At 44.8% G+C, this 125,064-nt stretch overlaps 2 protein-coding genes, 1 long non-coding RNA gene and 1 pseudogene across 7 annotated transcripts; 2 read left to right on the top strand and 2 right to left on the bottom strand.

Annotated features, from left to right (window-relative positions):
* Nucleotides 1–7,981: 7,981 nt before the first annotated feature.
* On the bottom strand, nucleotides 7,982–102,420 carry DOP1B (DOP1 leucine zipper like protein B). 4 transcript variants are annotated; one of them, XM_081028578.1, is made up of 37 exons: nucleotides 102,277–102,420; nucleotides 98,487–98,651; nucleotides 79,107–79,288; nucleotides 77,772–77,942; nucleotides 72,892–73,081; nucleotides 71,002–71,100; nucleotides 70,548–70,671; nucleotides 68,738–68,847; nucleotides 68,388–68,502; nucleotides 65,373–65,493; nucleotides 63,825–63,944; nucleotides 61,206–61,308; nucleotides 60,399–60,590; nucleotides 57,482–58,163; nucleotides 55,528–55,799; nucleotides 54,235–54,387; nucleotides 53,446–53,546; nucleotides 52,549–52,739; nucleotides 48,517–50,146; nucleotides 47,357–47,468; nucleotides 46,523–46,711; nucleotides 44,252–44,374; nucleotides 42,687–42,821; nucleotides 33,643–33,698; nucleotides 32,012–32,116; nucleotides 31,854–31,920; nucleotides 29,895–30,039; nucleotides 25,000–25,079; nucleotides 24,347–24,456; nucleotides 24,075–24,221; nucleotides 22,966–23,027; nucleotides 22,242–22,370; nucleotides 14,062–14,198; nucleotides 11,007–11,062; nucleotides 10,617–10,778; nucleotides 9,037–9,166; nucleotides 7,982–8,479 (listed from the first exon to the last, which is right to left on the bottom strand). In XM_081028578.1, exons 2-37 carry the CDS (start codon nucleotides 98,622–98,624, stop codon nucleotides 8,231–8,233), a joined length of 6,888 nt encoding a protein of 2,295 aa, XP_080884704.1. In that variant the 5' UTR covers nucleotides 98,625–98,651; nucleotides 102,277–102,420; the 3' UTR covers nucleotides 7,982–8,230. The 4 variants fall into 4 exon arrangements, with proteins under 4 accessions (XP_080884704.1, XP_080884706.1, XP_080884705.1 ...); XM_081028580.1 differs by having other exon boundaries at nucleotides 32,012–32,119; nucleotides 102,277–102,411; XM_081028579.1 differs by lacking the exon at nucleotides 102,277–102,420 and adding an exon at nucleotides 102,125–102,252.
* Nucleotides 39,294–39,832, top strand: LOC308505507 (large ribosomal subunit protein uL22-like; annotated as a pseudogene). The gene has a single exon. The product of its transcript is annotated as a large ribosomal subunit protein uL22-like (transcript).
* A 630-nt stretch (nucleotides 102,421–103,050) lies between the features above and the next one.
* On the top strand, nucleotides 103,051–109,316 carry LOC308488663. The gene is made up of 4 exons (XR_013991920.1): nucleotides 103,051–103,424; nucleotides 103,549–103,753; nucleotides 104,226–104,336; nucleotides 107,472–109,316. It is a non-coding gene; the product is annotated as an uncharacterized lncRNA (long non-coding RNA).
* LOC308488656 (carbonyl reductase [NADPH] 3) lies at nucleotides 107,856–112,991 on the bottom strand. The gene is made up of 3 exons (XM_081028618.1): nucleotides 112,315–112,991; nucleotides 110,777–110,884; nucleotides 107,856–109,253 (listed from the first exon to the last, which is right to left on the bottom strand). Exons 1-3 carry the CDS (start codon nucleotides 112,733–112,735, stop codon nucleotides 108,817–108,819), a joined length of 966 nt encoding a protein of 321 aa, XP_080884744.1. The 5' UTR covers nucleotides 112,736–112,991; the 3' UTR covers nucleotides 107,856–108,816.
* Between the last annotated feature and the right edge of the window lie 12,073 nt (nucleotides 112,992–125,064).

Below are 125,064 nucleotides of genomic sequence, written 5' to 3'. Positions count from 1 at the left end.
ACAATCTGCCGTCTGCTTCTCTACCTACCTACCTACCTACCTACCTACCTACCTACCTACCAACCAACCAACCAACCAACCAACCCAGCGTAGCCCCGGCAGTTATATTAATGGCTAATGGCTAACCGGTAACACCTGATGGCCATCTGATTACAGCTGATGACCGTCTAATAACTGAGCCGAGAGCCTGGAAACTGCTCTCTGGGACTCTGTCCCCACAGTTGGTATAAAAGGGGCTTTTTCAGGAAGGAAAATGCTCCAGCGCACCCCTCTGCTGTTTCTATCAGACAAACTCAAGTTTACTTGGAAATGTTTATTTTAAAAAATGTCAAAGCGGGGGTGGCCGGGTGGCTCAGTTGGTTAGAACGCGAGCTCTTAACAACAAGGTTGCCGGCTCAATTCCCACATGGGCCAGTGAGCTGCGCCCTCCACAACCAGATTGAAGACAATAACTAGAGCTGAGCTGCTACTGGTCTGCCCGTGGGGCGACTTGACTTGGAGACGATGGGTCCTGGAAAAAACACAGTTACCCAATAAAATATATATGTATTTTTAAAAATGTCAAAGCTGAGTTTGATGTGATTTTTCATGATTAAAAGCTATATTTTGGGGGGAATGCTGTAGACTGAATGTTTGTTCCCCACCCCCACCCCCAAATTTGTATGTTGAAATCCTAATCCACAATGTGACAGCATTAGGAGGTGGGGCCTTTGGGAGCTGATTAGGTCATAAGGGTGGGTCCCTCATGAACAGGATTAGTGTCCTTACAAAAGAGCGGTGCTGAGGCCCCTCAACCCTTCTGCCGTGTGAGGACACAACAGGAAGAATCAGGAAGGTGCTTTGATCTTGGACTTTTCTAGTTTCCAGAACTGTAAGAAATGAATGTTTGTTGTTTAAGCTACCCAGTCTATGGTATTTTCATTATAGCAGCCTGAACTAAGACAGGAGAGAGAAACTTTTTAATTCTTTATAAGGGTTAGAATATTAGTCAGACAAAATAAAATCTCCAACTGATCTAAATCAAAAAAATGTGAAATTGTTACCAAACTCAAGGGGTTCCCTTGGGGTGTTCTATTCAAGAACAAGACATGGTTGTTGATAGGTAGTTTTATTTACTTGCAGCAAGTAAAGGAGACAGAGGATTCACATCGAAAGCTCTATCTCCCCAAAGAGAGGTTTAGACATTGCTTATGTACACTATTTGGTTAATTACCTGTTGATTTTTCTTTCTTTTCTTTTTCTTTTTTCTTTTTTTGTAGTTGGCTAAACTTAACAGTTTGGGTTCAGGTCAAGCTCATCCTGTTACAGCTACTTCTGCAAAATACTGTACTGCATTTTAACATTTAGCATGATTAGCATTCAGAAAGATTAGTAAGAATTGTCCAGACCTTGAGACACGTGCTATCTAACAAAATCTGACTGCTTTCTTCTTTAAATTTTTTTTCTGACTGCTTTCATAAACCTGTACAATTATGCATCTTCTCTTACATTGAACAATGTATCTTGGAGATCCTTCTATATCCACACATAAAGAGCTTCTTCCCATTCTTTGGCAGCTTCATCATGTCCCATTACATTGATGTATTGTAATTTACTTAGTCTCCGACTGGTGGACACAACTTGTCTCCAACTTTTGCTATTATCAACAACACTACTATGAATAACTTGTGAATAAGCCATTTAGCACATATGTATGTATATCAGATAAATTCCTCGAAGTAGGATTGTTGGGTCAAAAGATACAGAAGTGGCCAGGAGCATCCTTCCAGTTGTTAGGTGGGATGCCGCCCAATTCATAAATCACTTAATAAAGCCAATTAGATCTCCAAACTAAAAAGAAATTGTCCCATTTCCTCCACAGCTTGTACCAATTTATATTTATATACAGTAGTACCTCTGTTTTTGACCATCTCCGTTGAGGAACATTTCAGTTTACAAACGCCATAAACCCGGAAGTAAATGCTTCAGTTTTCGAACACACCTTGGAAATCGAACACGTCATGCAGCTTCCGCTGAATACAAGATCCTGAGGCCTAGATGTCGGCTGTTTTCGAACATTTCAGAACTCGAACAGTCTTCCGTAACGGATTACATTAGAAAACCGAGGTACCACTGTATACCTCTCCTGTAGCAATGTAGCAGGGATTGTGTTTTCTCCTTTTACTGTTACCTGCTGAAATGGTCAGTGAACAATATTGTAGAGCAATTTTAATTTTTTTCTCATATTGTAAGGTTGGGCATCTTTTTATATGTGTACAAGCCAGTCATTGTGTGTGTGAACTCCCCGTAGATATCTTTTGTCTGTTTGTCTATTCTTTTTCTTTTGCTAGAAGTTAAGTATTGGAGAAATTAACTCTTGGTAATATGAATCTCAAATATTTTCCTCAGTTTTCCATTTGTCTTTTACTTTGCTTATGATGATTTTCGTTATGCAGAATTTTTAAAAGAAAACTTCTATGTTCAAAATTATAGAACTTTCTCTTATGGCTTCTGGAACTTATGTCCATCCAAGAAAGATCACCTTCATTCTTGGCTTATATAAATATCTTCTCTTGATTTTGTTTGGTATTTTCATAGTTTCTTCATGACTTGAATCTTTTATCGTTATGGAATTTATTTTGGTGAAAGTATGAGATACAAATCCAACTTTTCTCCCTTTTGGTTAGTTATCCTAACATCATTTATTGAATAAGCCACTTTTCCTTCGCCCTATGGATTTGAAGTGCTGCTTTTATCGCATCAATAAATTGTTCTATGCTTTTCTGTCCATTGATGGACTTTCTGTTTTGTTCTATTGATCTCCTGTCCATTCTCACACTGGTACCGATTATTTCAGCTTTATAATATGTTTAAAGATCTGCTCAGATTAGTTCTCTTCATTACTGTTCTTTCAGACAATTTCTGGCTACTTTTGCCTGCTTTTTTTTTTTTCTTTTCATTTTTTTGTAAATTTTATAATGAATTTATCCGGTTCAAAAAAACTGCCAAGGGTTGTTTTTTGGGGGGATTGAATTAAATTTGTAGATTAACTTAGAATTTACAACTTATAAAGTTGAATCTTCTTCTTCGACACCGAATAAACATTTCCTTTAGTTTCATGTCTTTTCTCCTTTGATAGTATTTTCTTCAAGGAGCTCATTAAAGGACTTTTCTACATGTTTTATTATTGTTATTGTAAATGGGATTTTATCCCTGGGCTGTCCGGGAGGGTCCCTGGGGCCACCCTATGGGGTGTCCAGGGTCATCTGGGAGGGGCTGTTGATATATATAAAAAGATATTGATGTCAAAAACTATATTGATGTGTACACATTAACTTTTTATTGAATTTGATTGCCTTGCACATGCTTCAGTTGGCCACAAGCTCCCCCCCTCCCAATCATACTGAACAACTTGTCTGTTTTCTAAGGAATTTAGATTGTTATTCTGGCTTAGATTCAGAACAAAGAGAAAATAATCGGAAGGGAAACATGTGGAACACCATACAATAAATGCTTGTTAGTTCACATAGTATCCTTACTATCACACTAAGACGGGTCTAAGCAGGGTAATGCACAGTCAAGTGCTCACTCTCTGTACAGTGGAGTGGTCAGCTGTCAGAGGTCCAGTAAGAATGAAGGACCACCCCAGCGAAGACACAATGGGCTGACCTCACAGATGCTTCAGGTGGGTAGGGCTGGCTATGTCATCAGGCAGCTCTGGGACCATCAGGGAGGAGTGGGGAAGACAAGCCAAATAGGGCATCCTTATGTGCCAAAAGAGGGTGGTCAGTGAAATAGCAGGTGCCTTGGGAAGGTAACTATTACAGTGACAGAAAGTCCACGTTTGGGGCAGAAAACCCACTTTTCCCTGAGCCTCCACCTGTCTAATTCTACAAAGTAATTCATTCAAAATTTGGTTTACTACCCTTTCTTCTTCCTTCCAGCACCACCTTGGGCAGAGAAATCAACCTTCATGTTCATTTAGTTATTTACTGGCTGCCTGTATATGGCAGACACCAAAGGAACTGAAGATATAGTCTTGTTCTCCTTTAAAACACGCTTACCGCACCTCAAGAGCTCGGAGTCACCCCGTGCTGTTACTCAGACGCATGATACTGCCAGAAGTCAGGTGGATGGGGTAGTCTCAGAAAGTCTTCCATGCATTACCCAACAGCAGCAGCCATCTTGAGGTTTTCCTGTTTACCTTTCTCAGAACTGGGCTTGAGAATGTAGGGCCCTAGAGAGAGACAGACCTAGGTTTCGGTTCCTGGTTCTGCCGGCTTTGTGAAACAGGTTAATAGTCTTTACCTCCTAATGGGGTGGTAAGAAAGAAATCCTGCATGTGACACATTTAGCACCATGCCTGGAAAGCACTCCAGTGGTAGGGGTCATTTCATGCCCACAACCCCAACCCCCGGCCCTGTAGTGCTCTGTTTAGACACCAGTCTGTTGCTATGGCCGCCCTTGGTAAGCCCCACCTCTCCTGACATACTGCTTACCCTCAGTGCAGTGGCCCTTTGGTCCTTGGGCTGGACACATGGCACTAAGTCCCTCTGGGAGGAGCTGAATCAGAGCAGTAAGGGAAAGATGTTAGGAAAATTTGCCTTCATTGGCTGTTGGTAGCTTTTGGCTGTTAGCTTTTTGTTCCCTCACACGAGAGACTGCATGTGAGGTGATGGTTAGCTTTAGGTTAAGAAAATTCTCCCTCGTCTCATTCCTGGCAGGGGAGCTATGAGGTGATGAAGAGTCTTTTTGTCGGTTTTGCCTGCATCAGCAGATGATGTAGAGAAGTAAGTATCAGAATGACATGACAGGCATGTTACCAGGCTTTGGAAGACCTTGGGCCAATTGTCCCAGGCGAGAACAGTAGGTATTGTTTGTCCAAGTAAACTGGTCCTTTAGCTGGATAAGCAATATTTTTATCACAGTAACTGCCACACCCTCCTGGAACTGGCCATTCCCTCAAGGGGAAGCAGGAACAAGGAGCTTGGCTCTAAGGTACATCTGAAAAAATATATAAGACAGACCACAGGTGGCAGTGTAAATTTCATTTGTCGTTGGCAATTCCTCATCATTCTAACATTTTGCAAACTTGTATGCAACATGCAGCTTACAACATCAGGAGATGCCCTGACTTCCAGCCTGGGACCTGGTGAGGTCTGGCTGGTTCCCAACCTCTCCAGTGTGGTTCCCCATCGTTAACCTTTTTGAGAACTTCCGTGTTTCCCCGAAAATAAGACCTCGCGGAACAGTCAGCTCTAATGCGTCTTTTGGAGCAAAAATTAATATAAGACTTGCAAAAGACGCATTAGAGCTGACTGTTCGGCAAGGTCTTATTTTCGGGGAAACACGGTTAACATTTTAGAAACTATGTACAACTTGTAGCTTGCAGCATCAGGAGACGCCCTAACTTCCAGCAATAACAACAGCGACAACAGCAGTAGCATTCTTGAGAACTTGCTAGCATTTTGAAATCTTGTATGCAGCTTGCAGCCTGCAACATCAGGAGATGCCCTAACTTCCAGCAACAATGACAGCAGCAGCATTCTTGGGAATTTATTAACATTTTGGAAACTGTGTGCAACTTGCAGCTTGCAGCATCAAGAGACGCCTCAGTTTTCCAGCTGTTGATCTGGCAAGGTTTTGATTCCTGACCTTCCCAGTGTCCCCAGTTTGGTGAGCTTTTGGCATCTACTGTAATAGTTGCTATCCTATAAATTTTATTACTGCTTTTAGATACTCTCTATTGATGTTATTTAGCCAAGTGACTTTTGATCAATAGTAAACATACATTGGGATCTCTTAAACTTATATGTATGTGTACTCCTTTGATATGACATTGCTGTCAATATATATAGTTTAGTCTTAACTGCCTTTACTGTCATTAGCACATTCTACTAATTGCCTTTGTCTTTTGCTATTGCATATTGCTAAATGAATTGATTAGATATTGCTAAACAAATCAGCCCCACTCTAGCATGTCCTCCCCTTTCTTTTCCCCGCTTGTCATTACAAGCAGTCATCTCCAAAGTGGGGGGCACACAGGCCTCTGTTGTGAAAAAGAAAATATCAGAACTGCTAATTCTGTTTTCCCTCATACTTTAAACATCTCCATTTCCTCTTTTATAAAATACACAATGTCAATAGGTTATTGCTTGTAAATATTTAAACAGTAAACCCTGTTACTGAAAAATCTAAAAATAAAATAAAATAAAATAAAATACACAATGTATGTTGGTACTCAGGTAAATTAACATAACACACAGGCTTATGGATATCGGGGGAAGCCCACGCTCCATTTTTACTGATGGATGTGTGATCAAAACTGTTTCTATAAAGCTCAGAGAGGGCAGAGATGGTTAGCTGCTGCAATCTTAAGAGGAGTTACCACCAATATTCCCTTTTCTCAGATGACAAACTGAGGCACAAAGTATTTGCCCAGGCTAGTACATGGGGCAGCTGAGTGTCAATCCCAAGCAAGCTGACTTCAGAGCTCGTATCACCTACTGTGGTACACACTGACAATAGATTTAATGCGTATCACAAGATGGCTTCTTGAGTGTTCTGACAGAAAGACGCGCTGCTGATTCCCTGTCCTTTAAGAGTTCTCTTTAATAAATAAAGATTAAATTACACATGGTATTATTAGAGACCAATAAGTTGCTTTAGATATTGGGGAGAAAAAAACTGAACAGCGAAATTAGTAAATCGAAGTATAGATGTAAGAGCTACCTTTCATAGCATAATGCTACTGATAGAAATAAACTACTAGTTTGCTGTAAATTTTGATGAACGTGTACATCCATCTTGACGTTAACTATTAATGAGCACATGGTTATCACCTCACAACCTGAATTATAGGGAACTCACAGTATAAGTTACATAGAATTTATAATTCTATACTTCAATATTAAAACTTGAGTGACCAAACTTGCAAATGTTTTTAAAGATATCCCCTACATACAAAAACATGAACATAACTTCCATGTAATTTTAAACATATTATTTGTAGGAATAATCACGTATCTAGCAGTGACTTTTGATTCTCATTTTCAGCCCTTATTTAGGGAACCGAGAGGTTCTTTCCTCCCCAGACCCTATACTAGGGCTAATGACACACACTGCTTCTGCACTGCATGCACACCAGAAAGCAGCAGGGTGTGAGGAGAAACTAACTGATAATGTTAGCCAAATTGCAAGACACCCTTCCCCACAGGGTGACATGAGAGCACTCATTAGGGCAGTGGGTATCATCTGGCCAGGAAAGGGATTTCATGTAATGCTCTGGGGACTGAAAAGGGGACATGAGCTAGGCAGGTCTGGAAGGCAAGCCCCAGCAGAGGAGGGACGCCCAGCCAGGATTCTAAATAGGGGAGTTGGCATGAGACAAAAAGGCTCCGAAAGAGTGGGATGACATGCGGCCAGGCTAGAGAAGTCTATGCCTAGAAAGGGATTACTTTAATGAACAGTGATGTCTCCAAAGTAGAAAATAGATCTTAGAAAGGAGAGAGGAAAAGGGAAGAGTCCCAAGCCTGAGTTTCCCGGACGGTCTTTTCAGTCATGAAAGCCTCTGTGACTACGCTGACTGATTTATGTTAGTGGAAAGTGCTGGCAAGGTACATCCTAAGCGGTACAAAACTAAGGTTACAGCTGTCAGAGTTTTGAAAACTAGGTATTTTTTACACAGCTGAACAGTGCAAACACGTGATTGTAATGGGCACGAGTTAAACACGCTGAGATATCTTATTAAAGCGCTCAGTACTTATGAATAGCCAATCATAATGGGCGATTACTCTTTTCAGAAAATAATATGTTTTAGTCTTAAAATGTAGTCCCAAAATAATCACTTTAAAGGGTGTATGTGTGAAAGGTTAAAAATAGTATTTGACAAGTTAAAAGTTTTAGAAAAATATACTGAGATAGACCATGTATCTGCATCAACAAAGAAAATAACTTAATTTTCTTCATAGTTCTACTTCACATTACAAACTTTGTGCTACCGTTAGATGATATATTAACTTTATTTTCTTTACATAAATTGAGGAAGAAACATACAATCAGGTCCAAATATATTACAAGACATTTAGGGAGGTGTGTTTTGTTATCTGAACAGAAAGTTATCTGAAATCTACTTTCAAAATTGAAATACACTTGTTTTCAAAAGCACTATCCTCGCTTCCTTCTTGTTTAGAATATACCCCAGTTTCTGCTGAAGTATCAGTGAATGGATTAAATAAATTGTCTTATAAGGTTAACATTCCAGATGTTCCAAAAAGTCATATTCAACACATTCCTCTAGTTGTTTCAAGACCCTGGAGCTATCTGTGACAGGAAACTCTAAGAATGGAGGGTCCTGGGTGTCAGCAGGCAGTGTATTTTGGGTTTTGAAAGCACAGTTTAGAGTCTTAAAGAATGGCATCAATTGCCTAATGCTGGAAACAGAATGTTGGCGCAGAAGAGGGAATTCGCTCTTCAGGGTGACCTCATCAAAGCCAATTTCCTGCAAAAAAAAAACAACAACAAAAAAAACCCATTACAAATGATAATGGCTTTGCTAAGGGTTAGAGAGGTAAGTGAGTTCGAGCAGATGGCAAATCATCAGGTGGGTTCTTTATACAAATTCATGATCAGCCCTAAAGATGGCATCAACTCAATTGCTAGGTCTTCAACTGACATTTTCTGCCAGGGTTTCACCCAAAGCTCACCCCCACTGGAGGGCCCTGTCATTCCTCCAACAGGCCCTTGCTCGAAGTATTAGGTGGGTGCCAAAGTAATGTGGTTTTTGCAATTACTTTTGCACCGACCTAGTAATAAACTACTTCTACGTGACTTATCCAGGACTGTGTTCACCCCTTAGCAACTGGGATGAGAAGGTGACATGTAAATGAGAAAATAAAGGTGGAATTTATGATCATCTCCAAGTTTGAACCCTCAGATAAGAGAGATTTTGAAAATTCAAAGTCATTAAAATCAAGTGGCATGTTAAAATACTTCACTTATTGCTTAGCCTTTCTCCCCTCTTCCACGAATATAAATTTTAAAAAGAAAAACACTTACCCCGTATTTTAATTTTAGGAGGTCTAGAATCCTAACAGTGTGGGGTTTGCATTCTTGATGATTTTCCTCTACATCTGATAGGAAGGCAGGGCCCTCTGTGTCCACTTCTGGCACAAATGCCCACCTATAACTGGAGGAAGAAAAGCCAAGGTCAGACATGCTGGCTCAGAGGCCACTTAAAAAAGATTGTTACAGTTGTCTTCACATGCCATACAATTCACCTGTTGAAAGCGTACAATTCAATGGCTTTTAGTACCTTCACAGAATCGTGCGCTTGTTACAGCGACGAATCTACACTGATGCGTCATCATCACCCGGCGTCCACAGCTTATCTCAGGGTTCACTCTTGCTCGGTGTTGCACATTCCATGCGTTTGGACTAATTTACAATGACACGTCCAATCACGATAGTATTATATAGTGTAGTCTGTAGTCTCGCTGCCCTAAATGTCCTCTGTGCCCTGCCTCCCCGCACCCCAAACCCTGGCAACCACTGATCTTTTTACTGTCTTCATAGTTTTGCCTTTTCCAGAATGTCAGAGTTGGAATCAGACAGTATACAGCCATTTCAGATTGGCTTCTTTCCTTTAGTAATATGCATTTAAGGAGAACCTGCTTTGTGTTTTTTTAAACTTTTATTTATTTATGTGTGTTTTTGCAGGACCCATCTGCTCCAAGTCAAGTAGTTGTTTCAATCTAGTTGTGGAGGGCGCAGCTCACAGTGGCCCAGGTGGGGATCGGACTGGAAACCCTGTTGTTAAGAACACCGCGCTCTAACCAACTGAGCTAATTGGCCACTCCAGAGAACCAACATTTTAACCACAAATATTTCTACATGATTATTCTCTTTAGTGAAGTGGGACAGAGAGAAGTGGCATGTGGGACCAGGCATGAAATTAAACATATGAGCAGCTGTGTTAAGCCTACAGGAAATGTAAGCCAACAGGGGCAAAGTGAATTGAGATGGTATGTTCTATGTATTTAAAAACAAAGACAGGGCGGCCGATGGCTCAGTTGGTTAGAGAGCAAGCTCTTAACAAGGTTGCGGTTCGATTCCCACATGGGCCAGGGAGCTGCACCCTCTACAACTAGATTGAAAAAAACACAAAAACACCAACGAATTGACTTGGAGCTGAGCTGTGCCCCCCACAACTGGATTGAAAAATGACTTGACATCCTGGAAAAAAAAACACTGTTCCCCAATAATTCCCCAAGTAAAAACAAAACAAAACAAACAGATAAAAAAAATCTACACAAATGCAGTGCGGACCACCAGTGAGTGTTTTAGAAATATCCAGTAGCAGAACCCACCTAAACATGTACACACACACACACACACACACACATACACACACACAGGTGCACACACGCACACACGCTCATGCACCCGTAAATACTACTGTGAGCCAAATTCATGAAACCACAGATGTTGCAAGTAACCTGAAACTTGGTGTTCTAAGCAGGCTTATCAGCCACTAATACCCATACTGGCTTCTCACAGACTGTACAGGAAAGAAAAGTGAAAGTGCTCATGAGAAAAGTCTCTACTTCAAAGAAGACACATGATCTTATCTGACTTACATTTGAAATAATGGCATCTTGTCAGGTGGAAAAGAAAGTGCTGTGTCCAAGAATTTGCAAGCTGATAAATATAAGATGAGTTCACTCTGGGCAATCTCCCCCATCAAGGGCCCATTTCCATCAGCAACTGAACCTTTCATTCTGTTGATTTTGTTGCTGCTTCTATAAATTTGCAAAGAAACTCTTGTTATAGATTCATCCACATCTGCTGTAGTCCATTTGCCTATGCAATGTTCATAAGAAAGTTTTTCTTTTTAAGAAATGATCAAAATAGCTGGTCCCTTCCCAAGAACTTCAAGAAAATAGTATTTACCATGAGATAGCCCTACATCATAAAGTGATGCCCACTAATAACTGTCACATATGTGCACAGATGCTTGTACTACTTACCTCAATGATTCATCATCCTCTTTCAGGTCTTCTTCAAGCTGTATGAATGTCTGAATCTTAAAAAGAAAACGTGAACTCACGTTATCATTTGAGAGAGATTAAAACTAGCTTAATGTTTAAAATGTGTATGTCCGTGAAAAAATAGCACATAAAGTGAAAGAAACAATCAACAAAATGAAAAGACAACTTGCTGTTAAGGAGAAAACTACAGGACAAAGATGGCGTCATTCGTGCTAAAGTCCATGGCACCAAACCTAGATGAACACCTGCGCTAACTGCAGTTTCAACCTTTATCAGGAACATAATCTTAAACAAACAGTACGGAATTTTCTAATCAACACCAATGGAGTAATCTGTCACAAGGGCCCACTACATTTCCCGGAAAAAGAGGTAATCTGCATGATAAAACCCTTCCCATTCTATGTCTTCGAATTCTTTCTTTTGCTAATAGCTTCCTTGTCCCACCCTTCTTTTCTTATAACAACCTTCCATTTTAGTACAACTTCCCTGGAGCTGATTGTGAAGTACCAACTTGGTTATCTTCTGCATTGATAAGAGTTTCTAGAGATAGGGTTGTTCACCTCTTCCTGGTACAGGGAGGGAGACTCCCTTACAAACTGAGATTTCCTTTACAAATGTAAATATCTTTTATAAAGGGTAACCTCTAACTGGTATATTATACTAATTATATTATATCATATTATATTATATTGTATTTTATATTCCCAGTCTTATGTTAATATTATAGTAAAATAAGGCCAGGTCTTATATTAATTTTGCTCCAAAAGATGCATTAGAGCTGATTGTCTCGCTAAGTCTTATTTTTGGGGAAACATGGTATGATGCCATTTGTAGTTGACCAAAATATCATTATGCGGTACATGATTGTATACTTGACCCTTGAATAATACGGATCTGAGTAAAAGTGGACCCATGCAGTTCTAACCTGTGATATTTAAGGGTCAACTAACTGCATTTTCGATTCTCAGCTGGGAATCTGTATGTGGAGGGCTAACTTAAGTTACGTGTGAATTTTGGACTGTGCAGGTGGTCAGTGCCCCTAACTCCCATGTTGTTCAAGGGTCAACTGTATATCTGAAGGAAATGAAACACTATTATTGAAAAGGTATCTGCACCCCGGGTTCATAGCAGCATTGTTTACAATGACCAAGACATGAAAAAAAATCTAAGCATCCATCAACAGATGAATGGATTAAGAAAATCTTGTATATGTACACAATGGAATATTACTCAGCCATAAAAAGGAGGAAATCCTGCCATTTGTGACAATGTGGATGAAACTTGAAAGTATTATGCTAAGTGAAATAAGTCACACAAATACTTTATGATCTCACTTACATGAAATCAAAATAAAACAAAATAAACAAAAACAAACCAGACATAAAAAAGATCAGGTTTGTGGTTACCAGAGGTGGGGTGGGTAGGGAGGTGAGGGGATGCTGGGGGAGGGGAAAGTGGATGAAGGTGGTCAAAAAGTAAAAATTTGCAGTTTTAAGATAATTAAGTACTAGGGATGTGGGGATGAAAAAGGGGTTCTATGGAAAGTATCCTCTGATCATATATGCCTAACTGGGCAGGCCATGGTGGGTAATGCCCCAGACATACAACTTCTTTACTAAAAGGCTTATCTTTGCCTTAAGCAGCCTTGTCCATTGTTTCTGTGCATCTAGGTTAACACACCTTCGAAATAAGCATGATCACCTTCAAAAGAGCCCAGAATCTTGTTAATTTTCTGTAACCCAACCCCCACCTTGCTTTCTCCTACTTCCCAGTCATCTTCCTTATGTTCCCTCCTTAATTTCAAATGCAAAAAAGAAGCTGCAAAACTGCTATTCTGTGGAGCATTTGAGATCTTGCTCCCCAGCTTATGTCGTCAGTTTGGCTCAAATAAACTCATAAAAAAATGTCCATAGGATTGGACATTTCTTAGGTTGACAGATGTAACTTACAAAATTAACACTGCTATATGGTATATATGAAAATTGTTAAGACTGTAAATCCTAAGAGCTCTTATCATGAGGAAAACCATTTTTTTCTTTTCTTTTTGTATCTATATGAGATGATGGATGTTAATAAAACTATTGTAGTAATCATTTCACAATATATTTAAATCAAATTATTACGTTGTACACCTTAAACTTATGCACTGCTGTTAAACCAATTACATCTCAATAAAACTGGGGGAAAAAACTGCTGAAAAATAGCAAATAATATCAAACAGTACAAATAAATTGGAGTAACTGACATTTGAGAGATCAAGTATGATTATAGGATAAGATAAAATATTGTCTATTTAACCAAGAGCTCACTCTGTGATTGAAAATTTTGCAGATAAAATGAGATATTCAGTTGTGCCCTATGATGACCTTTGGGTCAACGATGGACTGCATATACAACAGCGATCCCATATGATTATAATGGAGCTGAAAAATTCCTATCGCTTAGTGACTTCACAGCCATCGTAACATCGTAGCACAATGTGTTTGTGATGATAATGGTGCAAACTAACCTGTGCTGCCAGTTGTATAAAAGCATGGCACATACAATTATGCACAGCACATAATACTTGATAATGATAATGAACAACTATGTTGCTGGTTTATGCATTTTCTTTACTATACTTCTTGTTATTTTCGAGTGTACTCTTTCTACTTATGAAAAAAAGTTTGTTGTAGAACAGTCTGCCGGTCATGCTGGCAGCGGCCTCCTCATATATCACGTGCTTACCGAGTCTCTTGGTTGCATCATTTTCCCTTGTGCTTGATTTCACCTCGTGTTTTGTACAGTGACGGGCTGTACAAGCTTGTAGCCTAGGAGCCATGGGCTGTACCACACAGCCAAGGTGTGCAGTAGTAGGCTATGCCGTCTAGGTTTGTGTAAGTCCTCTCTATGACGTTCGCACAACAACACATTTCTCAGAATGTAGCCCCAGTGTTAAGCAACGCATGACTGTATACGAAATAGTACATTATTCCTGAACAAGCATTTTTAAAAGCTCCAACTTTGCTTTCAAGGGTGAAATAGTTGTACTTACTAATTCAGAGACCATTATTGGCCACAATGAAGTCAAATGTTGGGGAGATATTCTTAGCAGCAAAACTCTGAAGAAAAGAAACATCTGAGCAGCAACCATGGATGTCTGTCCAACTCTGAGGTTGTCTGTCAGGCGTTCTAAGAAAAGAAGATTTTAAAGACGTCACACAAATATGCAGTTTGGGGTTTCTCATTAAACCAAAAAAAAAAAATTTGTAATTTCTTTGACAGTTGACAACAACCAGGTATAAGGAATGGGTGTTGGGAGAGGCCCACCCCCAGCCCTCCTTTTTGTACATGCCCTCTGCTAAAGGAAGTGAATCCAGTGGCTCTCATTTCTTGGCCACAGCGGAGTAAAAAGGCATGAACTTCTGACTCAAGCCAGAAATCCACTGCATGATAATGACCACTTACGTTTTCTTCTAAGAATATGAAACATGAGACACAGAAACCAAAGACACTCCCTGGTGAGTGATAAAACCATAAGATCACAGAGGTTGGCTGGTACATGCCACTACACTTTGGCGGTGAGAAGTAGGAGGTAGAGTGAGTGAATAAAATAGATTTAATTCAATCAAGTTTAGATATGATAGCCATGACAAAAACTTGAACTCCTGCAGGCAAAATAAAAGTTGCGAGTTAAACTCTGTAGCCCCTAAGTCTTCTCTACTTCTCTACTGAAATCATCATAGAGTGTGATTTTCTCCCCCCATAATTTAAGGTTTCTGGGGCACACAATAAATTGCTATAGCAAACAGCTGAGCTGCAGTCATGCTAGTTAAGATTTGCTGTAGCACATGAGTAATAAGTGTCTCTGTACTTGAGCTAGCTTAAGTGGGTTTTTACTTCTTGCTTTTACAAGTACTCTGACCAGACGAAGGATCATGCATAGCTCAGACACTTGACAAACAAACTGGCATTTTTAAAAAGCCGTTTCTGCTTCTGGTTCTAGACAAGATGGAGTAAGTATATTACATCCTATATCTCTAACTGAAATAAAAAAAAAATCAACAAAATATATAAACCAACTATCAGGAAGCTGAAAGGTGAAGGAAAAATAACATGACTGGCTAGGAACCCTGGAACTTAAGGAATGATCTGGAGGTGAGCTCCCTGGGTATTTTAATTTAATCTTTTAATTTTTTTCTGGCTTGGCCATCTGAGAAGACTAACCTGGAATGCCAAAAGTCTCAACCTGAATGTGAAAAGATAAACCAAAAGACACAAATGCAGGGATAATATGAAGGTTGGAATTACTGGAAAAGGATTTTAAAGCTGCTGTCTAAAAATACTCTAATAATCAATTATGGACATTTGAAACAAAGGAAAAAATAGAAAGTCTCAGCAAAGAAATACAAGATACCAAAAAGAGCCAAATGGAAATTTTAGAACTAAAAAATACAATCACTGAAAAAGAAAAAAGTTCAGATGAGCTCAAGAGCAGAATGGAGATGACAGAGGAAAGAGGGAAACTGAAAACAGAATGAATAGAAACTGAACAAAGCAGAGAAAAGAGACTGAAAAAAAATGAACAGTTTCAGAATACAGTGGAACAACAAAAGCGCTAATATTTGTGTCACTGGAGTCCCAGGAGAGGGAAAAAAAGTATAACTTGGAAAAATATTTGAAAAAATAATGCCCCTAAATTTTCTGAATTTGGGGATAGACATAAATCTACAGATATAAGAAGCTGAGTGAACTCTAAAGAGGCTAAAACCAAAGACACCCACAATCAGTCACATTATCAAACTTCTAAAAATGAAAAACAGAGAAAAAAATCTTTTTTTTTTTTTTAATGTTTTTTCCTGGAACACTATTATTTATTTTATTCATAAATTATTTTTATTTTTCATTTTATTTTTCAATTACAGTTGACATACAATGTTATATTAGTCTCAGGTATACAATATAGTGATTAGACATTTATATAACTTATGAAGTGATCACTCTGATAAGTCTAGCACCCATCTGATATCTGGAATACTATTTTGACTTACATATTCATGCATTCATTCACTAAACAGAGAAAAAAATCTTGATAACAAAGGGAAATGACACAGTACCTAAAAGAGAACAATAATTCAAATGATAGCATGTTTCTCATCAGAAACCATGGAGTCCAAAAGAAGTGGCACATTTTTCAAGTGACGAAAAAAAGAACTTGAGCCCAGAATTCTATCTCCAATCAAAATATTCTTCCAGAACGAAGGTGAAAAAAAAGAAAAAAAACGAACCAAACCAAAACAAGGTGAAAAACAGTCTCAGTGAAGGAAAACTAAGAAAATTTGTTGCCAACAGATGTGCATTTAAAGCACAGCTAACTGATGTCCTTCACAAAAAAAGAAATGATGAAAGAGAAAGGGTAAATACGTGAGTAAAAATAATATTCCTTCCTTTTGAGTTTTTAAATTACGTTGGACAGTTAAAAGAAAAACGTGGGTCATTGTCTCCTGTATGTAAAGGCAATATTTAAGACAACTATATCACAGGGCGGAAGAGAAAAGCGTCCTTAGTGGTTGGAAAACACTGATACTAGTAGACCGCAGTAAGTATGTATATGTTACACATTCGCAATCCCTAGCTAGAGTAACCACTACAAAAAGCTATATAAATAAATATTTTTTAAAAACCCAAACCTTTAAATACATCAAAATGGAATACTAAAAAATATTCACGTAATCTCAGGAAAATAGGAAAGGGGAAAGAGGAATAAAAAACAAGGAACCAACAGAAAAGTAAAATGGCATAATAAATCCTAACACTCCAATAAGCACATTAAATCTCTGGATTAAAATAAAATGATCTAATTATATACTATCTTACACAAAACTCACTTCAAATACAATAATATAAGTAGGTTAAAGGTACAAGGATGGAAAAAGATACACTATGCAAATGTTTTAAGAAGCTGCAGTGGCTCTGTTAATGTAAGACAGAATGGACTGCAGAGCAAAGAAAAGTACCAGGGTCAAAGAGGGACATTACCGGGTGGCAAAAAGGTCAATTCAACAAGAATATATAACAATCTTAAATGCACCGGACAACAGAGGTGTGAATTACATTAAGTCAGAACTGCCAGCGCTTAAAGGAGAATAGGTACAGACGAGTACAGCTGGGACCTTCAACATCCCTATCCCATAACTGACAGAACTCCTAGGGAAAATGTCAGTAAGGCCACAGACGAGCTGAGTGGTACCATCAACTAAGAGGATCTAATCAACATTTATAGGACACTTCACCCACAGCAGCAGAATATATACTCATTAAGTGCTCACAGAACATTCACCAAGACAGTCTATCATGGGTCATAAAACAAACTTTGATAAACCTAAATTCCACAGGGAATGTTCTTTGACCTTATGGACTCAAACTGAAAAATTAATAACAGAAAGATAATAGGAAAATCCACCAAACACTTGGAAAAACAAACTTCTAAATAGGATATGGGCTAAAGAGGAAGTCTCAAAGGAAATAAATACAAAGAAATGCATGAAAATGCAACATATTAGATTTTGTGGGATACAGTTAAAGTATTTCTGAGAGGGAAATCAACAGCACTAAATACTTATATTATAAAAGAAGAAAAGGCTCAAATCTACAACCTAAATCTCTACCTCAAGAGACTAAGAAAAGAACATGAAAGCGAGTACAAAGAAGGAAACAAGAAAAATTGAAAACAATAATATAGAGAAATATCAAACTAAAATCTGGTTACTTGAAAAGAACAATACAATTGATAAATTTCTAGTAAGATTGACAAAGAAAAAAACAGAAGGCACAAATTAGTCAGGAATGAAACAAAGGATGTGTCTACAGACCCCATGACGACATTTGAATTATTGTTTAAATGGGAATGTGAAATGGTACACCCAATCTAGGAAACAGTTTGGCGGTTTCTTATAAAGTTAAACATACATTTACAGTAGGACCAGTAATCGCACCCTTGTGTATTCATCCTAGAGAAATGACAACTATGTCCACACAAAGACCTGTATGTGAATGTTTATCATAGAGCCTTCATTTGTTTAACAAACCAAAACTGCAAACAACCCAAATGTCCATCAGGTAAATGGATAAACGAACTTACGGATGTGGTACATCCATAAAATGGAACATTAATTACCCATTAAAAAAGACCAGACTCTTGGTATACCCAGGGATGTACCTGCCCCCCACTTGAGTCCTTTGGATGGACTCAAGTGAAAAAAGCTCATCTCAAAAGGTTACATGCTGCATGATTCCTTTTATGTAACATTCTCCAGATGACAATACTAAAATGAGGGAGAACCGATCAGTGGTTGTCAGGGGTTCGGTCTGGGAGGAGGGTGTGACTATAAAGGCTGTGATGAGAGGAGTTGTTTCGTGGTGATAGACGAGTTCTGTATCCTGGGTGTGGTGCTGGCTACAGGAATTTGTATACGGGATATCTTCATACAGCAATGCACACACACAAATGTACACACAAAGAACGCAGGTAAAAACTAGCGAAATCTGAGCAAATCTCCAGGTGAGTTACAGTGACATCTTCCCACGTCCATCTCCCAGTTTTGACGCTGTACTATGCTTATGTGAGATGTCATCCCAGGGAAGCTGGACGAACAGCACCCAGGAACATAGGGTGTCATTTGTATAACTTCTTGAGAGTCTTAATTTACTTTGAAATAGGAAGCATTTTTTAAAAAGTGTTTTTTCTGTACACACAGGGCATATTGCATAGAGGTGCTCCAAATAAAAGCTCAAGTCGTGAGCTTCTTCTTTAGCCAAGATGATCTATTTAGAATCCTGAATTTTCTTCAATCTCTAATATTCCTTTCTTAGCCAAGTGGTACCCTTTACATGCTTAAGGAGTCCTTGTGAGCAGAGCGCTGGAGAAAGGCTCGAGCCCGGGTCCTTGCACACCTTGCACAGCAGGGCCTCGTTTAAACCCACCTGTGACAGTAGAGCAGTACCCCACCGCCAAGGGTACCTACTGAGGACCACAGCCTGTGGCTGGGAGACAAAGGGCTCGGATTTCAGTCCAGGGTTTGCCCGTCAGTGGCGACACAAGTTTAGGCAGGTGCTAACCTCTGAGCATTAGTGTCCTGGTGGAAAAATAGAGCTGATAGGTACAGGTCAATGAAGAAGCTTAAGAGATGGGAAACTCCAGTGGACCTGGGGAGCCAGACTCATCCAGCTCACAGGGGACCGTGTTGCCTCTAGATCTTTCTGATACTCAGTCAGGGGTCTTTGTGGGGGTGGGGAGTGATGCCCCTCCTCCTCCTCATTTTACACAAAGCAGCGTTTTGCCTCCACCTTTTATTTTATTTTATTTTTTTAAATTTTTTACTGGGGAATATTGGAGAACAGTGTGTTTCTCCAGGGCCCATCAGCTCCAAGTCATTGTCCTTCAATCTAGTTGTGGAGGGCACAGCTCAGCTCCAGGTCCAGTAGCTATTTTCAATCTCAGTTGCAGGGGGCACAGCCCACCATCCCATGTGGGGATCAAACCGGCAACCTTGTTGAGAGCTCACGCTCTAACCAACTGAGCCATCTGGCCGCCCCTTGCCCCCACCTTTTAAATAATTGCTTTGGGCTTATTTACAGCTTCTTTGTGACCAATGTAAAATTTATATCACTCTGAGGCAAGATGTATGGAACTGCTGAGTTCCCTGCCCCATGCTCACCCACCTCTTTCAGATGGTGCCATAAATCAGCATGAAAGGACCCCAGAGTGTCTCCCAGAGGGGACATGTTAGAAATTCCCTGTTCCTGCCTCTTCTGATTAGGCCTACACTATTTACCACAATGGACAACTGTGAAGTTTCTGAATGCATCTACTCCCTCGATTTGGGCGTCATTGCTGCACGTGGACCAGTCAAGTGTCCCAGGACTCTGGCAGAGGACGGTCTGAATCCTATCCCCAGGACCTCATGGAGGCTGGGCCTGTCATGGTCCTGGGGACAATGACAATATACAGGAAAGTGCTTTATAAACTGTCAGTTCATAAAAAATGAAAGGGGGTACAAATGTTCATTTTTAAACATACAATATTTTTAGAAATATAGCACTTGAGCTATCCTATATAGTTAAGAGAAATTCCTCCTTCCCTACGAGCCCCAAACCACCTATTTCAATCAGCATTATGCTGACTTTATATTACACACACACACACAATACACGCAGACATAAATACATTTGTTATATGTGTAAATATACTAGATAACGTATATAATACTACACTGCCCTATTTCTCTCTCCCTCGCAGAGGCATGATTGCTCACAATTGTTAGATGTTTAAATCCTGCAATGGTCAACTTCCCCACCCCCGTCTGAGAAAGGCTGCTGTCTGTTCTGAACACCTCATACTGTCTTGTTAGCATTCTGGGCCTCACCCCAAATCTGACGGGAGTGTGTGAAGGGAGATGGAGGACAGAAGGAGCAGGTATTTGCTCTCAGAGTGACAAGGCACTGAAACGGTCGCAAGGTACGCTCTGCCCAACACGCCTCTGTTGTACGTTCCTCCTCTTGCCTCTGCTGAGGAAATGGACTTCACGCAGCACTTTTGGACCACTGTCCAGTGGCCAGGTGCCTAAAGCACCGTCAGAGGCGCTGCATGTGAACTAGAGGAGAAACGTGGCGCTCCGGTGGCGCTTCCTCCCTCCACATTTTGTAGGAATGCAACAAAGGTCAGCTTTCACTCTGCTTTCAGCCAGTCTTTAGAGGGCTGTCATCACCTCTCCTGGCATTCCTGGTCACCACCTGATCGAATCAGCCTCCTCTCAGTAATTCAAGAAAGCATGCATCAGTACCTGCTTTCTTATATCTAAAGAAGTCAAGACATTATGATGTGAAAATCTCCTGTGCTTTGCATGTTGAAATTATGTCAGCTGAAGTATAAAAGTATTTTATCATTGCAAATATTAAATGTCACATTAAGTACTGTGGAAGCCGTTAATGTTTTGAACTAAAACAATTAAGCCGTTCAAACAGTCTATCAGGTAGGGAGGGGGGCTGCAATTAGTACTATTACCAAGGGTCATCAAGATGACTTTCAGAAGAGCACAGGCTTTGTGAGCTGACAGGTGTTTATATTACATTCTACCTGGAAACAACTGGAGTGCCCTTCCATTGGTGAACTAGTTAACAAATCACAGAATGGAATATTATTCGGCAGTAAAAAGGGATAGCTACTGATGAATGCAATAGAATGGATAACTCCCCAAAACATTATGCCAAGTCAGAGAAGCCAGACTCACAGGCTTATGCACTATAACATTCTGGAAAAGACGACTATATAAAGAAAAAGCAGTTCAGTGGCAGCCAGAGGCTGGGGGTAAGGGGAGGGGATGACTTCTAAGGGGCTCGAGGGAACTTTCTGGGATGATACAAATATTCTGTATCTTGACTGGTGGTGGTTCCATGACTACATATGTATAGAAAAATTCATAGAACTGTATAACCAAAGGGTAACTTTTACTTTATGTAAATTATAGGTGAATAAATTTGCCCCCCCAAGAATTTACATCATAATTCTAATATTTGTAAAACTGTTTTTTACACTATTCTTCATAATAGTAAACAAAAGACTCCTTCAGGAATTGTATGAATTTCATTTGATTCCATGTAGGCCATGAGTCTTAAGGAAAACACATTCCCCTATTTGAGAATTCTTTCATATCTTACAGGAGGGTGAATTAAAACAGAATGTCCATTTAGCCACATCAACATTTTATAAGGAGGAAAAAAACCCTTCAAAATCACGCATAATATCCACAATAATTCATTTTTGAGACCGACAAACAATACAGTGGGTATGAAGAAGACAGAAAACTATTACAGAAAAATTAGGTACTTCTCTAAAATCTTGCCCCTTCACTGGCCTCAGTTCGTACTGTAAACTCGAAGTATCTTGACTGCAGGAGGAATCCAGTGAAAGACAGTGCTGAGAAAGTACCGTCAGACTTTAAACAACTACCTAACAAAGACTAAGAGCATTATAACCATTGATTTTAATATAAAGTGTCAGATTTACCAATATATTTCCAAACTTCTACAATATCCCCTGCTGAACATTCCTTTTAACCCTCGACCATTCTGCAAAAACACGCTGTGGGCCACTGGAGCAGCCAGCCTATCTGAGCCACTCGTGGGTCTGGCTGGCGGGGAGCTGGGCTGGGGGTGAGGGAGGGCTGGCCTTCTTACCTTGTATCACAGGAAGGTACAGGTGGTATTGGTCAAGTTCGCCACTGAAGACAGCAAAAGCCTGGCGCTTAAGCAGCATGGCTTTTTGTTCAAAACTTGAGAACAGTTTTAAAGAACTGCTCTGCATGTCTAGAATAAACAGGAAATAAATTCCATTTAGTGAGAAAACTACAATTAGAGGTAAGTGATAGGAAATTCATGCTAGTGTAATTCTTACGTTCCGTGGGGAAAAACCATGATCTCGATTAAGTAAGGGCATGTGGTTCTTATTTGCATATTTATTTATAAAAATACTTTTTTTTGTTTTGTTAAGGAGGGCGCAGTTCACAGTGGCCCATGTGAGGATCAAACCGGCAGCCTTGGTGCTACCAGCACCGTGCTCCATCCAACTGAGCTAACCGGCCGGCCCGACTTGTTTCTTTTTATGATATTTAATGACAGGATATTAGAAGAGGATATGAGGTACAGAAAACTTATCATACCTTTCAAAAGTATTTCTGCCCTACAAAGCTATAGAATAGGCTGTTAAGGCATTCTTGTCAATGGATTGGAAGTGGAAAGGCTCCTTCATTTAGTCCTGACATACTATGCATGTCACAGTACAGTTTGTGGCTTAGAGGCACCATAAAGGCTTGAGTGGGGTTCTGAAATCTGTGGTCGAAGCTGATTATGACGGCATTGGTCCCTTAAGGTGTGACTTATGTGCAAGTAACACAGAACTTACTCATTAAATCTTTAAACATTGTTTTCTCATGCGTCAGAAGATGGTCAATAATGGACTTCCAACTGGATATTAAAAAAAGCAAAATTAATTACATATGCACAGGATGACAGTTTGATTAAAAGCATCAAGAACAGAACACGCCCCTTTAGGATCTATTAAAAACTACTTTCTGAAAAGAAGACAGTGAAAGGAATAAACAGTTTTTATATGCAGGAAAGCTAAGCAAAACCTTTTCATTTACAACCGTAACACAGGGAGTGAATAATGGAATGAGTAACATAGGGAATAATAAATAATTCCCAGCTATGGTAAAAGAAAACAAATTATCACGGTACTTTGGCTTTTCCAGGGTTGCCCTCAAATACCTTTACCCAGGATGATGTACATACATTTGTATTGATGGAAAGAAGTGGGGGGCAGTGAAGACGAACAGCATGACTTTTCAAGTGGGCTCCCCCAAAAGGGCAGCAGAATTATAGGGTGAAAGCCATAGGACACTAGTGGTAGTAGGGCAAACTTTCAGGCCACACAAAAAACATGACAAGTCCCTTCCTGCTATCCCTGCCTTGCTAAAGACACGTTCTGGTGAGCCGGGGGAGAGCTATTGGGTGGTCTTGTTGACCTCCAAGAAGAAAAGCACAGAAAGTTCTCCCCACAGCAGTGTCTCAATGGATCTCGGCTGCCAGTGCAGTACCCAGCCAGCTGTAAGGTCTCAGTAAGAACGTGTGAAGTGTAAGCTAAGAAGTGGGATAAGGACACCGCAGTGTCACCAGCAGGCTCTGTCATCTTAATGGTATTCAAATATTCTGTGACCACAAGGTAAAGTAGTGCTACACCCAGAACTGCTGGAACTCTGTATTAAGTTCTTTAGGAATAATACACACTCTTAATTGAAATTCTTTTGATCAAAAAAGGGGCTTTTATATTTTTGAAAGACCTAATTCCTTTCCTATGAATATACAGTTCACATGCAAGCTTGTGACAGTGATGTCCTATGACTTGGGTTGATGTTAACTCTGCTTCCATTTCTGTTATGAGAATTAATTAAGACAAAACACTTTTTCCACTTCAAGGTTCAGGGCCTATTTTATCAGGACAGCACTTCTTACTGCACACACGAAGTGTCCATCTGAAAGAAAGCAGGGTCCAAGAATAATTCCAGGACTTCTTTCTTCCAGGCGCGTTTTGTGTAGGCATAACCGCTCAGAGAGCTCAGCAGCTGAGCGCCGGCCCGGAAGCTGGGAGTGTTGTAGGCGCTAAATCGGGGGTGGGAGGAGGAAAGGGTCAAGGTCAGAGACTGCCCAAGGAAAACCACGGGATGCATTTCCCATAACCTCTTTCCCCACGTAGGGGTGGGATACAGAGCAGAGGACCTCATTACCTGTGATTGCGCAAGTAAGGAAAAACGTAATAAAGCAAACGGGAGATCAAGGGGATCGCTTTCTCCTTCTCATCACTTCGATAAACCATGTCCAGGAGAGATGCCAGTACCTACAAGAACAGGATCACAAGAAAACAGAAATCTTCTAAAACAAGCGACAGTAAGAAATACAGTCCTCAGGCATGTAGAGCCGAGTGGACAACTTGAGGCCGAGGCTGCCTTGGAGCTCCCGGGGATGGTGCAGCCCCCACTCACGGGCACCTGAGAAGGCACGCCTCCCCAGAGACTCAGGATGGTGAGAAAAGTGAACTGGCATCTGAAATTGCTTAACCATAGAGCTGGGAGGACTATGGGTGGAGCTGGGCCCCTTCTTAGCTCTCTAGTCCTGACTTCCTGTTAAACGTTGTGGTAACTTCTGGGGGAGGGATGCTAATAAATAGAAAAGCCATCTTGGAATCGGGGCTTTTTGCACGTGTGCGGCCGGCTGGAGTGCCAGTCGGAAGTGTGCATTCACACATTACTGGGGTGACCTTGTTTCTTTTTCTTTTCCAGAATAAACCGCTCGTTCGGTGGATTTGTCTGGAGAGTTATTTTTGGACAGTCAATAATGGCACTCACTTCTGTACGGGGTGACCAGCTAGGTGTGTGTTTACCTCTGCCAGGAGAGACAGCGCTTGCACACTGTACACGGAGGGGGCAGACGCAGACACCATCGTTGAAGCAGCAGCGGCATCTGCCAAAAAAAGAGATGTTTGTGTTTTAATCATGACGGGTGGGTCACCATTTACCGCCCTGGTGAACGTGCGTCACGAGTCCCCACCTAAATGTACCTAAATGTACCTAAATTCACACTGATTATGTACCTAAATGTAATTTAGGTGATCTTCTCTGTTAACATGCTCAATTCCAGCACCTAATAATCTGGAAATTTTGATCAAATAAATTAGCACTGACTCTCCATCTTTTTCCCATTTCTATTCTTGTCATCACTCCTGGAACTTCAACATCCCCTTGGATGATCCATCTGACATCCTGGTCTCTGAGCCCCTTGACCTTTTCTCTTCCAACCATCTTTCACTTTGGTCCAGCTCAGCCACCCACTGTCACCATCATACCCTTGGCCTCACCAGTTTCCAAAATCTCCGCTTCCAGCGTCCTCATCGGACCACATCATATCTTTCCTGTTCACTTAGGCCTGCAATCCCACTCGGACAATTTCCTGAATCTTGTACAGGCCTCCAGTCCCTTGAGGCTACCCTTAATTACCCATCGACTCCTCCAGCTCTCCACTTCTCTGCCTCCCCAGCCACATCCTGTGGTCTAGCGCTGACCTTGTAAACACCCTTAACTCTTTTGTTTCTCCTTCTGAAGTTCTCACCTAGAGAAATGCAATGCTGGCTAAACTCCATGACCCGCCTACGTAGTTTCGTGTAGCTCAATGTTCTGGAGAAAACCAAACCACTAGAAACTGATCCCACTTTATTTCATGACCGTGAATCTCAACAGGAGCCAATGTTACTAGCTAATCCCACCAAATGTTCCTCGGTGGTATGCCGGCTTTCCCACAATACCCCTCCCTTCCCACCTGATAACCTCACTTCACAGTTCACTGAGAAAAGTAATACAGTCAAATGGGAACTCCCTCGGTTTGGCCACTATGAGTTATCAACCTAGAACATTTACATTTGTGTTCTGTCCCTCGTCTCCTAATTCAGTTGACACACCCCAATGCCTGTCAGAGAACAATAATTCAACTGGTGATATTAATTCTAGACCTATAGCCATCAAGGACTTTGCTTTCTAATTATCCTTTCTCATCACCACAGAAGTAGGCTTTGACATCCTCCAATTTAAACATAAACCCAAAACAATAAAAGACATTCCTTGGTCCTTAGTTCAACTTGGTTTACTGCCCTATGGACCACTAAGCTTCAGAGTCATCTACATTCACGCTCTCCTCTTCCTTATCTCCAACCCGCTTCTCCACCTACTCCAATCAGGTGTTCATCAGAACGGCCCTCCCCCGTGACTTCCACACTGTCACCTCAGGACAGCGGGTCTTTGTCCTTATGCTACTCTACTTCTCAGCAGCCTTCCACTGTGTTCTTCCTCCCTCCTTGAAACACTCTCTTCTCATAGTGTGCAGGCCTCTATGTTTTCAGTTTTTCTCCTACCCCAGTGAATGCTTAATCGCCTTTTCTGGCTCCTTTCTTTTGCAGACATCTCAAATTTAATCATGTGAAACCAAGCTCGAATTCACTGTCCAAAGTGTTCTTGCTTCAGTCTGTTCCACCTCAATAAATTGCTTAAGCCAAAAACCTGTCATCCTGCCTGCCCGTTTTCCCCCACCACATCCAATCCATCACATCAGCAAGTTCTGATGACTCCACCTTTAAATCAGTCCACCTTTCCCTACTGCCCTTGCCTCCACGCTGACATCCTCTCTTGCCCAAACCACTGTGAAGTCCTTTTAACTGGGCTTCCAGTTTCTGCTAGCATTCAGTACCGAATAATGCTCAAGGCAGCTAAAGTGATGTTTTCTGCAGACTGAATAAGATACTGTCACTGCTCTAAATAGTTGAATGGCTTCCCGCAGCAAGAGGGATGAAATGCAAGCTGGTAACCATACTTTGTCAAGCCCGACACCCTTGGGCCCGCACTCTCTCCTGACTTCCTTGACCAGTCGTTAAGCTCCTGCCGTGCCGGTCTTCAGATTCCTTGGGCTGAGCCCACTCCCACTTCAAGGACTTGCCATCCCTTCTGGGCAGTGCCTTCCCAGGTCTTTGCACGCCTGCCCTCTTATCTTTCTTGGGGACATGTTCTGTAACATGTAAAGTGGCCCTGGCCCCACTCCCAGTCACTATTTATAACCTGACTCGTATTTCCTCATAGTACTAAGAGCCACCTGAAATTCCCTCGGCAATTTACTTTTTTCTTTGACCCTTAAAAAAACTTTTATTAGAAATAATTTTAGATTTTCAGAAGAGTTGGAAAGATACCTTTGTTATTAGTTTTGATTACCATCTTCCATGCCTCACAAGAGCAGAGACCCTATTCATTTCATTTGTGGCTGTGATGCTAGTATCAGAACCCTGTGTGTGGCACGTACCAGACACACATTTACACGAGAGAACCTGCACACCCAGTGCATGCAAAAAACTTGTAGTGGGGGCGGCCGGATGGCTCAGTTGGTTAGAGCGCGAGCTCTTGGCAGCAGGGTTACGGGTTCAATTCCCACATGGGCCAGTGAGCTGCTCCCTCCACAACTAGATTGAAGACCAAGAACTGCTGCTGAGTTTCCAGAGGGGTGGCAGGATGGCTCAGTTGGTTAGAGCACGAGCTCTCAACAACAAGGTTGCCGGTTCAATTCCCACATGGGATGGTGGGCTGCGCCCCCTGCAACTAAAGATTGAAAATGGCAACTGGACTTGGAGCTGAGCTGCGCCCTCCACAACTAGATTGAAGGAGAACGATTTGACTTGGAGCTGATGGGCCCTGGAGAAACACACTGTTCCCCAACATTCCCCAATTAAAAAAACAAACAAAAACAAAAACAACTTGAAGTGGAGGAAAACACACCACTTTGAAGCCTCATTATCAAGCTGCGAGCCAACACTCAGGTTCTCTGGCACTCTACAATTTGCTAATTAAGTCTTACTGAGAAGCTCAAAAGCCACCTCAAGCTTTAGAATGCTGTAATTTCTGAAAAAAATCGGGTAATTACAGTATAGTCTTGGTGTTAAATTTAATTATTGCACAAAAGCCAGGCCCAAAACACTCGACACAGTCGGCACAGCTGCACTTGGTGGCAGAGAAGCACATTAATCTGTTAATCAGTACGTGTGACAAATAACTGAAGGCAAGTTTGCCAGGTAGATACAAGAACTCTTTTTCTATAACCACGACTAAAACCATAAGCACAGTCTGAGAAAGCATAATTATTGGTTTCTCTTAGCCAATGATAGTATAGTAGTTCTAGTGTCATTATAAAGTATAATTATTTCTCTTGTGCAAACCACAAAACTAGCTGTCACACAAATATGGCAGAAGTCATGGACGGTGGGAGCAGTTGGCCCAGCACACCATCCTTACTGCTCCTGGGATTAGAGGCCCTTTCCAGGTGGGAGGCCATCTCTCATGGCTCCAGGGCACCAGCCCTCCCTCCCCTCCTTCAGATCTGCCCCATGGCCCACGAGGAACCAACCAGAATCTCTGCATGAGACCTGAGAAACCTCATCAGGGCACCTGGTGCCTGCAATGCCTATAACTAGATATTGACGCCGAGGCTTTTCACTTACACGAGCCAAAAAGTTCTGTTGTTTCTGTCTATCTAAAATGGATTTCCGTTACTTGCAAGAGAGAGGAGCCCTGACTTCTCGACAGTTCTTCCCTGCCTATTAAAAACCACAAATTCAGCTTTGTTACTGCTGACATAACTATTGCTAACGATAATGGTAGAGGTAGTGAAATAACGACAGAACAGTATCTGATCATTTAGCTTGTGGCGGGTGCTATGCTGAGAGCGTAAATGTATTTTTTTGCCCCGTGTTAACAAAGCCAAACCGACTTTCTCATGTGGTGGTAAACAGTATTGGGACTAGGCATGCTTTCTTGTTCCTGTGTGAAACAGTACTGAGAACTAGCACCCAGTTACCTGCTCCAACACATGCTTCATCCAGAAAGAAAAGCTAAACACCAGCTAAAATAGTTTACGTATTAAAACGAGCAACATTCTCATCAGGACCCACTCCAGACCCTCAGCTCCTGCTGTGCCCACCAATGCAAAGGTATTTTGTTATTAACTCTGCCCAACCCCAACCAGTTCTCCACTCTGAAAGGTCTGCTACAAACGCTCAGCCAAGGCCCTCAGCCCAGAGGAACCCGTCCCACGTTGCCCTTGAGAGCCGGCTATGGCTCTGCCAGGATTCTCTCTCACTGCAGTAGTCCTAACGGCCTGAGATGTGCATGGCTCACAGACCTGTCTGGTGATCTTCAGGGTGCTGGTAACTGACAATCTACACTACTGCGCTTAATTCAGACTCTCCAAGAGCATCTGGCTGGGCCTCTGAGCAGACAGAGGAGTCTCCTCTGCAAGCCTCCCGACCGTGTTCCTAGGAAACTGTAAGCAGCAATGAGGCTGGGTGCGCCTCCTGGGCAACGTGAAACACAGAGGTCATTGAGAGGCAAGGATGTGTTGGCCAAAAATGAAATACACTACATGAACTGCCTGACAACAGTTTATAGGCTTAGTAAGGTTTCCTGCCACAGTTCCACAAAAGAAAAGCATACGTTCTCCTATTTTTATCTCACATAGATTTCTATCACCGACTCCATGCAAATTATCTCAGGAAGTTTCTTTCTTGGACCCCATCTAGGCTCAGTGAGGGACTAACATGGCCGCCCATCACTCGGGACACAATCAGTGGAATCCTATTGTTAATTATATATATGACTTACAATGTAAGAAGGAAAAACAAGTTTACTTTTAAGGGAAAACTAGACCTGCCAGGTGGCAGCAGGCATTATTTCCTGATCCTTCTACACCTACCATACAAATCTTCCTCAGCATCAGATTCTTCCAGAGAGATCTGAGGCTGGGCTTTCACTTCCAGGTTTCTGCTTAGCCAGCTGGTTTGCTCCAAGGAGGAGCCTGCAATGTTCCCCACAGCTTCTAGGAGTTTTTGAGTGACTTCCTGAGAGGAATCGGGAGAAAGAGGAAAGGAAGTTAGTTAAGGAAAAGCATCGTAAGTGCCTAAAACAGCACCATCCAATAGAAATACAATGCCAGCCAGACTGCGGGCTGCATGGGTAATACGAAATTTTCTCGGAGCCACGTTAAAAGGTAGTAGAAGGAAACAGGTTGGTAATGCTGAACCTAACGTATCCAAAATATCATCAACATGTAATCAATATAGAAATTAATGAATTTTTGCTTTCTTTTCTTGTGTGCTGTCTGATCTTGTTTGCTGTCTGAAATCGAAGTGTCTTTCACACTCATTAATTCATGAGCCAGTTGCTCAACAGCCACGTGGCTAGTGATGAGTACGTTAACCAACACGGGAAAAACAGATGTAGGAAGTCACAGCTGCACACTGCATCTAGCAGATCAGCTTTCTGGTTTAATCTTTAGGATCACGAGTTCTTGCTAGAAACACACCTTTCAATAATATAACAAGGAGCAAAATTAAATACGTTAAATTCACTTCATGGGGGCGAAGAGAGGAGTCAGACGTATCAGGAATACAATCAGTCAAGAACCTGCTCAAATATCTGGGATAGAGAGATGGGAACACTGAGCAGGTTTCTCAGGCCAGTGTCAGCCAAGAGTGACCAGCTAAAGGGCCGTCCGTTCCTGATTTGCACTATCAGCCTACAGTGGTGTCAGACATGAAGCACGAGCATGTCTGCTGGCTGGGTTACAGGAGGGCGCACCTGAGGGAATTGTATCTCCGGGAAGCCTGGGCAGAGATGTGTGTGTGGACGGTGCCAAGAGGGAAGATCAAGGGAAGAGGCTGAGAGCTCAGAGGAGCTCCCACTTCATGTGCCAAGAGTGGATGGAGAAGCATGGGGTGCCTCGAAACAGCAGGAAGGAGCTGGTGCTGGGGAGGCTGGGGCATCATGGGATAGAAGCAGGGGCCCACCTAGACCCCAACCAAAAGGAGCAGCGGTGTGGTGAGGCACACCAGCTGTACCAGCTGAGGAAGCGCCTGAGGCCAAAGCTATGAAGGGGTGGGGGCTGGCCGGCTGCAGCTCACAGACTCGCCAGGGGCGGTTCAGCAAGTGTTCCCCAAGCACTGGGCTGCAGCGCCTGCACTAACATGATGCTTTCTTGTCTGCAATCTGAGGCCACAGGAGCCACCTGAGTTTTCTAATTATGCTTTGCTGTGCCTTACACAGAACTCCAGTGCCTCAGAACTGGACCTGGACAGACCTTCCACAAATGCCTGGGAGCCAAAGCCAGAAAACGTATACACTCCCGCTTAAATTAAAGCCTTTGACTCAAAAAGTCCTTCAATCGATGATTGTGATGCCTGCGAAATAGTGATTTTTAAAACTCTATCATTACTTCTATTTATAGTTGGCATTCTGCTCGAAGGAGAAGATTTTCTTTTTGTTCTGGGTAAGTTATACTTTGAATTTTCAGTATTTTTGAAATTTCCTATGAATATATATTGCTTTAATGGGGGGCGGGTGGGAGAAAGCATTTAAGGAAAGAAATCCATATGTAGAGTTATTATCCCAATTATGCTTAAGGGTCAGCTTCGCCTACACCTGCGTACAGTGGGAAGAAGGCAGCTTGTCAATTCCTCAGCAGACACTCAACCTGAACACAACCTCCACCAGGAGATGATGGAGCCCTCTAAAGATGGTAACGCAGGAAGTGAGGGCTGAGAACACACGCAAATTGAAGCCCCGATTCCGCCCAGTGTTTATTAGCTGTGATATCCTCTGAAGACGGACGGCACCCCTGGAGTAGTGACTCTGCTGAACTCCTTCACGTACAGACCTGCAGGTCCTTTTGATCCTTCTTGCTCTCTAGGCTGGGGGTCCTTGTTACAAAGTCATTCAGCATGCTGTTGAAAGAAAATCAGCTTCAGACTGAGAATGCTACAGAAATAAAATCTGTTCCAGTAGAAAAATACGACACTGTGAAAGCTGTGGTACCTGAGAAGCAGAAAGTACCCGGGCGGGGCTAGATTCAGCTGCACGGACTCCTTTAACACACCCAGCAGTGAAGGAAAGTTCTCTTGCAAGGCTGTTACCGGGAGCCTGCTTTCACAAGACATAGGAAAAAGGACCCAACCATAAACAAGTCAAAACAAAACATTTATTTATAAGCACATTTTAGATCCAGACAGTTGGAAAGCAGAAGGAAGATGTCATATCTGACTGCTCTGCTTATTCTCTTTTCAATGGCAATATACACAAGCTGAATTTTGGTATTCTGTCAAGAACTTGGAGTTGGGAGACCTGAAATCCTGCCGCTGACAGGTCAGGTGCTCCTGGTTTCCTCCTCTATAAAATGAAAGCCTTAAGCTAGAGGACGTCCTCGATCGCTTGGGCCTGTCCAGACAGAACATTCGGCTTCTCCCACATCGCTGGTAACATGATCACCCATCCCAAGGCCATTAATCGATAGGTCAGGCATCACCTGCCAGGAAGCTCACCTTCAGCAGCCCTTAGGTCAAGCCTCTGGGGAGTGAAGAGGAGTTGGGATTGTGGCCGTAAAGTGGGGCCACACAGCACAGCGTGCTGCAGCTCACCCACAGCCAGAGGGCCGTAGGTTCAAATCCTGGTCCTGACTTACTCCTGAGTGACCTTGGGAGTGCCTCCTCTGCAAAAGGATAATTAAAAGTCTACCCTGTAGCTGCTGTGAAAGCTCACAGGTCACTTAGGCCACTGTCACAGACACTGGCTAATATTACCATCATGTCAGCGCTTAAGAGATGTGACCAGCACATCTTACTCTGGGAGGAAAGAAGTACAATGATGCTCAGGGTGAACGGTCTGTGACTGGTCTGAACTGAACCCCAGACCCCGGGACTCCTGGGACTATGAGCCTTGATTTACCTTCCTGAGCCTTCAGGAAGTGGGAATAACTATGGACTGTGAACCGTTAACAAGGAGCCTGCACCTTGTGAAATTCCTGATAGATACGTGAGGACAGCAGGGCTTCCTTGGGAAGGATCTATACCCCCTTCATTCTCGCTGCTGCAGCAGAGAACGCCCCTCACAGTGGAGTGATCTGGAGACTGTACGTAGGACGTGCCATTGTAAGATCAGAATGAGGCCCCCATACAGCATCCTTTCCATCTGTGGAGAAATGCCTGGGGAATCCAATTCAGCACACTCCACGACTACTGAAGATGGAGTGTAAGCTCAGTAAACCCAAGCAGAGGACACCCAGAAGAACATATGGGAAAGCATGAAGTACAGTACCAAAACTAAGCATTCTTCCTTTTTCTAAAAGAAGTCTTAAACACTTTCCTGGGGGACGGGGGTATCAATTTCATGCAAACTGTTTCTTTGAAAGTTTACCAGTCTTCACATAAAGCTTTGCCGACATAAAATGTTCAACTTACAGCACATGGATATTTAAATATCATGTTAGATCTCTGGAGAAGGAAAAGTAAGATCATCAGGGCATTCCATGCCTCAGGGAAGAATCGGGACACCACTAAGATACTTTCTGAACTAAGACTCTCCAGTAGTCAAGAAATACGATCAGAGTGATTGTTTATAATCATTGTAACAGCATCTGTACTTGAGAAGTGGTTTGGAGGGGGCTGTATTACCTTTGGATGAAAGCATAGCAGAACTGCAACACAGGGATATCCACAAGGGGTGACTTCTGCAAATTAAAGCAAAACCAATTACTCCAAGTGGGTAAGAAATAAGGCTAAAAAAGAACTCAAATACAAAAATGAAACAGATTCGACATCCTAACAAAGCAGAGATTTTTAGCCAAAGAGTCTTTCAAATATAATAAGAGATGTGAAACTATCCCCCAGGTGCAACAAAAACAAATGTATCCTATGAGGTGCCTAATCCTTAGTGCCCCTTCTGTCAGACTTCCAGAGCGATTCCCTTCTTTCCCTTCAGGCTTTCAATAAGCATTCAGGGAAAATTTGGCATTATAATCAAACGTCCCAAAACAAAAAGGTGGGGGGCCAATGGTTGACCCTGATGAATGCCTGTGACTAATTACAGACAAGAGACAATTAAAAATTCTAATTCTTAGCTCAAGGAATAAGCTCAAACTCAGCCCAGGCAATGTCCCTCAATCTCAAGTGGCTGGAAGTACTTAGAAATTGGTTTCCTCCTTGCTTGTGAATAGCTATTTGCAGAAATTATAGAAGTTGAGCTAAATAACTGAATTAACTACAAAATGTCGTTTTTTTTCATTTGAACAGTCAGGCAGATAAATCTAGTTTTGTTTTTTTAGTCTGAGAGTAGAAGTTGCAGATATTTGCAGAAATTCAACTAATGTGAAGGAACAAAATCTAAACGTGCCTGCTCCATCCGTGTGCAAACGCTGTGGCTGAACCTTCTTCTGGAGGCCGCCACCCTGTGGTTCTGCAGCTTTAACACCATTCCTAGGGCTGACCACCAGTGTGGAAGGTCCATCCCATCCAAGACCTGCTCGGTCACCAGTGCAAACCCACCCAGGATCTGACGGCCCCTCTATCCCCATCCCGCTCTTCCAGGGTTAAGTTACTTTAATATTTGCATATAAGAGGGAAAGGCAACAAGACACCAGACACTCATGGGCAACCCAGGTGTCTGGTCTCGGACCACCAACAAACAAGCCGTCGTGTTCACTTTACGTTGATTCCTTAAGCACTTAGTCGGTTCCATAATCTGGCCTCACGGTGTTAACTTTTAGGCTGTTTGTTATCTTCTTTTCCCAACTAGAAGACAGGCTGACAAAGGGCAGGAACAGTTTCACCATTCACATGGTTGATTTTCAACAAACGTGGCATGAAGGGGACCACGTCTCTGAGTATCCCTGATGGGTCAAAAGCCCTAGTAGGGCCAGGCCTTCCCGCTCGGACATCTCTGTTGAGGGCTTCCCTGCATCATGTGCAAGAGACCCTTTCAGAAGAGAAGCCCCAAATTGAGCGTTCTCCTCCAAGCCAGGCAGAGCTATAAACATTGCTAAAACAATGGTGAGGAAAAAGGACAACTGTAATACATGAAATTTTCTTTTACATAAGCTTAACGATAACCACTCAAAAAATAAAAAAAAATCCAGAACTAAGACATATAACAAAAAAAGAAGAAACAGGGAAATATCATAGAATACTACCACACTAGAATAACAGACAGCAACAAAAAGGCAAAGAAACAATGGAGACACTGAACTACAAGAAAACAAAAGATAGAATGATAGGAAATCCTCATATATCAATAATCACCCTAAATGTAAATGGATTGAACTCACCAATAAAAAGCCACCGAGTAGCAGACTGGATCAAAAAACAAAACCCATCCATATGCTGTCTCCAAGAGACACATCTCAGCTACAAGGACAAATACAGATTTAAAGTTAAAGGTTGGAAATCGATACTGCAAGCAAATGGTATCCAGAGAAAAGTGGATGTTGCCATACTTTTATCAGATGAAACAGACTTCAGGATAAACAAGGTAACAAGAGACAAAGATAGACATTTGGGGCCTCCAGATGGCTCAGTTGGTTAGACAGTGAGCTCTTAGCAACAGGGTTGCCAGTTCAATTCCCACATGGGCCAGAGAGCTGCGCCCTCCATAACTAGATTGAAGACAACGAGCCACAGCTAAGTTGCGGGTGGGGTGGCGGGATGGCTCAGTTGGTTAGAGCACCAGCTCTCAACAAGGTTGCCGGTTCAATTCTCATGCGGGCTGTGCCCCCTGCAACTAAGATTGAAAATGGAGACCGGACTTGGAGCTGAGCTGTGCCCTCCACAACTAGATTGAAGGATGACTTGGAGCTGATGGACCCTGGAGAAACACGGTGTTCCCCCTCCCCCCCAAAAAAGAAAAAAAAGACATTTCATAATGAAAAGGGGACAATACAACAAGAAGACGTAACAATTACCAATATATATGCCCCCAATCAAGGAGCACCAAAATATACAAAGCAACTACTAATGGAACTAAAGGGAGAAGTCGACCAAAACACAATTATAGTAGGGGACCTAAATACGTCATTGATACCTATGGGTAGGTCATCCAAAGAGAAAATCAGTGAGGAAATATCAGTCTTAAATGATACATTACACCAAATGGACATAATTGACATTTATAGAGTACTTCATCCTAGAACACCAGACTATACATTCTTTTCTAGTGTACATGGAACATTCTCAAGGATAGACAATATGTTGAAACATAAAACTAGCCTCAGCAAATTAAATAAGAATGAAATCATGCCAAGCATATTCTCTGATCACAAAGCTTTGAAATTGGATAGCAACTGAAAAAAGAAAGCAGGAAAAAACTGAAATATGTGGAGATTAAACACCATGCTATTAAAGAATGACTGAGTGAAAGAAGAAACAAAAGGAAAGATAAAAAAAACAAACGAGAATGAAAATATATCCTATCAAAATTATTGGGATGCAGCAAAAGCAGTAATAAGGAAATTTATATCATTACAGCCCTATCTCAAGAAATAAGAAAAATCCCAAATAAACAACCTAATATTACTCCTTAAAGAATTAGAAAAAAGAACAACAAATGAAACCCCAAGTTAGCAGAAGGAAGGAAATAATAAAAATTAGAGCAGAACTAAATGAAATAGAGAACAAAAAGACAATCGAAAAAATTAATGCAACAAAGAGCTGGTTTTTTGAAAAGATTACTAAAATTGAGAAACCCTTGGTTAGACTCACTAAGATAAAAAGAAAAAGACACAAATAAACAAAATCAGAAATGAAAGAGGAGAAATTATCATGGATACCACAGAAATACAAGAATACTATGAAGGACTACATGCCACCAAATTCAATAACTTAGAAAAAATGGACAAGTTCTTAGAAACATAGAGTCTCTCTAGACTGAATCACGAAGAACTGGAAAATCTAAATAGACTGATCAACATTAAGGAAATTGAATCAGTCATCCAAAACCTTCCCAAAAGCAAAAGTCCAGGACCAGATGGCTTCACTAGTAAATACTACCAAACACTCAAAGAGGATCTAACACCTGTCCTCCTTAAACTCTTCCAAAAAAACTGAAGAAGAGACAGTACTCCCTAACTCATTTTATGAGTCCAACATTAGCCTGATACCAAAACCTGGTAAGAATAACACACACACAAATTACAGACTAATCTCTCTGATGAATGAAGATGCAAAAATCCTAAACAAAATTCTAGCAAATTGAATACAATAGTACATTAAAAAGATTACACATCACGATGAAGTGGGGTTCATCCCAGGGGCACAAGCATGGTTCAACATATGCAAATCAATCAATGTGATACATCACATAAACAAAAGATAAAAAGCATATGATTACATCAATAGATGCAGAAAAAGCATTTGACAAGACACAACATCGATTTATGATTAAAACAATAAAATGGGTATAGAAGGAAAATACCTTAACTTAATAAAGGCCATCTATGACAAACCCTCAGCTAACGTCATCATTAATGGTGAAAAACTGAAGCATTTTGCTCTATGTTCAGGAACACGACAGCACTGCCCCCCATCACCACTATTATCCAACATAGTACTGGAAGTCCCAGCCAGAGTAACCAGACAAGAGAAAGAAAGAAAAGGAATCCAAATTGGGAATGAAGAAGTTAAATTGTCACTTTTTGCAGATGACATATTCTTTATATAGAAAACCCTAAAGACTTCACCAAAAAGCTATTAGAAACAATCAACGAATACAGGAAAGTTGCTGACTACAAGATCAACGTACAAAAGACCATTGCATTCCTATATACTAACAATGAAATCTCAGAAAAGGAAATAAAACCAATTCCTTTTGTAATTGCAACAAAAATAATAAAATACCTAGGAATAAACAAAGAATGTGAAGGACTTATACATTGAAAACTATAAGACATTTTAAAAAGAAATTGAAGAAGGCACAAAAAAAAGGAAAGACATTTCATGTTCATGGATTAGAAGAATCAATATAGTTAAAATGGCCATATTACCCAAAGCAATATACAGATTTAATGCAATCCCCATCAAAATCCTAATGGCATTTTAAAAAACAAATATAACAAAAAATCATCAGATTTGTATGGAATCACAAAAGACCCCAAATAGCCAAGCAATCCTAAGAAAAAGAACAAGGCTGGGGGTATCACACTCTCTGACTTCAGCATGTACAACAAAGTGACAATAATCAAAACAGGATGGTAATGTCAGAAAAACAGAAACACACACCAATGGAATAGAACTGAGAACCCAGAAATAAACCCACATAAACATGGGCAGATGATTTTTGACATGGGAGCCAAAAACATATAATGGGGAAAAGACAGCCTCTTCAATAAATGGTGCTGGGAGAATTGGATAGCCACATGCAAAAGAAGGAAACTAGACTGCTATCTGTCACCACGTATCAAAATTAACTCAAAATGGATCAAAGACCTAAACATAAGACCTGAAACAATAAAGTGCATAGAAGAAGCACAGGTACTAAACTTACGGACCTTGGGTTCAAAAGGGGGATTTTATAAATTTGACCTCAAAGGCAAGAGGATTACAAGCTAAAATAAATGAATGGAACTATATCAAACTAAAAAGCTTTGGCACAGCAACAAAAACCACCAATAGAACAAAGAGGCAACCAACAGAATGGGTGAAGATATTTGTAAACAATGCTTCTGATAAGGGGCTAATATCCAGAATATATAAAAAACTCATAATACTCAACAATAAAAAAGACAAACAATCCAATTAAAAAATGGGCAGCTGCTGGTTGGCTCAGTTGGTTAGAGCGCGGTGCTCATAACACCAGGGTTGCCGGTTCGATCCCCGCATGGCCCAGTGTGAGCTGCACCCTCCACAACCAGATTGAAACAACTACTTGACTTGGAGCTGATGGGTCCCAGAAAAACACACTTAAAATAAATAAAAGGTTTAAAAGAAACAAAACAAAATAACTGGGCAGAGGACCTGAACAGACACTTCTTCCAACAAGACATACAAAAGGCCAAACAGATATATGAAAAAATGCTCAATGTCACCAGCTATAGGGAAATACAAATCAAAACCACAATGAGATCTCATCCCCTCACACCTGTAATAATAGCTGTCATCAACAAGACAAATAATAACAATTGCTGGAGAGGCTGTAGAGAAAAAAGAACTCTCCTACACTACTGGTGGAATGTAGTCCAGCCATTATGGAAAACAGCATGGAGGTTCCTGAAAAAATTAAGAATAGAGAAGTCCCCGCTCTTCCTCTTCCCGAAAGCGGCCTGAGGTGACCTCTGAAAATGGTTCCCTATTCACTTGACCCAGAGAACCCCACAAAATCCTGTAAATCGAGAGGTTCAAATCTACGGGTTCATTTTAAGAACACTTGTGAAACTGCCCAGGCCATCTGAAAAGCCACCAAGCTTCTAAAGGACGTCACGTTACAGAAGCAATGTGTGCCATTCCGTCGTTACAAGGGTGGAGTTGGGAGATGCGTCTGGGCCAAACAGTGGGGCTGGACGCAGGGTCGTTGGCCCAAAAAGAGAGCAGAATTTTTCCTGCACGTGCTTAAAGATGCAGAGAGTAACAGTGCACGTAAGGGCTTAGGTGTAAACTCTCTGCTCACTGAACACGGCCAGGGGAACAAAGCTCCCAAGAGGCGGCGCAGAAGTTACAGAGCTCATGGCGGGTTAAGCCATACACGAGCTCTCCCTGCCACAGGGGGATGATCCTAACTGAAAAAGAACAAATTGTTCCGAAACCAGAAGAGGACATTGCTCAGAAGAAGAAGATCTCCCAGAAGAAACTGAAGAAACAAAAACTTATGGCCCGGGAGTAAATTCAACATCAAATAAATGCTAATAAAAGGAAAAACAAAATTACGAATAAAATTACCATATGACCCAGCAATCCCTCTCCTGGGTATCTACCCAAAAAATCTGAAAACATTTATCCATAAAGACACGTGCGCTCCAATGTTCACTGCAGCTTTGTTTACGGTGGCCATGGAAACAACCAAAATGTCCTTTGATAGATAATTGGATAAAGAAGTTGTGGCATATATACACAATAAAATACTACTCGGCAACAAGAAAAGATGAAATACTCCCATTGGTGACAACACGGATGGATCTTGAGATTATTATGGTAAGCGAAGTAAGTCAAGTAAGTCAGACACAAAAAGTCGAGAACCATATGATTTCACTTATATGTAGAATGTAACTCTGAAAGCAACAAAGGAACAAGAGAAACAAAGAAACAAAACACTCATAGACACAGACAACAATTTAGTGGTTACCAGAAGGTAAGGGAGGAGGGGGTTGGTAGATGAGGGTAAAGGGGATCTAATATGTGGTGATGGAAAGAGAACTGACCTGGGTGGTGAGCACACAACGTGATATACAGATGATGTGTTACAAAAATGTACACTTGAAACCTATGTAATTTTACTAACCATTGTCACCCCAATAAACTTAAGAAAAATATAAATAAATAAAAATAAATTGCTAATATATTCCCGGTCAGTTTTCTCACTATGGGGTGAAAAATAGCTGAAAGCATTTCTGATTCCAAGGTTCAGCTTTTGTTCACCATTCCGAGTGTGATGACCTTAACATATAAAAACAGTGTTCCTTTTGTTGGTTATAAAGATTTTTGTTATGGTAAATATACATTAAATGTAGTATCTTAACCATTTTTAAGTGTACAGTTCAGTGGCATTCAGTGTATTCACATTTTTGGGCAACCATCCACGTCCGGGACTTTTTCATCTTCCCAAACGCAAACTCTGTTCCCAGTAGACACTAACTCCTCCCCCAGCCCGACAACCACCATTCTGCTTTCTGTTCTATGAATCTCACTACTCTAGGGACTTCTTATACATAAGTGAAATCAGGTAATATTTGTCCCTTTGTGACTGTCGTAGTTTAGCATAATGGTTACAAGGTTCATCCATGTGTCGAGCTCCTTCCTTTTTAAGGCCAATAGCCCACTGCATTTATGTACTACATCTTGTTCATCCGTTCATCTATTGATGGGCGGTTTCTATCTTTTACCATTTTGAATAATGCCATTGTGAACACTGGTGTACAAACACCTGCTTGAGTAACACTATATACATATTTTTAATAATCACTTTGTCCATTCCACTAATTTTCATTTAGAGAATTATTCTTAAATGTTTCCTAACTGTATAATTTTAAATCACTTGATAGAAGGCAATTATTTCAAGGTTGAAATAAATCCCTAGTTTCTATCAAATTAATTAAGAACAAAACAGCTCCTACAATGTCCATGAAGAGGTCTTTTTTGGTAAAAACAGAAACCTCTAAGGGTATTAAAAATGTTAAACCACTAAGTCTGTTCCGTCTCAAAACCATTGTGTACTGAAAAAGGCCTCCATACATCACAGACCCGCCCGACCGCTGTGGAGAAAGGAAGCAGAAAAACTATAGGAGCTTCATGGTTCATCACATCAGCCTTCAAATCACTGCTTTTACTGAAGCCAGATGAAATCTCTTCTTTCTCAGAATGTTGTTATGTCCTCTGACATGTATTTTCTACTTTTATAAAAATTATGCAAAATTTTAACTTGTGCTTTGACAAAGCAGCTCTCCTTGACCGAACTCTAGTCAGGCTCCTCCAAGCCCTCTTCCAGGTCGGAACCTTGGCCTGTAAGGATTGACCCTTTCAGCACAAACATTCCACCCACCCTCCAACAGTCAGGGACTTGAACAAATACCAGCATGGTTTCTAGCAGATCAGGGCTGTGTCTCTAGGATGATGACTCAGCCCTTGAAACGCCTGCCTGAGAAAGCTCTAGGCTTCCAAACAATCTGCCATTTGCTTAGCCAATACCTGAGAGGCTCCTGACCTCCCTTTCTTAGAGCATTTATTAAGAAAAGTGTAAGTTATAAATCCTTCCTCTGTCCCTTTGAGACATATATGCATCTCCTAAAACCCAGGAATGTCTTTCTCAAGGACCTGGAGCTTCTCTTGGAAATATCATATTCAGGAAAGACAGGGTCCCTGTCTCCCAGTCTCGTGGGAGTGTAGGCGCTTACCTTCCCTAAGCGCCAGCGAGCAAACCCTGAGGCCTGAGGGTCTAATCAGTGACCACCCCCTTCCGGGGTTTTGTAATTTTCTTCTTCCCTGACTTTGCTGGAGCCCCTGCTCATGATCCCTCGCCCCCCCCTCATTCTGTTGAAAACACCTGGTGATGTCTACACAAATCAGCATCAAGCTTGGCTCTCTGCCCGACCGCAGTAGTTACTGAATAAAATCGGTCTTGACCACTTTTAACTAGCGTCTGGCGTTGCCTATCTTTGCCGAGTTTCAGGTTGCCAAGTTCCTTGGGGAAAGTGCCAGTTCCCCTCTCTAGATGTTTTATTCCATTTGGTGTGCAGTAGGTCCTTGATTAGAACTCAGGACCGGACAGGGCGCTGTGCCACAGGGATCCAAGGATGAAGGGTGACTCCTGACCTCAGGCAGTCCCCACCTTAACACAGGAGCACCGAAGCCTGCGGAGCACATTTCACACCATCTCCCCAAAGCCCCATGACAACACCTCCGTTTTTCATCCTCAAATTCCTACTTGCTCTTGCGACCTCTGTTTCCCTCCCAAACACAATTTACAAGACGTGGAGTTACGAGAGCGGCACACGTTCACATCTGGAGTTTGCCCCGGCCCTGACCTCGTCGCCTCGGAGCTGCGGCGGCCTCTTTACCACCTCCTTCACCAGCTGCAGCACTGTATCCACCTGCAGGGCGCTGAGCGCACAAACCAGGTCCACGAGGGTCAGCTGGGACGCACTTGCCGCCGGGACAATCTGCCAAGAAAAGAGTAGTTCCTTTAAAGCCCACAGAGAGAAAACAAAAGTCAAAACAATACACAGAAAGTATTCTAGAGTAGTGGTCCCTGGAGAAAGAGATTTGTTTTAGTCCTTTCAACGTTTAAATGTAAACTGGGTAAAGGGCTCTATCGGTGGAAATCGAGTGAGGTAAGCGTTTAATCACAACAACGTAATCGGTATCTGATACACATTAGAACTAAAAAGTGCAGCTGACGATGGGCAGTAACACTGGTATGTTCAAGCTTAGAAAGCATTCTGGAAATAGATACACTTAACTTGAAGGAAACAGGCTGGCATCAAGAGATAGTCCCCAAGGCATGAGGACAGTAAGAAACACAGGTAAATCAGGTTCACACCAGCTGGCCTTAACAGGAAGCCCTGTGTGAGAGGCAGACGTTGATACAAGTCTGCATAACATGGTCATATGAACTTGGAACTATCACGTTTATCACCAGGGAAGGACCCCACAGGTTACACAGGGTGGCTGGGGTCGCCAGCCACTCACGCCTCCAGGGACTAGAAGCCCATGTTGGGCACTGAGATAGTGTCCAGGGGGGTGGGAAAGACCCTCTGAGGGAGGTACAAGGTAGGAACCTGGATGGTCAAGAGAGGGAACAAAGGAAGAGGGATGCTGGTTTTCCAAAAATAGGTAAACCAAGCCCCGGAGGCCCTCCCGATAGACCGCCAGTGGATAAAGAATGCACGAAACGCAAACTCAAGTTGGGGCCTAAGAACGTGATCGTTTACATTTCCTTTACCATCGCAGACAAGCATGGTTTTTATAAATGAAAGAAGCGCAACATTAACTATGGATTTGGGCAATAATGACGTGTCATGGGGAGGGGGTATTGAACAGTGGGGGAGGGCATGCCAGTGAGAGGAGTGTATGGGAATTGTCTGCACCTTCCTCTGATTTGAACTTTTAGACTGTGAACCTAAAGTTGCCCTAAAAACATGAAGTCTTTGAAAAAAATGTTCTTTTAAAAAGCTGTAAGATGGTACTACAGCCAGGGAAGGGCGGCAGGTGTCCTCACAGGTAGGATAACGAACCTAGTTTAGGATAATTCCTTAAGCTGGGGTAGGCTCGCTGCGGACTTTTGTTAATGTATACATTATATACATTCTTGGATGGGTGCTGTTAGATATTAGCTTTAAGAGGTGAAACAGAAATACTATGTCTTCACTACAGAGAGATCAGAAAACAGAAGTGGAGGTGGGTGGGCTCCACTCCCCAGCCACCCAACACACAAATCCAGCTGCCATGAGAGTCAGCTGTATGACCTCTTGCACTGAAAACTGCTTGAGTAATTTCCCATGTTGGCCTCCAACCTCACCTTTGATTACACGCGACTTTTTGGCATTTTTATAGAGGAAGTTTAGCAACTACCTTAATTTTTTAACTTTACCTTCATCTTACTGTGACGTTTCACTTTTTTTCTGCCCCACACGGCTGCAACAGCGGCTGTTAACTGAACTCCGAGATGGGCCGTCAAGGGGTTCAAGAAGTCTAAAATTTTTTGTCGTATGGTCTAAAAAATAGGGAGAAAAGTGATGGCAGAGTAGTGTCAGGGCTCTCGTGCACTTGATACTCCACCACCACCGTCTGTAAACACTGGGAGCAGGCCTGGGAGCTGTCAGTGGTCCCGACACACCCAGCACCACGGGAAGAGGCGAGACTGGGGGTTGGGGAACGTGGTGGCGAGAGGCATGGTGGGCAGACCGGTGGATGGACAGACAGACGGCTGCCAGCTGAGCAGGAAGACTAACTGATGAGGACCACCACCCTGGCAGCCGTGAGCAGGATGGGGGGAAGGAAGCCATCCACGCTTTACAGTGAGAGCGGGGAGACCACACAGCGGAGCTGGCACCATTCCCATCCCGAGACCCCCAGCCTCAGCTCGTCTCACTGGGCCCAGGAAAGGCTCACCCTCATTAGACAGATGCTCTTCAATTTCCAGGAATAAGTACCATTTAACTAATTTTATTGTTTAATCCATTTTAAGTAAACCCGAAACCTGGCCCGGATCACTCACCACCCTCCCTGTCACTACGCATGGGTTTTCCTCAGTCCCTGGAACGGCCGTGCTCCTTCCTCTGCAAACCCCGTGGGTCTCTGAGCCTCTAGCACCCCTCCCCCAGTCAAATCGTCCCAAGCTGGGCTCTAAGTGCAGCAGCTCTGCCTCAGGAAGGCCAGCCTGACCCCAGACCAGGGCAGGTTCCTGGGCTGCACCCTGCATTTCTCTGTAGCATTAACATCATTATTTTTAAATTGCTGGTTAATGTCTGTGCCTGCCACGAGGGCAGGGACTTCCTCTATCCTGCCTGTACACGGGGCTGGGGACACAGCAGCAGGCACGCAGATGTTTATCAAATGCATGAATGCTTACCATGTCCCCACTGCCTATGTTTAGTAACACGTTGAATATGACTGAGCACGGGATGGAGATGTCTGCGCTATTCCACCACGGATTTGGGGTACCCGTCCAAGGCCTTGGTCCTTCAGGGACGGCTTAGAGTTAAGTGCTCAACAAATGTTGGCCATCGTCAAAAGGAATCTTTCTATCAGCCTGTGAGGTAGAATACTAATAACAGACCCATTTTACAGATGAGAAAACCGAGGCTCAGAGAGGTTATGTGCCAAAGGGATTTCTAACCTTTTTTAAAAGAAGATCGGGGCTTTAAGCAAGTTTCTGTGGTAGCTTGAGATATAGATTTCCCTTGGAGGGTAGCCCTGGAACAGACAGAATATTCTGGAGGCCTGTGTATCACAGTACCTAAAAGCACCCTGGGTCTACTCCCACTGTCGCCACTTATCAGGTGTGCAATCAAGGGCAAAGCACTCACTGTCTGTGCCCCAGTGTCCTCAGCTGTAATTGGGGAATAACAATATCTACCTCATAGATGAGAACTAAATATGCTCATAAATGGAGACAGTTCTGGATGCTGCCTGGTATCATGCTTCCAACCAAGGAAACTACAGCACAGGGGGGTTAATGAACTTGCCTGTGATCTCAGGGAGCTGCTGAGCAGGGAGCTGAGCCCTGCCATCTGGCTCCACATGCTCTGAACCGCTCCGCTCAACCCAGGCTCCCAGATGCCTGCATAAGTCCCAAGACCACCCCTGGAAAAGGGCACCCAGCTAACATGAGACAAAGCTGCCACACATAGTAGAGCAGAGATTGAGTCCCGTGTCTGGATGCTTCTGAAGCAGGCTGTTATACCCGAGGGAGAGTGAACAGACATGTTCTACAGTGTGCGTTCCTGGTTTAATAAAAAAACTCAAAGACACCCCCAAGTTCCATCCCGACGTGCCCATGTGTACAAGGCACCATTAAGAGCAGAACACAGAGATGTCTTAATAGAGAAGCTTGAGAGAAACAGGTGAGGACTTTTGGTACCCCACATCAAACCTGCAAAGACTTTCTTTTCAGTTACAAAAAAAAGAAAAAATGGCAAAGGGGAAATAAAATAGGCTGAAAACCACTCAAAAGACTACTTTTCCATGAACAGAAAAATGATTCACAATACGCAAACAAGAGATTTCTACTTCAGACTTACTTCTAACATGGGTTTTACCGAGCACATTATGTTTGATTATTTATGCGTATATTTCCATACCTATTTATTTTTGGCGGGACAATACAAGACAAAAGAAATAAGACACTGGAAGATCTCACCTTGGTGGTTTTAAAGTAAACGGAAGAGGATCCCTTTGTGGCTCCAAGGAGGTCCACGGGTCTCTTCTGCGCTTCCTCCTTTCTGAGAACATTCCAGAGAAGGGCCATGGTGTTAACGATTCGAGGCAGCTCTTCCAGAATGGCATTCTTAGCATTTTTTAAATTGGTGGGATCACTTACAACAGTGCTCTAGAAATGAAAATGCACATGTAAGACCTGGCTGCGTCTGTGGCAGCTTTTCCCTTTCCGTGAGGGCTGCAGCCCGTCTGAGCAGGTCCCACACGTGGGGTGGAAGCAGCACACTGCCCTGTGTATCTGAACCACGGTTTCTTTCAGAGACAAACGTCTATGAGCCTGAGACTCCACATTACAAACTCTTTCAGTCATTCGCCCAAAGCATTAACTAATTGCATTCTCAAATTTAACCTTAGGTAGGGTAGAGCAACTATTAATAACAGCTCAACTGTCTCCCAAGGCAGACTTCACAAACACCACGAGAGCAAGTAAAGAACACATGGGAACGAAAATGAAGATAAGCCCCAAATCAAGCAAGTGGCTTTACATTTTATCCCAAATGTCTTTACTGACCAAACAATGGGCTAGAACTAAAGGAGTATCAGAAGAACAAAACCATACTTGCATTATTACGTATATAATTTGTATACATATTTGTATACATGTTTGCATAGTATTTGCATTATTTACATGCATACGTGTTTACATACACATTTGCATTACTTACATAGGTACATTTCTTATTTGAAACAATCATAACTCAATGAAGACAAAACAATGTTATGTAATTGCCTCCAACTCAGAAAAAAAATAACTTACCTTTTTATTTTGGTTGGGTTGTTCCAAAAGACAAAAATGACTAATGGTTGTCAGACCCTCCAACAGAGTTAGTGGATAGTCCGGAGAAATGTTTTCTCTCTTGGAGGTTATGCTTTCGTAGAGAAACAAGAAAGTGGTTTTGAGAATTTTTTAAGAACGAGGCCATGACGGTTTTTAATAAAAACATAGAAACCAGAGAGATATTACTATCTTAACTAAACTGGGGCTCTCATACTGAAATATTGTTATAATAGTGATAGGCATCTTTTGTGCTATTTTATACACATGCAGTTACTCTGGGAAAATGTTTTCAGATGTTTTAAAATTTCTGTGAAGGTGATTCATGATGAGACCAATAAAGAGTTAACAGGGCTTGTGAGCTGGCAGGATAGGACAGGCAAAGAGTTAACAGGAGCGAGCTTGTAAGTTAGCAGGAACGAGCTTAAAAAACTGCTTGGCACTGCACCTGCAAGCTGACAAGCACCTTACATCCATCAGAGGTGGGTACAGAACCGTTCCTAATCGCGACGGCAACCCGCTTCACACTAACACACACCCATCACAGACTGGAACAGAACACTTCCCAATCGCAGCAACAACTCCCGTAAGCTGACATCCATCATAGACGGGAACAGGATAGTTTCCAGGAGAGGACAATTGGAATGGCAGCCCCCTGCGAGCTGACAAGCACCCTACATCGTGCTTAGAAAAATGTAAAACTCAAGCTAAACAGAAACCCGCCACAGCTCTGTCAGACTGCCCTGGCAAAACTCCTTCTGTCAGTTCCAAACAGAACTCTCCCTCTCTGCCTGACTTTCAAGAAACCTTCTCTTGTTCTTGTAGAGGCTCGTGAATGCTTTCATGCTCTATGAATGACCAGGGGTTCATTCTACACCAACACAATTCACGTTTTTATTTCTGTTTTACAAACATAACGGAGTGACTGACTTGTCCTGCAACACTGAGCTAGCCTGGGTAGTTGTGTGGAATTAAAAAGACAGGATTTGAACATTGAGTTTCGTGTCACCCCTCTTGACAATGCTCAGCAGGCTTCTGATTAGGAAGAAATTATCCTCCAACTGACTTCTACGGCAAATCCACCATTGATTACAAAAACTACCATTAAAGCAACAACAATGCATTGCAAGGGCTCTCCGTACCTGACAGAGAGCTTCACAGACTCGCTTTCATACTGTTTGACCAGCTCGTCCAAGTTCTTGCAAATCTGGACAATGAAGGGTGTCACTGTCCAGCCCAGGGACTTTCCGAAGTACGGCAAGGAATGCGTGACCAGGCTCACCCAGGCCGGGTGCATGCCATAGCCGTAGGCGGGCTGCAGACCGCGCACCACCGCGGACACCAGCAGCCCCTGGGAGGTGAGCGGGTGGGGCTGCACGTACTGCATGGCGCCAATGGCCTGCTGGAAGTCCAGGGCCCTGCGCCACTCCCGGGACAGGTCCGGCTGGTTCTCAGCCTCCTCCTGGACCTGGCCCAGGTGATGCTCCAGGACAATCAGCACCTGCAGGAGCTTCAGCAGCTCGATCTGCAGGGGGTGCTCGCTCCACACCTGGTCCTGGCCCAGGTGGATGAGGCTCTCCTCGAAGAGGCTGTCCTCTCGTGGGGCCCGGCCTCGCTCCGAGGTGGCCAGGCCGTGGCGTTTCTGGCTCGTGTGCATGGACGCTGAGAGCGACAGCAGGACGAACTCCTGCACTCTGCACCTCTGCAGTACGCTGCCGATAAACTCCACGTTCTTCCCTTCCGCGGACTTGGCCACTGAGACCAGCTGCGTCACTATCCTAATCAAAACCTCCACACTCTTGACCTGCACGTCCCGGTTGCCCAGGACGTCTCGGTGGGAGACCTTGGAGTAACAAGGGTAATAGCTGCGCAGGAAGCTCAGGCACAGGTAGGTGAGCAGCTCGATCAGCAGCGAGTGGGGGCACACGTTGGGAGACTGGGTCTGGAGTTTTCCGTAGAAACTCTGGCCAATGAGGGCCTCCTGGTGGCGAGCGAGGAGGTTGGAGATGAGGTTGAGGTGTGCAGTGGAGCTGGTGTCCATGCTGGTCCTGGACACGGCCTCGATAAACTCCTTGGGGTTGGTTTTGAGCATGGCCTCCAGCACTGAGAAGGCGTAGAGGACTCTCCGGGAGTCGTAAGGCTGCAGGTAGAGCAGAATGTGCTTGAACAAGGCCTCGATCATCTCCTGCCTTTCCCGCTGCTGCTTCAGCAGCCTGGACGTGGTGAGGGCCTGCAGCTCCAGGTCGGCCTCCTCGTCACTGGAGAAGGACTCCGAAGCCTGGGTCTTGTCCGAGTCCACGCGCGTCAGGCTTAGTTTGGCACTGGGCCTGTAGGTTTCCGCCCGGAAGGCCGCCAGCAGGGCCGAGCGCCTGGGGTAAACCCTGCCGCCCGTGGGGATGGGTGCGCAGCAGGTCTCTTCATTGCTCAGCTCCTGTGGGTCGTGGGAAGGGGAAGAGAAGGAGGAGGTGTTCTCGCTGTCCGTGTGGGCGGAGCTCGTGTCTGCAGACTCAGTGTGCTCGCTGCTGTCAGTGGCACCACACGCTGTCCTGTCCAGAAGGTCCACGTAGTAGGGAAGGTCTTCCTCCGGCAGCTCGCCTCCCGGCGGGCTCTTCTCTGGTTCCTTCTCCACCTCGGCCCACATGGCCTCACGGTCCACAGTGGTGAACTGGCTCAGAGGCGTGCCTTCTTCCAGGCCGCCGTCCTGAGGCCCAGGCACTCCATACGCCTCTCGCAAAGAGGCTTTCTTCCTGTTAAACCAACGATGCAAGTCTTCTGAAAATTACAAAATGATAAATGACTTCAGAATAGAAGGGTGAACTATGATAACTTACTTCTACAGTGATCTTCATCTTGAAGCCAGACAGAAATTCCCCCATGAAACTGTAACACCAGGGTCTAGATTATAGGACATAAGTAGAGAAGTAAAGTGAACAGGTCTTTAAAATGTTCAAAAATCAGATAATTTAGTTACACTGTCATGGAAAATATTTATATTGGGTGGAAGGTGATTTAAAAAAAATGTGTATTATATTTTCTCCCAGTATTTTCCTTTGAAGAACTGTATCCTACAGAAATGTCAGCAAGGCTTCAAAGCTTACAAAGAGTATTCACTGAAATGTCTTGTGTAAAGACAAACAAAACATCTGCAATAAAACAATGAAAAAAATCATGGCACTGGGGATTTGAACAACTATTGTCACCCCACTGGCTACTCAGATTGGGGAAGCAAGTGTCCTTTCTCTTTCAGAGCTAAACAGAGTCCAGTCCCTCATTTACCCAGCAAAGATTTTGTTCAGACTCTCAGTAAGTAATCCAATTAAAAAGCTAAAATTAAAAAACAAAAAAGAAAATCACAGCACATATATGCAATGGACTACTGTTCAGATTTGAAAAAGATAGGTCTATATGCACTGACATGGAGCAATGTGCAGGATATATTAGGTACGAGAAAAAAAAATCAAGCTGCAGAACCAAACTGTATCAGATGAGCCCTTTTAGGGGAGACTATAAAATACAGCTATGCAAACGCTGGGAAGAATGCATGCCAAACCAGGAACGTAACTAGCTCTATCAGCTGGCATTACCACAAATGGGACTCTCATTTGTGTTTTTACTTCCTTAGTATTCCAATTTTTTAAATAAGCAATGTTAGTACCTCTGTAATCAGAAAATACACATTTTAAAATACTCAGATCTCTTTACAAAGGAGTGAAAGCCAGAAGTCTTTGGTATTGCCAAATGCTTTTAATATGCAGCTTTCAACAAATCTCTTCCATGAACGTTAAGACCAGGCAAGAAGGAAGAGTAACACATTAGAAACAGATGTGCTGCTGTTGCACACATTAGTGTTTTAAAAACAGATTTCTACCAGATAACAGAGGTAGGGTGGGGGTAAGCAGTACACTTCCAGTTGCCTCTGGAGAAGAATGTGGCAGAGGAAAGCTGAAGGCAGCAGCAAACATCGCAGCAGGAGGGCCGTGAGCCTTTTAAAACCCAATAAAACGGCGGAGTTAAAACTTTCTTCTTAAAATAGAGAGAGGAATACTAAAAATTAAGCACTATAAATAAGTCAAACTTTTTAAGAAGCCGCTTAGTTAATACTTCCTTGAATTTTACTTTCTCATAATGTGGAATGATGAAATGCCTCCTTTTTGAGACGCAGCCAGCTGTTCCTCCTGATGGAGAGCTAGAAGGTACAGTTTTAGGCAAGGAAACTTGTGGAGGGAGAATGCCCCCTCAGAAGTCGTTGCTTACTTAGGTGCTAGGCTGCCTTTCTCTAAGTGAGACTGAGACCGACACAGTATTTACAACCCAGCGAGCTAAACGAACTGAAAGTAATGCCGTTCATGAGCTATGCTAGACGTTAATCCTCATTTACGGACCTCATCAGGTTTATTTCAGTGTTTCTTTTCTGTTCTTCTTCCTTCCTACATTCTTTTATTTGTGTCAACGTTGCCTCTGGAAGTGCTCTGAACCAAAAGCCTTATTTCTTCTGCATTTCTGACTACGTGTTAACAGAATATTCTAGTTGGAAAGAACCTTAGGGAGCAGATAGAAAAGAAACCACTTACCCTGTCACTGAAGGCTCACAACTAAGTTATCTTTATAAGCTAATGTACAACTGACCAGGCGACATGCAAATTTCACATTCTCGGTCATTCATATTTGAAGGCGCCCTGAATTATCCCGTGCCCAGGTCTCAGCAGGGACCTGCACAGACGTAAGTGCTGGCCTTGGGAACCCACAACTCAGGCCGCAAGTGTCCCTTTCCAAGGGAAGGTGTTGGTTTTGGAGAAGTGAGGATACATGGTCTGTTATTCTCTCCTCCTACCTTACATGCTCTTGAACTACTTTGTCTGGCAAAAGAATCAAGAATTAGCTATTTTCCTTGGACCATGGGCTACTAAAATTTTCCTATTTTATAAAAAATCTGGTATTTTTAGTGAAAAGAAACTCACTACCTAGCATTTCTAAGTGCTCGTTCATCTGATGCTAAAATTTTAAAAGTCTGCACAAGTTTACAAAGTACCTTCACATCGTTTGAATCTGGCAAACCACGAAGTGGATCAGAGTGCCCTAACTGTCACAAGGGGCAGCGGGATCCAGGCCGCTCTGTCCTCCCTCCGGGGCCCGGGGACCTGGGGACACAGAGCTGGCCCTGTGCGCGTGCTCACCCGCTGAGTTCTCCTGCTTGAGGCAGTGAATGGAGGTCCGCTGGGTTTTGGGCTGGAGCAGAAGCAGGAGCACAGGTTCGAGGATGCGTGCCACGTCACCAAGGGAGAGCGCCCGCACCAGCCAGCCCTGGGCAGCCGCGCCAATGGCACCGTCCGTGCAGGTCAGGCTGTCCAGTACAACAAACAGGGACCTGTGTGCAGAACCACACCACTGAGTCAGTGTCCAGCGCCCCTGTGTGCCAGGACACCCCCAGGGAGCTTTCCTCACAGGGTCTGGAGACCCATGCAGATGAGGATAACAAGATTTCGACCTTGTTTTCATGCTAGAATCAGCGGGGCAGCTTTTAAAACCCGATGCCCAGGCCTCACCCCAAATCGGTTAAATGCGACTGTGGGGGTCAGCCCCAATGAGCTGGCATCTAAGGCTTTGTGTCCAGCCCCACACCTAGAATTTTGGAAACAAGGCAGGGGATTTTTACAAAGCAATGTGGACTATAGTGCACCTGTAATATATTCACGCCTTAAGCATGTGGTTCATGACATTAGAGGTATATTCACCCAGTGTGAATATACGGCTCCAATCACGGTCTCGACCACCTCCATTTCCCTACAAGATGCCCCCTGGGGCACATTCTAACAGCTCCACAGGTGACTCAGAGGCACGCGGTCCGCCTCCCTCCCCAACCACAGTAACAAAATTCCTACCACGTATCTATTCACATGTGTCCAGCCTAAATTCACTTAGGGGATCATGGGACTTGTTTGCTAAGCATCAAGAATATGGGGTCAAGTTGTCAATGTCACACATCTCTCCCTCCCAAGCCCAACATGCGGACCAGGAACCTTTGCAAAGTGTCCTTTTGCATTAAGAGTCAGTGGTAACGAAGACGGCCTCACCTATCGAAGGAACGATTGTGAGATGTCACTCGACTGCCTTGGATCTCTCGTGTCAGGTGCCAGATGACGGAAAATCTAAACAGAGCTTCCAGTCTTGTTCCCTTGATTAGGAAATAAATGAGAGTGAGGAACCTGGTTTCCTAACAGAACGCCGATTTTGGTCACAGAGAACCCAATGTGAAAACAAACGAGCTCAGGAGAAAGACAGCAGCCACGGCAGAGGCAGGACCCTCTCTGTGCCTGGTGTCTGACTGGCCGGGAGGAAATGCAGACCCGCACCCTGTCTCTCCTTGCTCCCTTTACCACAATGCACTTTGGGGAAAGCGCATAGTCTAGACTCAGTGTTAGCCCATGTCCAGAGTGACAAGTAGGCCTATGGCCGAAGGAGAACACAAGACAGCACAGGGTTGTCGTGCCCTTTGGAAGTGACGGCCAGGCGGCTTAGAGCACCGGGACTGCAGGGCTTAGGGGCCCACACTGTCTCAGCACTACAGACGACGCCCTGTGGGTTATCTTCAAGGCCCTGCGCACATTGAGGGAGTTGGGCAGAATTCCCGGTGGGCCTGAATGTCGACACAAACCATGGTTTTAGGGTTCGAAAGGGGTGGCTTGTGCTTCGGGGGTCCTCCCAGTCCTGAAGTATAACACTTCCGCTCATCAGTCAGGATGTCCGTTGAGCACCAGGACTTCAGCTGGATATACGGAAGTCTGGCCTGGGCACGCAAAGCGGCAGGCTGGCTCAGCACTGGGACCGCTGTAGGATGGACGTCACCGGCTGGAGACACCCACCTTGTCAGGGTCCAGGAGGGCATGGCAGATGATGTCCTCACAGATGTTGGCCGTCGGGGCCAGGCAGTGCAGCCGGTAGAATAATTCCACACAGGTGATGTGATGTTCCTGGGTCTCCTTGTTCAGCTGATTCCAAAGCCCACGAGCCACCCTCTGGGACGAAGGGGACACCGTGTGAACACAGGCAGCACCTGCTCACTTCTTCCTCGCACCAGTCCAGTCCCAAGAACCTGGCTTCTACTTTCACTTGCTACGTGAGAATCCTTAACACACAAAGAAACACTGCCAACAAACAAAACAAAACAAACCCAAAGCAAACTATGAAAGCCACCAGAGGTCATCCAGGCAAGAGGCAACGTGACAGGTTACACCTGGGGCTTCCTGATCAGCTCAGAACCTTCACTTTCAGAGAAGGAATCAGCTGGAAGCAAGCAGCTGCTGGCTGACATCCTTTCAGCCAGCGCCCAGAGAGGCCTCCGTGGGCCTGCAGTGGGGTTCAGAGACCCGCCCTCTAGGAAGGGTGGGGGATGTGCCCTGGTCACTAGTCTTGAGGTGGACACTGTAGCACCTCACCAGCTGGGGAGGGCTCAAATTGGCTTTCAGCTTTAATTCCACAAACCTGTTTGTTACACTTCCATGCACAAGGCTGAGGCAGATGCCTGGCTCACTTTCAGGACACAAATCCTTTCCCCAATTGAGTCCTCCATCTCCCCAGCCCGATCTTAGCTCCTTGAACATACGGGATCTCCAACTGACTGCCGCCCCTCCCTAAGTCCCAGAGAGCCCCAGCTGGGGTGCTCGACCTAACAGGGTGGGACTCAAAAGAAGAGTTGGTCCCCTCTTCCAGGAGGAGATTTCTGAAGGGATTCTTCCAGGTCATAGAACAAGATTGTTTCGTGGGTTATAATACTTTAGGTACATCTTTGATCAAAGAACTTCTTTTTCTGGCCCATTCGTTTCTATTTGGCAGAACTGTCTTCTCTGCACACATCAAAATAACCACTGACTGGGTCGAGCCCCTTAACCATTAATTAATTAATTAATTATTAATCTAAGTGAATGTGGTTTCCAATTATCGAGTTACAATTAAACCTCTGACACTGAACACTCATGCCATGGCCAGAAACTGTTTGTACCAAGAGCCCAGGGCAGGCACAAGTCGCGAGCAACCCACTGGGTGTCACCAGAGTTGCCATACTGCATATTTCAGTGACTACAGCCTTAGGGACAACTTTCAATGGTCCAGGAAGAGGATCCCAGGGTCCCAGCCACCCTCTTCCCGGTGGGAAATACCTGATAGAAGTCTGTTTTCTCCGCAACGACCTTCAGTATTCCTGGTGCAATGGGAGGAACTGTCACCATCTGCAGCTTGCCGAAAAATGGGTTGTACCCAGAGCTTTTGTAGCGTTTCATCTTGTCTTCGATGACAAGTGCTAGGGACTGGGAATGGTTTATCACTTCCAGCAGAGTGGAGATGGCCACGTTCTGGAGGTAGCAGTCGGTCACGCAGCAGCAGATGGTCATAAGGGATTTCAGCCACGAGGGAAAACTGGAATTGCTGGCACCTGAAAGCAAGCCCACCAGAGAGGACGGAAACAAACAAAGCCACATGAGAATGGCACACCTATCAGCAGATTCCAAGACACCCTCAGATCCGGGAAGTCACCTGGACGGCAGTGTAATAATCTCCTGATGGTGACTTGCTATGCAGGTATCACTCAGGGCCAGAGGACAAATGAGACTGAATCTGGTTTCATAAGTTTACCAGATTACTCAAATTCTGCCAGTGTCCATTTCAGGGCTTTGAGATGATTCAAAATGTTTATTTTTCTTTTATTTAAAAACATTTAGATCTAGTAAAACACACACATTTTGGTGTAGAGCTCAAAATATTTTTTCAGGGCTCTCTTGGTGGTAGGACACCTGCCATTAGTTTTAGAAGGGCAGAAAATATTTGGAGGATGTCCATTCTCAACGCAGTTCTTCCAAGTGTCATTGGCAGCTTGAGCCAAGACACGAATCGCACGAGAAATTTAAGGTCATGACTCCCAGATGGAAAATCTTTGCTCTGTGTTCCCACCGCCTGATGACTCTTTCTTGTTTTCCACCTTCCCCTCTATCCTTTTTTTTTCTTTAAAGTGCTCACTGTCTGCTATGGACTGAGTTGTGTCTGCCCACAACACATATGATGAAGCCCCAATCCCTAAGGGGATGGTTTGCAGGTGGGGCTTTTGGGAGGTAGTAGGTTTAGATGACGTCCTGAGAGTAGGCCCTTCCTATGGGGTTAGCGCCCTTATAAGGAGAGTCATCAGCGAGACCCCTCCCCACATCACCCCCCACACACACACATACTCCCAGGATGTGAGCACCCAGTGAGGAGGCGGCATCTGTAACCGCAGGGAAAGTTTTCACCAGAAACCCACTATGCTGGCCTCCTGGTCGAGAACTTCAGCCCCCAGAACTGTGAGAAAATAAAGTTCTGTCGTTTAAGCCTGTCTATGGTGTTTTGTTATGGCAACCTGAGCAGACACTGCCTGCTCTGGGTCAAACCGTGTGCCCCCAAATATTATGTTAAAGTCCTAACCCTAGGACCTCAGAATGGGACCTTATTTAGAAATAGGGTAGATGAAGATGTAATTAGTCAAAATAAGGTCACAGTGGAGTGCGCTCCCAATCCAATGACAGGTGTCCTTATAAAAGGGAAATCCGATACACACACAGGGAAAAGACCATGCAAAGACTGGAGTGATACTACGACAGCCAAGGAAGTACCAGAAGCCAGGAGAGAGCCTGGAACAGGTCCTTCCCCAGCACGTGTGGAGGGAGCACGGCCCTGCCGACACGTTCATCTCGCACTTCTGGCCTCTAGAACTGGCACAGAATAAACGTCTGCTGTTTAAACCACTTAGTCTGTGGTACTTTCTTATGGCAGCCCCAGCAAACTAATACACAAATCATTAATAACAGGTCTCATGAAACAGTCAATTTGCCAACTATTATTAAGCACCTTTTATGTTCCAGACCTTTTAATGGGGCTGTGCTGGACACTCAAAGTTTAAAAATATAGACCGGGCCTCACCAACCTGCTCTCCGGAGAGACACAAAAGCATGCACAACTAATTACACAAAAAGGAAGGAAACGTGGCATGGTTCCTTCTCGGCCGACATGATTTCAGCTCCCTGTCACTATCAATGGCCTAAGAACCCCGAGTCGTCCAGACCGCCGTTAGCAGGGCTGCCCTCTCACCGGGAAGCTGGAAGAGCGTTTCGCAGAGCTGCTCGGTCTCCTCCTCGGACAGGTAGACAGGGAAGGTGGCACACTCCAGCAGCAGGTGGCAGGCGGCAGCGAAGGCCTCCCTGCAGCCTTCCCCTGGGCTCCCCACGCCAATGACCACCTGGTCCACGGCCCAGCCTCCCTCCTTCTGTCCAGAGCTGCTGGGCAGAGGCGATGGCGACTCTGCAGTTTTTGTCTTAAATGGAGACCCTCGAACTGTGAACAAGTCTGAGAGCATCTGTTTAAACTGAGGCACACTGATGGGCTTGGCCTCCCACGAGTTCTTCCTGTCGGGCTCGCTGAGCTCCTGGCCATGCCTCGCGCCCGTGTCCCTCTGCCCTGCAGACTCTTCGGCCTTGTCCCCCTCTCCGGAGGCTGTGAGTTGTTCCCCAAAGATGTTTTTGTGGGCAAAGTTGGCGATCAGCTCTTGGATGCAGAACAACGTGCTCTGCATACTCCCACCCTTCTTCCAAACATCGTCTTTCTCCGGGGAGACTCTGGGGACCCTCAGGTGCTCAGACAGCTCTGGCGACGATGCGCTGAGCCCGATTCCACTGTCTTCAGATTTCAGTGGAGGAAACGAAGCGTCTTCGTCCCCTGGAATCACTGCCTTTGTGTCTACAATTATCTCACCATTTTCACCTTTTACTGGACTCTGCAAAAAATGGAAGTTTGTAATGTACATCTTATTAGGCCAACGGATGCAAATATCAAATTAGGCAAACCATCATGTGTACTTCCTGAAATCCTCATTCTTCAAAATCCTCATTCTCTACACCAAGAGAATCCCTGTGTACAGTGTATAATAAAACGAGGTGGTACACAGGGGCAGGAGAGGCAGCAGGCCCAGGGAGGCGGACACACTGCCACACTTGCTGGGGGGGGGAGGTCAGTTTTGAGCCCAACTTTGCGCTATTTATATAGACCCTTCTGTGTTAAAAAAAAGTAAGTTAAAAACAGTTTACAACAGATATAAAAATATGTATAAGGAAATTGGGCTGAGGATAAAATAAAGGCATGAAGAAATAAAATCAGAGGAGGAAGCTAGAACAAAGTGTTTAGACACACATACACTCACGTATATAAAACACATACATACATATGGTTACAGAAAGTCCTCACTGGGTGTTGTCAATAGGTTCTGCGACTTTAAGCAAAACGACGTATAAGGAAACCAACTTTACTGTAGACTAACTGATACAAACAATAGTTAAGATCCTACGGCATCTCATCAAGGTTAAAATGAAACATTATTTGAGGGCCTGCTGTATACATTATTTTGTGGCTTTTCCAAAGGGATGACACTTCAATCTTCAATGAATCAACCTCTTTTCTTTTCTTATACTGTTACTTAGATAATATGACATTACATTTAAAATTCTTCAGCATTTAACTCACTGTGCTCTCTAGGGAAGAACGAAACAGTATTATAGAATTTTTGAAACATGGTCTTTTTAAATTATAGACTACACATACTTAAATTTTACATCTTAAATCATTTTTAGGATATTTTTCTTCAATAGCTAGAACAGCCAGGAAAAAAAAGGACTACCTGCGAAACTGAAGTAGCAATCTGTACTTAGTCTGTGAAGTGGGATTCAAATCCTACCAGGCAGCTCATCCGCCTCCCAGCACCAAACAATAAACATAGCTCTTTCAGCAATGTCTCACTTTTTAGTCTGTTCACGCCTGTCTGCCACTGTCCCCAAATGATATCAAGGGCAGAATTTTCACATCTCTAGACAAAGTAGAAAATAAGAATAATTCAAAGACCACGGGCCTCAAACCGCTTGTGGAATTTTAATTGTTAAGTCTTTTTAGAGGACAATTTGGCAGCATCTCTCTCAGTTAAAAGGAAATGGGTTTGATTACAATTCAATTCTAGGAACTGACCCTTTAGAAACACTTGCCGCTATGAACAAGCTGTAGGACGATGCTGATTGCAGCACTGTTTGTAACAGTGAAAAATCAGAAGTAACCTGAATAACACCAGTGGGGGCAGGAGGAGTGGTTGAAGAAATGTAAAGCCATACCACAGGCCATCATGCAGAGGTTTAAAAGGAATAAGACACCGCTGTGTATGCCAATAGGGAAGAATGTCCCCAAGCAAAGCAAATCAGGGAACAGTGTATTTTATAGGTTGAACTGCGTTTCCTGACGATAATGAAATCCTAACCCCAGTACCTGTCACCATGACCTTATTTGGAAATAGGCTGGTTGCAGATGATCAAGTTAAGAGGAGGTTATTAGATGGGCCCTAATCAAATACGACTGGTGTCCTAATAAAGAGAGGAAATTGGAACACCCAGACACCCACACAGGGAAGACACCACGTGAAGATGAAGGCTGAGACTGGAGTGATGAGTCCGCAAGCCAAGGAATGCCGGAGTGCCAAAAAACTATGAGAAGCTAGGGGAAGCATGAACAGAGCCTCCCATACAGCTCTCAGATGAAACTGATCCTGCCCACTCCTTGATCTCAGATTCCTGGCCTCCAGAGCTATGACACAGTAACTTTCTGTTATTTGAATCAGTTGGTCTGTGGTCCTTTGTTACTGCAGTCCAGAGAAAGTAACATCTCACTTATATTTTAGGAAAAGAAACTTACACACAGACAAACAAGCACAGAGAGGGTCTGGACGGTGAGCTCTACCAAACCACAGCTGTAGTTAGAGGCTGGCGCAGGCGTATGGGAGAAGTAAAGGGGGGCTAACTTCTATACTAAAAAGTTTTATAAAGGATTTGGGGATTTGAGAAGCATATTTTTAGACATCACCTACATGTCTTCTAGTGTATTCCTATCCTAACCAACCCTCGTTACTTTCTGCTCCCCAGGAAGGCATACGCTTCTGTAAGCCCAGAGAAGCACTTGGGCTCCTCGCAGCACGTACTGAGTTTCCACTTGGGGGCTCCGCGTCTAGGTAGGAAGGAGGCATCTGGACTTTGCTGAGCACTTTGAAACATGTCTTCAAGGCGTGAGTGAGTTCAGGTAAGCTTAAGGCCTCCATTTCCTCAGCCAGAAGCTGCACCAGGCAGCCCAGCACCTGCGGGAGGTACTGGGTTTGCACCTCAGAGTAAAGTTCCTGTGAAATAAAAACACGGGTTTAACCAACATAGTTTTCAGTTTATAATCACCGGGAACAAATGCATCTCAAAATGGCACCTTAGAAAATTCGATTTGTTTTTTAGAGCAAGGAAGATTCACGTTAATCCCCAAATTAGAAAACAGTATTTCTGTTTGATCCAGATAAATCCATGGATGTTTGTCCCAGCGTTTTAAGTGACTTTATCCTTTCTAATAGAAAATCATTGCCACATTTATTTCTATATGAAGAAAATTATTCTCCTTTGAGGAAATTGGCCAACTGCAGAATTTTACATAGGAAACTAATTTACACCCACTCCTAAATACCCAGAGTCCAAGGTGATGCCCAGTTCACCACCTGGCTCACGTAACTTCAGCTCAGCCCACAAACAGCTGGCTCAAACATTCTAACCCCTTTTAAATAAGACGTAAAAGATATAGGAGATGATGTCCAGTGATATCTTCCATGCTGAAACCAACATTAAAACAGTGCCGTGTATTTATGTGAAACGACTCTGTGGTAAGTTTGGATTTATTAAACAGGCCGACAACACTAATGAGAACATATATAACAGCAAGCATTCAGCTAGCGCTTCACAGCCAAAAGCCTCACCAGGGGAATGACATCCAGAAGGAACACCAGGAGGGTGCAGAGCTCCGAGACCGTGGGGGGAGGGGCGGTGCTCTTCCCACCCGTGAAACTCTGCTTCGGTGGCCTACATTCGTCAAAGGAAAGAGAAACAGATCAATCCTTTCTCCGACAATAATTTCAAGCATTTCTTTAATGTCCGATATAGTCACTTAGTCTATTTCAAACATAATGAAAGGCAGCATCTATCGTTCCAATCATTAGGCTTCGGTGCCTAAAACGACCTGACATAGTGATGTGTCCGTAAGTGTCTCGAATCTGCTTGTCTCCAAAACGGGTTCACTCTGACTTGAACTTCATCAGCCCCGATGATGGTACAGCTCACGTAGGATCCACACCCAGCACATCTGGAGTGCTGTTAACAGCAGGATCCCAGGCCCCAAACCCCAGACCAAACGCCTGTTCCAGGGGAGGAGTCTGGCTAGGAAGGACACAGGCCAACACCTGTCTGCTCGCTGCAGGAGCCACCTGAGCCGGCTCCCAGCTCCCCGTGTATCGAGCTCACCCACACGAGCTGCTTAGATACTTCCAACCCCCTACAGACGTGTGTCTCCACTGCTCAATGCTATTGGTAGCTGCTTCTCTTATACTGAAACTCAATACTTTTTTTTTCAATTTAGTGGGGTGACACTGGTAATAAAATTATATTTTTCAAGTGTACAATTCTATAATCCATCATGTATATGTTGCATTGTGTATTCATCACCCAGAGTCAGTTCTCCTTCCATCATCATATATTAACCCCCTCGACCCTCTTCTCCCTCTCCCGCCAACCCTTCTCTACTTTACCCCCTTACTCTCTGGTAACCACTAAATTCGACACTTTTTTAAAAAAATAAGTAGGCAACGGGTTAAAGAGGTCAGTTAAAAAGTATATATTGGTTCTCAAAAGAGAGTAACTTTGGGTTCATCTAGCTATCACTGTACAAATCAACCCCGAGTCCATTTTCTTCATTGTAAATTATCACTTAGTTACACTGGAGTTTATCTTAGCAAGAGAATGACTGAAGAACTGCATACACACATCCCCGAGTACACAGACACAGGACAAAGATGGTCACACAGTAGTACTTGCAACAAAGAAAAAATTGCAACTGGTTTATTCACCCCATGGACAACTACATTTGAGATGAACGAAGGCGATATATACGTTACAATACAGACATATCTCCAAAGGATTACAAAAAGTCATATACCGCTTGATACCGCTTATATAAAATTTCAATAGATAAAACAGGTTGTATCACTTCTGAATACACACTTGTTACACAAGAAGGGGTAACGTCATGGGCAGGATGATGTTCACGCCGGGACGAAAGGAGCAAAAGTGTTGGGAAGGTGAGGAGTTAGCTCTATCTAGGTAGCAACATTTTATTCCTTTAAAAAAATCTGAAAACCAATGGTCAAATGTTATAACTACAATTTCAGCAATGGGTGCATGTGTGCCTGATATTATTTCCTGTCCTTTCTTACATCTGAAATGTTTCATAGTTAATTTTTTTTAAAGAAAGCATACCTCATAACTGAAATGGAACTAGGCTGACCAAAATGCACTCTAGCCTCAGTATGACAGGCCTTGCTGTTATCCATGGATCCAGTTACCATTAATCTAATCACTGCAGGTATGAACACCTCCTGGGGCTTGGCACCAGAGGCGGAAAAGCATAGCGGGGGTAGCTGGGAAGTCCAGCATTCCTGGTTTCTAATCTCGGCTGCCGCTAAGTTGCAATGCCACACAAGGTACTTGCTATGTCTCTGGGCTCTAGCTTTCTCATACAACAGACGTGCTTCCTTTGCTTGGGGGTGTCCTGAAGCATTAATGGGTATGTTTGTTTGTAAGCCTTTCAGGCCCGAGGATGGCCCACAACAAACATTCCTAAGTAAAGCTTCTATTACAGCTGCTGGTACATGAAAACTGTGCCATAGCACAGAGCACTCGAAGGTACGGTGACGAGAACAAAGCTGTGCAGTGTGACTCATGGACAAAACGGGGTTTGACAGACTGCACCATTTCTCCTTTAATGGGAAAATGATGTGGGAAAGGGCTCTACAGGAGAGCGTGCTATTCCCCAGAGGGTGGCATCCCTCGAAATTTTGAGGTGGTACAATACACCAGATTAAAAGTGACGGTAAAGCTGATTACAGTAGCTTAAAACACAAAGGCTTTATCTGATGAGTTTGACACAAATTTCAGTAAGAATTTACGAAGACTGATGATTTCAAACACACTCGACCTAGTCACAGAGCCACAAAACTAAGCTTCTGTAACAGATCAGGCTTCCAAGGGAATTGTGCGAAGAAGGTGGATTTCATTGGTGTAACGAGAAAATACAGAGGATTTTCTAAAGTTTGACTTCAACAAATAAAGAACCTTCGGGATTATGTGGCAAAGACTATGGGAACCTTCTTAATGGCATGTTTTGAATTCTATTATAATTTTAAGGGAATTCTTTCTAATCGTGTACTCAGCAGAGACCACCCAACTTTAGCCAGTTCTATATAATCTGACCACAATCAGCGCTACAAAACCATGAAACCCTTTCATCCTTCCTAAATGCTCATTACCCTGAACTGGCTACTTACCTAAAGCAATCCTCAAAACACTTCGCCATGTAGTCCCAGAGAAAGTCTGTGCTGAGGGAAGTGATCAGCAAGTTCACCGTTTTCACAATCTCAGAGGCATTTCTGTTTGCTTTCATTGCACTGGAAAGGAAGAGGGGTATTCGCAAATGTATCTGTGAAAAACTCTGCATTACAAGAACACCATGTCTGAAAAACAAATTTATTTTACCATTTACAACGTACTTCTAGAGAGACCGAAAAACTCAAAGATAAAAATATTACTGTTCTGATGTATGTATAATGCAGTATTTACATTGATATGTTCTCTTAGAAATAAGCTTAAAAGCTATCATAAAAAAATGTGACATAGAAAAGCAGTTTTAGTCCAACTGTAGTAATTAGATACTCTACTGGAAGAATACAGTGCAGCCGTTGAGGAGGGAAATCCAGCTAGCATTAAGTGTGCACCTCCTACGACTCAGGAAAGTTCTTCTAGGGATTTATCCTACAGAAATCCTTGCACAGGCACACAAAGACGTATGCATAAAGATTTCTTAAATAAGTGATAAATCCTTACTGAGGAATCACAGGCAACCATTATATTCCACTGAGGAAGAGAGTACAGCTACTCACAACTTGCATTTAAAAAAACCGGCAATTAACTAGTGAGTGTAATTCTATCTTTAAAATATAAAAGACAGGCATCTCTCTCTCTCTCTCTCTCTCTGTTATACATATATAAATACACTGGAAGTCTGGAAAGAAATGAAAATATTTTATGTTTTTCTCTGAAGGGCAGTGGGATTATAAGTGATATCTTTTTTCTTGATAATCTTCAAATATTGGTACATTCTACAACAAGCATGTAATCACTTTCATATTCAGAAAAACAATAAATGACTGACAGAAAAAAGCAAACACTAAGAATTAGTACACTTAACAATCGATAAACCAGAAAAATCTTCCAACTGATTTAAATTTTCAATACACCCACTGTCAATTCAGGCAGAGGGAAATTATATCAAGAGTAGAGTGAAAAGGAAGACGTTATATGATTTTAAAAAGAAGAAAACACAGGGTTGACAGATAATACATACTTCACGTCAACATGTATGCGGTCTCCCAAACCCAGCGCACTCTGCCTGCAGGGTCCTGGACCCATGCCCTGGGGTGCCCCACTTCGCTCTCCCCTCCCCCTCTTACTAGTCTCCTGAACTCACATCCCCTGGCTCCACTTCCTGACCTTATCCCCTCCTACCTGCACTCCTCCCTGTGACTCACTACTTGGGTAATCTAGATCCAGTTGTTTTGTTGAACAACTTTTCATACTTGATCACTAAATATGGTTTGTCACTGCAGGCTGGAGCAGAGCCTATATCAAACACCTTTTAAACGCCTCACAGTATCCAACAGGGAACAGTCAATTCTCATTGACTGACTTAAGAGCATGCCATCTCAATAGGAACCTACGTCGCTTCTTCACTGTCTCTAGCACGTCACAATTTACGGTAAACAAAAAAAAATCATGGCAGTAGGAAGGGAGGAAGAGTGTAAAGTTGGAGGTCATACCTTATCAGTGAATTTCCACTCTGAGTGTAGCTAAGTTGAAGATCAGAGGCGAGAGCATCTCTGCAGTAAGAATAAAAGGCCCGGATGACTTCAAGAAACAAATTCCCAACCACTTGAGGCCCTGCCAGAAAAAAGAAAATGGCAAGAAAAAAAGATTAACGATACATTTTTAAATGAACAAATGTGACACACATGAAATATACAATTAACTCTGTAGCAGACAATTTATATAGTCTAAAATGCACAGAAACATCAGTTGTGATAATGACAACTTTAGCTGGGGGAGTAACGTCCAAGAAAATACCACCATTTTATATCTATCAACTTAGTTAATCCTCACAGTAGCCGTATAAAGTACAGTGTGGTCCTGACTGCAGACGAGACGACTGAGGCAGAGGTTAAGTGACTGCCCAAAGCGGATTCTGCCAGGTGGAGCCTGGACACTTGCACAGGGTTTTAAATGTGCATGAACTGCTTGGCCAGAGACGTTACTCAATACAGACACTGAAAGAGCAGGCCACCACTCCTATTCGGAGTTCTTCTAATCATGAGCTATGACACCACAAAAGAACTAACACCAAGACTGAAAGGCTTATGAAGGTGGCACAAAAGAACTGGACCCGCGGCATGTTAGAGACGCGTTGTGGACAATTAGACAATTAGGCAGGTGCAAGGTGGCCAGACATTTCTGCTCCGCAAACAGTGACCATCAGCAGTAAAGGGAGTGACTCTCACCCATGTATAGAGGGATGAAAACAGAAAGCTCCGTCAGCACATCTGTGTAAAAAGCCGCCAGCAGATTAATCTTTTTTGCTTTCTTTTCACAGAAACAAAAGATGTGTCTCTGAGAAAGCTTTCTTTCTGATAAGTCCTACATGTATTTGATCTGCAGAGTAAGAATGCCGAATACAGTGGTACCTTGGTTTTCGAATGTCTCTGTTGATGAACATTTCGGTTTACTAATGCCATAAATTTTACGGATCTATGGTATCGTTAGATAGTAAAATTCATGCTAAATCTGCAGTTTTAGGGGTTGATTTTAAAGGTCTGTAACAGATTAATTCATTTTGCATTACCTTCTATGGGGAAACTATGCCTTGGTTTTCGAACGTTTCAGAACTCGAATGGTCTTCCGGAATGGATTTTTTCTGAAAACCGAGGTACCACTGTACTTTTTACAAGCAAGGCAAGTCTGCTGCCCGATTAGTGGAGGAGAAAATGAGGCAGTGGCTGAAGCCTAGGAGTAAACAGCAGATAAGACGGAATGCTTGTCCTTTGCCTTCTAGTTCCTTTACCTCTTAAGTATGTCTTTCTTTGGACAACTAACTTATCAGATAGAGCAAATTCAACGACCGTTATGACTGGCTAGAAGCCTGCCTTTCATCCCCTTCCAGAAAATATGACCCATACTAAGCCCACGTTGGCAGAAACATTTTAGTTGGCTCACCAAAGCTCACGGCCTTGACATAAAACACCCATCTCCAAAATGCTAACTTGCGTTTTCTTCTTTGAATACTTCCCCAAGTTACACAGCAAGCTCCCAATACAGTTATATAATTCATTTCATTTTTTTCAGACTAAACCATGGTTTCTCAGAGCTGTAATCACTCCACACTAAGAGAAAAATCTATTGAAGCCATCGCTGGCTGACTGAGGTGGAGGGGAGGAGAGCGATGAGAGGAAAAGTCTGCTCAAGGCACAAGTGCCTTTAGGAAACGCTTAAGGGCGGAGCTTGGAGCAACAAACACTTCATGCTTTGACACTTTGGACAGGAGCAGCTAGAGCTGCCCACGCCACGCAATGCCAAGTTCATCTGTGTTCCATGAGTAACATCTCGGGGATGCTGACGTCTGAGTGGAATCGGGTAAGCACAACGTCTTGTCAAAGAGAACTGAGGCTCTGGAGTCAAGTAGACGGAGTTTTAATCCCAGCTCCACGGAGGCCTCAAGCGAATGACTTACCCCTGTCCAACCTTAGTCTCCATCTATAAAACGGGTATAGTAAGAAAACCCATCTCAGTGTTATTGGAGGCCTGGAGGTATACATGGAGACATATATTAAATGATGTATGCACAAAGTATGCACTTTGCAAAAAGTATGCACTTTGCAAAAAGTATGCACTTTGCAAAAAGTATGCACTTTGCACAAAATAATTGCTGAGAAAAGTGTCAGCCGTTATTATTAACACTGAGAACACTGGGACCTCTGAGTCTCCCTTCCTCCTAACTTGACCAGAAGCTTTCTCCCCTTTGTAAACCTAGAGTCTTAATCATCCCTGCCACATGGAAGACGTTCCATGCCTATGTCTCAAGGCATAAGCAAAGGGTCTCCATCCTGAGGCCAGAGGGACAAGGAAACAGCAACCAGGCGCTGGGCACATCAGACGACACCCTCAAGGCTGAGACCGCAGGGAGAAGACCGGGATTTTCTTTCCCTTTATGGCGTTCACGTGATTAGATGTTAAGACTGTTCAATGAACAGATACGTACTGTAGCAAATTTTTTTTAAAAGAGAAGGAGAGAAGCTCACTTTTCTCAGCCAATGCTCACAGGACCACAGTGTATAAAAGGGAACCAGAGCCTAGTTCACCCCTTTCATTTGACAGAAGACTGAGGCCCAAATGGCAGAAGCGGCTAGCCCAGGTTCACAAGGCAAAAAGACGGAGGAGTATCCCCTCTTTTCTGGAAAATAAAATCCAAGCTCATTGGACGTATGACTCAATTGAAGAAACGTCCTTACAAAGTCAGGACTGCATGTGCTCTGCAGGCTGGTACGTGGCTGTGCAAACAGGAGCTCAAAGGGATTTTTCTAACAAAAATGTTCAAGTTATTGTGCAAAACTTTTAAGTGGTGCCCAGATATGATCACTGAACTGCATAACATGACTACAGAAAGTACTTCAAGATTCTGAAATTCCAAAGACTAAATTATATTCAAAACAATGTGTTGACTGTATCTCGCCAGGTTTTAAATCCAGATGTGGCATACGATGTGTAACAGGGCTTCTAACAAGTACCTATTTCCGGCTTGTCAAGCAGACTGATGAGGATGCGGAAAGGCTTCAGGTATGCGTGGTGGCGTTCCTCTGCGTCACCATCTGAGAACTCCTGGTGCAACAGCTCAGCCAGACCCTATTGAAAAAAAAAAGTGCCATGTGTTAGGATATTGTATGTGGTCAAATTTGAGATTATTGGTTGTTCTTTGGGACAGGAAGAAAACCGGTCGCACAGCACAAAGTGTGTATACAGACTTTCCCCAACCGTGTACCAAGGGTCATGTCTATTTTGAGGTCCCACAAAGAAACACACTGACGAACATGATCAGGAATGCCCGGCTTGAGGTCGAGTTTCCAGAAACGCTTCTTACCTCAATTAAAAGATCCTTGGAATATTTTTCAAAAAAATAAGAGGACTGGTCTGCGTAAGAATTTGAGATTTTGGATTCCGGCACAATGGTATTCCCTTTGATATCTGAACCTATAAAGGAACAAGCACCACGAGCTGTAAAGAGATCCATACGTATGAAGGACATCATACTGTGCAAAGGTCTGACGCTCTGATAGTTCTAAAAATATAATTCCTCCGACAGAAAACAAAACCAGCTCCAGCAAAACCAAGCCACATGTCCTTCTCCTGACTAGTGTGGATAAGACAGGAGGAATTCCATCGCAACAGCCACCAATTTGGTTTGTCCCGAGAATTCAGCCTAGTTGTCCTTGACAGGTGTGATTAACAGAATCTGCCAGAACGAGGACCATGGTTAAAAACCAGTCTTTATTTGTATGGCACTATGTAAAACCAAGGCATTCGCATCAATATGCCCTCATTTTGGGCAAATCTGTGAGATCCTCGGGGGATGGATAGCACCTCACCGTACAAGCAAAGCAGCCGAGGCTCCTGAAGCCGCAGCCCAGCGAGTCGGAGCTGATGCTGGACTGAGGTCCCGGGTCCCCTCTGTACACAGCCAGTCTGGCCTCACTAAGAGGGAGCTACTATGCATTTAACAAAATCATCCTTTTGATAAAAATGCTGAAAGAGTCTGCAAACATTCTTTTCTAAATCCTTCGTAAGCTTCCATGCAATGATTTCTGAAAGTTTTATAACTAGGGGAAGAGAGGGAAAAAAGGGTCAAGAGGACTTCCTGAGTTTGGTGTGGTAAGAGCTGCATGTTGGGGGTTAAAAAAAGCTATGAAGCAGAGGGTTTTTAGGACAGTGAAAATACTCTTGATGATACTCTAATGGTGGCTGCGTGTCATCATACATTTGTCTGAACCCACCGATTGCACAACACCACGAGTGACCTCAATGTCAACTGGGACTGTGAGCTGACGCTGTGTCACTGCAGGTTCCTCAATTGTAACAGACATGTCCCTCTGGTGGGGATGCTGATAACGGGGAAGGCTGTGCCTATGGGGGGGGGCAAAGCTCCTTCCTCTTAATTTTGTAATTTCCTCTTAATTTTGCTGTAAGCCTAAAGCTGCTCTAGAAAAATAGTTTCAAAAAACAGCTGCAGAGTCCTTTCTACAGCTGCTCTGTACACCACCTTTGCTTAGGTACATGAATACGGGAATACGGGAATTGATCGAGTTCATGAAGGTACTACCCAGTAAGCCTGTGATTTCCTGGACTCTGTCCCTGGGAAGCCTTCCAACCACCAGGCAAGGGTTCTTGTCCTGCAGGTTTACAGGCTGTAAAACACAAAAGCACATGCACACAGCAACACACAACCTGGGTTCTCTTGCCTTCCAAAGTTATCCAAATACGTAGCTCCCAAACATCTCAGGGCCACAAACATTCCCATCCATACAAACCTTTCACACATAGGCCACATTGGTGCGTTTTCTCTCACATGCCCTCATCCCATGAAACTTCTCCATAGCAACTGGATTCTGCTTGAACAAGGTTTAGCTACAATGTTTTGTGGTATTTCAAGCTTCTTAAAAAGGAATTCAGTCAGCATTTAAAAAATCTCATGTATTACGTCCCTGCTTTTAAAGTAACAGCTGCAAAGTAACCCAAGTGTGGTGCAGGCAGAACTCAGCTGACCAGTGCCATACTCAGTGTTATGTTTCTACACCTCGTGACTCAGAAATGTACCAGCAAGGCTGAAATTTACTCCAAAAATCAGCACTAAAACGCTTCACTCTAACTTCCAATTATTGTGTACTACTCAGTACCTAGTAACCAGGCATAAAGTCTTCTGTTTAGAGACATATCTCTTCTCAGCAGGGTCTGGGTGGCAGCTGAGAGAATTCGCACGATGTCGGATCTGAGCAGGGGAATGGCTCTCTCATTGGAATCCTATTGGGAGGACAGAGAAACCTTTAGTGCAGGGAGATGACAAAATAAGCCACTGACCTTCTGACATGTAGCTTTTCCTTACCAGTCTACAGAGCTTTACCTTAAAAAGGCAGTGCTCAAAAGGGGTTGCTTGTGCACGTGGCCCATGGACAGAAACATTGCAGTTTTTGCTACACAAACACTGTCCTCACAAAAATGAACAAGGACCGTTCACTGGCTGAAAGCAAGTGGTGATCACCAATTGGCTGCTCACTTCCCAAGACTGATAGCCAAGACCTATCCTGCCTACCCCACCCCAGTGACTTCCCTGGAAGAAAACGAACGACTCACCAGACAGGTATAAAACGGGAAGAAGAAGAGAACAATTTCCAGATTGTTTCTTTGCACCAGAACATTAGAGTCCAACAGTGAGGCACATAAAGCCTTTATCTGTAAATGGTAAACGACAAGAACATTTCATTCCCAAGGCATTTAACATCAGGCTACTCTTTAGTCATAAAAATGAAAGTAACTTTTCCTGGGAATCGGAACCACCATATTAAATCATGAGGAACAGGACAATAAGGTATAAATGTGGCAAACTTGGGTTCTAGTTCTAGACGCTAGAACATCGGGAAGATGGTCAGCTGCAGCCCTTATTTGTTCAGTCTGAGAGCTCGAGGGGTTTGGACCAGATGGTTGAGGTCTGAGACCCTAAATTCTATGATCCCAGAAAGGAACATCTTTAGGTTCCAATATGAACTTTCGGTGAAACTCGAACTCCAAAGACATTCAGTCAAATGGATTCCAAACCAATTTAGTACCAATTTCAAGTGTCTTTTCTAAGTACAGAAGGTATAATACAGATGCATGATAGAAGATGAGAGCAATAAGACAAATGCTAATAAAAAGCTTTGAGAATTCAGAAGAGAGAGATTTTTCACGTGGGGAAACAATGAAGCTTTGTGAGAAAGCAGAGCTGGAAGAACAGGAAGCATCTATATTGAGACCCGTGGAGAAGAAGAGATGGGCAGTGAGCAGGGGATGGGCTGGAGCAATGACAACATGACAGACTTATGAGGCCAGGCTGGGCCGTCAGCTCTAGGACTGGAGAGGGGAGAGTATGGCATTTGGTGGGTTGGGAGGAGACTGTTAAAATACTCTTGAGCTTGGACTCCACCCATAGGCAACAGGAAGCCAGGTACTTTTCAAGCACAGTATAGGTATGAGCAAAGCTATGCTTTAGAAAAGCACATCTCCTCTACTCCTGGGCTGGGTAGAGGATGGGATGGGGAGAAACCGGTTAGAAATCGTGTTATGATACAGAAGCAAGATATAAGAAGTTGAAGCAGGGCAGTGAAAATGGAGAGGAAAGGACAAAGTGGTATTGATGGGGCAGGAGAGAAGGGACTAAACTTACGAGGGTGTCCTAGCTCCTAAGCACCGTGGGAGGTGCTTTTCATCAATCTTTTCACTTAATCCTCAGAGAACCCATGAGGAAGATATGTTATCCCCACATTGCAAAGAGAAATGGACTCAGACAGGTAAGTAATTCACACAAAGTTGCCGACTTTCTTACCAAGAATTCATTTTTCAACATTTTAAGGTGGAACGTGGGTACACCACTAGATGGCAATAGACAGCAGGCCATTAAACACACAAGAGGCATGTTTGGGGAGAAGAGACAAAGGTCTGGGATGTTCCCCTTTTTTAAGGTCATGAGAAGGGATGTCAAGGAAGAGAGCTGTCGTCCAAGAGCCTGGGGACGGACACCTGAGGAGCCCTGACGATCCAGGTGTGAGAGCAGCCAGAGAGGATGACGGCTGGAGCAAAACCAAGATGGTGGCAGAGGAGTCTCCCGTGTGGGCGGTGGGCAGTGGGCCAGGGCAGGGGAAGGAAATACGATTTTAGCAAAAGCGGCAGTCTCGCTGGCAGGCTCTCTGCATGCCGTTTACAACTAAGCATATTCCTGAAGAGCACGAGGCCTCCAGAAGGGCTCTCTCTGCCTGGGTGTGAACAACACTTATTTGAATATATAAATCAAAATGCATGTTAAAAACAAGCACCACCATCCTGGGTTTCCTCAGTGGTGACACTTCCTCGTTTGGCTTAGCAGCTCATCGTTACACACACTCTGACTCCATTTCTGCGCTGCTCCCCGATGTCCCTTGGCAATCCCAGTGACCACCTGTGCTGCGCGCCCCACGGCCCTCCGCACCCCCTTGAGAAGAGAGCACCCACCGTGAGCTGGTAATCCGTCCCCAGCATGTACTTCTGCTCCTTGCCAGGCGAGTCCCTGCTGATGTGGCTCACCACGAAGAGCGAGGCGGGCAGGCGGATGGCCGGGCTCACCAGGACACTGCCCCAAAGGGCAGCGTAAAACACCTCTTTGCCGACCACCAGGGACAGTCTCAGGAGCAGAGCGTCTGTTCTGGGGATGAGAGATCACGGAGCATGAGGGACCTTGCACGGGTGTCCATGTCACTGCGCTGCTCCGCGAACGCTTCACAAAAGCCTCAGCTCATGCTCCCTGGCTGTGGAAACACCATCGTCCTCACCATCCTGAGCTGCTGCCACCTCTTGTCTTTCTGTGTTTGTCCACCTGCCACTGTCACTGAAACGGACGTGCTAAAACACATGTCACAGAGAGGCGCAACTTCTTGGCCAACAGGCAGCGTGTGACCGGCTGTGTCACCGCAGCACCAAGTCCAGCTCCACCTGTGGCCTTGCTGCGGACGCCACACTACTTACAGGAGGGCGTAGAGGATGGGACGAGCAGGTGAGCCTTTGTACCAAAGCACAAGGAGTCATTCACACGCCAAAAGGAAAAGAAAGGTGATGTGAAGGACTGGACACCTAACTGGTGATAAAGGCACTCCCAAACTGAGCACAGACCAAAATGTGACATTTGACCTCAGAAACCCCGGGAACAAAACTCCCCCGGGCTGCCCATTCCACTGCAAGTTCCACAGAGCCTGGGCGGTGTTCTCTGTCACCGCCCACAGCAAGTCCTGCTGGTGCTGACATTTATGCGTCTCCTAGCTTTACCGAGGTCTCTCTCCTCTGACACGACATCCGCAACTTCACGTATGTCTTTTAAGAGAAGCAGCAGCATCAGAGCTCAGGGCTTGTTTGTCCACTGACGCTGACGGCGGCCAGGCCCCTCTCTGCTCAGTGCTGTACCTGCAGCTGACTGACTAGGGCACCTGCCCTGTCAACTCTGAAGACAAAGCTCGCGGGGCCGGGCATCTGTCAGTAAAACAGCAGAGGCAGAGCCCCACAAAGGGTTTCACTTCACGAGTGATCTGACTCAAACTCGGAAAGGATTCCACTTCGCAGATACTTCTGATTTGCCACGAAGACTGAAAACAATCACAAAAGGACCAGTCCAGGGGAATGCAGTGGACGACCCAGCTTTCTGGTGTCTAAGCCCTGTGGCCGCTTCCTGGCTGTAGTCCCCAGGACAAGCTTAACCTTTGTGCTTGTCGGCATTTGGCTGTGAGGTATGCAAGGGGAGGGAGATGTTGTCAGAGGAAGTGAGAGTCTCCTGTAGAAACGCAACACAGGAGACCTGAGCTGCTGCTCAGGCCCTAACGCCGACCACTGACCACCGCGGCAGCCAGGTCGGCTGTTTGCTGAGGTGTCCCCGGTGCCCCATGAACGCCTAATACACAGCCTGCACTTGAAAAAGCCATCAGATGCATGCCACTCCTCCCCTTTTATTACAACCCAAACTGTCTCCAGCTTACTTTTCAATAGTCAGTTCAGTGTACATAAGAACATTTCATATAAAAAGTCTACTTACCTTTTTATATTAAAAATGAATTTTGTTCTCCTTAAAACTACTTTGAACCTCTTTGTCTCATAAAATATTTGTAGCAAATGATGCATGGTTTCACCTTCTCAGAAGAAAAACAAAGATGAAGAGCGCATGCGTAACAACAGCCCAGCTTGTGGGAAAAGCACCCAGAAGGGGTTGGCGGCTGGAGGTATCCGCCGGTCTTCCATCACTGCTGAGTACACACATAGAGCTTCTCTTTACCCAGCTCTGAAAACAATGCAGCCAAGGCTCTAGTTGGGGGCAGAAGCACCAGTGGGCAGCTGCAGTTAGTCGGTTGGGCAGATGGGTCACGCTGTCCCCTGAGCGGACAGGATGGCCCTGAGCTAGGAAGTGATTTCTACAGCAACAGGTTGGGAAGCCCAGGAGTGCTCCCCTCTCTCCAGGATCCCTCTCACGAGAAGACTGGCACTTAGATAAAACCCATCACAGACACTACCAGGCACACTATCACATCCTCCTTGGCTTACAGCAGCGTGTTCCCAAAGTATGTTCTACGGGACACTGGCCACTTGCGCTGTTCCACAGAAAAGGGGTTCCACTGTCACAAAGCCTGGGAAATGCCACATATGCTATTCCTCCTTCAATATTCAGAGTATACTGGCTAGTTTTCTTTATTAAATAAGTGCGGCTTTAAGTCTCATTTTATTCTGAAAGAAAATTAATGGGTTATTAAAAATTTAAATGATGCCACAGAGTTCAGGAAATGCCACTTTTGACAGGACTTTGCTATGGACAGCAAAATAAAGAGCAAGAAAATAGGTTAAAAGCAAAGCAACTTTCTACTAAATAAGAATTACCCTTATCATCTCTGGTGTGAAATTTCAAAATTAGTGTGCACAAGTTAGTGTCCACAATGCTAATATTTTCTATTTGAAACAAACCAACAACCAGAAACAAAACAACACCCAAACCACTCCAGTTTCCATGCTTCCTCCTTTGCTCTGGCTGCTGCTCTCATGTGCCTCTGCAAACACAAGCTCGTTCTACCACCACCGACAGTCTCTGATTGACTCAACTGAGACAAGTGAGTGAGACAGGCCGTGTGCCACAAGCCCCCAGCACGTCACAAGGGGACAGCCCCTTGCCAAATGGGTGATCATGGAAGTCTGAGCTGTCACAACACCGAACAGGCAGAGTGGTGACAAGAGCGCCGTGCACTGGTCAGATATTGTTCCCAAAAAGGGGTAGAACATTCTAGAATCAGCAGAGCTCACCATGGTGCCTGGAACCAACCAAAAGAGAGGCCAATCAATATTTTTCAATTACTATTTAAGTCAGGCTTCCTCAACCTTGCCACTTTGGGAACTGGGGCTGGGTAAGTCTCTGTGGTAGGATGTTTAGCACCAGCTCCGGCCTCTTCCCACCAGATGCCACCCTGTCCCAGTTCTAACAACCAAAAATGTCTCCAGATATTGTCTAATGCCCCCGGGGACAAAAATCAACCTGGCTTAAGAACCAATGATTTAAAGGAAAGCCTCTGGTAAATAAGTTTGTGCTTGCTCACCAACCATTTAAAATAGTCACCTCCCTTCCATCTCCTAAGAAAACATTAGTATTTTCCATTTTGTCAGCGCAGCAAAACTTGGCTACAAAGGAATTCTAGCCAGGAGTAATCTGCAGGCATCAAAGGGTCAGAAAGCCAGGATGAATGGTTATATCTTAACACTGGCCAAAATTCCCACTCCATATGGTTCCTAACGAGCACAAACCAGGGACAGTGTCCGCCTCCATGGCTGTGAGTCACGACCCTTTGCATTTTCTACCACATGACATCCTAACCCTCACCGCACCCTCCCTTCCTGTCTCTGTACAGTGTTTTCTGGGGGTGTTTGACTCAATTCTCGAGCACTTTGGGGAAGAAACAGCTATTCAAATGAACCCTCATTTATCAACTAAAAGAACACACACAAACACCCAAATACTGACACACTTCTGGTGTGATTCACTCTTAAAGACTCTTAAAGAATGCAATACTTTTTGGGAATTGATGTGTTCATCTGTCAGATGATGGAAAAATATTTATACACACACAAACACGTTTGGAAAACATGAATGAGCCAGAACTTCTAGAAAGAGCCTGGGTCTAGGAGTGAAGAGACAGACTCTGGTAAAGGTCCTCTTGCTGACCCCTATGTGACCTTGACCTGTCATCAATCCACACACCTACCAGCCTTACCATGTGCAGCCACAGGGCACGGTGCTAGGCTTAAAACAGCAGAGAGACAGTCTGTCTCCTGGGGAAGTGGATTCCAGTGACTCCCTCCAGTGTAAGTTTGTATTTGCCACTGGGAGTGGAAAGCCCCACCTGCTCACTCAGTGTGAAAGCTTGAAATGGTTCACGGGCACATTTCTGGTTAGGTTTGTCAAGTCCCACCACAGACGCTCGCAACGCAAATGCACCCCTAGTCACTAGCCATACTCCCTCAAGCGACTCTGATTATTAGCTTCCCTCGAATTCAGGGGAGCAGGGCAAGTAGACCTTGGACTGACCCCTGATTCCACCTCCCACCTCCACACCCCCATCACAGCCGACACAACAGGCAGAGGTGGTGCAGCTGGGCACTCCGGCGGGGGGAGGATTCCAGCAAGCGTCATGTAATCAGACGGAGACTTTTCAAGCACAAAGGTTTCTAAACCTCCCAGTCAGGCTGCACATGGGCTCGAAAATGGATCCCACAAACAAAGGCTAATCACTGCGGCATCAGTCAGAACAGTTAACACATTGGAAGTGAGTTCTTACCTTGTAATTCTCCAGAAAAGCGGGATACTACATACTCAATAGTGGACACATACTTTCTCCTCTTCCTACCCAGTGACCAAAAAACCTGCCTGAACTTTTATGCATGCCAGCTTTACAAATTGACAAGGGTTGAAGCTGATCAAAATATTCTGCTTAGCGTCAACTTTTCAAGCCCTACCCATCAAAAAAAGCTGGCCTTGCTTTTCTATTAGAAGCAGCCTCGTGGAGCAGAAAGAAGGACTTCAGAATGTGGTGTGTAGGTCAGAAGCCCATCTCTGCCGCCCACTAACTTTGTGACTCTGGGAAACTGTCTTGCCTTCTGACTCTCACCTGTGAATGGAGGTACTGCCAAGTAGACACAGCATTTTGTCAAGCAGGAATGCAAACCATCGACCCGCTCCTACACCTTTCCCGGCTTCATGAGTCTCCATGAGTCTCTGTCCTTCTTTCCTCGTTTCTTAGAAAGCAGTGGCATAAAACACAGCTGCCTGACCCACCCATGTGGGCGGCGCAGAGCCATCAGCGCTGGCTGAGACCCACCTGTCGTAGATCTCGGAGCCCTCCTCGAGGCCAGGCAGCAGGCCGATGACGAAAGCCTGGAGACTGGGCAGGAGCAGCTTCTGCAGCGGGAGGAAGTACTTCTCGTACAGGCCGAGCAGCACGGGCCTCACCGACATGGCCGCGTTCGCCAGCAGAGGAAACAGCCCACAGCTTTGGGAAAGAAGAGGGAGAGGGGATAAAGGAAACACCTAACCGGAAGTGCAGCTGATCAGGCAGCAGCCATCTAAACGGGGTGCAGACGCCTGCTTATCGTGACGTCACAGCTCTAACCGGAAGTGCAGCTGATCAGGCAGCAGCCATCTAAACGGGGTGCAGACGCCTGCTTATCGTGACGTCACAGCTCTAACTGGAAGTGCAGCTGATCAGGCAGCAGCCATCTAAACGGGGTGTGCAGACGCCTGCTTATCGTGACGTCACAGCTCTAACCGGAAGTGCAGCTGATCAGGCAGCAGCCATCTAAACAGGAGGTGCAGACGCCTGCTTATCGTGATGTCACAGCTCTAACCGGAAGTGCAGCTGATCAGGCAGCAGCCATCTAAACAGGAGGTGCAGACGCCTGCTTATCGTGACGTCACAGCTCTAACCAGAAGTGCAGCTGATCAGGCAGCAGCCATCTAAACGGGGTGTGCAGACGCCTGCTTATCGTGACGTCACAGCTCTAACCAGAAGTGCAGCTGATCAGGCAGCAGCCATCTAAACGGGGTGCAGACGCCTGCTTATCGTGACGTCACAGCTCTAACCGGAAGTGCAGCTGATCAGGCAGCAGCCATCTAAACGGGGTGCAGACGCCTGCTTATCGTGACGTCACAGCTCTAACTGGAAGTGCAGCTGATCAGGCAGCAGCCATCTAAACGGGGTGTGCAGACGCCTGCTTATCGTGACGTCACAGCTCTAACCGGAAGTGCAGCTGATCAGGCAGCAGCCATCTAAACAGGAGGTGCAGACGCCTGCTTATCGTGATGTCACAGCTCTAACCGGAAGTGCAGCTGATCAGGCAGCAGCCATCTAAACAGGAGGTGCAGACGCCTGCTTATCGTGACGTCACAGCTCTAACCAGAAGTGCAGCTGATCAGGCAGCAGCCATCTAAACGGGGTGTGCAGACGCCTGCTTATCGTGACGTCACAGCTTACTGTTACTGAAGAGCAGGTGGCACAAACACTACAGTCCTACTTAAAGAGAAGTCTGGGGGGTGTACTCCAGGAGCTGAAGCCTGGTTATCTCCTGGGACGGCTTTAGGGTGTTTTGCTTGTTTATGGCTGAAACATGGATTACTTGGGTAATAACAAAGTCATACTATGCGGAAGCTATCGTACCTGTACAGGAACAAATCCTTGGCCAGCCATTTGGTCCCCACAATCTTAAAAATAATCTCATAGGTTTCCAGGGCTTTTAAGTGCACACCACTGGGCAGAGCAGGATGCAGGCACTGAGCTAACCTCTTGCTGATAACAAGCCGTCTTGGCAACAAGGAATACTTTAGGTTACTCTGAAGGGCCTGGAAAACAAGAGGGAAAACAGATGAGGAAGAAGGTGGTGATATTTACAATGGACAATAAATCTGCCGAGGCCCGGAAGACACCAGCCGGCCCCAGTGTGGCTGTCAGAGACGAGACGTGACAGGACGACTGAGGGACTGCACGCAGGGCCTGGGGGCCACGAGCCAGGCTCTAGGGACACAGGGCAACGAGGCAGGCTGCAGAGTCAAGAGCAAGGCCCGCTTCTCAGCCACCCATGGCAGCCGTGTACCGGTGAGGGCCGTGTGCTTCTGTCTGGGGAAGCCTCAGTCTTCACAGACTAAGCAGGACACAGAATGCATCAGAGGAGGCGACCCGACCTCCCGTCCCTGAGAAGACCCAGGTCTGTGTGCCGTGGAAGCCCCTGGACTTTTGCCCAGAGGAGGAGGTCTGAATTACCCCATCATTCTCCCAGCTCAGCTTCACAGCCAGGTGGCTCTGAGTGGGGGCCACCCAGAAGATCAAGGAGGGCACACTTTTAGACTGTGAGTCCTGACATCTTCACAGGAGAAGCACAGAACGCAGTTGCCATGGAGCGGCAGGATTTCGGGGCTGGGGTGCCCCCGCAGGACACAGGCCTTGTTTGCTCTAAAGCATCGCTGGGTATGTGCCACCCGGGAGTGTGAGCAGACCTGTGCTATTCTTCCAGGTACCTGCACCGTCGCAGGGTGGGTCCTCGTGACTCAATCTTATAATACTACATGTCTGCCATCGCGGTGGAACAATCCATATAACCCACACAAATATTTACCGAACGCCTACAGGGTAAAGTCCACGCTTCTTAAAAGCCACTCAAAGGCTTCCATGCAGGACTCCCGCCTGCGCTGCCCGCCCACCTCTTAACGCTTCACACTCTGAAATAGCACAGATCCATCCGTGGCTCCCGCGCCCCCCGGTGCCCCTCTGTCTTTCCTTCCCGTCTGCCCTGCTGATTTTCCTCACCTGAGACTTAGCTCAGCCCCTCCCTCACAGGGGCAGAATGCACCCCCTCCCATACTGAGTTTCTCCTCCACCAGGTTCCACGTGCACATTTGTCACCGACTTACAAGCTCTTCTAATGATTGTCTGCCCTACGGTCTGACTTAAGTGGCCGGGGACTGGAGGGCAGGTCTGTCTCCTTCCTCTCTTGGCTTTGCAGCACTCTGCATGGTGCCTACAACAGAGCAGGCCATATGGAGAACACACAGACTCATGCAATGCCCAGGGGCATTCTGTCCGTGTGTCAGGACCGCTGGGCCTGGACCACCTGCTCTTAGGGCCCAGACAGCGTTATTTTTATAAACAAAATGATCCCACCTCTAAAATAAACACTGACGTTATGTAGGAGGTAAAGGGAAGAGAAAGAAAGGAATATTTTTCATCAGAAGACTGTGTTCTAACAGAACTCTCAAATTCAATAAAACTACATCTTAAAAAAAAAGAGCCATGACTAGAAGTCATCAAGAAATACCTTAAAACATTATTTTGTAAGAGTGTACTGTCATGAAACAAAGGGAAAGCCAACAAAATATTTCAATGTGCTTATATAACAAACAATTGAGGAGGTGACCCAAAGCACATGCTGTCATGGAAGATAGGACAGTTGTGCAGTTGTCTTATTTTCGGGGAAACGTGGTACGTCAGGAGCAAAGGACATGACGCACCCTCTGGTGGTCATCTGGAAAGCAGTGTTTGGTTCCCTCGGGCTGCACGTAGCAGGATCTCACTTCTCTGTCTTCTGAACCTAGACGTGGCAACTAGAGACTCACGGTGGCCAGTGAGGTGAGTAGAATGAATGAGCTGTCACTTCTGGCACAGGCTTTAGAAGCCAACTCAAACCTCATCAGGTTCCCTTTTCCTGCCTCTAAGATCATGCAAACCTGGGCCGAGATGAAGTGCATCGCAGCCTGGCTCCCTGAGAAATTTCAGAGCAGACACCACTTGCTGACCCAGTGAGGCAGAACTCAACCAGGCTGTACAAGTCCCTGAGACCAGGGCTTAACCCTCCCTATCCTGACTGATAACACACCTCTTTAAATGTGATTACAACAAACCACAGCCATTCGTTCCACATGAATGAGCTGGTTGCTATTTCTTTCTCATTTAAGTTTGTCATCCCACTTAATTTAATATGAAAAAATATATAGAAAAAGAAACAACCAAGAACTGAGGCTAGGACCAGTACACATGGCATGAGCTGTTCACTGTATGCCATTCATGTTAATCCACACAAACAAGGCATGTCTGAGGCAGGGAGTCAGTGCCTGTTGAGAGAAAGATACCCAGTGATGAAGGAAGATGTTTGATTTGAAAACGCAGCAAGAACAAAGGATATAAACAGGTAATACTTAGAAAAATGAGAAGATGCTCACCCTTCCTGCTAAGAAAAATGCAAATTGATACTACCATGAAATGCCATTTTTTCACCCATCAGATCAGCAAGTTAGATCAAAGCCCACAGGTTCAGGTCTAGAGCAGAGCCACCCAGAGATCATGAATCAAGTTTGCCAAACCCAGAGTCAGGATTTGGCCAGACAGAACTTGCCAGCCTGCTCCCTGGAGCAGTTACGACATTGAATCCCTCTGTACCATTTTCATCACTAACAACAGGGTTAAAATAGTGCCCAGGTCATAGTGATTGTGTAACACACTTCCCACAGAGCCTGGAGCTTAACATGTGCTTCAAAAGGGAGGCAAAACAAACAAGACTGAAGTTACTGTACCACGTGGTTTAAATGTGTGTGAGCTTGGGGGTTAGAGCCTCCAATTCTGGTTCCACCATGTGTTCATGCAATCAACAAACATTACTTCTCATCATCATGATAGAAAATTAAGCACAGGATTTAGAGATGGAGACAAAAGGCATTGCATTTTTAAAAGAATTGGCTGAAACCCAGTGATTTACTAATAATGCCCTGTATTGTCACAAAAGCAAACAAGGACACTAGGAAGATTACCAAGTGTTAACAAGAAAATCTGTGAAATACATGGTATTAGGAAGGAAAGGCTCAAATTGTTGTATATTTGGAAGTGAATCAACTGTAGACCCCAAACCTGGTGAGACTTCCAAGAAACACTGAAAAGTCAAGGAGGAAATCTGCATATCATAAGCGGTAGGGTTGAAGAACCTGAAATTTCCTTTTCAGAAGACAAAGGAAAAGATAAATAATTAATATTTGAGATTAAAGGGGAAAAGTATTATTTTTTAAATGATATTTAATGAAAATTTCTAAAGAAACATTTTGCAAGTTGTAACACTGGAGACCAGAATCACCAGGTGAAAATGCTTTTCCTGCAGGGGATTCAAGCACTTCTGTAAACAAAGGATTCCCCCAGACTGAGCCCCGCATCACACCCCGCCCCCTCTTCCCAAGTGACAAGGCAGCAGGAAACGGGGTTGCCGGCCCTATTTAAAAACACCTTCTTGTCGGAGGGGAACTAAACCCACTTCTGCATGCCCTAAGGACAGGGAGCTTTCTTCACCGTCAGCCCTGCCTCCTGCAGAAGCTCAGGGGCGGCGCCAGTGAGGAAGACCCAGTTGCCTCTGGTCAGTGGCGAAGGCCACGATAAAGGTGCCCACGCTGGCTCCCCGAAATTCTGCCCTTATGAGTCTTCTCCTTTAGTCTGACTGACGACTAACCCACGGCTATGAGGGAGGGAGACGTCTCCCTATCTTTAGGGCAGACTTCAAGGAGAAGGCGACTTACCTCATGATTCATCCCCTCCCTCCAGCTCCTAGAAATGAGAGCGCAGCCCTGTGGCTTTCTTCAGACACCCTTTCTTCGGAAGCCCCTCCACCTGTGAGCTGTCAGCCAACTCCTGCCCGGGCTGGAGCACAGAGCTTGGCCAATGTGGCCAGCCTCTTTCCAGGCTCCCAAAGACACTTCTCAGTAGGAAACTGAGGGGTCCTGCCGCCTCCTCTCTGAGAGGTGGGATCAAGCCTGATGCCCGCAGCTGTTGCCGCTTTTGAAAAAGGGAATGTTCTCCTTAGAGCAGCCCTGGCCCAGGTTTCAAAACTGAGTGCCCGTGCACTGCAGGTGGGCACTTGAAATGGGGTGGCTGTGGTGCGAACAGCACGCTGGCCCCTCAAATATTTAGACGTTGGATTTGTTTACCGAGTTACCATGTGCTCCAGCAACTCCACTTCCGGGTACACACCCAAAAGAGCTGAAAGCAGGGACTCAAACAGGTAATGTGCAGCCACGTGCACTGCAGCGTTCTTCCCAGCAGCCAAACAGGTAGAAACCACCCAAGTGCCCACGGAAGGATGGATGCGTAAAGAAAAGGTGGTGCACACGTAATCAATGGCACATTGCTCAGCCTTACAAAGGAAGGAAATTCTGACACACGGTACAACACGGGTGAACCTTGGAGACTTCATTCTAAGTGAAAAAAGCCAGTCACAAAAGGACAAATACCTATGATTCCACTTAGATGAGGTCCCTAGCGCAGTCGAATTCACAGAGACAGAAAGCAGATCAGTGAGTGCCAGGGGCTTGGGGGAGGGAGAAGCGCAGAGTTAGAGTTTCACTTTGGGAAGATGAAGGAGTTCTGGAGATGGCTGCACAACGATATGAATACACTGAACGCCACCGAACTGCACTCTTAACAGTGTTTAAGATGGTCAATTTTGTTATATATATTTTGCCACCACCAAAAAAGCAAAACAGAAATGAATGCTGTGTTCCAGGCATCTGTTCCTGTCAGCTGCAAGAACCATGAACTCTTGAGTGATGTTCACATGCTGGCTGAACTAAAAACTCTGTCCTGACCAGACACAATGGGGCTCCTTTAACAAATTCTGCCGGGACCCAGGTACTCAGCCCAGCCTCTGCTGAGTGTGAGTTTTAACCCTTCATTAGCAAAACAGCCACCGTGAACTGGGTCCCACTTTCTGGCGCCTGAAACTCCTGGTTTCTTCATCCCCGTCCCCGCTGTTTAAGAGCTGCCAGAGCTCAGGGAGTATCCATCCAACAAGGCTGCCTGTCTCTTTCCAGCCTCTGTCTCAGCTTCTGCTTTGGAAGGACGCTTCTCCAGAGTGAAAAACTCAGTGAGTATTTTCAGGGAAGTTTCGCTGTTTGGGTCGTGTTAATCTTTACGTATATTAAACACTGAATAAAAATGACGTATACTAAAAATTTTTTTAAAAGATCAGAGATACTCCTCTACAATGACAGAATAAACATCTCTGGGAAGCAGATGAATTGGGAAGGAAAAAAGGGCCATGTTTTCAAAATCAACTTGAACTTTTCAAAGGGTTAAACAGAAAGGAGAAACTATAATTAAACAGGGAATCAAACTTCCTTATTTATTTCACTCAGGCATGATACTATTTTAAAAGCATTCCTCGAGCTATAATTAAGATATAATCACAATATTTTTAACCTCATTGTAGTCATGGGCTCAGCAGGTTGACCTTAAAACAAAATAATAAAATACAAAACATAAGTTTGGAAGAAAAAGGTTCGAACCACACCCAAGCTTCATTGATTGAGACTAGGAAGTGTCGTAGTTGGCGCCACCCACGACAATGTCTGTGTTTCACTTTGACTTTACATCCGACAGTCTGGTATTCTCCAGGACGCTCAGTGTGATTTAGAATGGTTCTATGTAAGAAATATGATTAAAAATTCCAAAAGGGTAGACCATGAACTCAAAAAGTAATTTAATACACTTAAAATGATTCAAAAGCTGATTCAATAAATTTTGTGTTGTGTATATTTTACCTAAAATAGTTAAGATGATACATTTTGTTACACGTATTTTACCTAAAATGGTTAAGATGATAAACTTTAGTGTATTTTATCACAATACGGGTGGGGAGAGTTATATTTGATTTAAAACTGTTTTAGCCTGTAAGGTAAAATCTTCCACGTTTCTTTAACAGTACTGGAACAGAGCCCCACCTGTTCCTGCAGTGACAACGCTGACTTCTAACGCCAGAAGCCCATGTATAAAGGACGGATGCAGCCAATTTGAAAGCATGTCTCTCACCACGCAAATGGTAAAATGCCCGCAAGCCTTCCTTCTGTAAGCCGGTCAGCTGATTAGGATGTTTGTTTCATGCCAGGAAAACGAAGTTGTACAGTAAGAAGGCTGGCCAGGGGGCACAGCTTGAACACTCATTAAGTATTTGCCAAGGGACACCAAGAGCGCCCTTCCAGAAGGAATGAAAACAGACCAGACACTCAGTAATAACAGCACTGGCCAGGACTTCCCACATCAAAGTAGGCCAAGTAATGATGGCGAGTGACATGCCTCATCGGAAACAGCAGTGGCCTGGCCACCTTGCCAGTTTGGGAGGGCAGGGGTGAAGGGACGGCAAGAGAGCTGGAGAAACTGGCACAATATCAAGGCTCCCAGAGCACTGCCGGGGGTTGGGCTTTCACAGGTGGCCAGTGAGGTCAGCTTCTGCTTAACTGGGGGACTGACACGCATTCAAGTCCTCTGTAAACAAGGAGCTTCCTTCTCAAAAAGGTCACCAACTGAAATATCGCTGTACTGCCTTTGGACGGGTGTGCTGAACGCTAAAAGCAAACCTACCTGGCAGTGCACCCCATCAATCAACTCTCAGACAGCGATGGGGACGACACCCATGCCCCACCGTCCCAGCGTGTAGTAAAGCCACAAGCGGGGTGCTCTGGTTGACTGGCATCAGTTAGAGACGCATTAGAATACATTTTCTTTTACACATTTCTTGAAATTATTTTATTCCTTCTGAATCAGCTTTCCTTTATTGTTGTGAGTACTAACTTACACTTTCTGGGCCAATACCATGCAGCTTGGGTGGCAGCACAACCACAGGCTGTGCGTGGAGTACACCTGGGGAGACCTCCCATTGTGCTGACGGAAAGGTAAAGGCAGCTGGTTGTTCTAGGCCAGGACTCAGGCACCGGCCCCACGGGCCCCACTGGCAGCTGCTACTGACTAAACGTCTGTGTGGAGAACAACCCCGCTGAAGTGAACGAAGCGCTGGGCCTGGGTTTGGCAGTTTCCCAGTCTAACCGGTTGGCTCTGCTGTGGCGGGAACGCTGTGCCAGTGTCATTCCTGAGACAGAGCTCAGAAAGGCAGTGGCAGGGCAGCAGGCCCTGAGTCAGCCCACCTGGGTCTGAGTCAGGGCCCCACCTTCCACCAGGTGTCCAGTCTGTCACAAGGGACCCAACCAGTCTGACGCGCAGTCTTCTCACACAGAAAATGTGCTGTCACCTACTTAGTGGCCGGTCGTGTGGCTTAGACTCAAAAAAGGAGGTGGATCACTCACAGTCTCACCCCATTTCCATTTCCCCAGCTTGTCAGGGTAAACACTGAACGACAATCACGCACCCACACACGACCTGCGCACCAGGGTCCCTCCCAACGTCTTCGTTAAAATGACCTGGGAACCTCTGTGCTGCCTCAGAGGCCAAGCTCCAGCACACGTTCAAACACTGCTCTTCATTCTTTCCCCTTCTGAACTCAGTACATTTCAATCACAGAACCCGCTCACTCTCACCGCTCACACCTCTGTTCCCTGTCTCCCCACATAGAAACTCTAGATGGCTAGCTAGCTGCCATGCTTTGCATGTTTCCAGACTTACATTTTCTTCTGCCAGCTGCGGTGCCCTTGCTCGGCGCGCCCTACCTCCACACCCCTCAGCCCCCATGTGAGCTCTGCAGTGGCCCCGGCTGAGCTGAAATACTGTCCACAGAGCTGACGGCCTCAAGCAACTCTGAGCTTCAGTGTCTTCATCATTAAAAGGAGTTCAATGGCACCGACTTTGGAGGATCACAGATTTGAAAAACGTTGGAGACAAGCTTGTAACAGGGGCTTGACTAAAGGGAATCACTCTAGTTTGGGGGGGGGTCTATGGGCCAACTGGCTCAGAACTGACAGAAAATGGTGGGAGGAGGTCAAGGTGACTGAGTCCTGTAGTGAAACATTTGCAGTGAATGTGTGGACAAGCACACTGTTGCAACAGTCTAAACCCTGAGACACATGATACAGACAATGCAGAAATCCTTTAGAATTTATAGCCACAAAGCAGAAGATCCAGTAAAAGCAATCATACCATGAAGACACTAAATGATGCAGTACATGGAAATATGTTTTTTCTGCTTTTGCTTCCACAAATTTTAATCCATAAATGATATACTTAAGAAACCAGGAGTCAGCCCGATGGCTCAGGAGGTTAGAGCTCCATGCTCCTAACTCCGAAGGCTGCCGGTTGGATTCCCACATGGGCCAGCGGGCTCTCCACCACAAGGTTGCCAGTTCGATTCCTCAAGTCCAGTAAGGGATGGTGGGCAGCGCCCCCTGCAACTAAGTTGAACACGGCACCTTGAGCTGAGATGCTGCTGAGCTCCCGGATGGCTCAGTTGGTTGGAGCGCGTCCTCTCAACCACAAGGTTGCTGGTTCGACTTCCAGAAGGGATGGTGGGCTGCGCCCCCTGCAACTAGCAACGGCAACTGGACCTGGAGCTGAGCTGCGCCTCCACGACTAAGATTGAAAGGACAACAACTTGACTTGGAAAAAAAAAAGTCCTGGAAGTACACACTATTCCCCAATAAAGTCCTGTACCCCTTCCCCAAAAAAATCTTTAAAAAAAAAAAAATCAGCTGAGAAAAATTAGAAATAAATTCACTAAGATAGTCAGTTTCCAAATTCCCTAAATTGATGGTTTCCTACATGTCAACAACCAGATAAAACAGAGAGTGGGAAATAATCCCATAACACAAATACATGTATAAAATATTGAATATATTTAAGAAAGAGGACTTACATTAAGAAGAACGATGAAATTTTTAGGGACAGACACTTTTTAATCAACAAAGAGAACTATCATCACCTTCCTATGTGGGAGGGCCAACTGTGTAAAGATGCCACTTCTTCCCAAAATATTCCATAATTGTTACCTCATCCCCCAAAAGAGTTTTTAACTTTACAAATGATTCCAAAGTTCATCTGGAAGAAGACAATCTGGGAATGGTAGGAAACTTCTGAAACAGAAGAGTGGCTAGGCTGGGGTGGAGAACCTGGTCCCGCCAGATGAAAACATTATGAAGTACAGCCACTTTAAACACTGTGGCTCTGACACCAACCCACGCAGCTCAGTGGATCAAATCCAGTCCACTCGCAGACTCACGTGACTCTATGGCCAATGACACAGGAACTCCACTGCTGACAACGTACCTTGATGAAAATAGCCATGTACAGAAAGATGTTCATGAGAGCTTCATTTAGAATTATTGAAAACTACAAGTAAACCAATCTAACAAAAAAGGTCTTCTGGATCTTGTCCGTTTCCACACAAAACACACACACACGCACACACAGAGTACTACATATGAACTGTGCAACCTGCCTTTTTTGCCCCCTTATTTTATCACGAGTATTTTTTTCATAATAGTAACTGTAAGGCTATTTAATTTGGATGACCGCATGTCACTGTAGTGTTGTATTATGACTGCATGTCACTGTCCTGTTGTATTATGACCATATGTCACTGTACTATTGTATTATGACTACATGTCACTGTCCTGTTGTATTATGACCATATGTCACTGTACTATTGTATTATGACTACATGTCACTGTCCTGTTGTATTATGACCTGTTGCATATGTCCTGTTGCATGTCACTGTACTGGTGTATTATGACCGTGTGTCACTATAATGTTGTATTATGACTGCATGTCACTGTCCTGTTGTATTATGACCATATGTCACTGTACTATTGTATTATGACTGCATGTCACTGTCCTGTTGTATTATGACCATATGTCACTGTACTATTGTATTATGACTACATGTCACTGTCCTGTTGTATTATGACCTGTTGCATATGTCCTGTTGCATGTCACTGTACTGGTGTATTATGACCGTGTGTCACTATAATGTTGTATTATGACTGCATGTCACTGTCCTGTTGTATTATGACCGCATATGTCACTGTACTGTTGTATTATGACCGCATATGTCACTGTACTGTTGTATTATGACTGCATGTCACTGTCCTGTTATATTATGACTGCATGTCACTGTACTATTGTATTATGACTTACTCTACTGCCACTTCTCTATTGAGGGGGGTTACTTACAAGTTTTTACTGTTACATACAATAAAACAGTGAGGGTTTTTATATTTACTTTTGTGTTATGTTTCTAGAGAATTAAGACAAATGTACAATAATCCTTACTAACTCTAATCATTAATCATTTGGGAAAAGCAAAAGCCACAAGGAGCTATTACTACACTCCCACTGGCTGAAATAAAAAGACTGCCCACACCAAGGACTGGCAAGGATATGGAAGCACTGGAGTTCTTGTACACACTGCTGGTGGGGAGCAAAATGACACAACCACTTTGGAAAACAGTCTGGCCGTTTCTTTAAGAATTAAATATACACCTACTGGGAGCAATCCAATTGTCCATTAAAAGAGAAATGGATAAACAAATGGTGTATGTCCACAAACTCCTACTCAACAATAAAAAGTAATGAACTATCAATACACACAACTTGGACTACTCTCAAAACAGTTGTGCTGACAGAAGCCAGATAAGAGAAAAAAAGGATTACACACTGTATGATTCTGTTTGCACACAACTCTAGGAAATGCAAACTCATCTACAGTGACAGAAAGCAGATCAGGGTCGCCTAGGGACAGGGGCAGAGGGGAGGGAGCGAGGCGGGACCACACAAAGGCACAGGAAATCCGGGGGTGACGGATCCATGTCTTCTATCTTCACATGGTGATGGTTTCGCAGGCTATACATGTCAAAATTCATCAAATTATATCCTTAATCTGATATCCTTATATCCTTAAATATGCCTAGAGTTTACCATAGGTCAATAGAGCTGTGAAAAAAACAAGACCATTTTAATGTGTTTTTTTTTTAGTTTTTTTTTTAAGGAGGGCACAGTTCACAGTGGCCCATGTAGGGATCGAACCGGCAACCTTTGTGTTATTAGCACCACGCTCTAACCAACTGAGCTAACTGGCCACCCCCCAAAAAAAACATTTTAAAAAGATAAACGGGAATGTCTACATTTGACTCAAATACAAGCTTGATTATTGGTACTCATGTTCAATCAGTTGTCCTTTTTGAAAAACAGCCAAATTTAACTGATTATTATTAATCTGCTTGGGCTGCAGTAACAAAGTACCACTGACTGGGCGGCTTAAACAATAGACATCTATGTCTCACAGTTCTGGAGACTCGAAGTCCAAGATCAAGGTGCCAGCTGATTCAGATTTTCCTTCTGGACTGTAGACGACCATCTTCTTGCTGTGTCCTCACACGGAAGAATGAGTGAGTTCTCTCTCTCGCTCTCGCTCTCTCTCTCCCCTCACCCCCCTTCTTATAAGGCCACAGTCCTATCAGATTAAGGCCCCACCCTGATGACCTCATTTAACGTTCAATACCTCCTGGAGACTCTAGTTCAGATACAGTCAGACTGGAGGTAAGGAATTTAGGAATTTAGGAATTCAACCTAGGAATTTAGGAGGGAGACACAATTCAGTCCATAGCATAGTCCTTACCATGGTCTGAAATGAAGTTTCTAGCTTCGCAATCCTCTTGGCAAAACTTATAAAATGTAAGTGGACCACAAAGCCCCTTCCCTTATCCATAAACACAATTCTGCTGGACAAGCTTTTGTCATTAGATTACTGGAGAAATAATTCATTTGTCCAAATCTGGACTATTTCCATCCCTCCAACAGATCTGAAAGGAAGAATGGCAAAAATATCCTTTGCCCACACCCAGAATAAACGGACTATCCTAGCTATAAATTACTGAAAGTGTTCCAGACTCCTTTCAGCAAAGGGAAGTACTCTTCCCAAAAGGCCGTGTTTGAGCGGCTCACAGAGAGGCAGCTCTCACAACCATGAGCCAGCAATGCCTTTGCTGATTCTCAGCTCCTTCTAGATAACCTGGGGTCAGGGAGGAATAATGCCACCGGAGCCCCCACACGTCACCTACCAAAAGGTGACAGGACAGTGGCAGAGGATTCCACAAATTAGCAATGGGAGTTCTACGTAACGTTCCATTAGCTGCACCTTCCACACTGTGGCACCAAGAAAAATCAGAAAAGGGTCTACTTTATTCAAAAGTGAAACGAGTAATAATGGCCGACAACGTCCTTCCAATTTGGTCTCTTCTCATAAGGCACTAAGGCCCACGTCTTCCCAATCGGTCTTTACTACCCCACTTATCTGACAACTTCTACTGTCAAGGTTATCACCCCAGACGGCAGCAAAAAGTTGCTGGGAAAGGATGAAAATAATTGCCCAAACCAAGGTACTCCAACAGGTGGGGCTTCACAAGCGAGGTGACAAGATGGGAGCAGGCGTCATGGAGGCTGAGAGCTGCAATTCCTCAGTAAGGAGGCTGAGAGGAGCTCACGGCCTACCCCACGCACTTGTCAGTCAGAGTCTGGTCCAGCAGGGGTCAGGAGCAGCGACTGAAACTGCCTCTCAGTGGGAGGAGGAAGACGATGGGGGGACTGAAAGGGTCCTCGCAAGGAGACACACTGGAGGGATAAGCCCCCCAAAAGACACCCCACAACACAGCCTCCACAAAGAAGCAGGTGCAGAGCTTGTCAGACGCAGTCAGATGGGGCACAAGTCACTGTGCTATGTCTGAATATCTGTGTCCCCCAAGATGGCGGCATTAGGAGGTGGGGCTTATGGGAGGTGATAAAGTCATGAGGGTGGAGCCCTCACGAATGGGACGCATGCCCTTACAGAAGAGACCGCAGAGATGGGACACAGACAGAAGACTACGAACCAGGAAGCGATTTCACCAGTGGGAATCTGCTGCCACCTTGATCTTGGACCTCCAGCCTCCAGAACTGTGAGAACGTGAATTTCTGATAAGTCACCCAGCCTGTAGTATTTTGTTACAGCACCCTGACTGGACTAAGACAATTGGGAAGGCTGCCTTGAGTGATTAGGAAGTTCCAGGGACATATCACCAGTTCTTCATGATGCTCTGAGCCGCACAAAAATAGATATAGACAGATAGATAACACTCTACTCTTCCATACGTCACATACTGAAAAACCATCTGGGCTTCCATCAGAAATGAGCTTTTTATAAAAATTGAAATGAGACAATCTACACTCATTGTCAGACCTTGCTATAAGCCAAGTTGTATCCCCTAAAATTCTTATGTTGAAACCCTAACCCCCATCACCTCAGAACATGACTATTTGGAGAGAGCACTTTTAAAGATGCAATGAAGATAAAATGAGGTCATTAGGGAGGGCCCTAATCCAATATGACCGGTGTCCTTATAAGACAGACACACACAGAAGAAAGACCCTGTGAGGACACAATGAAAAGGCACCACCTACAAGCCAAGGAGAGACTCCTCAGAAGAAACCAAATCTGTCAAACCCTAATCTGGGATTTCCAGCCTCCAGAATTGTGAGAAAGTCAATTTCTGGTAAGCCACCCAGTCTGTGGTATTTTGTTAGGGCAGCCTGAGCAAACTAAAACAGATTCCCAACTAAAGATGCTTTATCTGATCAAATACTACTATATTTAACAGAGAAATGTAGCTGATTAGGGCTCGGGTAAAAATCAGGATTCAGGGGCGGCCGGTTAGCTCAGTTGATTAGAGGGTGATGCTCTTAACACCAGGGTTGTCAGTTCGATCCCCACGTGGGCCACTGTGAACTGCGTCCTCCAACTAGATTGAAACAACTACTTGACCTGGAGCTGATGGGTCCTGGAAAAACACACTTAAGAAAATAAATTCAAAAAGTTAAAAAAAAAATCAGGATCCAGTTCAGGTTCATCGAGTTTTCAGGTGGAAGAGATCTTGGAGCTGATCAGTAAAGAGCCAGAACAGCTCACCTCCAGCTGGTGTCCCAGCTCCTGCCCACGTTCTCCCAATAGCAAAGCACTCGTCTGAAGTACCACAATACCGAGGATCTGCTTTAAAAAGGAAGTGTCTGTAATTAAGCAATAACGTTTTAGAAGCTAAAACATGTAACAACACCCAAGACCTCCTAGTTCCCTTGCTATTCATGTCACTGGCTTTCTGGCCATTTTGTGAAACAAGCTATTGAACAAAAGCAGCAAAAAAAGGGAGTTCATTTGGGGCCATTTTTTTAAAAGAAGCATTAGTGACAAGGTTTTTAAATGTAGAATTTATTAATTTCTACTATCCTTCCCTTCTACAATCAAAGTTGTAATCCAGGCTTGGTACAGAGGTTGGGTTCATAAGGGCTCAACATACACTGTTGATTAAAACTTACCTAAAAATAATCAGTGAAAGATGATGGCTTGAAGTCTCAGATAAACAATTACGCAAATATTACCCTATTCATGTTGGTTTGCCAAAAACTGTAAAAGATAAACTTTTCTCTAATACAGAAAAATTCTAAAAATGATACTGAAAGGTTAGCAAGTTTTTAAAATGATACAACTAAAAGTTGTATATAGTTTGACAAACCAAGACCTTTCGGGGCTTAGTTTTCTCATTTGTCAAGAGTTTGATGAGTCTTCTGTTCTATGGTTTTGTTTTATAACCTGCAATCACCTGCTTTAATTAGAAAACATCTTGACCTAACCTTTGTATACAATATTGCTTCTATTTCCATTATAAAGGCTTTTTTTTTTTTTTACTAATTCATCACAAATTTACTCACTGAATTCTTGTGTACATGCATGAGTCCAAGAAATCTAACCATCACTAAAGCCTTAAGAAAATTCTGTATTTACATCAACTCCTACTAGGTACCTCTGAATACAGAAGTAATCACTAACGCTGATAGAGGCTTGCTCCCTCCAGCACCTTCCCAAACGCTCATCTGGGTGCTAAAGTTGCCCACTGCCGCCTGTCACTCGGACTCACTCCCCACCCATCAGCCAGAGGGGTTCTCCTAACAGGTAAAGCAGCCATCACCTCACCCCAAGCCTTCCTGGAGGCTACACGGCCTCCCCTCCCTCCCTCACAGAACAAAACCACAGATCTGTGCTGGCTTCGCCTCCTCCCTCCCCAGCCACACCCTCCCCCTACTGTACCTTGGACACAGGCCGGTGGCCCAGATGGCCTCCCTGCCAGCTTGCTCACTGCATCTGGGCCTCAGCTCAAATCTCAAATGTCACATTATCAGAGAGCCATCTCTGTCTCAACCAGCACCCCAGCTTCGTCCCTCCCTACCCCACATCCCTGTGTTAGTTGTCCTCTGAGCATGCAGGACCCAACAGCATATGTTTATCTGTTGTCTGTCTCCTGCCACCAAAGCCCTGCATTCCTTGAGAGCGGGAACTTTGCGTTCAATGCTGTGTCCCCAGCACCTAGTGCCCAGTACTCTGTGGCTCTTCCACTGTTATCAGTTAGCTAGGGCTCCTGTGACCAAGCACCACATATCGGACAGCTTAAACACAGCAATGGATTCTCACAGCCCGGAGGCCAGCAGTGCGAGATCGAGGAGCCAGGGGGTTGGTTCCTCCTGAGGCTGTGAGGAAGAATTGGCTGCAGGCCGCTCTTCCAGCTTCCGGCGGTTTGCTTGGGCCATCTTTGGCGCTCCTTGGTTTAAAACTGCATCCTGACCTCTGCCATCATATTCACATGGCATCCTCCCCACCTGCATGTCTATGTCTGTGCCCACATTTCCCCTTTCTGTAAGGGCACCAGTCCTACTGGGGCAAGGCCCACCCTAACTGACTTCGTTTTAACTGGATTAGCTCGGTGAGGACCCAACTCCAAATAAGGTCATGTTCTGAGGTGTCTGGGGTGGGGGTTAGGACATCAACGTATCTTTTTTGGAGGAGACAATTCAACCCACAAAAATCACAGCCACATGATACTGGGCAAGTTGGTTAACCTTCCCCGGTAAAATGGGGCTAATAACTGCACCTACCTGATTCAGACGAAGACGGTGCCCGACAGCAGAGGTGTACCCGGTCCCCTTACGTGAGCCACGCTGATAGTGGTATGAAGAAAGCTTAAGAGCAGGGGCTCTGGAGCCAGGTAGACGAGGTGTGTGTGAGACCCCCCCACCACCACCACTTGCCGGTTATCATCTTGCACAAGTTGCTAAATCGGAGACCAGTCTCAAGATAGGCTGTAAGGATGTTATAGCAATGCACGTCAGGTCCCTAGCACAGTCTGCTCTCTACGAATGCCACCTATCATAGGCAGGGCTGAGGCAGGGACAGTGTCACCCACCCATATCTTGCAAATTTTGCAAGGGGGCTGTTCTCACTCACTGCCTAATCCCAGCCGCAGAGCAGGAAGTTCGAGCAAAGAAGGCAGTAATGGAATTGCATGGAATTGGGGACCAGCTGTAGCAAAAGTTGTCTTTTTAAACTTTTATCCAATTGACTCATATCCACCTGCCTACGCACACCTAACAGAAGCCTCACACAAACCTGTCCCAAAGTGACCCCTGCTCTCCCTCAGAGCCGGCTCCACGCCAGTCTCCCCATTGCATCCCTGCGTCTTCTCAAGCTGAAAATCTGAGTCGTACTTGACTCCTCTTTTTCTTATATCCCACATCTAAGCCACGAGCAAATCCTGTGAGCTACACCTTTGAAGTACATTCAGAATCCAAACCCTTCCCCACTGATGCAGCTACATTATTGCAACAGCTCATGCGTGGCCTCCGTTTCCGCCTTGCCTGACGCCCGGCAGAGCAGCTGGAAACGCCTCTGGCACGCCAGAAGGGAAGCCAGACCAGCTCCTCTGCTCGGCTCCCCCAAGGCTCCCCGCTAACTCAGTGGCCACTGTCACACTCGTTTGAAAGACCTACAAGGCCTGACACGCTCCCCACCCCTCGCCTCTGTGGCCTTGTCTCCTATGCTCTCCCCACCCCTTGCTTGCTTCCCGGCCACCTCACTGGCCTCAGACAAACCAGAGCCTCTGTACTGCGGCAAAGGGCACCTTCTCAGCAAGGCCGTCCTTGACAACACCATTGAATGTCACAATGTCCCAAGACTTGGTGTCCCTTCCCTTCTTTACTGTTCCCACAACATTCATCACTATCTAAGACCCCATATATTTTGCTTATCATCCAGCTTCCCCCTGAACCCCACCAGAATGTGGGTGGGGTCTTGTTTTGTCCTCTGCTGTACCCTGATACCTGGAACACCATGGCATGTTGTAGGTGCCCAACTGGTTATTGAATGAATGAATGGCCTATGTTTTAAAAGCTCCTTACAGGATCACAACTGTACTCAATAACCTGCATTTTAATTCCACTCCTGGTATACACCCAAAAAAAGCAAAGATAGGTGTTCAAACAAAAACTTGTACACAAATGTTCAGAGCAGTGCTATTCACAACAGCCAAAAGGTGGAAATCCAAAAGTCATCAACTGACACGTGGATCAACAAAATGTGGTCTATCCACACCGTGGAATGTTATTTGGCCATCAAAAGGAGTGAAGTGCTCATACATACTACCACATGGATGAACTCTGAAAACATGTAAGAATCCAGACACTGAAGGCCACATATTGTATGACTCCATTTATATGAAATGTCCACAGACACAGAAGGTGTATCAGTGATTGCCAGGGGCTGGGAACGGGGAAGGATGGGAAGGGTTTCCTTCTGGGGTGGTAAAAATGGTCTGGAACCAGACAGTGGCGATTCACAACACTCGGAATGTACTGAAAGCCACTTAACTGTGCGCCAGAATGGGTAAAAGGTAAATTTCATGTTAGGTGAATTTCACCTCAACAAAGACATAATAAAATAAAAATTCCCGGAGAGTCAAGTACTAAAACAGTGAAACATCTACAACTTGAATATGCCTAAATCCCATTCTAGCGCTTCTCCCTTTCCCCTAAAAAAGGAAGCCACCTTCCTGGAAGACAGTGAGTGTTCTCTTCAGCTTGAGAATTCCTGCATTAGAGCTTTAAAACCGAAGAACTCTCAAGCACTTATCTGCTCTTTGATTACGTTTGTCCATCCCAGCCAGCACGCAGCCATGACGTTCACATGCTGCAAACATACCTTGCCAGGCAGCCGGCCGCATCCTGGCCACTATCTGTCACCACCACCTCTGTCCCGTGTCTGACAGCCATCTGTGAGAGCAGATAGCTGCTTTCTGGACTGCTGCCCAGGCACGGCTCTGTGGCCAGGCTGCTAGCATTCTCTACTCTCTCCCTCCCCCACCTCGTTCCTGGAAGAGGTAAATGGAGAAATGAGGTTGGTTAGAGTCCCCTGGTGTCTGTGACCTGAGGAGTGGAGATCTGCAGAGTAGGAACTGGGCACCTCCCAAGTCCCACAGGGCATCTGGGCTCCACAATCAGGTATTCCAGCCAGGAGCCCTGGCCTGAGAGCAACAGGGCTGGGCGCAGCCTCTTTGAGCCCAGGTATCGTCTACCTATAGGTCATGGTGGTCATCTGAGTGCTTGGGGATTACTGTGTCACCCTCTTTCTGGGCAGGATGGGAAAATACAATGGTCCCATCTACAGAGCCCAAGGTCAAACCTGCATGTCACTGGTTTTGGTCTTCCTAGGTCTGACCGCTTTTTCTTCGTCCAAACATAACAGAATTTCTGGCCAGATTTCACTATTTATTTCATCCTTTATTCTTCCAGGAGTTACCAATCAGCAGTAAATGGTAAAAAAAAAAAAAAAACTGAGCAAAAAAGAAAAAGCCATAAAAGTCCTAAGCAGTACGTGAAGAACAATTATTCTTTGAACAACTGACTGGGCAATTTTAAAATTTATCTTGTTTGGAACTAAATACTGTTGAGAAAAAGGCTATTCAACTGTATCTACACTATAACTCTATGCTCAGGAAAGAAAAGCTGGAAGGAGGTACCGTGTTTCCCCCAAAATAAGACCTAGCCAGACCATCAACTCTAATGCGTTTTTTGGAGCAAAAATTAATATAAGACCCTGTCTTATTTTACTATAAGTAGTATTTTATATTTATAGTATAGTATATTTACTATAAGTACTTTACTTATAGTAAAATGAGGCCGGGTCTTATATTAATTTTTGCTCCAAAAAACGCATTAGAGTTGATGGTCTGGCTAGGTCTTATTTTGGGGGAAACACAGTATGTATACTGATAGATTAAAAGCAGGAAGCATGGGTGACAGAATTGTGGGTGGTTTTTCTTATCTGCTTTTTCTCATTGTTATAATCAGTACATGGTGTGATAGCAATAAGACAATTCCTTAAAATAATAAAAAGACAGCTGTGTCCCTGCCTCGACGCAATCCAAATACCTACGCCCCTCATACCTTGTTGAGCTTGCCCAGTGAAGATATGAGATCGGCCCATTCACTCGAGGACTCAAAATTCCTTAAGGCCTTTTCGACCACTGAAGAGTAATTTCTGTATCTGTAGTCATTTAATAGTTCCTGTTCTTCTGGATCCATCTTACATTCTCGCAGCAGAGAAAGTATCTAAAAGCAAATCAAAAATAAACAAATGAGGCAGCTACCCAAGGACACAAATCATTCCCAGCCCAGAGCTAGAGGACACGCATCCACAAACACTACAGCGCGCAAAGTCACCTGGCGATCCAATGCAAATATTTAGCAAGGCTTCTGGGCCAGGTGCCATGGTAGATACAAGATAAACAGTTCAGCCCTCCTGGATTCTGAGCGAGACCAGTGGACGGAGCAGGAAGAAGCAAAAATGCTAGGGTTCCACCTAATTGAAAAAATTAATTCTAGGAGTGAAACAGAGCAGCTAACTACGCATTGTTGCCAACTGGTCGTTCTGAAAGCAAATGGCCCCTCCCATCATAGGGCATTTATAAAGCCTAAGGAAAAGCAGAGCAGTACTCTTAACTGGAATAACCTATTTAGCAAACCCATCGTCTACAACTAGGATAGAGGATTGGAAATATTCTAGACGAAAACCTGGTGGGAGAAAAAAAGTTAAAAAACATAAGTACGATACAGTGTCTGACAGCAGTGTCGTCAGAACTCCACCAGGTCCCTGTTCAGTTCCTAAGCTCCAGTCACCCACCAGGTCCCCGCCAGGTGCTGCCCTGATGGCTTTAAGCCTGAGTGTAGAGTCCAGACGTAGGATGGGTATGCCAGGGCCCAAGTAATCATCATTTTATTCTTCTTGCCCTTGTACATTCTTTGATGGATTATTTTATTTATTCCCGTGGCTAGGTGCATCCATTATACATGAACCACTGCACCTACTGCAAAGCCTGAGATGTAGACGGTCTAGCCCTAACTCCAACAGCAACTATTTCCCTTTATTTTCATTCTCAATGTGGCAAAAGGAAACAAAGAACATGGACTGTTGCACTGATCTGATGTGAAAACACACATTCATTTATATGTTATAATGTATACAATACACACGCATGCTTATCTCAAGTTTTGGTTTTATTACTTCCTTAAAAAAAAGAAAGTCTCAAGGTCAACCCATCAGTCTATTCAACAAATTACAACTTTGAAAACTACAAGATATGGACATGGTGGCATTCCCTGGCACCAAGCCTTGAGTTCTTTCTTGCTTGCTTTATTCTCGGTGAGCTCCCCATTTCCATAACTTACAAATACCATTTCATGCTAATGACCTATGGATTTATAACACCCGCCCAAACCACCCTGAGGTCCAGATTCATGCAAATATCTACTTGACTGTGGCACCAAGTGTCTCAATAAATCCAAATTCCTCACCCACTCATCCCGTGGTCTACAAGGCTCCACCTACCTCTCTCTTCAAGGCACTCTATTTGTCCTAAGACTCATTCTACCACAGAGCCTTTGCTCATGCTGGGCTTCTCTGCAAAAATATATTGTACTATGTAAATGCACCCCCACCATAAGACTGGCTACTCATTCTTGGGAAAGCCTGCCCCTTTTTCTGAAATAGCCTTCACCCTTTTGGAAAACATTAAGGATGGTAATGAGAGGTGGTAGTTTTTCTATTTTGCGAAGTAAGAAGTTAGTACAGCCAAATAGTCCACAACTTTTTTTCCTCCAGGAAACTTACAAGTCTGAAATCCAGCATCTCTGAGCCACTAAAATACTCCATACATAGCCTGTTCACTGTATTAAGTGTCTAAGGACTGGGAAAAGAAACATGAAAAAGACAGGGTCCCAACTCTCATAGCTCATAACCTAATGAAAGAGGAAACACCTAAATACATCATTTCAATTTAACGCTGCAAACAGTGACGGAGGTTGGACTGAAACAAGAGGGTGACAAGGGCAACAGGAAAGGACAGAGGAAGTCTAACTACCAGCAGAGGAGTCCTCAAAGTGCTGTCACAGGTGCTGTCAGCCAGTTAGCAGGAGAGCCTTGTCAGCGATACCGTGTGTTTAGGATGTGGGTGGCAACCACGGCACCACTGCTCATGGCAGGGAGGGTACTGGCCACGTAAGGGCAGCTAAGTGCGGCAGTTTAGTGTGGGGCTGGCTATATGAAGAAAGGACTATTTGGTGAAACTAAGAGCACAGGTAAGAAGTTTGGAAACAGTCATTCAAGCAAGCTCCTCTCTTTCAAAATATGGGGCATTCGCTACGACACTAAGGAAGTCTTCTGGGTATGCTTGGTAAATACATCATTTGTGCATACACTTATCTCATGCAACACACAAGAGTCCTGTGAAATGGATATCACTGGACTCCAGATGAGGACACTGGGAATCAGGCCCTCCAGAAAATTGCTGGGGTCACACAGCGAGCAACTGGCAGAATGAGGATTCCAGCTCCAGTCAGCACGATGCCAGAGCCTTCACTACAATATGCTACAGGTAAAATGAATAGTTCAGCCCTTAACTAGCTCTTTTGACAATGATCTGCGTGGCCATCTATCCTGAATACGTTCTGTGAGAGACTCAACAGCTCAGTAAAACTGATAAAAGTTCTTCTACAGCCTACTAACCATTAGACAATGTAATCCCTTAAACAAGTGTATCTGACCAGATGTATCCACCTGAAAATCGAAAATGTCAGCAGGAAATCTCTCTCCTTAAACATTCTTAATTTCTTAGAAAAACAAATTCAAATAAAAAAAAAATCAACTGCTAGATCCTAGAGAAGTCAATTGTAAAATGTTTACATGAAGGAAGGTTTCTGAGTTAAATGAAAAAGAAGACAGTGAAAAATAACAGCCACCCTCCCACGAGCAAGAACACTTGTCAATAGATGATGACCCTTAAGCCTACAGCACAGAAAACATTCGTCTGCCATTGGTTAATTGGTTTAGTCAAGTCTAGGGCACATTATCTTGAATTTGATCTTTCAGAGTGATGATTAAATTGTGGGAAATTTAAAGACACTAATGGGAGGAGGCTTTGGGGGAAGAGGAGGGCCTCCATTTCCTTACGAAAAATATCCTACAAAGGTTTTCCCAAGTGCAGGGCAGCTGTCCCAGGTCAGGGAAACACCTGCGGGTAGTCTCCATAAGCAGGTGCACTACGAGCTGCGAAAGGGCCTCTACGCCAGCAGCATCGGCCATCCTGCCAGACGCAGAGGCCAGGCGGCAGGGCGCGCGCAATGCGGCTCGGATCCCTTCTCCCGGGGACAACTGGGAGAGTCTCAGTTCTCCCCTTATCAGGAAAGCCCTCATTTTATAAAGGTTTGGGTCTCTAGCCCTCCTCCCCGACTGGGACCGCACAAACAAAGGCACAGCTTCTCCTCCGTCAGCCGGCCGAGGTGAGGGACGGAGGGGCCATAACCCACCTGACCTCCATCTGCTGGACTAGAGGCCCCGACGGGCCGGCAAAGGCGTGGCCGCACTTCCCTCACCACCCGGAGCAGGGAACCTGGGACAGACCCTGCCCAGCCTCCCGGGCTGCCCCTAGGGGGTCTCGGGCCGGAGTTCACGCCCACGCGCGGCCTCGCCGCAACAGCCCCCGCACTGCAGCAGTGCGGGCTGGGCTGCGCTCGGAGGAGCCACCTACACTCGGGACCGCCCCCACGGCGCCGCCGGAACCCTGCGCAGCCGAGGGAGGTCGCACGCGCCGCTTCCACGCTCGCGGGCCCGCGGAAGACGTCCCGGCTCCTCCGGCTCCTCCGGCACTGCCCGGCGGCCGAGGGCGCGGGCCCGACTTACCCGCGGCAGCGGCGGCCTTCCTCGGGGACGCGCCCGCGTACCGAGGAGCCCGCTGGGCTGCGGCTGGCAGAGCCGGCAGCTGCTGCGGCTCGGCCACGAGCCGGGACCGCGGAACAAGCGGCGCGCCCGAGCCCCTGCCGCCCCTTCTCCAGGGAGCGGGCGGTGCGATAGGCGGGCCCTCGGCGCGCGGGGGCGGGGACAGGGCGGGTCCTCAGAGCGTGGGGCGAGGCCAAAGGCGGGCTCTCGGTGGGCGGGGCCGATGGGCGGGCCCTCGGCGCGCGGGGGCGGGGACAGGGCGGGTCCTCAGTGCGTGGGGCGAGGCCAAAGGCGGGCTCTCGGTGGGCGGGGCCGATGGGCGGGCCCTCGGCGCGCGGGGGCGGGGACAGGGCGGGTCCTCAGTGCGTGGGGCGAGGCCAAAGGCGGGCTCTCGGTGGGCGGGGCCGATGGGCGGGCCCTCGGCGCGCGGGGGCGGGGACAGGGCGGGTCCTCAGTGCGTGGGGCGAGGCCAAAGGCGGGCTCTCGGTGGGCGGGGCCGATGGGCGGGCCCTCGGCGCGCGGGGGCGGGGACAGGGCGGGTCCTCGGTGCGTGGGGCAGGACCAAGGGCATATACTCGACGCTTGGGGCAGGGCCGGGAGGCGGGCGCTGGGCCTGGGGGCGGACCAGGAGGCGGTACCTCGGCGTGTGGCGGGGGCCGGAAGGCGGGTCCTCGGCGTGCGGGGGCGGTTCCTGCGCGCAGACTGCGGGATTCAGGGCTCTTGCCCCTATTCTTGCAGTTTTCCCGCCCCTCGGTGGACGTCGCTGTCAGCCTCAACAACTAGCTCCTGCCCTCCCCGCGGGACTGCTCCCCGAAGGCCTCGCACCGGTGGGCAGGATGGCTCCGTCCCTCACCTGGAAGTCCCCCGACACGTCCAGAGAAAGAGGACGTCGGCCAGTGAATCAGCCGACCTGGGAGGAGCTTTAAGTTACAGACAATAGAACCGTGGGGCTCAAGAAAGGTGGGGCTCGTGGCACCTGGCTCAGCCCATCCTTTCCATCGGGACCACATCCAAACCCTCGGGGTGGAGGCGAGCCGCAGGAGGCTCGGGGACCGCGGTTAAGGTGCCGTGTCCTACAGGCCAGCGCTTTTCGACCCTCGGCATCAGAAGAGGTGCGGGAATTCATGCCCGAAATGAGCTTCGTTAAGGACTCTGGCTCAGAAAGGAGACCTCACGCCAATTCTAAAGAGCATGAATATTTACAGACACACTCACTCCCCTTTCTGTCATTCTCAGGAGCCTTCGGACCTGGACAGTTCAGACGCACCCAACCTGGCCTGACAGCTGCGGGGCGAGAGGCACCTTGAATGATAGGACTTGGGCGGAGTTCCCCTGAGAATCCTGGCTGCACCAGCTGGGGCTCCCAGCCAACCAAAGCACTGCCACCTGTTGAATGAGGTTATAATTTCTGCAGAGGCCACTGCCCATTTAACCCTTGAAGGTACTTTAGGAATTTTCAGATCTAGTATGAGGCTTCCCAGGGCGAGGCAGCCGTGAAAGTTTGGGGGATGGGGTGAGAGTGGGAGGTCCATGAACACTTTAAAATTGTATGGAACATCTTGTGTACATGTATGTTTCTGGAGAAAGGGTATATGTGCTTCGTGTCAGATTTCCGAGGCGATCTAACCTCCCTCAAATCACCAAGAATATTTTTAATAATTTGGGTTGCTGGACCTCTGACCTAGCCACCTCCATGTCTACTTGGCATATACCAAGTGCCTCAGCTGTTAATCCTTTAATGGTCAGTTTGAGGAATTTTCTTAAAGTAGAAGCAGAGGAAAACTATAGGATTGAGTTAGCACGAAAAAGGATTAATTTCATGAAAAGTCATTCCTAATAAAACTCCAGTTTTTGTTGTATGCCAACAAAAACAGTTGGCATACAGTGAGTTGTTTTGTTTTATTTTGTTTCAGGTTCCTCAAATTTTAGCCATACTCCACACTATTGAACTAGTAAGAGATGAAAGAACTGCTTGTACTCACCATTGAAAAAGAGAACCAGTCTATTTGCGTCAAAACTGCCAGGTATAACTTTGTCCTAATACATTTATATAAAATAATACGTATGCCTTGTATTTATATCAACTAGCTCTAAAGAACTTCAGGTGTGTGGGAGGGCAATTAAAATGAACTGACAAATTCCGGTAGTAGTTACACTTGGGTTTTTGACTTGTGGGAGGTGGGTGACCCAGCTCTGGTGTTGTTCAAAGGTCAACCGTATTGTGAACTCTTGAAAGACCAACTCCATTTATAATCAGAATTGACAGTAAATGTACAGCATTAATATCTGAAAGTTTATTCCTACAAGAAATCGGTCTTGGGTCACATTGTCTTGTCACACTTAAAAGTCTGCTTAGCTATGTTCATCTGTTTAAGACAGGTAAATAGAGTGGCTTCCTTACATATGATACTCAAACTAATCAGGGCATTTCAAATTTGATTGAAATCAGAACTTTAATTCTTACCTCTTCTGATCATGATAAAGAAGGCATTCTCCAGCTCAGGCTGGCCCACCTATTAGAGAGGCTGGTCAGGTAGACATTCTGAGTATCTGTGTGCAGACATTGGTGACCTTCCAAGCCTGTCTCTTCTAAACTCGGCTGTACTCCACCCATTAGATGGAGGTCCTGTGTAGTTCTGTATTTGATGCTGTGCCCACTTGTGGTTGACTTGCAGTAACAAGTAAACCTCCGTCAGGATCGTCATTATCCCGTTTCACCTCTGCACCACACCACTCTTCAGCTTCTTGGTCTGTCACAATCCTTGTTGCAGTTCAGTAGGTGAGGGAGAAGTCCAAGGGCAGTTTTGAAGCCGATACTAGATGTGAGTTTCCCACACAGGCACCAACCTAGTATATCACAGAAAAGCCCATGTGGATGGGATCACTGGCTCCACCTGGTGTCTAGAACACACGTCGTATGGGGTAATCCCCTTTTAAACTATTTCATTAATCTACTTTATGGAAAAGTTCACTGAGGCTAATGGGGATCAATGACCACATGGCCTAAGATCACCTAGATTCAGTCTCCCTTAACCTTTTCACTGAGTTAATTGATTTCCAGTTTATTCTCCAAAATGTGTCAAAAATCCACAGGAAATAATTACTAATATAAATACTAATGTAATTAGTATTTATATTTTTAAGTAAATACAGTTAAGGTGCTGCATTTTATTAAAATAAATGATTAAAGAATAAACATTTCCTATTGTTATTCATTCTTGAAAAACACAAAAATATAGAAAAATGGACATCTGCTTTCCTACACTTCCTTTTTGGAACACTGAGCTTGTGGGGTAAAGTCGAATGCCGCAGTCAACGGCATGGAAATATCATTTGACTATAGATGAATGTCACAGCGAAAATGTTAATGTTTACACCAAGGGAGTTACCCATGATCTCTAGATTTGTAATACTGACGCTGGATATGACAAGCACCCAGTGCCACGAAAAGCCAAGGAACTCTAGTGTCAGACAGTCCTGGATATGGTCCTGGCCTGTGACTCAGGTATGTGACCTTGGGCAAATTAATCTACCCCTCCAAGCCTTTATTTCCTCATTTGAAAAATGACATCAATACTTACCTCAAAGGACTGTTCTGAGAATTATGCAGACAATGTTGGGAAAGGTATTAAGTGTGACATATGGCCTAGTATGCCATGGGTTCTCAATTCATGATGCTTTTTTTCTTTTTTCCTTCTGAGTCCAAGCCTATTTTTTTTCTTTAATACTGCAAACCATGGAACATTTTAATGCACTTTTATTAGACTCCTTTTGGTTGCAAAAATCAACAACCCTGTTCAAATTAGCTTAAGAAAACTTTTCTTTTAAAGATACAGAGAAATCTTGGAGCATCTCTTAGAACCAGGGATCTCAGGAATGGTCTGAGGCCCTGGAAGGGATGCCACCATGGGGAGGGGGCTGTCTCTCTTTGGGCCACTCTGTAAGGGCTTCTTTTGAGAGTCCGTTGCCTCCTCCTCTGGCAATGCTGGCTCCCTCTGCTCCTTGGACCACATAGGATGGGGCAGAGCTGCTCACAGTAACAGCTCTGAGCTTACCCTGTCCCAGTCTAGCTGGTCCTGCTCTTTAGAGGAAGGGCCTTGAGCAGCAGGAGTCAACTGAGGCTGCTGGAGCTGCAAACACGGGGAAGAAGCAGGGAGAAGGGGGCCAGGAGATAATTCTTGAGAAGAGGCTGCTGGGCAGTCCATCCAATCAGGGCCCCCTAGGACCTTCCATAAAAGTGAGACATGCCGTTCAGATCAGCAGTTTGCAATTAAGGGTCTTCTAAGTGGGCTACATGCAGATCCAAAAATGTCAAGGTGGGATTTGGCTCGAGACAAAGGGAGAATACAAAGGATTAACTTGTTTCCTTGCACATTTCCTGTTTGTGGTTCCATCAGGCAGAGCCCAAAAGTGCTACACGGTCCCGCCACTACTGCCCATCATTGGCAGGACTCTGGAGGCTGGCTGCAGAGGGAGGCCAGAATAGAAAGTGGTTCTGGATTGATCGAGAGCCATTAAAATGATTTTAGAGCAAGATAGGATGTCATGAAAATGTCTTAGGAGTTATGGTCTGAGATGAATATAAGAGCATGCTGAATTTCATCAGGCAATATAGAGATGGCTGAAGGAAATGAAATGCTAGCTGGGTGGGATTCAGACTTCCATGTACCCAAAGTGGATGGAAAAGTGAGGTGAGGGTTGAGAGAGCTAGTCCGGCATTTTGCCATGCTGCCACTGTAAGCTGGAGAGTCAAGAAAAGTAAATACCTTGAACCCTGTAATAAACCAGAAATAACAGAGTCACCTGTGTAGTCCTGGTTCCCCAAATAAATGAAACCTTGAGCATTTCTATACTTTACTGATTCCCAAATGGAAAAAGAGCATTATCCCTTATTTCGGCAATGCTGTCATCAGGAGATGTGACTTTCTACTCACAATCAAGTGACAATGTTGCTGTTCCCACTGTGAACAGCCCATCACAAACTAGGTAAATGTGTGGCTTCTTTCTTTTGGATTTTGTCCATTGTGCACCTGTTGTATTTTTGTTGGCATTTAGCTAGCCGTTCCGGCAGAGATCTTGATTCCATTGCAAACTTTCTTCAAAAGTGTATTTCTTCTCTTTCGCAAGATCCTTTAGTCTCCAAGTCTTTTTTTCTGCAGGGTATAACCAGAACCTGGGAGGCTCTTTGGAAAACCAATCCCATTAGAAAGCAGTGAAAGTGGAATTGCCTGCTGTCAGAGACAACAAAAGGGGCTGGGGAGGCATCTGACGAACCACCCTGGACTGTAGCTCAGAGGGGAGTGGGAGCAGGTTAAGGAGAAGACATCTGCATATATCGGAGCAAAGAGATGGTGGTCTAGACAAAGTTGCTCGTGCATGAACAAAATGGAAGAAGTGGCAGGGCAACCTTGCAAACAATCTGGGAAGAACACAGAATGCAAAACCTAAAAGAAAAACCCATTTGGAAGAAATAATACCCCAGGAAAAAAAAAAAAGACATTCCTCCCGAGTCCTTCAAGCTACATATACTACTTCCTAAGTATGAGACCAATTAAAGTGTAATCAAATATAATAAAACAGATTGAGATACAGAGCAGGGTTGCAAAGCTAAGGAAACATCATCATCAGTCATCATCTTTACAGAGTCATCATCATTACAGAGTCAACAACCTAGAAACAGCAGACAGCGGGAAAACGGCTGAGACCGCTCCACAGCCCTGAGACCTCCATCAGACCAGTGGCTCTCAAAGTGCTGTCCCAGCGCCACCAGCCCCTGGGAACTTTTAGAAATGCACCGTCTTGGGCCCAACTCTGGGCAATGTTTTAACACGCCCTCCAGGTGATTCTGATACCCTCTCACCCTTAAGAACCACAGGACTAGGTTCTTCCTCTCAGGCTAAAGAGATCGGGCACAGCAAAATCACTCAGCTCGATCCCAGAACTAGATACTGTGTAGACAGAGCAAGGAGTGCAGTTTCCAGACTCTCGGCGTCATGTGGAAAGGTGCTCACTCTGGTGGTAAATGGCCATCAGCTGAGGCTAGTTGGCCGTCAACTGTAACCAGTGGGCCATTGGCCACAGGTATAACTGCTGTGGCTACGCTAGCAGAAAAGGGGGGCTAGCAAGAAGATGGTGGCTGAGCTAGCGAGCGCGGATTGCAGTTAGCACGGCAGGTTGCAGCTAGCAAGTAAGGTTGGTTCACAGAGACAAGTGGATGGCAGGTTGCGGATAGTGTGGCTCCTGTTTCCTGTGTGTCCAACAAGCCACCAGCGAGACTATAGTGGTATGACTCCCCTACCTATGGCTCCATGGGTGTTCCTTTTTGGCCTCACTGTATCCTACGTTCTTATGTCGGGAGCGGGAGCTGAGACCCCGCATGCCACCCTGCATGACAACTTCTCATTGGGAGATCCTAACAGACACTTCTGAAGGACAGAAACTGATCAGACTATAGCACCATTCATTCCACAAATGTTTATTAATCATTAGGCACAAAAAAGACATTCACCAATGTGTGACCACTTTGTCATGGACTAGCTGGCCGTGAGGCTCGGTGGCATCGGGAGGCAGGAGGGCCAAGTACACAGGGGTGTCAGCCCCCTCCTCTAGAGTCCTGCAGCCGGAAGCCCCAGCCATGTCTGTCTTCACCCAGCCAGGGCAGCACGCATTGAGCAGAATCCTGTCCGCTTTTCTCTTCTCATCCAGACGTCGGGCCAGGATTCTTGATAAGACTGTGACCCCCAACTTGGACACCCCGTACGCCGAGTTAGGCCAGCCTTCCCTCTCATGCACTTCATTTTTTGTATCCTCCACAAACTTTTTCATGAGGTCTACCAGGTCCTCCTCTGTGAGTGTCTCACATCGAAATTTCTCCTGCAGATTTTCGCTGCAGTTTTCAAGAGCATTTGTACCCACGCGACTACTGATATTCACCACTCTGCCTGAAACAGAATAATAAATAATATGGAAACGTGACAAATAAACAATTGTTGGTTGACTATACCAAATATGCGATTGAGTCACGGTGCAGGTTTAATTGCTGATTGGAAAAAAAGGACTCTAGAAGGTACCAGTGCGGTTTAACATTTTAGGTGAGGAGGTCTGTAGCAGAATCACCAGGTAGGTTATAAAACACCCCCCTACACACATACACACCCTCCAGGTGCTTTCCTAGGGACGGAGCCCTCACTTGAATAGGGCCAGAGGAGGCCACCTCTATCCCTGACTGCCAAAATCAGGGTCAAGTTATGCCTTGGGGAATGACCTTTGTCTGTCTTTCATGATGGATACTTCTTTCCACGCATTCAGTTGGTTGATGCTCCAACCTGGTTTTGATTTTCCTTATTTTTTAAAGCAATCATTAATACCTAGTAAAGTACTAAATGAATTATTCATATTAACAATAATTCACAGCTACTAAGGAGGCAATTCTATCCATGAACCCAAACATGCAGGCCAAAACCACAAAACAATTTGAAGGGGCGGCCGGATGGCTCAGTTGGTTAGAGCGCGAGCTCTTAACAACAAGGTTGCTGGTTTGATTTTTGCATGGGATGATGGGCTGCGTCCCCTGCAACTAAAGATTGAAAACGGCGACTGGACTTGGAGCTGAGCTGTGCTCTCCACAACTAGATTGAAGGACGACTTGACTTTGATGGGCCCTGGAAAACACAGTTCCCCAATATTCCCCAATGAAAAAAAACATTAAAAAAACACACCACACCACATTTCTAATAAGAACCACAGAGTTGTTTTTCCTAAGAATCACAGTTGACTTCTTGGGAAAGAAATCCTCAGGCAAGCAAGTCTTCTCTTCCCTCTCCCAGCACAGCTGTAATTTACACTCATGATTCTTTGTTAATAACGGTCTCCCCGGCTAGACCCTGTCCACTGTGTACTCAGAACCCAGAGTAATGCCTGGGTTATGGTAGGCACTCAACAAATATTTGTGAAAAAGTAAGAAAAGTTATTTGTTGAATCCTTGGAAGTGTGGGCAAGATATTACCTAATAAAGAAACATTTCTTTGGGATGTTCTGAATCAGCTTGACAAAGCTTGGTATGAGAAGAAAGGAATACAGGGGAAATCATAATAAAGCTAGAACAGATACTACCCCGCCCCCCAAATCCCCAGATGAGCTGGGTGTGGCCCTGTCACCATGTGGAGCTAGAGGAGGACTCACTGAGATTGCAAAAGGCATGGGGCCTTTCTGTGACTTGCAACATCTTATACTGTTCTAGGGTTGAGCTCATGACACAGGGCTCATAAGCATAGCCATGTGTCACACATATCTTTTAAAGCTAAATGTTTGGGTGAGGAGCCAGATACAGTATTATGAGAAAATAATGCAGGTTTCTATTCCCTCCCTACAGAGAAATAGCACCGCTGGGTGATTTCTGTGGGACAGCCCCATGGTCCACTCCTTGTGGAGGGATGCAATCGGACCATCCACACACTGGACTTACCGTGAGGCTTTATTATTGGCAGTAATTCGGTGCAGACATTTCTTGTGGCAAAAAAGTTTGTCTTCAGTGTCACCTCAGCTTGAATGTCAAAGGGCGTGGCATCATCAGCTTTCAAAAAGGAAAGGAAACAAAGACAAACTCAGGCATTTCCCCCTAAAATTCAGATGACAAAGTGGCTCTCATCTCTAATTAAAGGAAAAACTAACTTTACAATTTCTAAGTCACTAGGCTGGTGGTTCTCAGACCCTGTATCTGAATCACCTGCAGGGCCTGTTAAAACACAGCTTTCTGGGCGGCACCCTCAGAGTTAGGAGCGAGAATGTCTGGGGCTGGGGCTCCAGCATTTGCCCTCCTAACGAGTTCTCAGGTGATGAGACTCTTACTGGTCTGCCAGCCACACTTGGGGAACCCTTCACTTTGATCACTGCTTCTCAAACGTGGAGGGGCACAGGTGGCCCCGAGATTCTGTTAAGATGCATGTTCTAATTCAGCAGGTGTGGGGTGAGGCCTGAAGTCCTGTGATTCCAGCGAGTGCCCCGGTTGCACATGCCGCTGGTCCAATGCCCACACTGAGGGGCAAGGCTTCCAGCGCACCTGTTCCCCCAGCTGTCGTCCCAGGTATTTATGCACCAATCCCTCAGCCGTTGGCCCCAGGGGTGTCAGCCACTTCCCACCTGCACTTCCCAGAAAGCGCGCAGACTGAGGTGCAGGTTATGGTTGCACAGAGACGGTGAGCGCCCAGGACGGGGGCATGAGGACTTGTTTCACACTACACGAGTAGTTCGTTTTACTCCGTTTTGCCTCTAGGTTTTTCTTCCCCACTAAGTTGTAAGTAAGACTGGCCTGTTTATTTCTTTCTACCGGCAGCGCATGACAGTTCAATAAGTTTCTTAAAAGAGTAATAGAGTAAGTAATCTTGATTCCCTCCCGCGCCCCCAAAGTAGCAAAGATGCTACTTACACCCGCACTTAGGTGTTTGATAACAAACATCAGTTCCCTGGGGGGAGGGAACAGGCTCGCTTCCTTTTTGCTGGAGCCTATCAAAGTTCTCCGTTAAACAAAGTCTCCAGTCCACTAAAGTGCAAGTGCGCGCTAAGCGGGGCTCAGCGATTCATTTCCTGTCCTGGGCAGATGCCTCTTGGCATCTATGAATGCGCTCTTTGAAGGAAAGCGAAAGCCCACAGTGAGCTTGGGGATCCTTGGCAAGAAAAATGTTTCTTGCATTAGACAAAAAGCTGAAGAGCTTAGCAGGGCGTTGCCCCCTCCCAGGAGGCCGGTGCCCTTGCAAAACGCAGCAGCCGCCAGTTCCGGGAGGGCCCGGGGCGGCGCCCAGGCCGGCACAGGCCGGCGGGGGGCAGGCGGGCGTGGCGAGCTGTGCCGGGTGCCCCGGGCCGCCTGCCGCTGAGCGCACCGAACAGAAGGCGTCCTGGGGGGCGCGTGTTGTCCTCCCCCGTCACTCAAGGGGATGTGTGGGGGCGCCTGCAGCTCGCTGCCCCGCACCCTCGGAGACCCCAGGGACCTCCCGCTCCCGCACCTACTCTTGAAGGCGATGCCCGCGTTGTTGACCAGCACGTTGAGGCCCCCGTACTCCTTGAGCAGGAAGTCGCGCAGGGCGCGGATGCTCTGCAGGTCGTCGATGTCCAGCTGGTGGAAGCGCGGGCTCAGGCCCTCGGCCTGCAGCTGCTGCACGGCCGCCCGGCCCCGCGCCGCGTCCCGCGCCGTGAGCACCACGTCCCCGGAGAACTGCCGGCACAGTTCCCGTGCGATGGCGAAGCCGATGCCCTTGTTGGCTCCGGTCACCAGCGCCACGCGGCTGCAGGACGACATGGCCGGGTGGGTGGGTGGCGCGCGGGGCACGCGCGAGGACAGCGGACGGGGCTGGGGACCACGGGGGGAGGGGCACCTGCTTTGGATTCCTGGCCACGGCCAAAGAAGCCCCACGGAACTGAGTTCTGGCATCCAGTGCTGCGGCTTCTAGAGATCGAGGCCCCCGGGCCCCAGCCCCTCCCTCCGAGGAGGGGCCTTCTGTTCCCGAGGTTTCGTAACACCCCACGCCCGGTCCGCCCCCTCCCCGGGCGGCGTCCTCCCTAGGGCCTCCTCTGAGCCCAGCGGGGGTCTGCTGGGTGGAGCGGCAGTCGTTCTCCGAAAGCAAAACCGAACGGTGATGGGCGATAGGGTCTAGATATTCACGGCATTGAAGAAACTATTTTAGGAGAACCCAAGTGGAGAAAAACAAGTGCTGAGTAATTTTCTTGGGCATGCGCCCATCATCCCCTGTAAAAGGAGAATGTTTGCTTTTTCCTTAAAATCCATCGAAATTATTTGGATATGGTTAACTGCTTCTGAGGACGTAGATCCCCCTTTCTTGCTTAAGAGAAACTCAAGAGAGAGAATTAGAGCAAAAAGGTCCTATGAGTAGATTTACAGGTGAGCGCAGGGTACATCGCTCTGTGTGATTCCCTGTGTGTTCCCAAGTGGGAGGGAAGGTTTATGAAGCTCTAACCGTGGGCCAAGCCACTCAATGGAATGTTTTTGTTTGGTCCGTTCTTAACTCCCAGGGCTGCTAAGAGTCTGCATTTTAGGTTTGTCCAAGGAGGATTTCTATAATTTTTTTTTCTCCCAGTGAAATCTGTGTACCCACAATGTTCAACTGAAAAGGAATTCTCCAAGGTGTGTCAAGGTGTGGATGGGCTTAGAACTCCCCACCCACCTTCTTTAATGTAACTGAGTGTGTTTGATCCAAGTGCATTTGAATGGTGACTTGCAGGTTTATGGAAAACTTCGATCTCATTGTGACTCAACTTTTCCCAAACAGAGCTGGCTAAACTGCTTTTGCCTGTCTCTTCTCCATGAAGTCAACAGGTGAAGTCAAGTGTCGGGCACTTGCTTTGTGTGGTCCCCGACTGTGACTCAACCAGTATTTCTTTCTTCCCCTATAGATTATTTGGAACTCTGTTTTGAAGATGTAGGGCTATTCAGGTTTTGTTTCTTCTTGAGTGAGCGTAATTCATGGTTTTCAAAACAGTGTATTTCGTCTAAGTTGTTGACTCCATTGTCATGAAATTGTTCATAATATGCTCTTATTAATCCTTTTAATAGTAGTAGTGATGCCATCTCATTCCTGATATTGGTATCAGGAATCATATTGGTATCAGGAATTGTGTCTTTCCTGATTTTTTTGATCTGTCCCTATAAGTTTATCCATTTTATTGATTTTTTTTCAAGGAAGTAGCTGTTGGTTTCATTGATATTTTCCTCATATTTTCTGGTTATGTTTCTGTTCTAATCTTTATTTCCTTCTTTTTGCTCACTTTGGGTTTAGTTATTTTTCTAGTTTCCTACCATGGAAGCTGAGGTCATTGATTTGAGATCTTTCTTTTTTTTAACTTTTATTTATTTTATGTGTGTTTTTCCAGGTTCCATCAGCCCCAAGTCAAGTAGTTGTTGCAATCTAGTTGTGGAGGGCGCAGCTCACAGTGGCCCATGTGGGGATCGAACCGGCATCCTTGTTGTTAAGAGCACCGCGCTCTGACCAACTGAGATAGCTGGCCGCCCCTCTTTCTTCATTTCTAACATTGACTTTAAGGGCTATTAATTTCCATTTAAGTACTAAGTTAGTGGCATCCCATAAATAGCAATGTGTTCTGTTTTCAATTTCAATCAGTTTAAAATACTTTCTAATTTACTTTTTTGATACCCTTTTTGATCATGGGTATTATAGAAGTATATATATATTTTTATTAAATTTATTTGGGTGACAATTGTTAGTAAAGTTACATAGATTTCAGGTGTACAATTCTGTAATACATCATCTATAAATCCCATTGTGTGTTCACCACCCAGAGTCAGTTCTCTTTCCATCACCATATATTTGATCCCCTTACCTCATCTCCCACCCCCCACACTCTCCCTTACCCTCTGGTAACCACTAAACTATTGTCTGTGTCTATGAGTTTTTCTTTCTCATTTGTTTGTCTTGTTCTTTTGTTGTTTTGGTTTATATACCACATATCAGTGAGAAGTATATTTTTTATTTTCCAACTTTTTTAGGGTTTTTCTAAATATCTTGCTGTTACTGATTTCTCACTTAATTCCATTGTAGTCAGAGACCATACTTCGTATGACTTAAATTCTTTTAAAGAGTTTTAAAAGCTGGGAGAGCTATGTTAAAGCATAGTTTTATATAATGGTCATAATCTCAAAGAGAGGTAAAAATTGATGAAGGAGAAAAGGAATAATTCAGAAACAAAATGCAGACAGTGCCAAAAAATGTACACACATTTTAAGAAAGGAAAAAACTATTGAATGGTAATACTCAGTATACACCAATAACAAAAGATGAATGCAGGTCATGTGTATACATTTTTTTGGCATCCCCGGTATGTGGGAAGGTGAGTGAAGATGGAATGGGGGCTCAGATGGGTCTTGGCCTTGGACTCAGGCACCTCTTGTACTGGGAGGGAAGGCAGAGTGTATGTGTCTAGTTGCAGGCATGTTGGTGGCTTACTTCAAGGGCATTATTTCCTCTTGGAAAGATGAGTGATTTGAGGTCATTAGCAAGTGGGACCAAGTTTGGGAGATCTGAGGAAAGAACGGCCATGTTGTAGAGTGGGAAAATGAATGTATTAGGGAACTAGGCAGCCCTGACTAGCAGAGTTGGGGGTTCCTTTGTGGTCTGTGGTCAAAATGTCAAGAGAGCTCTGTCAGCCTCCTGTGATGTCCCCCCTGCATCTCCAGCTGCTCGTGCAGGCTGGGGACAGTGGAGTTGGAGGCTTGGTGTTTTGCCAGGCTCACAGGACACAGTGAAGGGTGTCTGTAAGGAAAGGATTGTAGTGTAAAGCTGTGGCCTGTAAGGATGGGGGAAAGGACACGAGGAAGCTGGAGATGTGTAACGAGGGAAGAACAGCAGGGTCGGTGGACTGGAGGTCCTAGTGGGCAGGGAACCCCTGGAGGAACCCAGGTCCTGGGGTCAGTGTGGGATTCTTTGAGGTTAAGGTCTCTGAGCCTGTGTGGATGAACCATGTGAGAGGGGCAGGCACATCACGTTGGTAGAAGGAAGTCAAGGGACTGGGGAGCCTAGATACTGGGGAGATGCTGCACATGGCTACCCACCTCCTCAGAAGTGAGGTCAGGAGTGGAGGGAAGATGCAGAGACGTGTGCGCCCTCTGCAGGTACTGTCCTGAAATTCTTGATTTTTAAACAAGGTTCCCCACCTTCATTTTGCACTGGACCCTGAAAATTATGTAGCAGGTCCTCACAGCCATCAGTATAGGGGTGTGTAGGGGAGGTTGGGGCAAGTCTGTCTCTCATAACAGTGGTCCCCAACATTGTCATGTTCTATCCCCAGGGATATTAAAAATAACTGCTGATGCTTGGTTCCATCCGCAGGTATTGTGATTTAATTGATCTGGGGTATGACCACAGCCTGGTACTGTTAAAAGCTCTCCTGGTGATTCCAATGGGCAACAAAGTTTGTGAGCCATTGGGTTATAGTAACAAGGAGGGTCAATTGGTTAAATCTTCAAGAGTGGGGTTTTCGAAGAGAAAGGGTTTGTTGATGGCAGAGGTTATTGTGGTAGAATAATGATTCCCTTGCCCAGGTGTCCATGTCTTCGTGCCCAGGACCTGTGAATGTCACCTTACATGGCAAAAGGGACTTTGCAGATGTGATTAAATTGAGAAGGGAAGATTGCCCTGGATTATCTTCGTGGGCCCAGTGTAGTCACACATTTCTTTATTAGAGGGAAGCAGGAAATTCAGAGCGAGAGGAGACAAAAACAGAGGACAAAAGGCAAAAACAGAGGACAGAGAGGGATTGGAAGATGCTACACTGCTGGGTTTGAAGCTGGAGGAATGGGACCCCAGGAATGCAGCTTCTAGAAGGTGGAAAAGGCAAGGAAATGGCTTCTCCCCTAGTGCGTCCAGAAAGAATGCAGCTCTCTCGATTTCTTTCTTGACTTAGGATTTCTGACATTAAGAACTACATAACATGATAAATTTTTGTTGTCTTAAGACACTGCATTTGTGGCCAAAATGAGTCACCAATGTGCAGGTTCCCAGCTGAGATCAAAAAAGGTTGTTACCAGGTTAAGGTCCGGCTACTGATCGCCTCATGAGCCAAAAATCGAGAGACAACGTTGATGGAAAGAAAAGCAAGTTTATTCAAAATGCTGGCATTCCAGGAAGATGGCAGATTTCTGTCCAAAGGCCATCTCCCTGTTCCCCGCACAACCAAAAGATTTTATGGACACTTAAGAAGAAACAGAAGAAAAGAAAGGGGGAGGTCATACAGGAAGTCCCAAGCGATTTGGAAACAAAAAGAAGGCACTTCCCAGAGTCTGGTTGGTTTCAGGGATTAGGGTGAATCTTATGCAGGTATTGAAAAGCTTCTAAGTCAATGTAAACAGTCATTAAGCTGCTGGGCACACAGCCTCTAGCAAACAGTCATTAGGAGGTGTCCTGAGCAGGCTGTGGCTGTCAAAGTAGCAGTTTCACACACATTTGTGTCTTTCCACAACGTCAGACTTTATGAGAATAAAGCCGTGGATTTGGTCCTACTACTCGGTTTCCCACTGGCATTAACCAAGGCTCCGGCCAGAGCATGGTCTCCAATAGTCAAGGGAGAGCAGTTTCACACAAGAGGGTCACCCAGGTGTGCAGGCAGTAGGGTTAGGCCAGGCGAACAGAGTCTTAGGAAAGGATGAGACAGAATCTGGTGTTCATCCAGAGTCCCTTCGGCATAAAGGTGCGGAGTGTCCGAGTTTGGCTGGGCTGGTGAGATTGTCAGCGGGGAGGCTTCGAGCGCTCTGTCTGTGATGAGTGCAGGTGTGGCTGGCTGTCAGCTTGTCAGTTGAGGCCTGAGCGAGGAGCCGTCAGAGAGCTCTGATCTTATATGCCTGAGACCGGGTGCGGTGCCCCCACCTGCAGTCCAATAGAGCCGTCAGATGGTCACACTCCACCCTGCGTCTGGAGTTACCTGGTCAGGACGCTCCCTGGGTACGCTGTTCACGGGCTGGTCTGGCATGACTGTCACTTCATGACTGACATAACTACGGAATTATTAGAGTCCATTTTGTGTTCATAATTGATGTTCTGTATAGGTGGGAAACAAAAGGGAAAAAAGTCTTAAAAGGGTTTAAGCTAAATTACATTGTTGAATCGAATTAAAGTTAGGGTGTTAGATCCTAAAAATAGAGAACACTATGTCACCAGTACAAAGTGGCACTCTGCCTTCTTGTTTCTTCTCTCAGACTGCAAACAACTATCCTTTTCATGGTTTATTGAGTAGTATGTATGTGTGTGGGTATTGAATATTTTTGCTTTCGTTGGTGACGTTGCTGTTTGAAATGGCCCGAGCATTGTGAAGCGCTGTCTAGTGTTCTTGAGCATAAGAAGGCTGTGACGTGCCTTATGGAGAAAATATGAATATTAGATATGCTTCTGTCAGGCATGAGTTTGCAGAGGAAGAAAAATAATTTCCCCTTTACCCTTCAGAGTTCTTAGCTGAGAGCCCTGTAAGAAAAGACATTAACAAGAGAAAAACGGAAGTTTACTAACGTGTCTACCTCATGTATACATGGGTGATAGATACTCAGGGAAAAACGAGGAACTCTTCAAGGTGCCTTAGAATTCAAGATCAAAACCTTCTTAACGGGAAGAGTAGGGGCTTGAAGGCAATTTCAGGGAGAGTAAACGACTTTTAAGAAAGATAAAGGGACCCTTAGAAGAATAGATGGGAGGTATCACAGTTTGTAACTGGCTGTGGTTTTCTCTCCTGTGATAAAGTCCCATCTTCTCTGCTTGATTACACTGCTGGGGAGATTTATGACGATTGGAAGATTTGTCTTTAGACAGATGAGGGGCTTTTAGGATAAGACTCTTCCTGCACTCGCTGGTTTCCAAATACTATCAGCTCCAAATAATCAGTGTACCAAAGCGGCATATTTTGGGGTGGCATATTCCAAACTCCTAGTCATATTTTGGGGTGACACATTCTGCCACCCTTCAAGTGTTAGTGCCGTTGACTGTGAGCTCAGTGTTAATGAATCAAGAATGTGGTATGTCCAGAAAAAAGGAAGAGGTGATTCCCCCGTCTGTGCATGAGGCTGCTCTGGGAAGCGCACGTCACACCTATGATAGTATGTGACAAAGCTAAGGAAAAGATGGAAAGGTGGCTAAACTTGTGCATTTATGAGACGACAACTTTTTTGTTGTTGTTTGTTTTTTAATTGGGGAATATTGGGGAACAGTGTGGTTTTCCAGGGCCCATCAGCGCTAAGTCAAATTGTCCTTCAAACTAGTTGTGGAGGGCTCAGCTCAGCTCCAAGTCCAGTCGCCGTTTTCAATCTTAATTGCAGGAGGCACAGCCCACCATCCCATGTGGTAATTGAACAGGCAACCTGTTGAGAGCTCACGCTCTAACCAACTGAGCCATCTGGCCGCCTCCCGTTTTTTTCAGTTTTTTTGTGTTTTTTTTTAAAGTGTAGTGGAGAGCATTGTAGTGAGTCTGAAAGCCAAGGAAATACGTAGTCACGTTATGCAGGATCAGGAAAATCGATAAACCCTTCTTGGCTGATGCTGACTGGCTCAAAAGGTGATATGGCCTGAGAAACTTGAAGCTTACAGGCAAGCCTTGTTCTGCAGATTAGGAGACTGAGGAAGAATTGAGAAAATACCCGCCAATGTTGTAGAGTAAAAGGGTTCTGTGGAAGAGCAGGACTTCGATGCTAATGAAACTGGCTTGTTTTACAAGGAATGTTACTGAAGGCCAATAATTAAGTTTGTCTGCTTGGGGGCTCTGGCCAAAAGATGCACGAGGAGGGGTTTTCAGGAAATAGGGGAATTAGTTTATTAGAATTGGCCAATGTGGAGATGGGCGAGCTCGTGTCCTGCAAGACCCAACTTCCTGATGGCACATAGGTTACAGATCATACAGGGTAAAATCACAGGATACCATGGCTAAGGGTTCGGGGTCATGTGGGAGCTGATTGGTCAGAGGTGAGAGAAGGGTAACAAATCATTTCTTCAGGTCTTGAGGACACCTCCGAACTCAGCTTCATCATCCAGAACAGGTTTCAAGGAGAGGTGGCCAAGGCAGTTGTCTTGTCTTAGGGCTCAGGAGCCAAAACAAAACTTAGATTAAGATGCCATCTTTAGCCTGCTATGGGCTTAAACCTTGTGACCATTAGTTCAGAATTGGGCTGTTGTCTTCTTCTGCCTCACGGGTTAAGGATCTTCTATGTGAGAGACTAAGGGCAGGTCAGTGAAGTGTGCTGGGAGAGAAAGGAAAAATTGATGGTTTCTAAACTACAGTTGAAATCAAATCGGTGTTTCGAGGACCCTCCGTTTCAGGATGTAAAGGAACCTATATAATGCAAATGGCGTTTTGGTTGAAAATATTCTGACCAGAGGCTGGCAGGAACCTAACCTCAAGAAGCAATAGTTCAGTGTTCAGTAGTTCAGTGTTTGCAGTGACTTCATAGAACGTAACTACTGTGAATAACAAGAATCAACTCCATTTCACGCATCCAGCCCAATATTAAACATAGAAAATTAATGGGGAAAAAACCAAGTTTCTCACTTAAAAAACTGAAAAGACTTTAGAAGTCTTATACAAATTCAATATTTCATATCACCCCAGTGCTTTATATTTATCTTAGAATCATGTAACATGTAGAAAATATAGAAAATACAGTAACCTTTTCTGTCAATGCAGTGTAAATGGTCTCAGTACCTCCAATTCATTCCAGTGTGTCACACAAATCATTGGCATATCTGTGTGTGCTATCACATGAGAAAAGTTGGGAAGGACTATATTACAGACTTATTTATAACACATTTCTATGAGACTCAAACAGCCTAATGACCATCCTTAATGGAATAGTTCATTGCCCACGTGATAGATGCTATGTAGCTACTAAAAAGAATGAGGCAGCTCTAAATGTAGAGAAGAGGTTTCAGAATATATTAAATGAGAAAAGCATAATGCCATGTGGTGAGTATATTAGTTTTCTATGGCTGCTGCAGCAAATCATTACAAATTTAGTGGCTTAACACGACACAAATTTATTATGTTACAGCTCTGTTGGTACAAGCCTGATGTAGGTCTTGATTGGGCTAAAACCAAGGTGTCAGCCAGGGCTGCATTCCTTTCTGGAGGTTCTATGGGAGAATTGTTGCTTTTCGGCTTTTTGTTGTTGTTTTGGGTTTTGTTTTGTTTGCTTGTTTGCCGTGTTTAGCTTCTAGGAGCTGCCTGCAATCCTTGGCTTCCTTCCTACATCTTCAAAGCCAGCAATGTTGCACCTCTGACCATTCTTCCATAGTCACATCTCCTGACTGCAGCCTGGGAGGGTTCTCAGCTCTCAGTAGGAGGACATTGGGTCCACTTGAATAATCCAGGGTAGTCTCCCCAAATCAAAATCCTCACCCTTAATGACATCTGCAAAATCCCCTTTGTCATGTTAAGTAACATACAAGGTTTAGGGAATTAGGAGTAGGACCTGTTGGGGATGAAGCATTATTCTGCCTGCCAGAGCTTGCTACCTTTTGTAAAAAACTATTTAAACAGATCTCTGGAAGGACGCATAAGAAGGTGGCAACAGCCCTTGCTTCTGGGTAGCTGGGGATCGGGAGGCTGACTTCTCATTGTATGTAGCTTTCGTTCATTTTGATTTTATTTTTTTAATTAAATTTATTGGGGTGACATTTGTTAGTAAATTTACATAGATTTCAGGTGTACAATTCTGTATTACGTCATCTATAAATCCCATTGTGTGTTCACCACCCAGAGTCAGTTCTCCTTCCATCACCATATATTTGATCCCCCTTACCCTCATCTCCCACCCCCTACCCCCTTACCCTCTGGTAACCACTAAATTATTGTCTGTGTCTATGAATTTTTCTTTCTCATTTGTTTGTCTTGTTCTTTTGTTGTTTTTGGTTTATATACCACATATCAGTGAAATCATAGGGTTCTCTGCTTTTTCTGTCTGACTTATTTCACTTAGCATTATACTCTCAAGATCCATTACCATATGACCCAGCAATCGCTCTCCTGGATATCTACCCAAAAAATCTGAAAGCGTTTCTCTATAGAGACACGTGTACTCCAATGTTCATTGCAGCTTTGTTTATGGTGGCCAAGACATGGAAATAACCAAAATGTCCTTCCATAGATGAATGGATAAAGAAGTTGTGGTACATATACACAATGGATACTATTCAGCGTTAAGGAAAGATGATATAGGAGCATTTGTGACATTTTGATTTTTAATCAGTGTTTATATATTTGTTTAAAATAAGTGAAGAAAAATACTAAAGCTCTTAAACTGTGTGGTGGTTCATTAGCATTGTATTGTTTGTCTTTTGTATCTTAAATACTAGGTAATTAAAAAAAAAATCCAACTGCTTCCAAGCACCAACATGATCACTAGATGGCGCCCTTTTGCTCCTTGTCCAGAGACGGCCTGGTCACAGGGTTCTCACCTTGGCCAGTGCGTTCATCATAAACCTGGCAAGTTGCTTTCAGTTTCACTGATTTCTTTACAATCCTGTTATGTTTGAAGGCTGCTTCCTCCCCTGTAAAATGGGGCTAATGATAGTACCAGCTCATGGAAGCATTATGAGGACAAAAGAAGAATCTGCCTAAACATCTCTAAACAGGCGCATCTAGGAAGCACTGGATAAATATTAGCTATTGATACTAACATTCACCGTCCTGGTTAGGGAGTTTCTTCACTAACTCCTAATTGTGTCTTCAGAGCCCTCAAACATTTGTTTCAGGTAAGGAAGAACTCTTTCTTGTGTACTTAGCTTAACAGGCAATACTTAATTCTAGATCTGTGCTCCAGTTTCCCCAAATACAGCCAACTCCACAAAACCACGTTGTATAGCAAATAAAGTTCAGGTATACCAGAATTCTATGGCTCTTGTGAACAGATCTCGAAGTGAATGCCTTAAGGGGTATGACACAATTAGAAGGGATTAGTAGAATCATTTTTGATGAAACCCAAGCTAGCTCTGCATTAAAAGGATGTTTTCTTAAGGGTGGCTTCTGATTTTTCAATCAGAAAATAGTTTTTAAAAAGTTAAAAATTTCAGGCACCAGGACCTGAAATTGAAAGCAAAAGCAGAGGTAAAGCACATAGTAGGTGCTCAAAAAATTCTCCCCTACTCAATTCTATGGGGCTTTTGTAAGTTTGGGCTCTTGCTTCTCATTAATCTTTATTCAAGGACAGTCTGTCACCTTCATTTTTTTTTTTAAGGGCGCAACTCACAGTCTCCTACGTGGGGATCAAACCGGCAACCTTAGTGTCATCAGCACCATGTTCCCATCAACTGAGCTAACCGGTCATCCCCATTCTCTCACCTGTTTTGATCATCCAACTTACTTGGCACAGATTCCAGCTAAATAGGAAATTTCTTTCCTGGGAAAAGTTTTTATCATTTCTTCGTTCTCAGATACATCACCATTTTCTCCTTGCATGCTTATAAAATGTCTGCTCAGGGTCTTAGTGGAATTATGTGTGTTTTAATCTGTAAAAGATAACGCTGAGTAAAGCACAATACCATGACGTAACTGTAAAGAAAATTAACTATGGTTAATCAAATAACTAGCCAGCCCACAATTGTCTCATTTAAAAAAATTATTTTGAATTAAGATCCAAATAAGGTACATACATCATAATTGCTTCAATTTCTTAATCTACATGTTCCCAGCACAATTGATTTTTGAAGATGCCAGGTGCTTTGTTCTCAGAAGAGTTTAAAGTTGATGGGGGGATATTATCACTTTGTGAGGATTGTAAATGTCTAAATATCATGTTGCTTTGTACACCTGAAAATTAAAAAGAAAAAGATGCATGCTGTTGGAGATATTTAACATTTGACCCAAATAAATGATGTCTAAGATATTTTTATACTTAGAAAAAGGTTTTTGGAGGAAAATGTAAAAATAAACCATAAAGGAAATAATAATAAAATAAAAATTGGGAGAAAAATTTTAAATAAATAATAAATAAAATAATTTTTTTCAAAAACATGTTTTCTAATATTGGCATAATACTTCACTATGTGACATTCCATAATTTAATCATTCTTAAAGTTTTAGACATCTGCCTTGTGTCGAGTTTTCCACTCTGGTTACTCATATTTAAGGAACCATTATGTATATGAAGCATTGTATATGAGTACATCTGATGTTAAACAAAAAGAAATTTAACTTCTGAAGTTTTGGGGTTTTTTTAAACTTTTATTTATTTAAGTGTGTTTTTCCAGGACCTATCAGCTCCAAGTCAAGTAGTTGTTTCAATCTAGTTGTGGAGGGCACAGCTCACAGTGGCCCATGTGGGGATCGAAACGGCAACCTTGTTAAGGGCACTGTGCTCTAACCAACTGAGCTAACCAGCCGCCCCCCTTAAGTTTTTTTTTAAAGATTTTTTTTATTGGGGAAGGGGAACAGGACTTTATTGGGGAACAGTGTGTACTTCTAGGACTTTTTTTCCAAGTCAAGTTGTCCTTTCAGTCTTAGTTGTGGAGGGTGCAGCTCAGCTCCAGGTCCAGTTGCCATTGGTAGTTGCAGGGGGCACAGCCCACCATCCCTTGCGGGAATCGAACCGGCAACCTTGTAGTTGAGAGGACACGCTCCAACCAACTGAGCCATCCGGGAGCTCAGCGGCAGCTCAGCTCAAGGTGCCATGTTCAGTCTTAGTTGCAGGAAGTGGAGCCCACCATCCATTGCAGGTCTCAAGGAGTTGAACCAGCAACCTTGTGGATGAGAGCCCACTGGCCCATGTGGGAATCAAACCGGCAGCCTTCGGAGTTAGGAGCATGGAGCTCCAACCGCCTGAGCCAACGGGCCAGCCCCCCCTGAAGTTTTTTAGAAGTAAGGTTTTATTGAGCCAAAATGCTAGCCACAAGAAGACTGGTCTTGGAGTGGCCAGTTAGCTCAGTTGGTTAGAGCACAGTGCTCTTAACAACAAGGTTGTTGGTTAGATCCCCACGTGGGCCACTGTGAGCTGTGCCCTCCACAACTAGACTGAAACAACTACTTGACTTGGAGCTGATGGGTCCTGGGAAAACACACTTAAAATTTAAAAAAGGAAAAAAAACTGGTCTTACGGCATGGAGTCTAAACCACCAGTAGCTTGGCTAGGTAGAAAAGACAGCATGTCCATCATCCCAGAGTTTCGCAAGCATTTTTATACATCAAATAAGGGGAAGGGGGAAGTAAGATGCCGTCTGGAAGAATTTTCATGAGCTAGAGGCAAAAGGGTGGGAGAAGAAGGAA

This window comes from Rhinolophus hipposideros (assembly GCF_964194185.1).
Source record: "Rhinolophus hipposideros genome assembly, chromosome: 2".
NCBI classification, from domain to species: domain Eukaryota; kingdom Metazoa; phylum Chordata; class Mammalia; order Chiroptera; family Rhinolophidae; genus Rhinolophus; species Rhinolophus hipposideros.
The sequence above is the reverse complement of the archived record's forward strand: the minus strand, read 5'-3'. Positions and strand labels throughout refer to the sequence as shown.

Bases quoted from the DNA above. Each gene is read 5' to 3' on its own strand.
- DOP1B (XM_081028580.1), bottom strand. From the start codon at position 98,624: ATGGATCCAGAAGAACAGGAACTATTAAATGACTACAGATACAGAAAT. The intron at 54,388-55,527 runs GTATTTCCCACC...CCTTCGTCCCAG, and splicing joins AGAAAACAGACTTCTATCAG to AGGGTGGCTCGTGGGCTTTG. The intron at 9,167-10,616 runs GTAAGTCAGATA...TTCTTCCTCCAG, and splicing joins AAGATGCCATTATTTCAAAT to TTATAGGTGGGCATTTGTGC.
- LOC308488656 (XM_081028618.1), bottom strand. From the start codon at position 112,735: ATGCCAGAACTCAGTTCCGTGGGGCTTCTTTGGCCGTGGCCAGGAATC. The intron at 110,885-112,314 runs GTAGGTGCGGGA...CCTTTTTGAAAG, and splicing joins CGCGGGCATCGCCTTCAAGA to CTGATGATGCCACGCCCTTT. The intron at 109,254-110,776 runs GTAAGTCCAGTG...ATTCTGTTTCAG, and splicing joins GCCAATAATAAAGCCTCACG to GCAGAGTGGTGAATATCAGT.